The sequence below is a fragment of the Gracilinanus agilis genome, chromosome 4, assembly GCF_016433145.1.
Source record: "Gracilinanus agilis isolate LMUSP501 chromosome 4, AgileGrace, whole genome shotgun sequence".
Classification (NCBI taxonomy): Eukaryota; Metazoa; Chordata; class Mammalia; order Didelphimorphia; family Didelphidae; genus Gracilinanus; species Gracilinanus agilis.
The window spans coordinates 361,671,604-361,779,075 of NC_058133.1; the positions used below are offsets into that span (position 1 = coordinate 361,671,604).

The 107,472-nt window shown below is 37.6% G+C and overlaps 2 protein-coding genes and 1 long non-coding RNA gene across 5 annotated transcripts in view; 2 read left to right on the forward strand and 1 right to left on the reverse strand.

Moving 5' to 3' along the window:
- GTF3C6 (general transcription factor IIIC subunit 6) overlaps positions 1–11,864 on the forward strand; it is a 20,234-nt gene extending 8,370 nt beyond the window's left edge. For all 3 annotated transcript variants that reach the window (XM_044676713.1, XM_044676711.1, XM_044676712.1), the window contains exons 3-6: positions 8,144–8,207; positions 8,308–8,352; positions 8,456–8,569; positions 10,769–11,864. In XM_044676713.1, coding sequence (XP_044532648.1) covers positions 8,144–8,207; positions 8,308–8,352; positions 8,456–8,569; positions 10,769–11,070 — 525 coding nt within the window. In that variant the 3' untranslated portion in view covers positions 11,071–11,864. The remainder of the gene's footprint in view (positions 1–8,143; positions 8,208–8,307; positions 8,353–8,455; positions 8,570–10,768) is intronic.
- Positions 11,865–21,583: 9,719 nt separating this feature from the next.
- RPF2 (ribosome production factor 2 homolog) lies at positions 21,584–82,567 on the forward strand. The gene is made up of 10 exons (XM_044674355.1): positions 21,584–21,679; positions 25,419–25,551; positions 26,012–26,049; positions 27,640–27,679; positions 31,280–31,361; positions 31,861–31,937; positions 46,787–46,886; positions 62,157–62,259; positions 73,812–73,956; positions 82,057–82,567. Exons 1-10 carry the CDS (start codon positions 21,657–21,659, stop codon positions 82,243–82,245), a joined length of 930 nt encoding a protein of 309 aa, XP_044530290.1. The 5' UTR covers positions 21,584–21,656; the 3' UTR covers positions 82,246–82,567.
- Positions 82,568–106,060: 23,493 nt separating this feature from the next.
- LOC123245001 lies at positions 106,061–107,156 on the reverse strand. The gene is made up of 2 exons (XR_006506098.1): positions 107,027–107,156; positions 106,061–106,234 (listed from the first exon to the last, which is right to left on the reverse strand). It is a non-coding gene; the product is annotated as an uncharacterized LOC123245001 (long non-coding RNA).
- Between the last annotated feature and the right edge of the window lie 316 nt (positions 107,157–107,472).

Here is a 107,472-nt window from a genome sequence, read left to right on the forward strand (position 1 = left end):
CCCCCCCCCCCCCCCCCCCCCATTCAGCCAGACTCCTGTTTGAGCTAAAAAACCAGCCAGCCCAATATAACTGATAGTTGTCTGGGTCTTATTCAGTAGTCAGTTAAACCTCTCCCAGTCACCTTCCCTTGTTTCATTAAATGGTGTTTAGTGTTTTATATTTCCATGTGTGCTTCCTTCTCTAACACCAACTAAAGAACCCATAAGTTTTTTTTAATTTTTTTTTTTTAAATTTTAAACCCTTAACTTCTGTGTATTGACTTATAGGTGGAAGATTGGTAAGGGTAGGCAATGGGGGTCAAGTGACTTGCCCAGGGTCACACAGCAGGGAAGTGTCTGAGGCCGGATTTGAACCTAGGACCTCCTGTCTCTAGGCCTGGCTCTCAATCCACTGAGTTACCCAGCTGCCCCCAGAACCCATAAGTTTTAACTGAAACCCAGGCTGGTCTAAGGAGGCAGTTGGGGAGGGAGTTAACTGTCATTCCATATCCTGTCATATCATTATCACTCACTTCTGACTGTCTTGTATTTGGGTTAGTGGTTGTGTTTCCCCTATTTACCTATTTGTTAGGCAGTTAATTTATTTAACAAAACATTCCCTCCATCACCCCAACTCCTATTAGGCCCGGCATTTATTTAGTTACTTATTTCAGACTGAACAATCTGACAGATCATAGTTGTGTGACTTTGGACAATGTCACAGTTTTTCTGAGCTATAGTTTCTTCTTCTGTGAAATGGGAGTAGGAATTAATATTTGTTCTGCCTCTATCACAGAATTCTTGTCAGGAAAGCATTTTGTAAACCATTAATCACTATGATAGTAGCTCATGATAGTAGCTCCCATTTATATAACACTTTAAAGTTTGCAAAGTGATTTACAATTATTGTCTCATTGGATCTTCAACAACTCTGGGAGATAGGTGCTGTTACTATCCTTCTTTAACAGATGGGGAAACTGAAGTAGACAGAGGTAAAGTGACTTACCCAGTATGTTATAAAATAAAAGTAGATGGATGGAGAAAGAGGGAAGGTAAACTAAACTGGATACTACCACTGGTAATTGTGTGACAGCAGTGGAGTCCAGATAGGTGGCTAGGGCAAGATCAACTGAGGCTTGCCACCTAGCTAGATGATGTGACACCTCCCTCCTTTATAACAGTGCCCAGGCAGGATCCTTCAGGTCAATGGATGGTATCCTTTCAGGTCCCACCTGGGGTTGATTGATAATAGATTTTGGGCTCTATCAGCCTTGGTAACGGTTTATCTGGCTTCGTATCTCCCTTCCCAGAGAAGCTATGAAATAACCACTCCAGGAAGGTACTTGAAAGGCTTTATCTATAATTAGCAAAGATGGGTATTGGGGAATGGATAGAGGAATTGGGAAACCCTAACTAATTTGATGATAATAAACCCTCAGAGCTATAGGCAGGTAATTGATTCTGGTAGTTAGCTCCTCTGGCTCAGCCTGGCCACAGCCAAACCAGAGTAAGCAAGATGCTGCTTGATGTCTTTCAGCTTCTTCTTCTTTCTGCTAGATGTTATGCCTAAACAGCCTTCAGGTGTCCACCCCTTTCCACCCACTTCTTCTCCTGCCCACTTCCCGGATCCCTCCCGGGCCCTGGGAAACCTAGACAACTACAAATGATTTGATTTCCTAAATATCTAGGGGCAGTAGAATCAGAAGATTGATGGTCTGGGTACAGGTTGACACTGTTGTTCAGGTACAAGACAGGAGGATCTTGCAAGGTTGATCCAAGCAAGTGACAAATCCCCAAAAGACCAGGATCCACAGATCTCAAGTCCAAGGGAAGGAAAGGAACCAAAAGTCAGGGCTGCCAGGGTATTTATACTCCCCTGGGCCAACCGCTTTCTCCCCTGTCCTCATGGCCCCTGGGAACATTCTAAGATCCAATGGTCCTCACCCATCAATCAAGGATGAGACTCTCTGCTCCCAGAGTTTCAATATAACAAATATTACACAGATAGTGTCTAAGACTGGATTTGAAGGGCATAAAATGTAAGCTGTCATTATCACAAGTTCTTTGCCAGCTAAGTATTTCATTATACTTGTGGCTAAATTTTGTTTATAGAAAATTTCTATATTAAGTGTGATATTTGCTATGTACAGGTGGTAGAAAATAGTCATTATCTTTAAAATAGTAAATGACTGTAAAGCATGATTAAATACCTAAGAGGTAGACTTCCTCTTCATACAGATCTCTTAAATTAAGTCATTTATATCAGATGATGTAATTTGGGGCTAGAGACCATTTTTTTTATCTTAGATAAACTCTTCTCTTCAATTGTTACTCTCCTTAAAATTATTTGAGAGCCATATATCAGGACCTTATTTAAGAGAAATATGAACCATTTAGTCTTCCTTTTTACATTAAGAATAGGAAATATAATTTATTCAAACACTAGAAAAATATAAAGTATATATTATCTTTGGTCTGCTACTGAAGAAGAGAGAATGTCAAGGGGAGAATAGAGACATGTGGAGACAGTGAGAAACAAGATAAGTATGGAGAAGAATGGGAGACATTAAGTAGGAGAAGATATCTCTTAGTTATTTCCTGGGATTTGTGAATTTTCTCTGACTATCCCTTATGCCTAGTATGCTCTCTCTTCATTTCTGTCTTTGACTTTCATGGATTTCTTTAGCTCCCAATAAATTTTATCTTCTATAGAAAGTCTTTCCCAGCCCCTCTTAATTCTAGTTTCTTCTCTCTTAACTATTTCCCTATTTATCATGTCTATAGTTTATGTGAACATATTTATTTGCTTGTTGTCTCCTTCATTAGACTGTAAGCTCCTTGAAGTCAAGGACTGCTTTTTGCCTCTTTTTGTATCCTGTAAAAAGGAAAAAAGGGGGGTTTTGGTTGGACTAGATATTTAAATGAGTGGTAGCCAAGGAATTGAATAAATGTCAATTCCTAAATGATTTTTTAGTAATTTATTTATAAAATGTAGGAGAGAGTGAAAGTAGAGAAATGGGAAGATGGTAGAGTAAGAGATCTAGCTTAACGAGCTAGACTATGTATCAATCCCTGGCTTTACTTCGGTAGGGCTCCAGAGGTCCCAGCTGGAGAGCCCTAAAAGTCAAATAATAAGGGTTTTAGTCACAAGGGCTTCTTTCCAATCAAGGGCCCCTCCGGAGGTTAGTACCTCCAAGGAAGCTAAGAGAGCCTTTTTCACTCACCATGTGTAGTTCCTAGGGATAGATTTAAGAACAATCTCACCAAGTCCAAGGTCCCAGCCAGAGCTCCTCCAGGTCCAGTTCTAGGCCGAAGAGAAGAGCAGAACATCCACTCAAGCTTCAGCTCCAGAAACCGAACAAGAACTGACTTATAGGAAGTTGTCATTCCCTTTTAAAGGTGCTTCTTTTGCATCACTTCCTGTGCCTTCCTCTTAGTTTACATATCCAATCACAACAAATGCTTTGCTTAGGACTGCTCGGGGGGGCAGTCAGTCAATTCTGATTTGTCACCCACTTTCGCACATGTGGGTTTCAGGCTTCCCCACTTGTGAATTAAGTGGTGGTGTTTATACCTTTGGTGATTAAATCTAAAAATGGGCAGGGTAGGTTTCATCTAATTATCACAGCCCCCCCCCTGTAATCATTTGGAAGACTCATCTCCCCAATTGATCATTTGATGTAATCATCTTATACCCCTATAAAATCTTCTAACTACAATAGAGATTAGAGGGAAGTAGAAGAGATAGAAAGAAAGCAAAACCAATGTTTTGCTAAGTGCATTGACAAAAAGCCAATTAGGGGGCAGTCCCCTTTGGCATAAAAGTTTACATTTAAAATAATTGTTTTCAACCCCCAATAGTTCAAATTCACATCCCAAAGTTCAATTCTAGATCTTCTTGATGCAGTGTGTGGTCTTTGCAGGCATCTTTATGGCACCTTCTCTAAGCTTCGTCTTCTGGATTCAAGGAGTTAGCAGGCTTCTTTTCCTGAAAATTTTCTCTAACAAAATTTTAAATCTTAGATTTTTATGTAAGTACAGTCCCCCCTAAAGTGGGTATTGACCAACATACAGATCAGCTGAGAACACATCGTTGAGTTATGGGGTGTATGAGTCAATTATCAAAAGAAAAACCAAAATATAAAAAGAAAAACAAATAGAAGAAAAATTAAACTTTGGGAATCAGGAAAAAAATTGAAAATCAGAATCAAAATATCAAAAACCTATGTATATAAAATTTCTAAGTAAACAAGAGTAAATTCATAATAGGCCCTTGTATTAGGGTCCACTTAAAGTATTTTCTGTCCCCAAATCTGGACAAAATGCAGTAATATTGCACTTACCCATTTGCATCCAGGACTACCGAAAGTTGTCATACTATAAGAGAGAAAAAAGGACTAGATACTCATGTAAAAGGGAAGTGTCATTCCGTGGTCTGATTTACCTTTATTCTCAGGGATAGGGAAGCCAGAACAGTCAATTTTCAGGTACTTGATAGAAAGTATTTTACAAAGAGTGTGGTTCAAGAAGTCCTGCGTCTTAACATATGTCAAGTGCTGCAAACTTGAGTCTTACACTAGGTTCAAGTCCTTTTATGTTGGCGTAGAAGTTCAACAGTCCTACCTGGATTGGTTTCATCTTTTGACCTTTGTGCCCTTTTTTGGCACTATTCAGGTTAAGTCTGTGCTTCTATGGCACTGTATAGATTCTCATCAATCTCATTGGGATTGGTTGGTATTCTTGACCTTGTGCTTCTTTGCATTGTATAGTGGCTCTTTTGTTTCCTTCTGGAATCAGACACAAACATTAATCACAGTCCCATAACATTTATCAATAAATGGCAGGTTTCCATAGTCTAAAGCGTTAGGGTATGAATTAATATTATAGCAAATATATTTTTATATTTAACTTCTATTACTGCAGAACCAAAAAAGATTAATACTGATTATATGTTCTTTTAAGTACAAGAAATAAGAATGGGGAAAATTCAAATATTCTATTTGAAAAATAAAAGAAAAGCAATAATAAAATAAAATTCAGGAATTCAATGTATTCTCAAAAACAGTGTCCACTTTTCTATGGACTATTTTCTCCAATGCACGTGATATTTAAAAAAACCTATGAACTCATGAATACTTGTCATAAGTTCTATAGACATAGCAAACCTTTCAACCTTGGCTGAGATATTTTTAACAAAGTTTATTACTGCCATCATTTCAAAATGTGGCAGAGGAGCCCAGAAAAAAGTACAAACCTCTGTACCATTCACGAAAACTCTTTTTAATTTTTTTTTTTTTTTTTTGGTCTAAAATGTCACCAAGAATTAAGCTCATTCCTGTGGAGAAGTAGAGTAAAATAAGCTGAAGAGTTAAAAAAATATATATGCAGAAAGCTATTTAGGCTTCCTGTGAGATGCTCCCTCTTGGGAGCAATCCAGGGGTACCATACCCTAGGAACATCTTCCCAGCTCCTCTGGTATGAGACTGTTCTATATCTCATCCATTATATATTTTAACAAATGCAGAAGTGAGGGATATATAATAATCACTTCAGCTACTAAATGAACCCGTACCTCTTGTTACAAAGGACTCAGCGGCAGGCAAATGATCAGAGGAAGTGGATGCTACTAAATATCTAAAAATTACTTCTGAAAACCCCTTACAATAAATTGAGCTATTTAGCTCATTAAATTCTCTAAAGGTTGTTAATACAGGTTATAACCAGTTTGATGAAGTCCTTCCATCATATATGTGACAATTACCAAACAAAATTAAAACAATCATCAAATACAATATATGTGACAGGATACGGGCACTGAATTCAAGAGTCCTTTTCTTCATTTCCAATAGCTGTGTTAGAAAGACTTGTTCACTATTATGGAGGGGAAACAAAACTGAAAAGAGTTAACATTAATAAAACAATGGAGTCTGAAAAGGCTTAAAATCCACCTCCAATCTCTTTAAAGTTTCTTCCCTATCCATTTAGGTTCCTTTTGTCTCATCTCTGAAGGTCCCCATACACCCACTGGGCATAGAGTGGATGACTCTCATAATGGATGGGTTGTAGATTATTCAGACTATTTGTCAATCTTCTCTTAAAGAGAGATAGATGGATGATCACATCCTGCTATCATATGCATACCCAGGAACAATGCTAAGTATATCCACTGTGATATATTCTCTGGGATTATGAGCCAATTTAAATACCAAAAAAACAATGCTGTTCTATCTTTGGAAATGCTATCAAAAATCATTTTGAATAGTTTTCTTATCATGTTTAAATTTAATTATTAGATTGCTTGTAATTATGTTTTTTGTCAGTAGATAGCACTACTGGCCAGCATTTAAGGACAGGGTGTGAAAATTTACAAGTAAGGGTGTGGTCCCTTTAAAAAATGTCACACCTAGGGGCAGCTGGGTAGCTCAGTGGATTGAGAGTCAGGCCTAGAGACCGGAAGTCCTAGGTTCAAAGCCAGCCTCAGCCACTTCCCAGCTGTGTGAACTGTAAGAGGCATAAGTTTAAAAGTAGGTGTGTAAGTAGGCCTTAGCTAGAGGTCATGGACATTCTGAATGGAATGCAGGGGAAGGAGGAAGTGGCTTGTACCTGAGAAGGACTCCATGGTGGTTGGCACAAACTGTTGCTGACCCTGGGAGATCTCAGATCTAGGGGAGTTGTATCCAGATTCCCTGGGATCCTGAGAGTGGTGAAGGCTTACAGCAGAGGACATCAGACCTGCAGAGCAGCACCGAGTAGGGAAGTGGTTTGTGATCTGGTGGACAGCATTGCAAACTTTCCCTATCTGGATACCTTGGATCGCCTGCTCTGGTGGAGTTGACTCCTGGCATCCTGAAACCATCCCTGGAATAGCTGTGAGATCCCAAGTAAAGCCACCCTCAGGTCCTCAGCTAAGCTGACCAAACCTGGCTGGAACCAGGTTGGGAGGAACTTTTCCCTTGTGACTCCAGTACAGCTTTCTTTGGGCCCTGCCTTGCTTAGATCATAGGAGAGTGTAGTCAAGTCCTTTCCCTGCCCCTGTAGTTTGCCCTTAGCTTTTAGATGTAGTAAACCCTATTCCCATCCTTAATCTTAGTTTGTCCTTGATTAAATGTGTTGCCTTAATTTATAAACTCCTGCCTTTACTTTGCTGATTACCATAGGCCTAGTCTTGGTGTTTCAGAGTGGCAGTTGCACCTAACAGCCAATTCAGTAACAGACACCCCTTTGCTGTTAAACTTTAGTCCCTACTTGTGGGCCCCTTCCTGTCATTCCTCTCTCTCACACCCACCTGGACCCATATTTACTCTTCAAGGCACCTTTCCCTGGTTTCTCCCTTAACAGACCCTGGGCAAGTCACTTGACCCCTATTGCCCACCCTTACCTCTGTTCCACCTATGAGCCAATACACAGAAGTTAAGGGTTTAAAAATTAAAACAAACAAACAAACAAAAACAACAACAAAATTCATACCTTGATTAAGTATGTCACACCTGATTTAATGATTTAATTAACTTTTGTTTGGAGGGCAGGCTAGGAAACCTTTTGTCTAAGGCTAAGTACAGGAGTAAGTAGCTGCTAAGGGTAAAACAAACAAACAAACAAACAAACTCTAGAATCATATTCCTCCTGACCACATGCTTCCTCTTTTGGGAAGCAAAATGCCACTTTTCTGAGTTGGCCTGGGGCAATAACTGTTTTTTTATAAATTAATTTTTCCCTTATTTGGGCTCTAAAAACCTCTTAGGATAAAAAGGACCAGTTTTTTGTTTTGTTTTGTTTTTTTAAACTTTAATGCTGCTCTTCCTGACTAATGTGCTTGGCACAGTGTCTGGCAGATTGTTGCTGAGTAAGTTGTCATTTAGTATCTTTTACCTTTGAAATTTTAGTTGACTAGTACTGTCCTTCCTTTAGTTAATCTTTCAGAGTTGACTTTACATGGAATTGATAGAAAATTCGCCAAAGAAGTACTCTTTGGACTGCAACTACTATGGCTACTAACTTCTAATTTCTTATTGTACTTATTAATGTACTTATTATTGTATTATTGAACTTATTAATTTACTTATTATTGTATTATTTGGAGTATGTATATGTTAAAGGTTTCCTTGAGGTAACCTGTTGAAGTCTCTTCCGGTTACAACTGTATTTTATACTGTTCATTTCATAGGGAATTGACACAGAGAGGCCTATTCTTCAAGTGGACAGCTATGTCTTTGCTGGGGAATATGAAGGTAAGAGGAGCTTACTGGCTGAAACTCCTTTTTAATTAATTATGTGACTTTCTAAGAAGAACCTCATTTTCCAACAAATTGTCCTGTACTTTTCCTATAGATACTCTTGGGACTTGTGTTGTATTTGAAGAAAATCCAGACCAAGGTAAGTAATCACCCTGATTCCCCAGGTTAATATCAGGGTCATGGAGCCTAAATCATTCGAGTGGAAATGAACATTGTAGTAATTGAGCTAACTTTATTTATAGTTGACTCAGAAGGTAACCATAAAACAGAGCTGAAATATAAATGCCACACAATGAAGAAGCTGAGTATGACAAGAACACTCCTGACAGAGAAGAAGGAGGGAGAAGAAAACATAGGTTGGTATACATCATTTTCAGAAAGTGGTGATTTTGACTTAAGACTTATATCAGTCAGTCAGAAAGCATTTGTTAAGTGTTTATTCTGTCAGGAACTTTTCTGTGGACTGGGGATATGAAGAAAAAGCACAAACAGCCTCTGCCCTCAAGGAGCTAATATATTAATGTCCAGATAATACTTGGAAACTAATTCAAAGAGGAAGCTAGGTAGTTTAGTAGACAATAATTCATTAAGAGTAAATGAGTTATGCTATTGATTCTGAGAAATTATATTTGAATTAGTTTCCAGAGTTGTGTGTTGGAGAAAATAAAGTGTTTGGATAAGGCACAATCAGTGCTCTCATGGGACTGACTTATAGTTTAAAAGGAAATATATTTCTAGACCTATGTATTTATGTGCAGCAGAAAATTGCAAATTAATTTGCTACAGAACCAGAGAATTGCTTCATGGAAGAAGGGTATTTGAATTGGGCTTTAAAAAGTAGATTGGGGACAACTAGGTAGTACTGTGGATAGAGCACCAGGCCTGCAGTTGGGAGGCCTTGGGTTCAAATCTGGCCTCAGACACATCCCAGCTGTATAACTCTGGGCAAGTCCTTTAACCCTAATAGCCTATCCCTTGCCACTCTTCTGTCTTAGAGTTGTTACTAAACAGAGTAAGGGTTTAAAAAAATAGATTAAGAACTCTTTGGGCAGAAGGGGTAAGGACATTGCATGAATAGGAAGTAAAATGAGGAAAGGCATAGAACTGGGCAAGCCTAAAATCTGTAAAGTAGTCTTATTTGACTGGAGTTTAGAGTGGCAGATGAAAGAGAGTAATGGGAGAAAACTGGGAAGGTAGGATAGTGTCTTAATTACTAGGCACTATCATTATTTAGTGATAGATAGGGAGCTGTTAAAAGGTTTTTGAATAGAGGAATAACGAAACCATATTTGTAAATAAAGATTTATATGGCAATGGTAAAAAAAAATGGATTAGGCTGACAAAAGAAAGAATAGAAGCAGAAAACCTTTTAGGAGGTTGTTGGAATAACTTGTAACTTGTCAGGTAACTTGTGAAACCTTGTACTAAGAAAGTAGAAGTAGGAATATAGAGAAAAAGATATGTGAGAATAATTGCAAAGGTAGGATTGGAAAATTTTAATCTTAACTATTGATATAGAAAGCTGAAGGAAAAATAAAGTCAAAACATCAGACTGAGGTTTTGAATCTCAGAATTTAGGTGAATGTAGAGACATAAAATTAGTAATAAGATCAACAGTTGTGCAGAGAATTACATGCTTCTTAACATGTTGAGTTTGAGGTGTCTGTTAGTGGGATGTTAATTTGGAAATCCCAGTTCTGTTATTTATTACCTTTGTGATTTTGGTTATCACCTCTCTTCTCCTGGCCCCAGTTTTTGCCTGTAAAATGAAGGAATTAGATTAGACGGTCTTGACTGATCCAGCTCAAATTGTATAATTTTATGGACCTGTATTCTGTAGCTACTTGTATGTCTGGATCTAGTGTTTGGGAGAATAGCCAGAACTGAAGATTTAGATCTACACAAAGGCATCTGAAGCTATAGAATGAAATGCAGAGAGCAAAGAGAAGAGGGTTTAGGACATAATGTTGGGCAATATTCTCATAACAGGATTGGAGAGAAGATGAAGAACTAATAATTGAGAGAATGAATAAATAAGAGAATTAGGAAAACCAAGAGAGGATGTTATATTTCAGAAGCCAAAGGCTGAGAGAGTATCCAAAAAATGTGGGAATGGGAGAATGTGTCATGCTTCAAAGAAGTCCAACACACTGAAGGCTCTAAAGATGATCATTTGATTTGGTCATTAGATCATTGATGGCAGAGTTAATTTCAGGAGACCTCTAGTTAAAGATATCACTTGGAGACATAGAATTAGGTTTTTAAAGAAAGGCCTCTGTGATAGGCAAGTAAAATATCATCGTCCCTTTAAAAAATTTTTTTAGGATTACTACATTTTCTTTTTCTTTTTGGCTTTATGTAGTTTTTCACTATAGGCACCCTCATGTTTCAAGATTTGCAGAAGAATACTCAGTAATCAATGACACATATATCTCAATGTGTTTTTATTTTTTACATCAATCTAAAATTATATTAATTGAGGAAAATGTTGACTTGTAATGGTTTTCCCCTCCCTACCTCTATTTCTTGGCATAATTATTTCTTTCTTGGAGCAGGTGGTGTAGAATGGCTGCAGATCAAGGACAATGATTTTTCATATAGACCCAACATGATTTGTAGTTTTGCACAGCAAAAGGAAGATGAGGAAGTTGCAGCTCAAGCCCCAGACAAAACTTTGGAAATAGAAGACCAGGAAATACAAACCAAAGAGAACACAGGCTTGGGCAATGAACTGGAAAAATCAGACCACTTGGAAATAGAGGATGCTGGGCCTCTTCTTGACAGCCCTTCTTCTGAGACAGAAGATTCTACTTCTATGGAAACTCAGGAGCCTACCTTGGAAGCCACTCCTAGGTGACGACATTCCTATAGGTTCTAACCATGGGCATAACTGGAGTTCTGATTTTGGAGAATTGAGTATATAGCTTTTATTTCTTCATGGATTCCACATCTATTGGCCATACACGATAGTACAGCTGCATATATTTGGATAAGTCAGGCCCAAACAAAAATCAGACGATTCTTCAGAAAAAAATTTTTTTTAAGAACTTTTCTTCAGATTCTCTAAATTAGAGAAGTTGGCTGAAATGGGTATTGTATGCAGGCAAAGACACTATTTCCTGAGGACTTAAAGGACTAATGGGAGCTTAAGTAGAGGCATCCAAGGCATAACATAATTACATATTTAAACCTTTCCTCTGAGAGGATAACCAGGAAAAATTCTAGTACTTACTGGAGAGGATTCTATCTCATCCTACACTTGTAAGAGGGAAATAGATTTCTTACACACTTTGTTTTGTACTAAATGATTTTACTTTTTTTAACTATGGAAATCCCCTCCATATTGCTGATACAACTCCCATCCTTTATCTCTTCCCCATTCTTCAACTTAATTTTAGAGAGTTGTGAGAGGCCCTCAGAGGTTAAATGATTTATCCAGGAGTCCTATAGATAGTATGTCAGGTAGGAACCTGAGACTTCCTGATGCTCAAGGCTTTCTCCTCTAGTATCATGATTCCAAAGCTCTATCTTGGAAAGACTAGCTAAAATTTAATTTTCAGAATTGTTATAGACTTATGCTCTTATAACCATGATGGTGAACCTGTTGCATGTATGTCAAAGATGGCATGCAGAGACTTCTCTGTGGGCACATGCGCCATCGCCCCCAGAGTTCATTATTAGAAAGGCAGAGAACTTGGGTGGAGCTGTTCCCCTGCCCCTCTTCCCAGCAGCCAGTGGGAGTGCTTACTCTTTTTTTTTTTTTTTAAACCCTTGTACTTTGGTGTATTGTCTCATAGGTGGAAGATTGGTAAGGGTGGGCAATGGGGGTCAAGTGACTTGCCCAGGGTCACACAGCTGGGAAGTGGCTGAGGCCGGGTTTGAACCTAGGACCTCCTGTCTCTAGGCCTGACTCTCACTCCACTGAGCTACCCAGCTGCCCCCGACAAGTGCTTACTCTTTTAAGGAGGAAGTGCCGAGGCCATTCCCCGTCCCGTTCTTCCTGCCCTGTCTGGGATAAGGTGTATGTGTGGGGGAACCACAAAAGGTCTCTAAAAGGTTCACCATCACTGTCCTATAACAGTGGGTTTACTTACCTTTTTCCTGTAGTGCCATGATGGCAAACCTATGGCATATGTGCCAAAGATGGCACGCAGAGCCTCTTTATGGGCATGCGCAGGCCCTTGGCTTGCCTGCTTGGGAGCCTGGCCCCACCCTGAATGCAGGGGGTGGGGGTATTCTAGCTTCTCTGCTCTGTTGCAGGGGCAGAGTATGGCTGGCTCAGACCCAGTAACCTGGTACTATCCCCCCTGGATGCAAGGGGAGGGTATAGGACACTGGAACCTCCCCACAGAGGTCAGAGCTGGCTTGGCCAATCTTCTGACTGACCCCACCTCTGAATTTGGGAGGGGTGGGGTGGGGGTGGGGCACTGCCCTCAGCCAGGGGAAGGGGCATGACACGCAATAGGGGCCAGGGCATGGGCATGCAGTTTGGGTATGTGAGTGGGGCATGGCATCGAGTCCCTAAAAAGTTCCAAAAGATTGTTCATCATCACTGCTATAGTCCAAGGAACTATGGAAGATCACTTTGTAAGGTTGTATGGCAAAACATTCCAGATAAGCAAGAGTCAGATAAATGAGGTAGAAGAATAGTCTTATTTACATGAAAATGGAATAATAAATATTGTGGAGAACCTATGTGCATTTTAGCTTTTCTTTATAATAATATTGGTATATGGTAAAATAAAGTCTTATTTTTGAGAAACTTTTTAATGGCTAATAGTGATTTATGCTGCGATTTAAGCCATATTTCAGCTGATTTTGTAGATGGTGCTTTTTAATGGGCAAACAATCCATTTGAGGAACTACATTATGCCATTAGCATTCTAGCACACCTTTGCCATAGTACCTACTTTGAGTAGTTCCTTCTCAACTTTTCTATTCACATGTAATGTAACAGTGATTGTTCAAAGAGCCAGATTATAGCTGGTTATAGTATGCGTCTCAGAAAATATTCTCTTACTTGTTCTTGAGATCTCTGTCTTCTCATAAATTCCTCTGTTTAGAATCATGGAATATTAATTGGAAAAGCATACATTTCACAACTTGGCTCTCTGGTGGTTTCCTCCAGCTCATCCATTATTTCCCACGAGTCTTATAGTTCATCCCCCATCAGCTTATGGAGCTTGGGTATGCAAATTTGGATATGACTGCCTTCAAAAAGCACAATAATCAAATGGAGACAGGCAATTAAATACCAAGTGAAAGCAAAGAACAAATTCCTCAGATACCATGCTAAATATGAGAATTGAGAGACACTTTCATATATCCCTTGTTCTTTTTACCTTAAGTCTTTCTCTCCCAATGGAGGAAGATTAAAAAGATTTAAATTGAGGTTTTTCAGTCTTCAAAATTAATCCTTATCTTAACCATTAGCACACAGTCTGCCTTTAGGGACTTAGGAAAAATGGCAGGAGAAAAGGAAAAGAATATGGAACTCCATTTTATTTCCTCTCATTTTTCTTTCCTCCCTTTTTGCTCCCTTCCTGCAAATACTATCCAAAGTAATCTATCCCACTTGGATCTACTCTCCAGAATTTCTACCCTCCCTACACCTCATTTATTTTAGTGCCTCATTTCTTTGTTCTTTTCTTTTTCTAATCTAAATACTAGAAAGCTACAACTTTCTTTTAAATGCTAATCTTATTATCAGATTAAAGTAATGGATATTAGTTTGTGAAAGATATTAGCTCACTGGGCATATGGATTTTAAGTTTTATTTTTAAAATTTTTTCCATAGTTAGATGATTCTTGTCTCCTTCCCTTTTTCTCTCCCCTCTCCCAGAGTTGACATGAAATTCCGCTGGGTTATACGTGTATTATCACTCAAAATCTATTTCCATACTCTTCATTTTTGTAATAGAGTAATCTTTTAAAATCAAAACCTCATCTCATCTACCCATACAAACAAGTGATAAATCATATGTTTTCTTTTGGATTTCTACTCTCATAGTTCTTTCTCCAGATGTGGATAACATTCTTTTCTCATAAGTCCCTCACAGTTGTCCTGGATCATTGCATTGCTTTTAGTAGCAAAATTGATTACATTTGATCTTCCCACAGTGTTTTGGTGTCTGTGTACAATGTTCTTCTGGTTCTCCTTATTTTACTCCGCATCAATTCATGGAGGTCTTTCCAGTTCTTATAGAAATCAAGCAGTTCATCATTCCTTATAGCACAATAGTATTCCATCACCATTGTATACCACAATTTGTTCGGGCTGATGGGTTTTGAAAAAGGATCTGTCATCCAAATGAATGGACAACTTGGTGGTGTAATGGATAGAGTATGGACCTGGAGTCAGGAAGATCTGAATTCAAACTTGGGTCAGACGCTGGCTTTGCTACCCTGGACAAGTCACTTAACTTCTATTTTCATAGTTCCTTATCTGTAAAATGGGGACACACTGGAGTAGGAAATGATAAACCATTCCAGTATCTTTGCCAAGTAAAGAGTTACAAAGAGCCAGCTATGACAGAACAACTGGACAACATTCAAATGAACCTTCCTGGAATAATCGTGGGAGACTTTTTGACTGGAGTCTGCTTATCTACTCCTTAGCCCATTTCACCTGCTTTCTTTCCTTTCCTCCACTTTTCCTATATTACCAGGGATTAAAATATCTGGAATCAACAATGTAGTTACACAAAATGAGGGAAAACATGCCTGCATATGTGTCCAGTAACTTAAGTGTCAAAAATGCTTATGAACATTTTTTTATTGTTCACAAGAGTCCTATGCCATTACCTCCTGTGGTGTGGAGGTACCCCTGTGTGGTTGAGGCAATACCAGCCAAGCACAAGGTCTGGGAGGAAAGCTCATAATGGAAAGGCTTGGAGTAAAGACCTGGTAAACAGACTTGAGTTAATTTTCCAAGGATAGCCTAGTTAGTCATAGTGAGACATCACTGGTAAACTAGTCCCTGAGTGATGAAACTTTTATACCCAGGGTATCCCATGAAGCAGAAGAATAAAAAATGGGCCTCAGTTCTATGATGCTCTCTTCCATTTCTGCAGTAACAGTGGAAGAATAGCAGAAAGGAGGCAGATGATGCTAAAAATTCCTCAGTTTTTAGGTTGTCAATAAATTTTAATTTAGCTATCATTTAAAAAGTTGAGATCCTTGTCAGTGACCATGAAGTGGACATATTCCTGGAGGAGCCAACTCATGTCAATCTCTTGATACTTTTGTCTTAAAAGGGAAGGTAAAGGGAAAAAAATAAGTGTTTATACAGCTATTATATGCTGGGCATTGTTAAATATTTTTGTTTAACAAATATCTTATTGGATTCTTGCAATAACCCTGCAAGGTAGGTAATTTTGTTATTTCTGTTCACAATTGGGGAAACTGAGGCAGACCAAGGTTAAGTGACTTGTTCAAGGTCACACAACTAGTAAATGGCATTGTATCTAAAGTCATAAGGAACAAGTTAATTGCAAAAAATATATAGACAGGGGGGCAGCTGGGTAGCTCAGTGGATTGAGAGCCAGGCCTAGAGACAGGAGGTCCTAGGTTCAAATCTGGCCTCAGACACTTCCCAGCTGTGTGACCCTGGGCAAGTCACTTGACCCCCATTGCCTACCCTTACCACTCTTCCACCTATAAGTCAATACACAGAAGTTAAGGGTTTAAAATAAAATTAAAAAAAAAATTTAAAAAAAAAATATATATATATAGACAATAATACAATAAAGTAGGAGACTAACGTTCCTTTCTCAGAGCTGGACTGAATGTTGTGTTTTTTTTTTGCCAATTACATGTAATAAATTTCTGTATAAGTTTTCTGAAGTTATATGATTGAACTTGTCTCCATCTCTCTCTTCCCTTTCTTCTCTTGGAGCTGGCAAAGGATTTGATCTGGGTTATATCTGTATTATCATACAAAGCATATTTCTATATTGTTAATTTTTGTAAGTGAATAATCATATAAAACCAAAACCCCAAAACATAAACTCACATAAACAAGTGGAAAATGATATGCTTTGATCTGCATTCCAAATCCAACAATTCTTTCTCTGGAGGGAGATAGCATGTTATAAGTCCCTCAGTATTATCCTGGATTATTATATTGTTGACAGTAGTTAAATTGCTGTTACTGTTTACAATGTTTCCCTGATTCTGCTTATTTCATTCTGCATCAGTTCCTGTAGGTCTTTCCATCAGAGCTGGACAAATTTAACAGATAATCAAAAGGGAACTATCAAACGAAATAAAATGTTAGAAATTTAGAGCTAAAAGACTTACAGTGTTTTCTGAATGGTAACATTACATGTTACCTTATAAAAACAGACCATGTACCAGGTTGCAAAGAAATTGTAAATAAGAGTAAAAAGTCAAATACTTTCCAGACCACAACTCAATAAATTAGTAATCAAAGAAGCAAGAGCAGAAGACAGACACCTAAATGAAGACTTAATGTTGGTATACTGAAATGAATGGGCCAAAGTATACGTTATAGAAACAATAACTGATGAGATAACATATTTACAAAATGAAATAATCAGAAAAGTGAAAAATTAAAGGATGTGTAAAATATTGAATTGGGATTTTTTTTTTAGATCCTTTTGGCCTCCTGGATCATTTAAAAAAATTTTAAAACTACAAAACTTTTCTCTTACAAACTATGAAAATGGGTTGGGTCTTCCTTTTGTCCAGATGTATAAACTGGCAGGGTGGAGACCTATTCTTTTATTTACTGGTAAAGTAGAACTCAATTAGGCAATGAAATCAACTAGGCAACCCTCATGTTGGGAAGCTTGCCATCACATAGTAGGGAAGAAGAGAGCCTCTTGGAGTCCTCCTGAGACTCACTTCTTCCTGTGATGCAATGGTAAGAATTGAGGGCTCTGAAACCATTTCCTGCACAACTGTTTTCCAGTCAGAGATGTCCTGGAGAGGAACTGAGTGACGACATAAGAAGGAATATATAGATATAGATATAGATATAGATAGATATATAGATATATACTGGTTGTGCAATTGGAAATCAGTCATTTTTTTCCTATTTACTTGCTCTTTTGCCCTTCTGACCATGCCGTTTCTCTTTCTCCTAACTCTCCTGTCTAGCTTCTGATTTTGCTCCTATTTAGGCCTCCATTTTTTCTCGCTCTCTCCCGCCCAGCCTGGCAGTCTGGCTTTGAGTTCTGTGGTGTCTATTCTGATTCTTGAGTCCATTGGTTAGTTAGATTTTCTTGATCAGATTAATAAATTATTTTCAAGCTAAAAATACAGCCTCCAGAGAACTTCATTCCCATTTACATTATAACTTTTTAATATTCTTTATAAGCTTGTCTCTGCTTCCTTCACTTTGCATCAGTTCATATGTCTTCCCATGATTCTGTTTTCATCATATATTCACTCTTTTACAGTGCAGTAATATTCTATTAATTCATGTACCATAATGTTTAGCTACTCTCCAATCAATGGTTTATATCAAAAGCCTTATGGAAAAATGCCCTAAATCATTGATGATTTCTAAAAATGTAAATTAAAGCAGCTCCAAGGTTCTACATTATACCTATGGAAAAGATGACAAAAGGGGAAGATAACAATTGTTGGAGGAGGTGTGGGAAAGCAGGCATCCTAAACCACGATTTGTGGAGCTATGAATTGTTGCAACCATTCTGGAAAGCAATCTGGGACCGTGTCTAAAAAGTCACTAAATTGTGCATATCTTTTGATCCAATAATACCACTGATGGGCCTTTACCTCAAAGAAAGAAGAAAAAGGATAAAATATTTCTAGAAGAAATACATTATAGGAAAAATATTTCTGTATTGGTAAAGAAATTGAAAGTAAGGGATTTTTTAATCAATTGGGGAATGGTCAAACAATAGTGTATGAATGTAATGAAGTATTATTGTGTGGTAAGAAATAATAAAGGAACTACTTCAGAGAAACTTGGGAAGTTTTGTATGAATTGATACAGTGTAAAGTAAGCAGAAACAGTAGTAAAAAGTATACAGTAATAATATTGTACAGAAAATAACTTTGAAAGAATTGGTAATATAACCAGTGCAATGAGCATTTAAGATTCCAGAAGTCTCAGAGAAAACTTGTTTGCTACTATTTGACAGAGAAGTAGTGAACTCAAGTATGACACTTTTTTTAGCCAATTTGGGAATTTGTTTCTCTTTTATGTATATTTGTTACAAGGGCTTTCTTTTTCTCTTTCTCTAGAGAAGGGACGAAAGGAAGAAGAGAGACTATAGCTAAGAGAAAGAAAAAGAAAAAAAAAGAAAAGAGGGTCAATGAGGCCTTTTTTTTTAGTGTACCGAAGAGAACAGAAGGAAGATTAGAAAAAGTACAAGCAGGACAACTTTGAAAGTTACAGATTAAATTTGTTATCTATTTTTAAAGAAAAGCAAGATGTATGTATGTAATAGAAATTTTTAGTTTCTTATACAATCCTCTTTGTCTATTCTAGTATGTAATGTCCATTTTATTTAGTATTTGTTAAGTGTATGTAAGTATACGGAAATATCCATTTTATTTAGTATTTGTTAAGTTTAAAATAAAAAATAATTTTTAAAAAGTGCCTAACATCCTCTATCAAAAACCTATATCCTGTTTTGGATAGATTTTATTTTTATGACCTAGAAGTTTCTCCTCTTATAAAATGTCATCTTTTGGGAAAAAATAATCCACTGAATGCTTAGCTTGGGAAGAAAATTTTTAGAAGAATTTTTATTCTCAAAATAATTCCACAGGGACTGGCAGATACTGAGAACTTGTGTTTATTTTACATATATATTCTGTATATACAAAGGGAAGTAGCATGATCTATTGATAGAGCTGGTCTCTGAGCAAGAAAAACAGAACCAGGTTCGAGTCCCCATTACCTTTATAAATTATGTGACATCTAAGTGCTGTAGGGCCTCACAAAATTCCCAGGACAGCTGAACCAAATTAAAAAGTAATTGGGAAATTTTTTTTCAACAAAAACAATATATAATACAATATAGATCATTTTAATTTGTGGTTTTTCTAAGTCAATATATGGCCCCTAGCATTTGAGTTTGATGCCACTGCTCTAGGCAGTCATATAATATTAAATTTCGAAGAAGATGCTGACCTACATTGGTATTTCTGATTTATTGTGCATGTGATGTCTATTCCTTGAAAAAATGTAAGCTGCTAAAGGCAGGAAATTTTTTTTTATCACTGTTGCATGGTACATAGTGAGCTTTTTAATAAATACTTCTGGATTTTTATACATTAGGATGAATTTAACATTTTAAATATATGACTAGGCCAGTCAACAAACATTAAGTGCCTACTATATGCCTGGCACTATGATAAGCCCTGCAGATACAAAAAGAGCTCATTATCTAATGCGGTAGATGACAAACAAACACATATGTAAAAGCAAGTTATAGCAGGAAATGCAAATATATAAGTAGGAAATAGTTAAGAGAAGGAAGGCACTAGAATTAAGAGTAGTTGGACAGCTAGGTGGCTTAGTGGGTAGAGTGCTGAGCTGGAACTCAGTAAGATCTGAATTAAAATTCTCTGACCTCAGATATTCTTTAGCTGTGTGACCCTGGGCAGGGCACTTAATCTGTTTTCCTTATGTAAGAAAGAAGGAAATGGGCAAATCGTGCCAGTAACTTTGCAAAGAAGACTCCATGGATGGTGTAGTCCACAGGGTCACAAAGAATAGGACACAACTGAACCACAAAAGGTGAGATTTTAGTTGAAACTTTAAAAAAAAAAGCCAAGGAAGACAGTAGGTAGGGATGAGAAGGGAAAGCATTAAGACAACCAGGGAAAATGCCTAGAGTTTTGTTTGTGGCCAGGAGGCCAATGTTACTAGATTGAAAAGTAGATGGTAAAGAGTAAAGTATAAGAAGAAGGAGGTGAGCTAGGTTATGAATGACTTTGAATGCCAACAGAGAATTTTGTTTTTCATTCTAGAGGCAATTGGGAACCATTGGAATTAATTGAGGGTTGACATGGTTGGGCTTATACTTAAGGAAAATCACTTTGGTGACTGAAGGATGATAGTTTGGAGTGGGAGAGAGACTTGAGGGAGGGAGATCGACCTGAAGGCTATTGCAATAGTCCAGGTGTGTGATGATGAGGGACTACCTACAGGAGAGTGTAACAATGTCAGAAGAGAGAAGGGGATGTACTCAGGAGCTGTTGCAAAAGTTGAAATTAGCAGGCCTTGACAACAGCTTGGATATAGAGGGGTGAGAAATAGAATGACTTCTGGGTGAGAGCCTGAGGGACAGGAGAATGGTGATGTCTTTGAAATAATAGGGATTTTTAGAAAAGGAGAGAATCGGGGTATAGATAATGAGTTCAGTTTTAAACATATTGAGTTTAAGATGTCTACAGGTAGCAGCTGGTGAGGCAGTGAGTAGAACTTGGCCTGGAGTCAGGAAGACCTGAGTTCAAATTCAGATTCAGACACTAGTAACCTATCCCAGGCAAGTCACTTAACCTCTGACTCAATTTCCTCATCTTCTTAATGAGGATAATAATAGCACCTACTTCCAAAAGTTAAGACCAAATCAAATAATATATTTTTAAAGTACTATACTAAATAGTACTAGCACCTAGTAGGTACTATATAAAATGGAGATAATAAAGGAGTTCTTCCTTTGTGAAGATTAATTTATTTAAAAAATAAATGTCAAAAAAGTTTAATTTATAAATAGTTAATGAAATAAATAAAGTATATTTGAAAGATAAAATCAGAAAACACTTTAAAAAGTATTTATTATTTTATCCACATAGGTGCTAGCAAAATGAGGGTAATAATAGCACCTACCTAACAGGATTGTTATGAGAATCAAATCAGAGTAAATGAAAGCTTAAAATTTTTTTAATGTAATTGGGTAACATTTAATGAAATAAGTTTAAAACATTTTGAAAAAAATATAAAATCAGATGATATATTTTTTAATTGCTTTGTACTGTACCTAGCACATAGTAGGTCAAGATGAGATCAAGTCAGAAAATATTTTTTAAAAGCAGTTAGAAGTGTCTGACACTTAGTAGGTGCCTTATAGATGCTCACTCCTTTCCTCTATAGGACATCCTTTGTTAAAACACAACCTACATAAAGCATGGTGACAGATTCTTTGAGCTAACATAAATGCTAGCGCAGTTGCAAGGAGGAAGGCTACTAGTATCCATAGCAACCAGGGACCGCCTTTCACGCTTTTAAAAATGGCCGCCAGCATGTCTATTTCTCTCCCACGGGGCCTTGGATTTCCCCATTGGACAATACGACCCAAGTCTGGTGTTTAGTAGCGGATGTGACATCATCAAGGAACTTCCGGTTCCGCCTGTGGGAACCAGGGCTGAGAGAACTACACCGGTTTCATCTTTACAGTCGCAACGCACGTGGATCTTGGTGTACTGGTTGCTGGAACGATGGCCGATTTGGACCGAATAGTGTAAGTGGGAAGTGGTGGTGAAGGGTTTTATCGTTAACCCTGGTGCTGTTCGAGATAGCGGAGCGGCCCTCCGTGCCTCTCCTCGTCATTTTTCTTGACCTAGCCCCAGAGGGAGTATGGCTGTGTCCAGTCCGAGGGGACCCGCAGGCGATGCGGCCCCTTGGTTCTGAGGTTTCTGGCAGAGAATCGCGGCCAACTGTTAGAAAGTGAGCTGCGGCCACAAGAGATGTTGGCTTCTTTTTACTACGCCCTGCGTTCTTACTCCATTCTCCTTTTTCCTCCATGCAACAGTCTAGGCCTCCCCTACCTGCGCCTCAGTTCTGAGAGGTGTCTGATCCTTAGCTGGGGAGACCCGGAGCCTGATCTGGTGGTGTTTGACGGCCCAGCATTAGTGTTTATATTTCTAGGTCCTGCCTCCCACCTCCTCCCCGTGGCTGGTGTGACATAGGGGTGTTTGTTCTTGTTGAATGAATGAGTTCTTTACTCTCTGTTACTCTGTCACTGATGAGAGAGATGCAGAATAAAACTTCTCTCCAATCCCTTTTCTTTGAATTGCTGTCCGTGCTTAGCCTTTCCCTAAAATGAACCTATTAAGGTAGATAGTGCAAGTGTTAGGATCCTTTTAAAAACATGTTTTTCAGATCCTCTCCCTCTCCCTACCAGTCTCCTTCCCTCCTTCTCTCCCTCTCTGCTTTCATCCCTTTCTATTCCCTACCCTCTCTTCCTCCCTTCCTCCTTCCCTTCCCTCTTTTTCCTTCTCTTCCTGTTTTTCCCTTTCTTTCTCCCTGCCTCTCCCTTCGTTATCTCTTTCTTTTCTCTCTACCTTCTTTCCCCCTTCTTTCCCTCTCTTGCTCCTTCTCTTTCCTTCCTCCATCTCTTTCTCTCCCCTTCTCCCTCTTTCCATTTCTCTGCCTTACTTCCTCTCTTTGCTTCTCCCCTCTCCTCCCGCATTAATAAGGCAAGAACAAAAAAATCTATTACAGACATTTACAGTCGAATAAAACGAATTCCTGTTTGGCTTTGTGCCACCCCCCCTCCCCAATAATGTCTCATATATTTTTGAATCTGCACTCTATGAGTGAATATGCACTCTCATCTATTTTGATGAGAAAACTAAGGCCCAAAGAGGTTAAGTAATTCTGTTTAAGGAAATAATTGAATTAGCATTGGTTTTTTGACTACAGTTTTGACTGCATTTCCCACAATTGGAGGGGGGGAGGAAAGAATACATTTTTTTTCAGGATGTAATGAGGAACTCTCATTAATTAAGGAATTGAGGCACCCTTTAGTTGAACTTTAACTTTTAGCAGATACAGTAATTAAATAATTAATGTCTCCATTACAATATCATCAACCTGTCAGTATGATTAACACTATAATATCCTCTCATTGTAGATAGTGAGAGTAGTAGAATTGGAGTCCTTGCCATTTTATTACCTTTGTTAGATGGAAAAGATGTACTAGGTTTCATTTCCTCATCTGTAAAATGAGGAGTTTATTATACTAAGTGACCTCAAAGTATATCTGTAGCTTTAAATTTGTAGGTATGATGATCATGTGTGGAAATTATGTTTCTGACCTGTTGACATTAGGAAATGCCTTAATTTTTCATTTTAATTCAACAAACATCTATTTAGTACCTAATATGTGCTTGTTGATGGGGAAATAGGAAGATAAATAAGACATCCTCATTTTCTTAGAAGTTGCATTACAAGTCTGTGTAACTGAGGGCCATGGGAAAATGGAAAAGTCTAGGGGTAGTTCAGTTTTGGGAGGGTAGATTTGATTTTTAAATGGGTACAGTTTGAGCCATGTTGGAAAATCTAAGAAAAGATAATTAGCTACTGTTTGAAAATTAAACTCTGGAATTCGGATAATTAAGGCTAAATAATCTAGATGAATTATCTGTTTAAGATGCTAATGGAAGCTATGGGAATATATGACTAGCAGAAACAGCACAAGATTTGAGGCTTAGCGGTTTGTCTAACTGACATTAAACATTTAGTTGGGGATATTCTGTTTGGATTCGATTAGATTAATTTGCAGAAGTTATTATGAAATAACACTCCCCTTAGCTGTTAAACTCTCTTGAAATTATTTTCTCTTTACTTTTCCACATACATGTTGTATGTATTACCCTTCTCTAACCCTCAATATAATCTCAAAGAGTGCAAAGACTATAATTTTTGTCTTTCATAGTACATTTTCACAGTGAATAGGTATTTGTCAAGTTGAATCATTAACTACTACTCTGGGTCTGGCAGAGAACTTGATGATAAATTAAAGATTATAAATTAGTTGAGTTTTGTTCATTGTAATAGTAATCATTATAACTGAACTTAATAATAGTCATTACAACTAAACTTTATCATTGTAACCAGTTCTTAAGACTTTTAGGCTTAAAATATTACAATGTAAGCCCAATTCCCTACCCTCATTTAGTGAGCAAAACCAAGGATCAGTTGAGGAAGATAAGAAAGCTAGGAGATGAATTAACCTGAATTCAAGATGTTAACCTACTACTGGACTCCATTGGTACAGGGAGTGGTAGATAATGAACCTTCTGGAGAATGTTAAAGAAGGTTGACTAAGTCCATGCCCCTTAGAAGGTCCCTGGTTTTAGAGGGCACTCAGGGTTGGTTCTTCTTACAAGAGGATGCTCATCTAATTTAGGTTTTCTGCATCTGTAGCACAAAAAAGAATAAGAACTTTTGAACTAGAAGGAACTTAGCTTCATGTATAAACTATTGGATTTAGAAAGACCTGAGTTCAAATTCTACCTTTAACCTGTACCTGATGAGTGAAGACTCACAATCAAGTGGTCAGCATAATTAAGAACCAATCATAATTTTAATTGGGTGGGGGTTGTATCTGTACCTAATCACTAATCAGTATAAAAGAGCTGTTCTATCTGTGTCAGGGGTCTTGGGTTACTGAGGGATCATTGATCCCTATTATTGGTAACTTCTAGCCTTACCAATAAATAAATAAGCTTGGACTTTTTGTGCCTTTTTCTCTTATTATCCAAAGATTTATTGCAACAGGCCATTCAACCTAATTCTGAATCCACCTAAGTACTCATGCAAAGCCTATACCTTTCCATCTTGTCCACAAGAATAGCCTCAAAAAGTTTGTCATTACTTTCCAAAATCTAGGTAAACTGTACTTACATCATTCGCTTACTCAACCTGTGTCTATTAAAAAAAGATAGTATGTGGTACAGTGGGAAGAGCACTGTATTTGGAGTGTGAGAACCTGGCCCCAGCTTATCTTTCCAACATCATTATACATTATTCCTCTTCCCAAACTCTTAAGAACCTGCTAAAGTGGTCTTTTTGCTGTTTTTCACACATTTTACTTCATCTTCAGTTTCTTTGCCTTTGCTTCAGCTGTTTCCCATATCTAGAATGCATTGCCTCCTGACCTCTGCCTTATAGACTTTGATGGTCCGAAGCATATCCACTCCATAATGTGTATCATCAGTATAGAATTTTAGTGGAGAATTTATCCTCCTTCAGTATTTTATGATTTGGTCTCAAATTATTTTTTACATTAATGTAATTCATGATAAGTTACTATTTTAATATAAGCATATGTAACCAAAGAATATATATATATATAAAAGCAAAAATCATGTTATTTTTGAAAGAGAATGCACATTAGTCAAATGATTATTTTGACCTAAATGTAGATGCTTTATTATTAGTGTGATTTCTAACCCGTCAATTTCTTTGTACAGAAAGCCCAAAACAAAACGGGCGAAGAGATTCCTTGAGAAGAGAGAACCTAAACTCAATGAAAATGTTAAAAATGCTATGCTTATTAAAGGGGGAAATGCAAATGCAACAGTTACTCAAGTACTTAGGGATGTGGTGAGTATGTTTTTAAAAAAACCTAAGACTTTATTTCTATAGTTAATGAAAGTAACCAAGAAAGTTTTCAGTAAGGCTCTTTAATTTAATTCAATTTACTCATCTATTGGAGTAAGGCCCTACTTTTGAGAAATGAAAAGACTTATTTATACTGGGAGGGGACTGTTGAAGAGTATTGAAACTTTGTTTTAAAGGAAATTCAAAGTGATGTCAAGAAGGATGATATTTGAAAAATTATGATACCTTAAAAATGATAGGTGAAAAAATATTGATGCATTGTTTGGCCAGTCTTCATGGCAGACAAATCTGGGGATAGAGAAGTATGTAGTAATCCAGATAAGAAAAGGCTTTTACTTTAAGGATTGGAATAATTTCGGGTAGTAAATACTAAAATAATTTAGTTTTTACTGAGTTTTCAGGTCATTTTGATGTTTTCATGACTCTAAATTCTTTTTTGCAGTATGCTTTGAAGAAACCTTATAGTGTTTTATATAAAAAGTAAGTAATGTTTTAATGTTTTTCAAAATCAAGTTTACAATTTGGAATATGACTTAATATTGGGCAATAGCCTCATGAGGAGGCTGTCCATTGAGGCTAGAAAGATATATTGGGGCCAAGTCATAAAAGACTTTAAAAGATAAAGAGAAGAGTTCATATTTATTTTATATTAAGGGCATGAGGAAGAATTTGATGGGATAGGGCAAGTGCTCAAACTGCAACCCCCACACCGCAATTGAGCCTTCTCCTTACTCCTCCTTTCCCTAGACAAAGGAGCGGGAGGAAGAGCTCCCATTGGGTTGGTGGGCAGAGGGGCAGAGAAATGTCCACAGGTATATTAGAGTGGGGGAGGGGAACAGCCAATACAGGGATAGGGGATTCAGGGAAAATTACTGTGGCAGCAATGTGTAGAATAGATTAGCAAGATACACGTGACAGACCAATTAGGAATTTTTTGCATTAATATAGACAAGAAGTACTGAGGTCCTGAACTACGGTAGTAGTTATGTAAGTGAAGCAATGGGTTTAGATGCAAAAAGTGCTGTGAAGATAAAGATCATTGTCAGGGTTTTGAACCTGGAAAGATTGTAAGGATGCTGTGTCTTTAAATAGGGGAATCTGGAGGCAGGTTGGGTTGAGGGAGAAAAATAATGAGTTCAATTTTTGTAACTAATATTCTTCACTTCAAGTTACCAAAACAAAACAAACTTTGTCCATATTCGGACATTTTATCTAATCATATCAACCTCAAAGTAAAGAAGTAAATAGCTTTTAGAGGGTAAAACCTAATGCCTAATTTAAGAACCTACCAGTACAATAGAGACTTTTAACATTTGCAAAAATCACATAACTAATGTCTGAGGCTGGATTAGAACACAACTCTTCCTGACATGAAGCCCAATGCTTTCTCTATCAAGTCATCTAGTTGCCTAATGAGTAATGACCGGAGAATATACTTGGCCGAGGGTTGGGTGGGTTAGAAGGGATTGGAGGGTATGATAGGTGAAGAATAAAATTAGGAGGAGGCATAAGGAGAGGTGGAATGAGAATTGTTATAATCAGAAATTATAATTAAGGAAGTAGAAAACTTGTAGGTAATGGTTAGATCCAGAGTGTGTTTATCCCATTTGTATCTGAGGTGAAGTAAAGGAGTAGATGATAGGATTTACAGTGGTTAAGGAATTGGGAAATTAGGAGGGATTGAGGTTAACATTTGTGTGGATATTAAAGAGCAGGAGTTGGGGAGGAGAGAGTCAGGAGGGAAAATGATCTGGAGGTAGGTGGGCTACAATCACTGTAATTTTATTGAATATTCTCACTTAATTTCCAGTGTATACTAATGGGTTGAGAGAAAAAGTATAGCCGTGGCTGTATTTGTAGGGGAACTTTAGATTTTAGTGAGGATTAACAGATAAGAGGGATTGTAAGAGAGGTCCAAGATGAAGAGGAGTTTGTTCACTATGAAATGGAGATTCCAGAGGACATACTGAATAGGAAGCCATTATGGATATGTGGTCTGGAGAAAATATTTTTAAGTGTCAGTGGTATATACATATTTGAATTTGCTTACATTTATGTTTATATCCTTAGAAAAAATATTACAAGACCTTTTGAGGATCAGACATCACTGGTAAGTATAAAGCAACCTCTCTAAGATATTAAGGCTTGATGCAATCTTTGAGATAGCCAAGTACCATGATTTGCAGTGAGGGGAATTTGCTGCATATGAAAAATAAATCATGCTATATATGAAATATGTGGAATGAATGAAACAATCTATTTTGGACAAAAACCATTTCTGTCATTGGCTTAAATGATCTGTGAGTTTATCACACTAGACCAGTGGTGTCATACACAGAGATAGGGGTCACTAAATTGTACTTAAGGATCCCTGTGGGCATTGGCTTAATAAATCACATATTAACATTGTCTATTTTCTATTGTATTTTTATTTATTTTGTTAAATACTTACCAATTATATTTTAATCTGGTACAGTCCACATTGGGGAGTGTTGTGGGCTTTATGGGCCATGTATTTGATACTTTTGCTCTAGGTACTCCCTCCACTGATGCATACTTCAACTCTTTGTGACTTACAGTAGGCAGTTTTTGTAGTTTCTGCAGCTAAAAAATCCATTACCATGTAGCCACCATTATGTCTCATCAGACACCACAAAGCTGGTATACAGGTGACAGATGTAGTATATCACCAAGGCTTTAAGGGAAGAAACTCTTTTCATCTTGATAGGAACTACCAGACCTTGTGCTCTGCTGGGATAGCCTTCAAGAGATCACATCCCAGTAAAGCACTGGAGGGGGGTTCATGAGAAATATTTGACCTAGGAGGTGCTTTTATATAGTATTTATGATTATTTTTGCCATACATTTTAAAAAGGAAATCAGCCATAAACTAACAGAAGACACATCCCAAAACAAATGGAATGGGATAGCTTAGTGTCCAAGTACAAATGGTTCTTGATGTAGGGGCCAGTGAGCTTCACTGCAGTGGAGGGGATGGAAAACGTGATGGAAAATGAGGCAGAAAGGGATCTAGCAGCAATAAGGCAGAAGAAACCCATGAAACAGGAAGACATGGGATGGACCTTAGATTCACACATGCACATTATATGTCCCAGTAGGAAAACAGAGATATTCCTAGATTAGGAGACAAACAATGGAACACCAATAGGTTAAATTCCTTACATTTAACGAGGGAGGGGTGTATGTGTCTCTGTGTCTATGTCTGTATGTTTAAAATTAAAGGCAAAATATAAAATAACTCATGCTGAGAATCCCATTAGGGGAAAGAAAAGGCCACTAGTTTCCTACAAGTAGCCCTTCAGAAATGATTTTGTCCTTCTTAAATAGTTGGGGCTCCAGGGAGGGGTGGAAGAAGTGATTCTTCTGCTCCCCTCTGAAATTGGCATTATTGTTATTTCCTTTTTTTTTTTTAAAGCCCTTGCCTTCTGCCTTATAAGATCTTGATACTGGTTCCAAGGCAGAAGAACCATAAAGACTAGGCAACTGGGGTTAAGTTACTTGCCCAGGATCACATAGCTAGGAAGGGTCTGGGGTCAAATTAGAACCCAGGACCTCTTATCTCTAGGCCTGGCTTTCAACTTGCTGAGTCACATTGCTGCCTTCTGTAAATGGCTTTTTAGGAGATATAACATCGTTGACTTAGAAAAATGAGGAGGTAAGTGTGTAAGGAATATTGCATTGCTGTTAGATGTGCTGAAATAAATGGGTAACTTGTCCTAGATTGATGGTATACTAGGAAAGTAGACTTGGCTGTCTGTAACAGGCTGTGGGCTGCTCTGGTAGGCCTAGCACCTGACTATCTGGTAAAATGCAATCTGACTGATACTTGAGTTTATAAAAAGAACACAGGTTTATTTCAAAGTCCAAACAGGTAAAGAAAGGGCCAAAGGATTTCCCCTAATATCTGGGTTTCTAACTCCTCCCACCAACCCCCTCTTCTCACAACCCCCTCTTTTGTTTCTTGAATGCTCTTTGATCTATTCTGCCTATCTTGAACCCCAAAACCCTATCTAGCTACCTGATTACAGGCCCCCCAACATATTTGGTTGACTTGGTTATAGTTCAGATTGAAAGATAGGTGGGTTAGCAAAGTCACCCAGAGATCTAGCCAAAGATGGCTAGGTCTCAGTTCAGACAGACTGCTTTTTTGGCTCAGGTTGGCTTCTTCATAGTAGTAGATGAAAATATATCAGGGCACTGGAACATGGGAATCAGGATAAAGCACAGGAGAAATCCGGATGGATCTGATCTCTTCCTTGAAGACAGGATGGTTGGTAACAGGAATCTCAGAAACAAGGCCACTGGCTTCCAACAGAAAGTCTGTTAACATAGGCTGGAAGTGATCTCTCTAAACTCCTCCAGAGACAGGAACACTCCCTGTTCAGACTTGAGAGTCTCCTTAAATTTGTTCCATACATTCCTTGAAACCTTTCTTATTTCGTTCCATGTGTGAACCAACCTTGGGATGCAAAAGCAATTCATCTGACTTTTGCAAACAATATTCTTCATCTTTTTTTTTACAGTGCTGAAGAGAGAGATATATTCCAGAATTACTGGTTTTAAAAAAAGTCAGTTAAACACTTAGATATCTAAGAAATAACTGTTTTTGTAAAGAACATAAATTTCTGCTTTTAATAGCCCTTTCTTTGGTTTTATTGATTCACTTTTTAAAAAATCCAGTTTTATACTAATACCCCCCTCCCTTGTTTTTTTAAGTTAAAACTGCTTCATAAAGTTATAATGATTGATAGTATATAATATTTTATGCTCAGGCTATTATTTTTCTACCAAGAAAAAGGAATTGTGTTCCAAAATCAGACTTCTGGAAAATACCTGGTCAATTCATTTGATCTGAATTCTACTACCTTTTAGTCTTTTGATTATTTAGTATCATTTTGTATATTGTTATGCTTCAACTTTTTTTACTCTGTATCTATTCCTGGGGCTTCCATAATATTCATATGCCAGTTTCTTTAGCCATTTTCCAATTGATGAGCTATCCGCTTTAGTTTCAGTGCTGTTGTGTTTTAATTTTTTAAAAACTGCTACTGTAAATATTTTGTCTTTTATGTGATTTTCTTCTTTGTAATTAATCTCTTTGGTGTATATGCCCAGAAGTGAGATGGCTGGTCAAAGAATATGAATAGCTTATTTTTCACCAAATTGTATATTGTTTTCCAGAATAGTTAGGCTAGTTTACAGTTCCAATAACAGTATGCACCTGTTCCTGTCTTCCCACCATCTCTCAAGCATTGATTGTTTCAGGATTGAGGGGAAATTCATAGTTTATTGGTTTTTATTTCTCCTATTAGTGATTAGGAACATTCTTTCTTATGGTTGTTGATAGGTCATATTTTTTGTCTCTTGAAAACTGTTCCTATACTTTGACCTATCGACAACCACAAGAAAAAATGTTCCTAATCACTAATAAGAGAAATATAAGCCAATAAACTTTGACCACTTATCTAAACCATTATCTATTGGAGAATAACTTTTGGTTTTATTATATGTGTATCTCAATTGCCTGTCGATTTTAGATACAAAACTTTTAGATATCATGCTTGATGTAGATTCTGGTCCCTTGTGTGCCCCTCCCTGCTTCTTCACCCCAACTTTAGCTTTTCTTTTATTCTAACTGCAGTGATGTTTAGATATAAACTTTTAAATTTTCCTTTCTTTGGTTTTATAGGAATTTTTTTCAAAGAAGTCAGACTGTTCCTTATTCATGTTTGGGTCTCATAATAAGAAGCGACCAAACAATCTCATAGTAGGTAAGATTGATCTACATGAAAGAATGATCATAACTGATTGAGACCCTATCTTTCAAGTTATATTATTTAGTTTTAGATTTAGGAATAAGCAGTATATTCTAAAGATATTTGTGTGCTGTTGAATACAATCATGTAATTCCTTAGCTTCTAGTTTTCATCCATAAAATGGGTATGTAATACTAATCTCCCCTATATTATCTGGAATAGTAGATTGATATGGTTACAAAAGAGTTTAGGTATACATGATTACAAAATGGTTTTTAAAAATGAAAACAATTAAAATACCAAGTCAGTAATAAAATTTTCTTAAAAATCCCTCTGACTTATTATTTAGCAGATTTGCCCACATAACTCATATACTAAGCAGAAGAGGCAAAGGTTTGATTAAGTAAGGGACAGTGTGTCTTTAAGGAATGGGAGTGGTGGGAAGGCTCATGGATACCTAGAACATATATAGCACTGTATATTTAGGTAGAAATCATGTGGGTTTCCTTTCTAGGTCGTATGTATGATCATCATGTCCTAGATATGATTGAGCTGGGTATTGAGAAGTTTGTCTCACTTAAAGATATTAAGGTAAGATAATTTTTAAAAATTTCTTTTATAATATTGATGCTGTCACTCTAGTGACATCTTCTGGTGAGTAGTTACGCTACATTTTTGCAAACTAAACTGGAAGGCTTCTGTTTTCTTGTTATACTATAAGGCATAAGAGATGGATATATCTACATGATTACAGAATCATAGTATATTAGAATGAAAAGATTACAGATTATTTGTGTTTTTCTTATTCATGTGTAGGAACATTTTTCATATAGTTATTGATCATATTTTGTCAGTTTTCAAAATTATTCATATACTTTGACTTCTTGTCTTTTGGAGAAGAGCTCTCATTCCATATAGATGTCTCCATTTCTTATAGATTTTCATAGATGGGGAAATCCATCTAATTAAGAAAGAGGGTTTTTTTGTTTCCTTTGCTCAAAGACATAGCAACCTCTGTAAGAGGGAGATTTTAGGTATTTTATATATTTTATAGAGTTGTTCTAATTTGCATTTCTCTAATTAGTAGTAATTTAGAGTATACTCTTCATATGGCTATAGATAGCTTTGATTTCTTCTTCTGGAAACTGTCATATCTTTTGACCATTTATCATTTTTATAAATTTGACTACCTCTGCCTTTTTTTTTTTTTTTTTTTTTTAGTTCAGCTGAAACATTTTAGATTCTGCTCCAGCTCTTTATTTTAACTTTGGGCGTGTTAATCTGTTTCAAGTATGTCTCTTTTAAATAACATATTGTTGGATTCTGGTTTCTAATTGTGTAATTAGAATGTTGTACCCTAAAGACTCCATCCAGAATTCTTTTTCTCATCCCAAAATTCTTTTTTCTTTTGTCCCCCACATTGCCTCCTCACATTTTGTTTATAAATTGACTGTAACCCCGCCTTTTTGCGCTCTTCTCTCTCAATCGTGGCTGGGTTAGCTCCCTCTTTACTCTAGCTTTTTATTTTCCTTTACTTTAAGTTATTATTAATAAATCTTATTAAATAGAATACTTAGAGATATTATATATTAATTTTTAAGCTTACATAATCCATTCTGATATCTGCTTCCATTTTATAGGTGAGCTCATCTTATTCATATTCACAGCTGACTACTGTATATTTCTCTCTATCCCATTATCTTCTGTTTCTTTACAACACAGACACACATACAGATATTCTTCCTTCTTTGAACCAGTTCTGATGAGAATAAAGTTAAAGCATTGCTTGTCATTCCCAATTCCCGTTTTCCTCTCCATTTAAAGGCTCTTCCTTGCACGCTTCTTTTATGTGAGGAAAATTTTCCCCATTTTGCCTTTCCCTTCCTTCTCCCAGTGTATTCCTTCTTTCTCCTGTCTTCATTTTTTTGGAGATCATCCTAACACTTGACTCCCATCTAAGCCCTCTGTCTATATTAATTTCTTTTAATTGCTTGAACAATGGTAAAGTTCTTAGCAGTTATGTAAAAGGGAAAAGGGGGAGTTTTGGCTGAATATTAATATTTAAAGGTATGGTTGCCAAGAATTGAAATAATCTCAATTCTAAAGGATTTTAGTAATTTATTTACAAAATATGAGAGTGGAAATAGAGTAAGAGATCTAGTTTAAAGAACTAGACTGTGTACTCCTTGGCTTTACTCTGGCAGGGCTCCAGAGTACCAAGCTGGAGAGCCTAACTTTTCCTAATCAAGGGATCCTCCAGGAGGTTGGTACCTCCAGGGAGGCTAAGGTAGTCAGCCTTCTTCACTCACCACGTGTAGTTCTAAGGGAAAGATTAAGAACAGTCTCACCAAGTTCATGGTCCTAACCAGAGCTTATTCAGGTCCAGTTTTAGGCAGAAGAGAACTGAACTGATCTGAACTGGAAGTTGTTACTCTCTTTTAAAGGGCCTTCTTTTGCATCACTTCCGGTGCCTTCCTCTTGGTTTACATGTCAAATCACAACAGACACTTTTCTTAGGACTGCCTAGGAGGCAGTCAGTAAATTTTGATTCATCACTCACTTTTGCACAAGTGGATCACAGACCTTCCAACTTGTGAATTAAATGGGGATGTTCTCACCTTTGGTGATTAGATTAAGGATAGGCAGGGCAGGTTTAATTTCATTATCGCTGTTACATGAATCATCTTCCTATATAGGAATATAAAAGTTTAACTTTATTAAGTTGCTCTTCCAAGTTTACCTTTTAATGCTTTTCTTGAGTCTTGTGTTTAAATGTCAGTTTTTATATTCACCTTTGTTCTTTTCATCAAAAATGCTTGAAAGTCCTGTATTTCATTAAATATCTATTTTCCCCCTGAAGGATTATACTCAATTTTGCTGGGTAGGTGAATCTTGATTTTAAGCCTAGCTTCTTTGCCTTCTTGAATATCATATTTCAAGTCCTCTTCTCCTTTAATGTGGAAGTTACTAAATCTTGTGTGATCCTCACTATGGTTCCACTGTACTTGAATTGTTGCTTTTTGACTGATTTTAAGTATTTTCTCTAGGAGCTGTGGAATTTGACTATAATATTCTGGGAGTTTTAATTTTTCAATTTCTGTTTTACCCCCTGAGTCTAAGATATCAGGGCAGTTTTTCTTTGATCATTTCTTGAAATATGATGTCTGGGCTTTTCCTTTGATCATCATAGCTTTCAGGCTGAATAATAATTCTTAAATTTTTTTCTCTTTGATCTATTTTCCAGGTCAGTTGTTTTTTCTTCTTTTTTCTGATGAGATATTTAAATTTTCTATTGTTTTCATCCTTCTGATTTTGTTTTACTGTTTCTTGATTTCTCATTAAGTCATTAGCTCCACTGGCCCAATTCTAATTTTAAGTGAATTATTCTCTTCAATGAACTTGTTTATACTTTTCCATTTGGCCAGTTTTATTTTTTTAAGTTGTTCCTTTTTTTCCAGTAAATTTTTGTACCTCTTTTGCTATTTGGCCAATTCTGCTTTTTAAAAATTTCTTTTCTTCAGTGGCTTTTGTACCTCTTTAATCATTTGGCCTATTCTGTTTTTTTAGGTGTTATTTTCTTCAGTATTTTTTTGGGCCTCCTTTTGGGCTATTAACTCTTTTTATAATTTTCTGCATTACTCTCATTTCTTTTCCTAATTTTTCCTCTCTCTTATTTGATTTTTAAAATTATTTTTGTGCTCTTCTAGTAATTCTTTTGGAGACCTGTGACCAAGTCATATTTTTCTTTGAAGCTTTTCATTTAGCTCTTTTGACTGTTGTATTCATCAGAGTTTATGTCTTGCTCTTCCCTGTCACCATGTGCTCAGGTTCTTTTTTTGTTATTTGTTCATTTTTCTAGCCCATTTTTTATCTTAAAACGTTATTTTAAATTTGGACTTTGTTCCTAGGATGGAGAGGGCACTGTCCCAAGCTTCAAGTTTTTCATATTGCTGTTTTCAGATCTAGTTTTGGGGAGCAGCTAGATGGCTCAGTAGATTGAGAGCCAGGCCCAGAGAAGTCCTGCATTCAAATCTGGCCTCAGATACTTCTGGTTGTGTGACCCTGGGCAAGTCACTTAATCCTCATTGCCTAGCCTTACCTCTCTTCTGCCTTAGAATCAATACACAGTATTGATTCTAAGTCAGAAGGTAAATGTTTAAGAAAACAAAAACACATCTAGTTTGGGAGGAGCAGGAAAGATCTCTTAAGTTTTCAGTTCTTCCAGGGGAATATGATCTAAGGGGAGATGTGGTTACTGCTCTCTTGGATTGTGTGCTGGTCTGCGAATAACCACAAGCACTTTTTTCTGCCCTGGAATTGTGACCACATTGCCTACACACCTTTGGCCACAAGTACTAATGAGTTAGGTAATCTGATTTCTAATTGGAGAAAAGATTAGGGGCTTTACAAGTTGGGAGGAGAAGAGTAAACAGGTTTAATTCCCTAAATTCAGGAAAGAGATGTTCCACTCCTTCTTAAGTGTTTGTAAACAGTCAAAGGAACATAGAAACAATAACTGATTGATCAGTATAGGACCAGTTTTCAGATAAGATTCATGGGTTGCTTGTGTAAATTGTGTAAATGCTTATAATTTCAGGGGGGTGGGGGAATGCATGATTCAAATCTATTTTTTATTTTCAAAAAATACATTTTATTTTCTCAATTACATGTAATAATAATTTCCCATAAGTGTTTTCTTAAGATATAAGATCCATATTGTCTCCCTCCTTCCCCCTCTGGGAGATGGTAAGCAATTTGATCTGAGTTATATATGTATTATCCTGTAAAACATTTCCATGTTAGTCTTTCTTGTAAGAGAATACTCATATAAAACCAAAACCCCCAAATAAAAACATAAATAAACTAAAGTGAAAAATAGTATGCTTTGATCTGCATTCTGACTCTCAACAGCAGTTCTTTTTCTGGAAGTGGATAGCATTCTTTGTCATAAACTCTTCAGAATTGTCCTGCGTTGTTGTATTACTAAGAGTAGCTAAGTCTTTCACAGTTGAACATTGTATAATATTGTTGTTACTATGTATAGTATTCTGCTTATTTCATTCTGTATCAGTTCATGTAAGTCTTTATACCTTTTTTTGAAATCATTCTATTCATCATTTCTTATAGCACAATAGTATTCCATCACCAATATAAACCACAATTTCTTCCACCATTCCTTAATTAATGGACATTTCCTCAATTTCCAATCTTTGCCCTCACAAAAAGAACTGCTATAAATATTTTTGTACAAGTAGGTCCCTTTTTTATGATCTCTTTGGGATACAAACCTACTAGTGATATTACTGTATCAAAAGATATGCAGATGGGTAGCTCAGTGGATTGAGAGCCAGGCCTAGAGATGGGAGATCCTAGGTTCAAATCTGGCCTCAGACACTTCTAGTGATATGTGCCTGGGCAAGACTCTTCACCCCCATTGCCTAGCCCTTACTGCTCCTCTGCCTTGGAAGTAATACACAGTATTGATTCTAAGATGGAAGGTAAGGGTTTTAAAAAAAAGTCTGCAGAGTTTTATAGCCCTTTGGGCATAGTTCCAAATTACCCTCTAGAATGGTTGGATCTGTTCACAATTCTATCATGAATGTATTGGTGTCCCAATTTTGCCACATCTCCTTCAATATCTATCACTTTTCTTTACTATCATATTGGCTGATCTGATAGTTGGTGAAGTGGTACCTTGGAGTTATTTTTGCATTTCTCTAATCAAGAGTGATTTAGAACATTTTTTCATATGATTATTGATAGCTTTGATTTTTTTCATCTGAAAACTGCTTGTTTATATCCTTTGATGATTTGTCAGTTGGGGAATGGCTTGTATTTTTACAAATTTGACTTAGTTCTCTATCTATTTGAGAAATGAGACCTTTTTCAGAGAAATTTGTTATAAAATTTTCCCCCCAGATTATTGTTTCTCTTCTAATCTTGGTTACATTGATTTTATTTGTATAAAAACTTTTAAATTTAATATAGTCAAAATTACTAATTTTAATCTTGTAATAATGTTTTCAGTTTCATGTTTGGTCATAAGTTCTTCATTTCTCCATAGATCTGACAGTTATACTATTCTGTTTCCCTAATTTACTGATGGTATTACCCTTTATATCTAAATCATAGTTATCATTTTGACTTTATCTTGATAGAGAGTATGAGACATTAGTTTATACCTAGTTTCTGCCATACTGATTTGTAGTTTTCTCAGCAGTTTTTGTCAAATAGTGAGTTCTCATCCTCAAATGCTAGGAGCTTTGGGTTTATCAAACACTAGATTGCTAAGTTATTTACCCCAGGATATTGTATATTTAATCTATTCCATTGATTCACCATTCTGTTTCTTAGCCAGGACCATGTTGTCTTGATGATTACTGCTTTATTGTACAATTTGAGATCTGGTACTGCTAGGCTACCTTCCTTGACATTTTTTCATTAATTCCCTTGATATTCTTGACCTTTTATTCTTCCAGGTGAATTTTATTATTTTTTCTCATTCTATGAAATCATTATTTGGTAGTTTAATTGGTATGGCACTGAATAAGTAAATTAATTTAGGTAGAATTGTCATTTTTATTGTATTAGCTAACTACCCATGAGCAATTACTATTTTTCCAGTGTTTAGATCTAACTTGAAATGTATAATTGTGAGAAAAGTCCTTGCATTAAAAATCAACAGCATAAAATAGGTCCTTGGTATCCAAAGAGCAAGTATAGCTGGCCCAGTTTCCTAGCCATGTTGAGCTAGGTTCTAACAATGCAATGATGTTTTCTCCTAATTCCCACAGTTGAATAAAATTTTCTTACAAGACAGACTTTGGACTAGAAAGTGGTTGAATAGAAAGAGAACAGAACTAGTTCTAGAATTGAGTCACAAAATGGAGTCAGTGTGGTTTACCCAGTTTCCACTTAGTCACTTGCTGTCCTTATCCCTTCAGTTTTCTTCAGGTAGTAATGCCCAAGAAGATAAGTACTATGTCTATATTCCATCTGTTATAAATGAGTTTAAATATAAGATACTCTTAATAAAATTTGGCATGTTTTAAAAAATATGTTGATGATTTAGGTACCTGTAGTTGGATATTTTGTAAAGCATTCATGGTTTGAGAGTTCTGGACTCTTTGAGGCCTTGTGCCAGAACTGATTAGAGATCTGGGATCTTGATTATTTTTACTAATGATTCAGCAGATTCAAATGAACATTTATTAAGTTTGTATTATTTAAAGAAGATGAAGCTCAGTGTTGAGGGAGATACTAAGTTTCAGTAGGAAACACCTGTTATTATGAATTTGATAGTCTAAAAGTCATATTGCATTAAAAAACAACAAACAACTGTACAAAATCAAACATTAGTGACAGTGTGAGGCTTATTGTAGAGAGGGATGATTTGAGAAGATCAAGAAGATACCTTGTAAAGCCTTTAGAAATTAGTGCTGTATAAATGCTAGCTCTTATTAGTAGTAGAGCAGGAAGACCCAAGTCCAAGTCCTGCCTCTGACACATACTGGCACTGTGACCATACACAAATAAATACCTAGTGCCCTTAGAGAATTCTGGAAGTTATAGATAGTAGATTCTCACATTGAAAAAAATCACAGGTCCAGACTGAAGAAGGGTCTATGAATGAAATGCATAGGAAGCTTTTTTGGAAGTCTAAAGGAGAAAAACCATTCTTCTGTCCTTTCAAGGAATGAGGTTAGGGGCTACAGGGAAGACTTTGTGGAGGAGGTCGTATCTAAGTTGAGTTTTAAAGGATGGGTAGAAATTAGCAATAAAGGAGATAGTAGGATATTCTGGGCTTAAGGAATAGCTAGAACATGGGCTTTTAGAAGTAGAGTTGTATGTTAGATGGCAGCTAGGTGGCATGGGTGCCAAAGATGGCATGCAGAGAGCTCTCTGTGGGCATGTGGATTCCTCCCCTCCCCCCATTTTGTTATTAGAAAGACCGGGACTCAGCAGAGCTGCTCCCCTTCCCCTCTCCACAGTGTCTGACATTTTCTCATATCCCACGCCCCTCTGCCCAGCAGCCCAGTAGCCCAGTGAGAAGACACAGGGGGTGAGGTGGGTGGCTCACAGGTAGCAGAACTGGAGCAGAGAGGAGTGCTGGGACACTGAGGACATTCTTCATTTTACCCATCCAGCAGCCCAATGGGAGTGCTTTCTCTCTCCCCTGTGTGGGGTAAGATGGGGGGTGGGATGTGCCTGGGACCCAGTGGGGGGGAGGGGCACAGCACTTGGTCTGGAGATGGGGGACGAGTCCTGGCACTCCATCTCTAAAAGGATCGACATCACTGAGTATTGGGCCTGTGGTCAGGAAGGCCTAGGTTCCCAGCCTCAGACCCTTACTGGGTATGTGACTCTGGAAAAATCATTTAACTTTTCTCTGCGTCAGTTTTCTTTTTGTAAATGAGAATAATAATAGCACCTATATCTTGTGGGAGTATTGTGAGGATCAAACGAATCAAAAATTTTAAAGATTTGGCATGTTGTCTGGCACATAGTAAGTGCTAGATGTTATAACATAACAGCCAGATAAATATTAGTTATTATTGGGTTGTTTTTGACTGTTTCTGTATTATTGAGGGTCTTGAATGTCAGATTAAGGAGTTACTCAGTAGGGAACTATTATGGCATGATCAGATGTACATATCAGGAAGTAGAAGTAGAGAGCATATTAGACTTGCAGCTAGGAAGATCTAGCTTTAGTTAATGTGACTCTAGGTAAGTCACTGTATGTTTCAGTTTCCTCATATGTAAAATGATGAGGGGATTAGACTTTCTAATCTCTAAAGTCCCTTCTAGCTATAAATCTGTGATCCTAAAATAAATATGGCAGCAGTGTAAAGGATGGATTGGAGTAGGAAAGAGAATGGAACTGATCCAGGCAGGTGAGAATGAGGAACTGTACAAAAGTGTCGTGGTCTGGGCAGTAGAAATCGGGATGGATGGAAGAGAAATTTTCTACTTGTTTAGTTGTGATAATTCACAAGGTCATTAATAGTACTTCATAGTTTCACTTCTAGATGCTGATTAGTGGCTTGTAATAGGCCTACCAACCTGCAAGCAGCAGATTGTACTTGAGAAAAAAATCATGGAATCCCAAGATGTTACAACTTAATGTTTTGAGAAATGTTCATTTTTACAAGTATTGTTGCTTCTCTGACATTGGGAAATTGACTCTCCTAATCAGTTTAGTTCAACTTGTCATACCTTGAATAAAGCCCTTACTTTCTGATTAGATTCTGATCTAATTCTCAAAAGCCCAGCAAGAAGTTAATGAAGTGTGACCTCTCCATTCATTATTGTCTAGGTTAGCAGAGGTCCTTCCTGCCAAGTCAGTTTAGCTCCTCCTCCTCTTACTCTTGTTTGACTTATCAGAAAGGAACTGCAGCTTGTAAATATTTCTGCTTTGCTGCCCTAGTAAATCTTTTGTCATTTAGTTAGTTTGTTTTTTCTCATTTGAGCTTGTCCCAAACAGATCATAGAATATCACATAACTACTATTTGTAGGCAAAATCATACTTAATGTTTGGCTAGAGTTATTTCATTCAAATAATTATTCCGTATACCTGAAGTTCTGTGTAACAGTATAATAGTCTACTAGAGTATTGTTGCTACAACCTTCCTTGCATACTACTTTAAGGTTTATAAAATACCTTTTTCTCTTTTTTTAAAATTTATTTAGAATATTTTGCCATGGATACATGATTCATGATCCCCCCCCTTCCCTTCCTTTCCCCCTTCTGGAGCTGACAAGCAGTTCCATTGGGTTTTACATGTCATTGTTCAAAACATATTTCCATGTTATTCATATTTGCAGTAGAGTGATCTTTTAACATCAAAACCCTAATCATATCCCTATTGAAGTACATGATTGATTGATCATATATGTTTTTCTTCTGGGTTTTGCTCCCACAGTTCTTTCTCTTATAAGATACTTTTGGAAACTGTATCCAAAAGTCCCTATTACCTGCTCTACCTGCTGTTGTTTATTATAAGAGGTCAGCTGCCTGTTTGTTTAGGCTTTGACCTCATGGCTGTGCACAATTAACACTTGACTTTGGAGATTAGTATAAAAAATAAACTATTTTATTTAGATTATAGGAATTTAAAAGGTAGTAAGGCATAACAGGAAAGGTTCCCTTTCAGTAAGAGGATTTATAATTAATGGTGTCTCTTCATTCTTGGAGAACCAGGCTATTCTAATCCTCCTTATAACTTACTAAAAACCCAAAATCTTAACTAAATAACCTAATACTAATATCCTTATAAATAATATATATAATCCTTAAAGTAAGTCTCCAAATATTATTACTTCAGTGTCAGCCAGTCAGAGTTGACCTGACTGAAGCCTGGCCAAACCCCTTCTTCAATCTGGTTTTTTCAAAAGATCAGAGGAAAGATTGTCTTCTGTAAAAAGTGGATTTGGGAAATGTATAAAACTACATTTCCCGTGATCCAACATGGTCCAACTGGTTTCCGTTTCCGACGTCTTGACGCAGGGGAGCGCTTAAATCTCGTGGGTTAGGAGGGAGTGGTCTCTTTGGCGAGTAGGGCTTCCAGGAAATGGGAGACGGTATGGAGGCGGAAGTTTTGAATGCTTACAAGCGCGTGGTCTAATGATTTTATCTATCAACATGGCTTTAATTAAAATACTAATTTATATATTTATACAAGCCTTTATCATTTTTAATTCTTACAATTTGGCGAACCAGAAGGTCGAAATTCGAACTCTCAATTTTCTAGATAGCCTAAGAAGAAGCCATGCGGCTCTGGGACCCAGAGTCTCAGAAGCGACTTTTTTCCTTGCCCAGTCCTCTCCTGATTTTCCCTAGCCTAGAGGCTATATCACGGGGAAGAGAGACAATGGCTTTAATGGCTGCTGGGCTGCTAATTATTTTGCTCAATGCCCCGGGCCTGGTGGCCCTTGCTGGCTCTGATAGAATGCCGGAGCCCAACCAGAGTGTCTCTGCCGCTGCTCTCCTAATTCCATGACTTGACCTCCATTCCTACTGGCTATCTCCTGACTTGATCTCCATTCCTACTGCTGATCTCCTGACTACAAGCCTACACCATCGTTCCAGTCCCTGTGACTTTCCTGGGAGGCTTTTCTTGCCTCTGGTGCTGCTGATCCTGCTAATTCCACTCCAGAACCCCGAGCCCCAACAGCGATGACCTGCCGCCTTTGCTGAGATCGAGACCTCCAGAGACTGCTTCAGCTCTGACGCAAACCATTTGGGTATATTCCCCTTTCTCTCTACTTTCTTATAGGAGGCATTCTAGCCTTCCACGTGTTTTCTCTAAAGACCTAATTAGGCAACAACCCACACAGACTCTACACGTGGGTAGTTTTCCTGAGCTTTTCTCCACTAACCCCGAGCCATGTGGACGACACCACGTGGACCTATCGGCCGAACGGCCTATTCAGACTTTCTTGTGATTAAAAAACTGAACTCAGGGGAAGAACTTTGAACTTTTAGAAAAAAAAAAAAAAACCCTTAAACTCAGCAGAACTCAATCAAAAGAACCTAAAATTGAAACCAGGGGTGAACTTTTAAAAACCTCGGAACTGAATGAGCTTTATTTCTGTTTTAAAAAGACTGTATCTTAATGTATTTTGCTAATTAGTGTTTTGTTAATTAATCCTGCTTATTTCGTTGATTTTCCTGTTGCACTGAATCATTTTACACTAATGAAGTTTCTGCTTATGATGTTATTATATTTCCTAATTTACTTAAAGCTTACTGTATCAAAAACAATGCGGTTATATGTACCACCTTTGAACATCTTATAGAGCACATGTCTTTTAAAATTTATTCTGTCTTGGTAATTGCAAAGTACCTTGAAAGTTTTCCATGCTTTGAATATTACCTTGTAATTTTACAAGAGATATTTTTTTTAACTTTTACTTAAAATCCTTAAGAATTGTTGTCTTAAAGGATAAAGCTTTTAGATATTTTATTATAAGAGATATTATTGCCTTAAATGGGTAGAAGCATTCCTATCCAGGATTTTTTTAAAAAACAGGAAGCCAAGGAGCTCCTGTATATTCTTATCTGAGGATGATTATACCAGAAGGTTTCTTTTTTAAATATCACATTTTGCTATGGAAGCAATAACAGCATTTGCCAAGGGTTACAGGTTGTAACAAGTATATGATTTTAAACATCACTGTTTATTGTTTAAAATGTGCTATTGGAAATAATGGTACTCTATTTGAATGTGCATTGTGAATCTCCCTTTTGTAAGATCCATTTACACTCACAAAATGAAAATCTCATTTTTGGGTAACAACCCTTCTAGTTCTAAGCTATATATATATTTTTGAATTTTAAAACATTTTTTTAATGAGAGAAATTGATTTTTCCTTTTTATCATCTTGTACTGGAAGTACATATATAATCATTATTTATCCTTTTTCTGATTCTACAGCAAATACCTGAGCCTATAGGACTGTGATTTAAATGCCTCTCTGATTCCAGAAGGGAATATGAAAGCCATTAATAGTGCTAAAGAAAGCACATGGTCAGAGACTTGACTAAGATCTGCAAAATAGCAGTTCTATGCCAATACATTAGGGCTTGAAATTGGGTTTGAGTCCTGGAGTCCCAGTCTTTTCTAAAATTTTAGAGGACGTGGGTCCCCTCGACTTAGATTCCTAGAAAGCACCTAAGATTGGTTATTTATTTGGCTCACTTCCCTAAAAAGCTGATGATAAGTCAGATCAGAGGGAGACATTTTCCTTAAGTCCTGGCCCTGGATGGGTAATTGCACACTGCGGAATTCACTTTAATTAGACCTTCATTAAAAGGTCTAAGTTTATTTTCCCTAGATTTTGCACATTTTACATTTACAAGTTAATTTTTCGTCTTTTTTCTTGAATTCTATTCTTTGTATTTTGTCATCCTTACCTGACCTGAGATAACCTTTTTTAGAAAAAGGTGTGTTTAAGAATTACCTCACGGGGATATCTGTTAAGTTTTCTAAATTCGATAATGTAAAAATATATGTATATTTATTTAACTCTTTTAGGAGTAATTTCACGGGGAATTATATAAAATCTTAGAAGAAAATGTATGTTTTGTAATCTATAATGTAAAGTTTAAATTCTTTTGAGAATAATTTCAGGATAAGGATCTTGCCATCTCCCCAGAATCCAGACAAAGAACTTGTTTGGTGAAGACACCATGAAGATGTCTGAAAAGCCTTCACTGTACCATGAAGACCAAACTTTGAACTTTGGGGTGCAGTTGATTGAACTATGGGGAGTTGAAATTGAGTTGTATGTATTGTTTTAATTGTACACTGTTATGCCAGTGGGGGACAGCCCCCCAAATTGGTTTTTTGTCAATGCGTCTAATTTTAACCATTTGTTCATCTATTTCTTTTATCCCCAAAATTCCTGAAAAATTTAGAAGTTGCTATTTTTACAGGTCCAGCGAAGAAAAAAGGACTAACCTTTTTTTTTGCCGGACCTCACGGGGAATTGTAAAAAGTGGATTTGGGAAATGTATAAAACTACATTTCCCGTGATCCAACATGGTCCAACTGGTTTCCGTTTCCGACGTCTTGACGCAGGGGAGCGCTTAAATCTCGTGGGTTAGGAGGGAGTGGTCTCTTTGGCGAGTAGGGCTTCCAGGAAATGGGAGACGTTATGGAGGCGGCAGTTTTGAATGCTTACAAGCGCGTGGTCTAATGATTTTATCTATCAACATGGCTTTAATTAAAATACTAATTTATATATTTATACAAGCCTTTATCATTTTTAATATTAATACTTCTCTTGTCAGGGTTTAACACTAGCCACACAGTCACTCCTCTCTTTTCCAACAATTGCCAATCCAGGTATTTCCAAAGTTTTTTTAAAGGAAAATCCCAGAGTGTTTAGGACAGCCTGTGTCTTGGACCAAGCTCAACCCAAGACCCTCAGATATCTCCTCAGAGCTCAGAAAGTCAGTTGGAAACCCCCACCTGAGAATTTCAACAGGTTTTTTCTAAGCTTAAGACTATCTGACAGAATTTTTCTCTCCTGCCACTTAACTTGTCAAAACCTATTCCAAATCCTTGTCAATAATATTCCCAATACTCTGGATGTGGATAGTGTTCTTTCTCATAAATTCCTCTGGATTGTCCTGGGTCATTGTGTTGCTGCTAGTAGAAAAGTCTGTTACATTTGATTGTGCCATAATATATCAGTCTCTGTGTACAATGTTCTTCTGGTTCTGCTCCTTTTGCTCTGATGAATTCATATCAGTCTTTCCATGATTATCTGTATTTCATTTCTTTTTTGAAAAAACCTTTACTTTCTGTCTTAGAATTAATACTAAATATAACATATGTAATGTGACCCAAAGGATCCATTTCTCTTTGAATTTGACACATTCATTTTGATGATTGTCATTCTATATTACTATTTTGAGGTCTGGAATTGTGATTTCCCCTCCCCCAATATCCTTTGAGATCTTAGATTCTTGTTCCTCTGAATTTTTATATTTTGTATGCTTATACAAAGTAATCCTTTTATAGTTTGCTGTAGTACCAATTCTGTACATTAACACTATTAGATTGATTCTGCACAGCAGTGAAAACTTACTATCCTTCCAGTTATTTAAGTATAAAAAAGCTCTTATTTCATTCTTAGTAAACCATTATTATAGATAAAATACCCAAGGATAGACAGGGGATAGAACTGCTTAGGAGGGATCTGACATATATCCAAGATTGATCAGAGATTTTATGTAGGGAAGTTAGCTAAGACAGAATGATTGGTCTAAGACTGTGAAGGGCAAATTATGGGCCGCAGGCCAGATGTGCCCCCCTGAAATGTTCTATCCCGATGCACTACATTATTCCTAATCTGATGAATATAATGAGTAGGATACATTACAATGAAACTTTGAAAGAGTTGCCTTAGAAACAGACTGACAGGTGAGCATTTCCTTTCCTTTGGTCCCCTCTAAAAAGTTTGCCCATCACTGGTCTAAGATAATCTAGAATATCAGAAGGTAAAGAGGTACAGGAAGAAAGTTTTGGGAATAAATTCATGAATTCACTTTTGTAGATATTCACAGAAATGCTTATGATAGCTAAGAACCCTTTATAGCTTTAATTTATCCTGTGGAAGGCTAGGCAGCTTTAAAAATCAATCAGTGGCTTGAATAGTCTATACCTGTGGCATGTGAGCCGTCACCAGCCAGAGTTCATTACTAGAAAGATAGAAGGACTGGGGTGAAGCTGCTCCTTTCCCCCTCTCCACTGCACCTGAGGGTATTTTTTTACTTCATCCGCCCCTCTGCCCAGTGGGAGCACTTACTCCCTCCCCTCCCTGGGTTAGGGGTGTGTGGGGTGCACATGGCATTTGGGGGGGCATGGCATGCAGTCTAACAGGTTCACCATCACTGGTTTATATGCTTAAAAAAAATTCTCTCTAATAGAACAGCAAGTGCCCTGAGGGAACAAAACCGATGTTAATATTTGCTGGTGATGCTTTTGATGTAAGTGAAGACTATAGAAGATTGAAAAATCTTCTTACTGGTAAGTGGTTTTTCAAATCTTCTTTATTTAAGTTTTAGTCTACCAACTTCCAGCCACATAGCCTTTTTTCCCCTTCATTATCTTTCTTCTTTTCCTTCTCCTATTGCCTTTTTTCCCTAAACTTAGACTTTCTGTCTTTGAATCAATACTGTGTTTTAGTTCAAAGGAAGAAAAGTAGTAAGAGTAGGCAATGAGAATTAAGGGACTTGCTCAGGGTCACCTAGGAAGTGTTTGAAGTCAAATTTGAATCCGAGACCTCCCATCTCTAGTCCTGGCTCTCAGAGATTCACTGAGCCACCCACCTGCCTTCCTTTCTTTAACTTTCGTCCCTGTACCCCCTCCCCTCCCTTTTAAAAAACCTTTTATCAGTCTATTAGTATCACCCTCCCAGATTATTAAAAACACTTTTGCCTTAGCAGGCCTCACATACTTTCCTTTCACCTCAAAATCAATTCTTTTTAACAAATACTTTTGCTGTTTTTTGTTATTGACTTCTGCTACAAATTATGAAGAATGGTTTATTGTTTTGGGAATTAATGTTTAAAATCATTTAAAATTAGGCCAATACGTTAAAAACCTATTAGAAAATTAAATTAAAAATTTTAAATACAAGTTCTCTGCTTACTTACAAACATTAATTGTGCCCCATGGCCTATAGGTTAAAGTCTATTACGATTAAAAATAATAAAGTATGATATAAATATATAAATTAGTATTTTAATTAAAGCCATGCTGATAGATAAAGTCATTAGACCACGCGCTTGTAAGAATTTAAAACTGCCGCCCCAGCCATTATTGTTACCTCCATGCGCTCCGTAGCTAAAAAGGAAGTTCTCCCCACCCCGGAGATTTAAACTGTCCTCTGCGTGGAGACGTAAGCGTCCCCACGCCCAAAGAACCAGAACTGGAAACCCGTTGGACCATGGGAAATGTAGTTTGATAATTTCCATGTGTCCACAGAAAATACATATATATACTTAAAGATGGCATCTCCCAAATTTCACTTTTACAATTCCCCCTGAGGGCTGGCAAAAAAAAAGGTTAGCCCTTTTTCTTCGCTGGACCTGTAAAAATAGACAACTTCTAAAATTTAGGAATTTGGGGGATAAAAGAAATGGATAAACAAATGGATAAAACTAGCCTTATTGACAAAAAACCAATTTGGGGGCAGTCCCCTATTGGTATAACAGTGTACAATTAAAACAATATATACAACTCAATTTCCACTCCCCATAGTTCAATCAACTGCACCCCAAAGTTCAAATTTGGTCTTCATGGCACAGTGAAGGCTTTTCAGATATCTTCATGCTGTCTTCACCAAACAGGTTTGTCATCTGGATTCTGGGGAGATGGCAAGATCCTTATCCTGAAATTATTCTCAAAAGAATTTAAACTTTACATTATAGATTACAAAACATACATTTTCTTCTAAGATTTATACAATTCCCCCTGAAATTACTCCTAAAAGAGTTAAATATACATATATTTTGACATTATCGAATTTTAAAAAACTTAACAGACATCCCATCCCCCTGAGGGAAATTTTAAACACACCTTTTTTTTTTTTTTTTTTTTTTAAAAAGGGTACTCACTTCCCAGTTGTGTGACCCTGGGCAAGTCACTTGACCCCCATTGCCCACCCTTACCAATCTTCCACCAATGAGACAATACACCGAAGTACAAGGGTTTAAAAAAAAAAAAGGGTACCTCAGGTCAGCTAAGGATAGCAAAATAAAAAGAATAAAATTCAAGAAAAAAAATTAACTTGTGAATGAAATGTAAAATGTGCAAAAAATGTAGGGGAAATAAACTTAGACCTTTGAATGAAGGTCTAATTAAAGTGAATTCAGCAGTGTGCAATTACCCATTCAGGGCCAGGACTAAAGGAAATGTCTCTCTCTGATCTGATTTACCATCAGCTTTTCAGGGAAGAGAGCCAAATAAGTAACCAATCTTAGGTGCTTTCTAGGAATCTAAGTCGAGGGGACCCACGTCCTCTAAAGTTTTAGAAAAGACTGGGACTCTAGGACTCAAACCCCAATTTCCAAGCCCTAAAATATTGGCATAGAGCTGCTGCAATCCATGCAGATTTTAGTCAGTCAAGTCTCTGACCATGTGCTTTCTTTAGCACGAATTAACGGCTTTCATATTCCCTTCTGGAATCAGAGAGGCATTTAAATCACAGTCCTATAGGCTCAGGTATTTGCATTAAGCTTATAAAAAAAGATAAATAATGATTATATATGTACTTCCAGTACAAGATGAGAAAAAGGAAAAATCAATTACTCTAATTAAAAAAATGTTTTAAAAATCAAAATATATATATATCTTAGAACTAGAAGGGTTATGTTACCCAAAAATGAGATTTTCATTCTGTGAGTGTAAATGGATCTTACAAATAGCAGATTCACAATGCACATTCAAATAGAGTACCATTATTTCCAATAGCACATTTTAAAACAATAAACAATGATGTTTAAAAATTATATACTTGTTACAACTTTTAAATCTTGGCTAAGAGTTTCTCAACAAATTCTGTTACTGCTTCCATAGCAAAATCTGATATTTAAAAAAGAAACCTTCTGGTCTAAATTATCCTCAGATAAGAATATACAGGAGCTCCTTGGCTTCCTGTTTTTAAAAAAATCCTGGGTAGGAAATGCTTCTACCAATTTTAGGCAATAATTTCTCTTATAATAAAATATATAAAAGCTTTATCCTTTAAGACAACAATTCTTAAGGATTTAAAGTAAAACCTCTTATAAAATTACAAGGTAATCCTCAAAGCATGGAAACTTCAAGGTTCTTTAAATTACCAAGACAGAATAAATTTTAAAAGACATGTGCTTCTATAAATCCAGTAGTATCAGATCAACAAGCTGGTCAAAACCTCTTACCAGTTCTAATAGATTTTTCTCATTATTTGGGAGTTACAATAAAATCATAAACAGAATTAATCTAGCAGCCACAAATTTCATTAACTTAAAATGATTCAGTGCAACAGGAAAATCAACAAAATAAGCAAGATTAATTTACAAAACTAATTAGCAAAATGCAGTAAGATACAAGTCTCTTTAAAAGTCATTCAGTTCCGAGGTTTAAAAGTCTACCCCTGGTTCAATTTAAGGTTCTTTTGATTGAGTTCTGTTGAGTTTAAGGAGTTGTTTTTTTTTTTTTTTTAAAGTTCAAAGTTCTGAGCAGGTATGGGGGTGAATATTTCTTCTCTTGAGTTCAGTTTTTAATAATCACAAAAGTTTGAATAGGCCATGCACCCAAGAGTAATAATTAGGTCCACATGGGCTTGGGGTTAGAGAAAAGCTTAGGTCAGTTTTGTAGAAAATACCACGTGTAGAGCTTGTGGGGGTGGGGGTTGCCTAAATTAGGTCTTTAGAGAACCACATGGAAGGCTAGAAATAGGGAGAAAGGGGAATATACTTCCCAAATTCTTTATCAGCAGAGCTGAAGCAGTCTCTGAAGATCGAGATCTTGGCAAAGGGGTTCTGGGACTAGCAGGACTAGCAGCACCAGTGGCAGGATCGGAGAAGAGGTCTGCTCTGGAGAGTCAGGAAAAGCGGCGCGGAGATCAGAGTAGGCAGGAACGCTGGCAGGCTTGTAGTCAGGAAGTGGTAGGAATGGAGATCAGGTCTGGGTTCAGGAGATCAGTGGCAGAGGCACACTGGCTGGGCTCTGGCATTTTAGTTTTAAAGCCAAAAGCCAGAATCGACTGGCCTGACCTCCCAAGGTGGTTTGGGCTGGACCGGCTGGCTGAGTCCCACCTGAGGCAAAAACGTGCTGTTGCTTTTAGCAAAAGCATGGCAAGGAAAGCCACTTTCCTTTTTAAAAAAGTGCTCAAAAGAGCTGAGCAAGGCCAAAAAGAAAGCATGGCTATTGTTAGACTATCTGGAAGATTGAAAGTTCAAATTTCGACCGTGTGGTTACCAAAATTATTAAGGTAAAAAATAATAAAGGCTGATATAATAATATAAATTAGTATTTTAATTAAAGCCATGCTGATAAAGTCATTAGACCACGTGCTTGTAAGAATTTAAAACTGCCGCCCCGGCCATTATTGTTACCTCCATGTGCTCCGTAGCTAAAAAGGAAGTTCCTCCTCACCCCGGAGATTTAAACTGTCCTCTGTTCCAAAGAACTGGAACCGGAAACCCACCCGTTGGACCACGGGAAATGTAGTTTGATAATTTCCACGTGTCCACAGAAAATCCATATATATACTTAAAGATGGCATCTCCCAAATTTCACTTTTACAAGTCTAAATTCCTTAAGTAGGCATTTAAGGTCTTCTATAGTCCCTCCCCTATTTCTTATCTTCAGTTCTCTTTTTTGTTGGTCTCACCCACTAAATATCACCAGGATGCAGGTGACTCCAAATCTATGCCTCCAATCTTTATGTTTTCTCTGAGTTTGAACACAGTTCCAGTTACTTACTTGATATTTCCAGGATGACTTGCTGGAATCTCAAATTTAAAATGTCCAAAATCAATTTTTTTTCCAGTAAGTAAATTTCTGCTTCATAGTTTGTAATAGCCAAAAAAATATTTTTCAGCAAGATCATCTTAGAGATAATGAAGCTCTAAGGTTAGTTTAACTTTGTTTAACCATTCATCAGGATTATGCTGAGTCTTTACATCAAGTCTTGAGGCACTTCCTTACCTATAATCTGTTCACTTTACAACCCTTTGTAATCTGGTTTTCCTTTTATTTGTCCCAAACTACCTTATGATTGTGGAAGTATATAGAAAACCTTTTAGTTCAACTGAAAATTCTAAAGATGAAAATATTTCTGCAACCTCAGATTTTTTCCAGATTTCCTTTTAGGAATGTGAAAGGTCAAACATGTAAAAACCCCAGTGGAAATGTGCATCGGCTATGGGAGGTGGATAGAGGGAAGAGTAAGAACATGAATCATGTAACCGTGGAAAAATCTTCTATTATAAAATGAAAAAAAAAATTAAATGTAACTATTGGGAAATATTCAAAAAAAAATTTTAAAAATAATAAAAATAAATTAAAAAAAAGGAATGTGAAAGGTCAAGAACAAAAACTAGGCCCTTATAGAGGCCAGATTTAAATTTTATTTTATTTTTTAAGATTGGGTCTCTCTCCCATAGACTAGAGGTGCCACAAGTACTTATGGACTTAACCCCATTACTTCTGGCATGGAAGCTTTAATCTTGTGTCCATCTGCCCTACCTTAAATGGCATGTTGGCTCCATGCTCTTAGGGACACACTATTTTTTGTGTGTTCCACTTAGTGTAGATACTTCTTGACTTTAGTTCTGCTCCAGCTTAGAACTCCCATACTCAGGTTATCTGCCAGGCTCAGCTTCCCCAGTTGCAGGGACTCCAGACATTGCCTGAAGGTATTAGAGTTGTGCTGGTGAACCTTTGGCACGTGTGCCAGAGGGGGAGACTGCTCCCCTCTCCCTCTCCACTATTCTGAGGACATTTCTCACATCACCCACTCCTCTGCCCAGCAGCCCAATGGGAGCACTTCCTCCTTCCCCTGTCTGGGGGTAAGGGGAAAACTCACATGCAGTGTGAGGGTTGAAGTTTGAGCACTCAGTTTCTAAAAGGTTCGCCATCACTGTACTAGAAGTTCTATGACCTACTTAAGGGCAGTGCCCTTTCCCCCCATTCTGAAGAGATTAGGGCAGCATTGGTGAATGTTTTTGAGATCACATGCCCAAAGTTCAACTTCAAGCTGCCTGTGAGGCCCCCACATTACCCCAGAGAGCTGAGGGAAGAAGGGCTTGCATTGAGTGGCTGGATAGAGGGGTGGGGCATGCAAAAAATGACCTCAGGCCCTGTGGAGAGAGAGAAGGAGCAGCCCTCTCTTTGCCACCCCAGCACCCATGCCACAGCTTCGCTAATATGAGATTAGGGTATTGATTGGGGGGCGGGGGTTGGGTTTACTTGAAAAGAGTGGCCAAAGAAGGATTTGAATAGTTTTAGAAGATTTAAGTGAATACTATTCTTTTAGGTGGAATAGAATGTTATTTTATTATATGTATTTTATTATATTTTATTATATGACCTGTATTTTATTATATGACCTTTTCCTTGTTTAAGAAATATTACTTCTAGGGGCAGCTAGATGGCTCAGTAGATTTGAGAGTCAGATCTAGAGACAGGAAGTCTTGGGTTTAAATCTGGCCTCAATCATTTCCCAAGTCTGTTGCCCTGGGCAAATCACTTAATCCCCGTTGCCTAGTCCAGTGTTTGCAAACCTTTAGAGACTACATGACCAAACTGCACCCTCAAGCCACCTGTGAGCTCCTAGTATTAACCTAGAAAGCTGATGGAGAAAGTACTCACATTGGTCTGACAGAGAAGAGTGGGGCATGTGAAAAATGTCCTCAGACAAGGTGAAGAGGGGGAATGGAGCAGCCCCTTCAGGGACACCATGGGTACACATGCCACAACTTCACCAACACGGGCCTACCCTTTACTACTCTTCTACCTAAGAAACAATAAACAGATGGAAGGGTAAGGATTAAAAAATAAGAAGAAAAATATTACTTCTAATTATTTTGTATTAGAGACATATCTGAGGATATAATGTTACTTTCAAAACTGTCCTGCTTATCTGTTCTTCTTTTTGAATTTCTTCCTGTTCTTTTCTACACATTAAAAAGAAAAAGTTTCTGAGAGGAATGATCACCTACCCAAAAGAATCTTGAACTCAGCATTAATGTGGCAAAAGTTATTTCACTTAATCCTCTTGAGAATGGGTTGGGTACTCAAAAGCCAGTGTTACAGCCAACAAGCAAGTACAAGGAATGGGAACATGCAGGCTCTTTTTTATTCTAGTCTCTAATGTGAATTGGTCCCTTCCCTCATTCACCATTAGCTTGTTACTAGAGAATTAAAATCTAGCCAGCTGATAGGAATGCAATTTACAACTCCAGTCATTCACATGTATTTCAATCAATCAAAAGTAAAGCAACTTCACCTGTTAGCCTCTTAAAGGCCTAACCTCTCATGTGTTCTTTTCATATCCTGCTGGCGTGGATTTGGGGAAAGGGAGCTTAAGCTCAGAACATAAAACTTAACTCAATTTTTTTTCTTCTTTCCTTTCCTTTTTACTCCGTTATAGGGACTTATATAAGAGAGGAGTCCACCATCTTGTCAGGACTTGTTTCTCATCGTTTCAATGGTCACCTTTTTTTTTTTTTGGCATTATTACTAACCTCCTCTCTTCCTAGGGAAAGGAGGGAAAACTTGTAAAATTTAGCTTAGTCAAGCAAAGCATCCATACATCAAATATGTCCAAAAATACATGTTTGTGCACCTTGTATCCCCTTATTTCTCAGTTAGTGTTGTTATATGGCCGCCAGTTATGGACCAGCATTCTCTTAGAAAGACTAAATATTGCTAGCAATTCAAAGGGCATTGGAAAGAGCCATGTTGGGAATAAGTAGACTATAGCTTATCACCATTGTTGACTGTTGTGCAAGAAGTGGCACATTAGACATACTTGATTAGAAAAGAGGGACATATATATTGAGAGAGATAGTATCTTATGAATGGTTGAGGTGTTATACTCATAGCCACAAAATATTAAAAGAACTACCAGGGAATGCAGCTGGGTGGCTCAGTGGATAGAAAGCCAGGAGCAGGGACGTCCTAGGTTTAAATCTGGCCTCAGATACTTCCTAGCCATGTGACCCTAGGCAAGTCACTTAACCCCCATTGCCTAACCCTTATCACTCTTCTGCCTTGGAACTAATACACATCATTGATATAAAATGGAAGGTAAGAGTTGAAAAAGAAATACAAGGGGCAACTAGGTAGCACAGTGGATAGAGTTCTAGGTCTAGAGTCAGGAAAACCTGGATTCAAATCTGGCTTCTGACACTTCTTAGCTATATGACCCTAGGCACGTCACTTACCCCAGTTGCCTAGCCCTTGCTATTCTAAGACAGATGGTAAGGGTTAAAAACAAAAGTACTAGTGTTGTGTATAAAATCCTGCAACCATGTTTTCATGGGGTTGTAAACTGGCAGTTGCCAATATAGAACAGAACCTGGCAGAGGACCCAGGCTAGGTACCAGGGTGACAGTTGGAGTGAGGTATAAAAAGGGGTCCCCAGACCTCTGACTTCACTTCTGGCTCTGAACTCCAGGATTAGGGAGGAAAAGGGTGGAAAAGTGGGCCCCTAAGTGGTCAGGGTGGTTTTTGGGTAGATTATTTAGGCAGGTAGGAACAACTACCATTGCAAGCCAAATTCAATAGCTCTTTGGCATACCCAACAACCCATATTATAAACAAGAGACAAATTCTACTATCAAGACATCACCATCTGACCCCGGGTTTGGCAGCCTTGGGTCAGCAACTAAGAGTATCAGAGTTGAGATTGCCCTCAAGGCTTCCTCACACTGCTGCACCTAGAGAAGATCTTTCTGTTTTTCCTAAAGTAGTTTAGTGATTATTATTTAATCAAGATCTTAACTTACCTCATCCACTTCCAACTCCCTTTACCTGATATTTTAATTACAAATAAACTCATTTAACCTGAAGCTTAAAGATCTTTGAAGCCATTGCCTTTGCCTTTATCAAGGGCAAAGTATCACCAGCAGTCAGATCAGATTATTAGCTCTAGTTGGCAAACTTTTATTAAACAGTTAGTTTCAGGAAGTCCCATCCTCCTTTCTGGAAACTACACCAACTGTCCAATAGAATTGATTCCAACTCCCAGGAGCAGAGGCAGAGAATCCTGATCTTAAAGGGGTCTTGGGTTTTGCTAGTAAGAGTTCATCTGGCTCTCATTCATCTTAGGTGCAGGACCCCTGTTACACATACCTACTTCTACATCTGCCTAAGGGCCCCTTGGGCTGGCCTTATACCTTCTACACTCCATTCCCTTGTATTACATTTAGCCCCTGCATTACTCTAGAGAAAGGCTTCTAGTACATTAGACACATCTTCTATAGAAGACTTATGGAAAGACATGAGAAAGACTCTTGTAGAATAAGAATGATGAAATAACCTTAATGAAATAATAGTTCCACTGATATAATCAGCAAACATATACAAGTATCCATTCCATATCATGGGGGAAAGGAGTGAAGATGCCTCTGGTATCTGGAAACCTTCATACCAGAGAAGTAGTCTGAAATTTTCTTTTTCTTTTATGGGGTGTTCATAGTATCTTATTGTAAAATTTAGATTAAGTATTTGGTCTTAGGCTAATTTATTCATTTCTGAGTTTCTAAACTTTCTGTTGTCTGCTAGTGTTTATTTGTCTTCTGCAGCTTCTGAAAACCCCCCAAAAATTCCCATTTAATTTCTTATGCTGATCTGCAATATAACAGAACTATAATGGGGGAAAGTCACAATGTAGAAGAGATACCTGTATTTAGTGTCTTCTGTGTATAGAGTTCTGTAGGTTAGCTATAAAGGGGCAAGATATGCTCCCTGTCCTCATGGAACTCACTTTCTAGTAAGGGGATAAGATACTAAAATAGATAACTATAATGTACTCATTATATAATTTTGTATCTTAGAGGAGTAGGGAAAGGGGAAGGGAGTAAACATTTATTAAGCCTCCACTAGGTGCCAGGCACTGTGCTTTACAAATCTGTCATTTGATTTTAGAATTAAAACAGAATTATCTGGTATATCTAAGGGAACTTTCCCAGAAGAATCAGTGATGGTTTCAATGGAAAAGTGGCATTTGAGTTACACTGGATTTTAACAGTTGAAAAGGTTGATGGAGAGGACTTCCCAAGCAGGAAGAGATTGATGAAAAGGTCTTCCTAGGCTTAGGGAGTGGTGTGGGCAAAGGCAGGGAGGCAGAAAAATACAGCTCATGTTAGAGTAGATTGTAATAGTTTGGGCAAGTTGTGAGTTTTGTCATGATGAGCTTTCCTGAATTCTCTTTAGTTTGCCAGTGTGATGTCCAGACCTGCTCATTCTCCTTGTAGCCTAGTATTGAGCAGGAGTGGTACTATTACTGCCCTTAATCTTGGATTCTGCATTTGGATTCATGTTGTTTACGATTACATTGATTTTTAGTAGCTGTCAAACTGTTGGTTCTTACTGAGTCTTCAGATATTTGAAAGGCCTAGGGTACCATGTGTCATCAGTCCTGAAATTACCTGTAGAGAGGATTTTTGTTACTATGTGAGGAAAATTAAACTTCCTCTCCTGGGTCATGCTGTAGTTTTTTATTCAGCCACCAGATGGCAGAACTGACCAACCAGTGCCTGCAGAGCCTCTGGCATCAGTGTTGGAACCAGGAGATGCAAAAGGGAAAAAGGAGAGCAGAGATAGGGAAGATGGGGGAAAAGAAGGAGCATTGGATTCGAATGCATGATACCACATGATAATTTTAAATATAAAAATGTAGGAAAAGGATAGATTTGTTAATAGTTTATATGGATTTATGCAAATGGATTAATGGTGATAGGAAGGAAATAAGATTACAAAGTTTTTTTCTCTAGACTGTCAGTTATAGCTAGAGCTTATATTGAGGAAAAGTTGAGAACTCCTATTGTCTTTATTGTTTATTTACATGCTAGGCTAAACAATCTTCTGGGATGATCTTTTCTTACCTTCTGTCTTAGACTCAATATTGTGTATTGATTCCAAGCAGAAGAGTGGTAAAGGCTAGGCAGTGGGGGTTAAGTGACTTGCTCAGGGTCATACAGTTAGGAAGTGTCTGAGGTCAAATTAGAACTCAAGGCCTCCTGTCTCTAGGCCTCTCAATCCACTGAGCCACCTAGGTGCCCTCTGGGATCTTCTTTATTTCTGTCTGCCTATAACATGTGTATTCTTAAATATGCAGACATAAAGTTGGTTCAGCTTTATACCTTGCAGTGTTTGAGTGCTATTTTTAGTAGGAAACCACCAAAAATATTCCATCTAAATTTATTTCTTCTTACTTCTTTTATTCTTATTTCTTTACAAGTTACATCAATATCTTTTTTTGTCATTACCAATTCATCCCAATAAACACAAGTTTTCTTCAAAGCGCATTACTTAAAAAATTAAGCAAAAGTACTGTTTAATAGAAAAAAAAGGATGGTATGCTTTTGGCTGAATAATTTGGTACCAACGTTGTACAAATGTATTTGGCCTGAATTCTGTCATCCTTTAGTATTATCTTCATTTAATTGTTGTGGATATTGTGTTTGTTCTTTTGGCTCTACTTTTTCACTTTGTATTACTTGACACAACTCTTCCTAAGTTTTTCTGACTTCTCCATATTTGTAATATACTATTTAAAAAACAAATGTTAAAGGATTTAAAAAAAAAACTAATGTTAAAGGAAAACAACTTGCCTTCTATCCTTGATGCTGCTGTCCCAACTCTCATTTTCTTTCTACTGCCAAAATTTCCAGGGGAGTAGTTGTGCCCACTTGGTCACTTCTTCAGCTTCTTGGAATCTGGCTTCTGCTCCTAAACTCTCTCCTGAAACATCTTTCTCACAGTTTACTAGTGGTCCAGTTACTAAGTTCAGTGGTTTTTCTTAATTTCATCCTTCTTGATCTCTCACAAGCATTTGACATTCCTGTCCACTCTTCTTAGTTGAAGTTTTCTCTTGGCTTCTGTGATTGGGCACTATCTTGACTCTTCTGTAACCCTTCTTAAACTACTCCTTTATCCCTTTTGCCTCTATTTTCGTTGTCCTTCCCCCGAATTTCCTCAATAGATTTCCTCAGTATTCAGCTCTTTTTCCTCTCATTGTGCTCTTTTTCTATTTATTTCATTAACCTTGGTGAACTCTTTATAAACCTTAAAACATTATATGAATGTCAGATGTTATTATTGCTTCTACAGCTTCAAATTTATATCCTCAGGCTTGGCCTCTTTATTAGTCTCTAGGCCTTTATTTTCATGTTGCTACTTAGCTCTATTTAGATATTTTGTAAAGAAATGAAAATCCACATTATTAGTAACAACAGCCCATCCAAAGCAGCTCATGACTTTTAAACAATTTTTTATTTAATTTATTAATTTATAACATTTCTCCATGGTTATAGGATTCATGTTCTGTCCCTCCTCTCCTCCCAGCCCCTCCCTTAGCCCACACACAATTCCACTGTTTTTTTTAAAACCCTTACTTTCCGTCTTGGAGCTAGTACTTTGTATTGGCTCCAAGGTGGAAGAGTGGTAAGGGTTAGGCAATGGGGGTTAAGTGACTTGCCCAAGGTCACACAGCTAGGAAGTGTCTGAGGCCAGATTTGAACCTAGGACCTCCCATCTCTAGGCCTGGCTCTCAATCCACTGAGCCACCTAGCCGCCCCCTCCACTGGTTTTACATGTGTCACTGATCCAGACCAATTTCCATATTATTGATATTTGCATTAGGGTGTTCACTTTGAGTCAATATCCCTAATTATATCCTCATCCACCCATGTGATCAGGCAGTTGTTTTTCTTCTGTGTTTCTACTTCCACAGTTTTTCCTCTGAATGTGAATAGCTTTCTTTCTCATAAGTCACTCAGAGTTGTCCTGGGTCATTGCATTGCTGCTAGTACAGAAGTCCATTACATTCAATTTTACCACAGTGTATTGGTCTCTGTGTACAATGTTCTTCTGGTTCTGCTCCTTTCACTCTGCATCAATTCCTGGAGTCTTCCTGAAGTCTTCTTTCATTGCCTCTCCTTTGCCTGCCAGCATCTAGTCACTAGATCCTATTGATTTGATTCTACACAATGTTCCTTGCATCTGTCTTTTCATTACTTATCACCCTACTTCAGGCTTTCACTCTAGAGCAGTCATCTCTTTTTAGGCCGATAGCAGCCACCTAGTAGGTTTCCTCTCTCTTTACAAACAAGGTCATTTTCCTAAAGCATTGTTCTGTTGTTATAACTTCCCTTGATCAAAAACTCCCAGCCCCATTGTCTAAGAAATAAAATCCACAGTTTCTATGATCTGACCACCAACCTACTTTTTAAAAAAGTTTTATTGGTATTCTTTTTTTTTAAAATATCACTATTATCTGCTAATGACTTCTTTCCACATACCCCTTCCCACTGGAACTCTATATAAATTAATTCAGATAAACAAAAAAAAATCAACATATTGACCTTGTCTGAAAATGTGTGCCTCAATTTGTTAAATTCAGGGAACAGGTGGTACAAAGCATGCTTCCTGCCTCTCTTCGTTGAGAGGTGTTAGAATATCAGTGCAGGATGAGGTATTCATTTCCAAACAAGGTCAAATATCTCCAACTATTCTTACCACTCTTCATTACTCTAATTTAAGTTCTTTTCACTCCTCCAAAAGTGTATCCCTCATTTTTCTAATCCAGAACCTTTGCTCCTACCTTTTCTCCTGTTCAGATTATATTATTATTTTTGTTTCTGTGCAGTTTTAACTTCCCTTAGTACATTTTTAAACCTTTGAATCCCCCACAGTACCTCAGAGCAGACCCCTAATAAATATTTGTTAAATCAATAATTATCAAGACTACAAATATGTAGGAATTGTGTTTCTTTTTCCCCAGCTCTAGGTGAACTTTCATATTACAATGGACATCTTTGCATTTGTGTTGCTTATAAGTCTTGCTGTATATGCTAACTAACGTACTTCCCAAATGTCTCTCCCCCTCTTTTTTCCTGTGAACATATTTTTCCATTATCATGAAGTACCAGGAACTCTTAATGAAATTTCAGTTTAGCAGTTCAGGTCAGGAATCATCACAGGGAAGATAAAGCATTGACTTTTGTGAGACATAGACTCACAAGCTGGTTTCTATCTAAAGTCTTTTGACCTGGTAGACAGTACAGTTCTGTTTTCCCAAGTATTTTTCTTAGTCCATTATTTCATTCTTTAAGAAACTTAGGAAAACAACATCTGTTGAAAATGCTTCTGCTTAATGTCACCTACTTCAGAGTAGAGAATATATGCTTTTCCCAGAACTAAATTGACCTCAGTGATACTATTCCACTGGATAGCAGAGGTTTATTAATTTGGTAACTGGGATGGTAAATTTGGGGCAGAATCTTAGGATGTCTCTTCGTTAGTTGTGAAATTTGCACCATGTTCTCTTGGGAAATTATTTGATTGTTTTATTCTAATTGCCCTGAGTTTTGTTTCAGAAGAGACTCTGCATGTGGGTGGAGGATGGGCAGGATTGCATTTTTCACCAGGCTAGTTATGTTTTTCAATTGTTTTCCCTAAAATATAATTTTTTCCCCCCAAAATTGGATTCCTTTTGGGGAATTTTCTTTGAGGTTTACTTTTAGTATAGACTTTTCCTTTATCTGACAAGGGTCAGCTTGGGTTGTTAGCTTTTCTTTTAAATGCTTTTTTACTGATGACTCAGCTTGTGTTTTTATATCACCTCTATTTCCTACTGTATCTTTCTCCTGACCCCCTTCCCAGGCAAGTGATCCTTTATAATAAGGAAGGAAAAAAAAGGAGGAAAAAAATGTTCAGCAAAAAGTCTAGCATTTTATATAAGGTTTCGTACTCTTGGTCACCTACTGTAAAAGTGAAATTTGGGAAATGTATCAAACTACATTTCCCAAATTTCAACGGGTTTCCGGTTCCGGTTCTTTGGGCATGGGGACACCTACGTCTCCACGCAGGGAAGAGTTTATAATCTCCTGGGTTAGGAGGGAGGCTCTCTCTCTTGGCCAGCAGACTCGAGACAGGAAACAGGAGACAGTAATGGCGAGGGCGGCGGGTTTGAATGCTTACAAGCGCGTGGTCTAATAACATTATCTATCAGCATGGCTTTAATTAAAATACTAATATATATTTATACCAGCCTTTATCATTTTTCATATTTATACTACCTCTCCAGAGAAATAGGGGGAGAAGACTTCTCATTTCTTCTTTGGGCCTAACTGTGGTCATTATGATTTCACAGCATTTAGTTTTGATTGTTTTATTGTTTAGACAAGAATTTTTATACTTAAAAACATTAACCTCTATTTCTGTTTATGCTAGAAAAACATGCTATGAGTTGTATTGGGTATGTTTTTGTTTAAAGCTAATGTTTATGATGAACATGACTTTCGACCCCATGTTAAGTATTAGCAGAGAGGGAGAAAAACATTAAGACTAAAAAGCTTCAGTAGTTTAAAAGGTAGACACTGTTGAAGCTTAATCAGGGTTTGTTTTTTCCTCAGGACTGTCTGTTGTCTTTCTTATATTCATGTTATTGTTAGATTTCTGTTTAGAATAAACTGAATTCTTACTCAAATGGTTTTGTTTCATTTGAGCTGAATTTTTTAAAAAAAGAATTCTATTCTTGGGATTCTTCTTTACTGTCATGAAATATGTTTTTAGATTTTTTCAGAGGCCCCACAGTACCAAATATTCGTCTTGCTGGTTTAGAGTATGTCTTGCATTTCACTGCAGTGGATGGGAAGATTTACTTTCGGACTTATAAGTAAGTATGTGTTTCTGCATATTTTTATTTACTTTTAGGGGAATTGTTTTATGTTTATTTTTCATTCTTCAAAACTTAAAATTGGGTGGCCACAGTTTTTGTGGAACATGTATGGAGCATCAGCTTTGTGCTCTATGTTGGCTGTTCTTTAACCCACTAAAAATAACAGACTGTTTCTATGTTCCCCTTCAGCATTGCTTATAGGAGTGGTATAGTGCTATAAAATCTTTTTGAGCCTGAACTTATAATAGTCATATGGCCACCCTTGTTTTCAGTAGAGCCTCATCAATCACCCTTATGGATGGAAATTAAATATGGGCAGAGAACTATAGGCTACCTCCTCTAGATCCAGCAAGCCATTAAACCCTGAAGCTAAACAGAAGTTTAAAGGAACTGGAAAAAAAACAACTCAGTGACTAGAGCCATTGTTTTTCTCCATCCACTCCATCCCAGAGACGAAAAAATTTCTATAAGGTGTCTTGATTTAAAGCTGTGGGAAGGTAAGGCCTACAGGTAACCCTGTGGTCCCACGGGTCATGCTGTACTACGATTTTAAGGCCTCTATTGTCCCCTATTATAAAATAGCTCCTATGGTTTTTTCCCTGATACAAAGTGATAATGCCAATATATAGAAACAGAAAACTATGAAAGGCAAAATATTTCTAAAATAAACAAAAATACATACTTTTTCCTTTTTGGTGAAAAGTAGGAGTGAGTGAGGAAGGAGTGGATTCAATATAGAGTAAAGATCATGAAGTGGAGAAAATAAAAATGAATAGAAAAAAGAGCCCATTCTAGTTTATATGTAGCAAACCAGTATCAAGGCATTGCTCACTATGGAATCAAAAAGTGCATGGAGCAAAAATATCTTGCTTTGTTCAAAACAAACATAAGCTTCTGAAAGAATAAAGCAAATGAATGATGAATTAGTGATTTCAGAATGACAATAGAGATAGGAGTGTAACTTACCTCAGAGTGTCTTCATGTCTTTTCCTCCTCCTTGTTTTCTATTAAAGAAAACATAATAGTAATTGAATTTTAGCCAAAGCAGAAAATATTTTATCTGAATTTTTTAAAGTGTTTTTAGTTTTACTCAACAAGCAGCTATTAAGCCCCTACTCTATCGCAGGCCCTGTGTTAATTAGGGACAAAAAGAAATGAATGAATGAATGAATGAATGAATTCACTGCATGAGGAACTTGCATTCTCTCAGGAGAGGCAATGGGTATTAACATTGCTGTCTATTGAATATATGACAAATTTAAAGTTGGGGGTGAGTGACTAACTAGCAAATTTTTGGAGGATTATGAAAAGCTTCATGTTAAGAGTTGCATTTGAGCTGAGATTTGAAGGAAACAAGGATTCCAAGAGAGGTAAGGAGACAGTATATTCTGGGCCTCCAAGAGGAGGAGAGGGACAGGGACAGAGGCCACAGCCTTTATAAAGGTGCAAAAAAGAGAGTTTCCCATGTAAGAAGCAGCCAGAAGGTCAGTTTGATGAAACCACTGAATGCATGAGTAAAATATTAAGCCTGGAAAAGGAGCCAAGTTGTGAAGGGTTTTAAAGACCAGAAAGTGGAGAGAGGAAACATTTGAACAAAGAGACTAATTAGCTGGTTTCTGCCATAGTTCAGGTGAGAGAGGTGATTAGGGCCTGGGGTAGTGTGGTGGGGGTGTGAGTCCCAGGGATAAGGGGACAGATGGGAGAGATAGGACTTGACAACTGGAAGGATATATGGGGTGAGAGCAAAGTTGAAAAAAAATGGCACTGAGGATGCTAATTTGCATGACAGGATGGTAATGCCCTCCACAGAAATAGGGAAAGGGGGGGAGGGGCAGGGGAAGAGTGCCATTTACAGAAAGCTACTGAGTTCTGTTTTGGTCTTGTTCGGTGGAGATGCCTACAAGACTTCTGTGTCCCATCTCTGACATCCCGTGTGTGTCTCTTACCCTCTCAATGCCACAGGTGCCTCTTTAAGACTATAAGTGGTGGGGAGGGCACAGGCCTTCTTTGATTTCTGAGAGTTCTCCTTACCAGAGAAAGATCAGGTCCAGTCCCTAGGCTTGTCTTGTAGAACATCTGGTTTGCAAAGTCTAGGAGGCTCAGCTAAGGCTCTCTAGCCAGATCTGGGTGTCATTTGCATTAAGGGAGCAGAGATCACAGGGTATAGAGAGAAGAAAGTCTAGCCCAGAGCCTTGAGGTACACCAGTTGGGGCAAGGATGTCTTTGATTATGCACCCAAGGAGACTGAGACTTCTTGTGTAGGCTGTCATACCTGTATGCTGTTACTTTGACATAAAAAAAAAGGAAGGGGAGTGCAGCTGCAGGCAGGAAATCAGTGTGAGGCCAGCAGGTGAAATGTCAAGATGACTTGGAGTTTAGCTTTTTCAATGTATTCTCTATGAAGGTATTTCTCTTAGTAGTTTTTATGGATGTTCACTTGTGTTAGGACATCATTCAGTTGGAGAAAGCATTCAGAATAGAATAGAGTTATAGGAAACATGACATAACATTAATGAATTGATGGTGTTGGCAGGGATGTTGCAGAAGCACCTGGGCGTGTCTAAAGTGGAGGCCCTCTCATGAGCTTTTTCTGGGGATTCCTTGTTTTGTCTCTTGTTACTTCAGACAGCTCCTTTAAGCTGTTTCTCTCTATAAATGATAATGTTTCCTGCATTTATGGCTTAGTTATAAGGATTAATAAGGCTTATAAGATGCTTAGATTAAAGAAGCTCTGAATATAAAGCGATATTAATCATATCTGTTCTGACCTTGATGAGTAAGCTTATTTCCATGTATAGGGTCAATTATCTCTTCCTGTGAAGAACTCTAAAAGGATTCAGTCATCATACATAAATGAGCATTTTGCTTTCAGAGACTAGTTTATTCATTGTAGGGTTAGATCTATTGTTATAAAACATAAAAAATCTTTAATTATTTAATAATGATGATGATGATGATGATGATGATGATGATAAATGTGTTTGCTGTGGCTTCTACAGGCTTTATAGGGGAGAATCTACAGCATCAGGGCCAGGATGAGAATACCTTTCTAGGGAATATACTGAAAGAGCTAGGGCAGTGCTTGGTGACATATAAGAACAAGAGCAGGGAATAGGAAAAAAAGAAAAGAGGCTGTGAGGGAGGAAATCAAGAGATTACTATTTTAAACATATCTGTTAACCCTTTGAGAAATATACAAATAAATAAAAGATTGTGGACATTCACAAATACCTTCTCTTCATGTGTCACTTATAATGTTTGTAGAAAAAAGGCTTTAGTATCTGGGATGTAGATATTACAATTACCACTGAAAATATAGGTGCTTGGTTTACACGCACATACACACACAATGATTTTGATTTGTTGGAAATTGTATGTGTGTTTAATATTTCTAGAGTTTTTTTTTGTTCCCTTACATTTTTATACTTAACTTATATGGCTGCCTCCAATTGACTCATTTTTCTGTTTCCCTTCCAGCTTCACTCTATCTCCCCTTTCTCCAATCTATTAATTGATTGGATTTTCTTGAGTAAACTAATAGACTAAAGTGCTTGGATTTTTTAAAGAGAAGTTCCTTCCTTGAGAGAAAGATAAATATGTATTTTGTTTTCTCAAAAGGATTTGCAGTTGTAATCAGCTTAATTTGGTAATGAAAGAAAAGCCAGATTTGCTCTCACAAAAAAAGCAATACAAAAGAGGATTTATTTAATTTTAGAAGAGAAAACTTAGTTCATTACAAATACTGTATCAGAACAGCTGCCTGGTTCAGAGGGGAAACCTGAGGTTGCTAAAGTCAACGTGGAGATAAAAAAGACTTTGGAATTCAATTGTAGAGCATCCACTCAGAAGGTTCACTAGGTGGTTAAATGTCCAAAAGACACTTCTTGGGTGACCTTCTTCTGGGCCGTTTTAGACCTAGAGAAGAAATTCTGACCTCTTCTATAGAAGTATTTCACAGGATTTGTAGATTTTACTATTTCAAAGTTGTCACAGAAAAAAAGATCCATAGAACTTGTGGGTAAAGAACCACAGGAAGCTGACCACTGTTATCCTAGTCACTTATTAAAGACATTAAATGAAACAAGCTAAGTTCATATATACCCACATTCACATTTTAATTCTTTGGTGAAGTGACAGGATATGCAATTCGCTTAAGGTTATTGAAAGGGATGTCCCTGGTTTAATAAGAAAATGCATTCTTGCTTTGTGGCGAGACAAATAAATGATTTAAAGGAAAGGTTTGATTAAATGTAATAGAACTACATTCCCCTGGATTGCTTAGTGGATGAATCTATTCAGGATTTCCAGACAGATGAGGATTTTTCTTAAGTGCTCTAAATACACTAAATATAAATTGTATTATGGTGTGGAATGGATATCTTTCTAAAATAATAGTGAATGCTTCTTTGCCTTTATAAATGAAGGACAGTAAACATTTTTATATTTTCTGGTTGATTCAAGGTAATCATTGAAAATGTCAGTTTTGTGATGTGTTGATATAAATGATGTGGGATATAGATTAGAAAAAGCAGTACTTAATTTGGCTTTTTTAAAAAACTTCATTTCAACTCACTTATTAGTTATTTGCCTCTTTTTCACAAAGATTGAAGCATGTATCTTGACCCTTTTGCCAATGTAATATGACTGCCTTTCTGCAAAATGTATTAACAGATCAAAGACTAAAGCACCTTACTCAGTTCAGCAAACATCATGTGTCTTACGGATGAAGTACACACTTGGGCACTGAGAGAAGTGAAGTGTAAAACTCATCCCCTGCCTTTATGGAACTTATTGTCTAGTAAGGGATACTAGGAAGAATAAGACACAATTTTTACAACTGATATAAAGTAATACATGCTCTCCGTACAAAGGTCAGGGGAATAGGGATCAGAGAAAGAAAGGTAGTGTGTCTAAATTGTTAAGGGCAGTTAAAAATTTAATAGGTTGTGTTGGAAGGAGGAGGGAGATTGTCTTTCCCCCATAGACAGTACAAGTAAAGGCAGGGACTCAAAAGAAAGGTATAGGTGTGTCTGAAGGAAGGGACACAGGGAATGCTCAAGTTTGGCTAGAAGGTAGACTACCAGGACAGAAGTAATACTGATTGCCTTCTAAATCTCTGGGAATTTAGTATCCTCTAAAAATTCCTATCAAGTCCTTTGACTCGTCTACACTATTCAAAGTATGTCCTTTCAGGGGCAGCTAAGGGGTATAGTGGATGGAGTTGGAAGGTCCTATGTTCAATTCTGGCTCCAGACACTTCCTAGTCATGTGACTGAGTAAGTCACCCCCATTTGCTCAGCCCTTACCACTCTTCTTGGAATTGTTATGTGGTATCCATTCTAAAACATACAGTAAGGGTTTAAAAAAAAAAGTGTGGACTTTCTACTTTGCTAGTACAAGAAACTACACATACCTCCTTGTCAGCTTGTACCTGCATTTTCTTTCATGCTGTTTTTTGAATGTGAGGAATATATGTTAGCATTTCAAGAATTTGTGCTTCAAGCACATTGTTGGACAGTGGATGACTACAATGCCAACAAATTCTTTATCACATGGTAATGATGAGGTTTCTGCAGATAAAATGCTACACCACACTAGTTTCTTTTAAAGTTTTAATTTTTGATAGTTTCTGTTTCTTATACCACTTTCACTTCCAAATATGTCTCTCTCACCTCTCCTCTCCAGGGCATCAGGCCTTTTAAATAGCGTTAAGTTGGGGGTAGGGAGAAGCAGTTCAGCAAAACTAAATTATGTCTGGCAGTATATTTAATGTTCTGCCTCTTTGTCCCTACAAAAGAATGTACATTTCCTTACTTCTTTTTTAACATTTGACATCAAATGGAATTTTAAGTCAATGGCATTTTTTAAAATGGCATCTTTAGTGTGTAATGAAATTGGAGGCCTTGTGCATTGCTTGCATTAGGGATCAGATTTCTCATGAAAACTCTTCTGTAATAACCTTAACATTCTAAATAACATACTGCTTCATAGGCTGAATTAATGAAGTAATTTCATAGGCCAGAACATGTAGGAAATATTTCCATGGCCCTATTTCCTTAAGGTGAGTTCTATAGCTGGATAGCAATCAAATAGTTTTGCAGGCCCCAGGGAATGTCAAAATTCCAGAATTGATCGATGTAGGTACAGAAAGATAATATCAGAGAATTTTTTTTCCTCTCTCTGTTCTGTGCTTTAACTGACATACTGTAAGTAACAGGTGATGGTGTGATATTTTCAAAAGCTCTACCATGATGAAATCAGAACTTTTACTTTCTGGGAACCTGGCTCATTAGCAGTGCCAAACTTGACCAGCATTACCCAAGCCCATTTATTTCATCATTGTTTAAGGCTATGTGGGAGATGGTCTGCACAGAAATTTTTTCGTCTCCTATTTCACCAGTTCTATCTAGCCTTCTAGTTCTGCATCTTGGTGTACAGGTCCTACTGAAGAGGCACACTTGGGGTAAGGCCTTTACTCCTAAGAAGCAAGGTCAGCCTTGTTGATAAAACCATGGCACAGCAGAGAAGGGAGACCTGAGAGAATCACTTAGGCAGAAGCATCTAATTTAGGCAGGTATGCTAGGTTACATTATGCCCATAGGTTTAGATGATTCAGAATCTGCAAAGAATTTCAAAGGCTTTCTTTTTTGGACCCTAATATCCTTGGAGGGTACATTTACCACGCTTGTACTTATCTAGTAAAAGCTCTTTGGTTGATCCTTTCCAAGTTATATACAGATTACTGGTATTTTCACAAAATAGGTCTGTGATTTCATTGATGGATAAAAGTCCTGTAAGAATATAAAATTTAGGTTTTATGTTAAATAAAAGTTCTAAAGTAATATTGTGGTCACTGATTTTAAAATATTATAGCTTAAGTCAAAGTAACTTTTAGTAGATTTATTTACAAAGAGGTGGAAAGAGTGAAAGTGGAAAAATGTAAGAAGAAGGTAGAGAAATGTCTAGTCTACCACCCTAAGTGTTGCTCCGGTGTCTGGTTCAGCCCTGGCAGGGCTTGGTAATTTTTAGCCAGAGGACCTGGTGGTGTCTTCAGCAAGGGCTCTTCCAATGTAGCCTCCTCCAGGAAAGGAAGGCCTCTCCGGAACCAATCTCTCCAGAAGCAAAGAAAGGAAGGCCAGCTATTTACCCAGCAAGCTGACACTGGATCCAAGGAAAGAGTCTCCTCCTTCAGTCCAACTCCAAAGGAGAAGTTCAAAGGAGAAGTCCTCCAAAGACAAAGTCTAAAGGAGAAGTCAAAAGGCAAAGTTCCTTGGACAGAAAGCTCAGGACTTTTTATAGTCCTTTTCCCACATCATTTCCTGTCCCTTCCTCACTTTATAGGAACCAAAATCGCAGTCTTTCAATTTGCCTAGCACTACCCAAAGTGGGTGGCAGTAGCCTTTGGAGGTGTGAGCTTACTCTAGTAAGTGACTATGAATTTTCTTACTTAGTGGTAAGTAGGGGTGCTAAAGTTTTTGATTAATTTAAAAGTTGCTGATTGATAGACAAAGAAAATTTGATTCATGCTTCACAGTCTCCCCCTGTGATTCTTTGGGAGACTAGTCTCCCCAATGAATCATTTAACATAACTACCTTATACCTCTAAAGATCTTCTAGCTAAAGGTGCATACAATATTGCACTTTCTAAGAGGAAATTACAATAGTTGGAGGTAAGAGAGAGATAGAGAGAGAGAGAGAAGGAGCAAAACCAATGTTTGCTAGGTGCATTGACAAAAAGCCAACTAGGGGACAATCCCCTTTGGCATAAGAGTTTGCATTCAGAATAAATGTGTCCAACCCCCTTCAGTTCAATCAATTACATCCCAAAGTTCATTCTGGATCTTCTGATGCAGTGGAGGTTTCTTTATGGCACTTTCTTCAAACAGTTCACTTTCTTGATTCAAGGAGTTAGCAAGCTACTTTTCCTGAAAATTCTGTCAAAAAAGTTTTTTTAAATCTTGGATTTTATGAAATTATATGCCCCCTCTACAGTTTCAGATTAGCAGCCCATCTGCTACTGGGAGCCTCTGAGAGTTGAAGTCAGTCAACATTTTTTAAGTGCTTTCTATGTATCAGGCACTGGGAAATTTAGAGAAAGGCAAAAACAGGCTCCCTACCCTCAAGGAGCTCCCAATCTAATGGGGGAGACAACATGCAAACAGCTATGTCCATATAAGCTACATTTAGGGTAAATGGGAAAGTCCTTTATCAGAAGATGGAATTTGAGCTGAGTCTTGAAGAAGGAGGGCATGAGCAAGGAGGCAGAGGTGATGAGGAGAGCATTCTAGGCATGGGGGACAGTAAGGTGGAAAGGCCCAGCCCAGGAGAGGAAAGCGCTGGGGATTTAATGTCCTGGGAGCAGAATCTAGAAGGCCAGTATTGCATTATCAGGTAACTGAGAACTTGGAAGAAAGTAGTGTCAAGACTGGGAAGATAGGAAGGAACCTGGTAATGCAATGTTGGTTTTCACAGTGAAATGGGATTTTATATTTCCTCCTGGAAGCAGTAGGGAGATAGTTAGATCTGTTTTGAAAACTTGTCTGTCCATGATCGTACTTATCATATTAAATAGACTATAGTGTTCCTCTGTTCTCTGTTATAGCTTAGCTTGGCATTGTAGCATGTGCAGTGAATCTTTCCTTCCCCCAACGGCCTTGGTTGCTTCAGTTTGACCCACAGATACTTTCAGGAGGTATCTTTCATTTATTCATTTATTTATTTATTTATTTATTCATTCATTCATTCATTTATTCATTCATTCATTTATTTATTTATTTATTTATTCATTCATTTGTTTGTTTGTTTGTTTGTTTGTTTATTTATTTATTTATTCATTCATTCATTTATTTACTTACTTACTTACTTACTTATTTATTTGTTTGTTTGTTTGTTTATTTATTTATTTATTTATTTATTTATCCATTCATTCATTCATTCATTTATTTATTTGTTTGTTTGTTTGTTTGTTTGTTTATTTATTTATTTATTTATTTATTTATTTATTTAACTCTTACCTTCTGTCTTAGAATCAACACTGTGTATCGGTTCCAAGGCAGAAGAACAGTAAGAGCTAGGCCATGGGAATTAAGTGACTTGCCCAGACTTGCACATCTAGGAAATATCTGAGGCCAGATTTGAACCCAGGACCTTCCATCTCAGGGCCTGACTCTCTTATCCACTGAGACACCTAGCTGCCCCACTTTCAGGAGTTCTTGAGCACAGGCCAGCTGTTTATTCTCCCCATTCCTGGCTCTGCCTTCTTCCTCCACCCTGAGCACACATACTGAAGATGCCTTATCTTTTAGGAGCTCTAGTATCAAAGTACAGGTGGCAGTTTTCTGCCTTCTCTGTTACTAAAGTCTTTATTGCTAGTCTCCTCAGCTAGGTGAGCCAGTATGCCGACCATTGGGCCTGGGCTCAGAAAGACCCGAGTTCAAATATAGCCTTAGACACTCACAGGCTGTGCAACCTAGGCAAGTCAGCTTAACTTTTGTCTGTCTCAGTTTCCTCAATTGTAAAATGGGGGTGATAACAGCACCTGCCTCTTAGAGTTGTTGTGAACATCATTTGGACTATTATTGTGAAGCAAACAGCGCAGTGCCTGGCATATAGTAGGAATGTAAATGCTATTTTTATCCCTCCCTTCTTTCTTTTCTCTCTTCTTCCCTCCCTCCCTCCCTCCTCCTGCAACAAATCACCCGGTCTAGAACTGTTAGAGACTGCAGGGGTCATCATGATCCAGTCCCCTGGCTTCACAGGTGAGAATGAGGGGTAGCAAGCTGAAGTGATTCTGCAGTGGTTCCCCAGTGAGCCAGGACAAGGCTGCCTCACTTCTTTCCATTGTTCTTTTCTTTTATCTTAGGTCTCCTTCCCAGCTTTTACCTTTTGTGGATCTCACCTGTCAGTCAGAATTCTCATCAGGCCCCAATGAATGGTCCCTTACAAACAAGGGAGGACTGACCCATACATGTGCCTTTTAAATGGTTTATTACTTTTTTTTATTATTATCATTTTAGAAAAGCAGCATGATGTAGTAGATAGAATGATATATTAAGGGTCAGGGACTTAGAATCGTCCACATTACCTATTCTCTCTCAGCCTCAGTTTACTCATCTGTACATAAAGGGTCTAGAATAGATGGCCTTTAAGAACCCTTCCAGCTCCAACTCCTTTGACTCTTACATTCCTATAATCTGGTGATCTTTTAGGCCATCTTAGCTGTATTCATTTGTTTCTGAGTCTCAAAGGGGCAGATGTGGGTGCCTTTCTGACATTTGCCCTTGCTTTTTTTCTTGTCCAGAGCTGTTTTGCAAGCCTTATGTCTGACTGTGTTATAACTTCATATTTCAATGAGCTCTAGAAAAAAAGTCTGTCAGTGTGGCAATATGCTGGGGAAGCTCACACTGCCCAGGATAAATCAGTTTTTGTTACAGCCCATGTAATACAAAGTTCAGGGCAGGGTCCTAAACTGCAGATGAAATATGGAATTTAGGAAAAGAAGAAAGAAGAAAAGAGACTCCAACACAGTATTAGGTTCAGAGAGAATCTCACTTGCCTCCCAGGAGCTTTTGGCTGATGCTTTTATTAACATATCAGCACTCATTGATTATCTGATTGATGTCATAGACATACAGAAGGAACAATGCAGTGAGTTACAGCAAAGTAATCAGTCCTATTATAACATATATATAAAATATATTGGTTAATAACAAGTTTCTATTACAGTCAAAGGTCACATTTGTCATGTTTCTGTAGTATTTGCTAAGGAAATAGAAGAGATGAAAGAAAGAAGATTCTTGATTGAGAAGTTATCTGGAAGTTGGGAGGACTGGCAAGTCCTTCTACTATCTCTCCTGAAGGGAGCTTTTGAAATGTAAATTCCAAAGTATATAAGGATAATCAGAAGTGCCAGGAATGGTCACTGTTTGAAGCTGTGGAAGTTTCCTTGATAGCCTGTTGAGCAATACCAGATTAACCTGGTCAGTTTAGTAAAGACTCTACTAATTATTTTTTTTTTCCTATGGAAGTTTTCAGCACTTATTAACTCTGTGAGTTTCTGATATGACCACAAGAAAATTACCTTTGCAATGATTTCTTGTTTTATACTGGCTCTTGGCCCTTGCCATGAAGCCTCAGTGTGGGCATAGCATCAATTTTCCAGGTTGGTCAGTGCTTATGTTCCCTTTGCTCATAATTATCAGGAGGAGGTGTAAGGCTGTGCTTCATTTAGTATGAGCATGTCATTTCAGAGACTCATTTGGAATGAATTTTATACATACTTAAATGTATGAGTACATTAAATATTTCATACTTTTGGGAACTGAGTTAAGTGAAATTTAAAAAGGTAGTAATTTCTTCCTGAAATTCCAGTTTGAATTAGTTTGAATAGTTTGAATTATCTGTCCTAAAAGTCTGTGTGTTGATCAAAAAATGCATTTGACAAAAACTTGTAAGATACTATAGAATTTTTATTTTCTGACTTTTTTTTCTGGAAAGTTTTATAGGAGAAAAAGCATTAAAGTTTCTTTTTTTTTTTCCTTTTCATAAAGATTATTGTTGAAGAAATCTGGTTGCAGAACACCACGAATTGAATTGGAAGAAATGGGACCATCACTGGATCTGATCATGAGAAGAACATATTTGGCATCAGATGATCTATATAAATTATCTATGAAATTGCCTAAAGCCCTGAAGGTATGTGACTTGCAAAAGACATCATGCTGTAGATTGTTGCAAAATATGTCTTGTGGTTTGTTTGTGTGCATGTGTGTGTTTTTTCAGTAGACTTCAGAAGAAGAATGAAGCTGGAATCCCATAATGTTGATGGTATCTTTACACGGAAAATTGTAATAGCAGGAATGGCATTTGGTGGTGGGTAGTGGAGCAGATAGGAGGCTGATTTCCATTAACAACACAGAATAGGCCTAATTTGCTTAATAGCCACCCACATTCTCTTTTCTCTTTTTAACCCTTTTAGTCTTAGTAACAATTCTTTTTTTTTTTTTTAACCCTTACCTTCCATCTTAGAATCAATATTGTGTGTTGATTCTAAGGCAGAAGAGTGGTAAAGGCTAGGCAATGAGGGTTAAGTGACTTGCCCAGGGTCACACAGCTAGGAAGTGTCTGAGTTCAGATTTGAACCTAGGACCTCCCCGTCTCTAGGCCTGGCTCTCAATCCACTAAGCTATCCAGCTGTCCTCAGTAACAATTATAAGAGAAAGGCAAGGGGTACAGGCAGGGTTAAGTGACTTACCCGGGATCACACTGCTAGGGGGTATTTGAGGCCAAGCCAAATTTGATCCCAAGACTCTTGCCTCCAGGCCTGGTGCTCTATCCACAGGGCCACCTAGCTGACCCACCCCATATATCTTTTCAAGGTTTAGTCTCTAGATTGGTAAATAAAGATGACAGTGGAGGGCTTCTAAGGAAATGGGGGAGGGTCTTTGAACAAGTTTCTTGCCATGTTCCAGATTATGAGAAAGCTTAATTCCATCTTGTGATGTTTGTAAAACACTGACTTCTAGTTGCATCCTTTCTATTAAAACTGCTTTATTGCAATATAGAAGTGATAGAACAATATAAAATCTTGAATATTTGGAAGGACAGTGTATTTTTTTTAAGACAACAGAGAAGAATATAAGTAACAATTATTATCTAATGACTGGGAAAACTCTTGATTTGATGATTCTCATATCTTGACAGTTGTTAAGGCCTAGTAGCTATTCAATAAATAATTACTCAATTCCTGGAAATTCTTAAATTTTCAATGACTGAATGAAGTAGGCACTTGATTGTAAAGTCTGCTCTCGATTGTCTGCAGTGCTGAGAAACCTTGTGATTCTGACTCCTGTATGTGAATTTATCTAGGACATTTTTTTTTTTGAGAATTTATGGGGCAGCTGGGTGGCTCAGTGGATTGAGAGCCGGGCCTAAAGATGGGAGGTCCTAGGTTCATATCTGACCTCAGACACTTTCTAGCTATGTGATCCTGGGCAAGTCACTTAACCCTCATTGCCTAGCCCTTACCACTCTTCTGCCTTAGAATCAACACACAATATTGACTCCAAGATGGAAGGTAAGAGTTGAGAGAGAGAGAGAGAGAGAGAGAGAGAGAGAGAGAGAGAGAGAGAGAGAGAGAGAGAGAATATTTACATAGCTTTCAAAATAATTTTGAAAATCTGTGTAGTTGCCTTTAGTGGAAAGAACATTGGACTGGGAGTAAGGTGTCCTGTCTTCTGAGGCCTGTTTTGTTTCTGGTTAGTTGCATAACCCCATGACTCATTTAACCCCTCGAATCTCAAGTTTCTTTGGTTCCAAAATGAAGTATTTGGTCTAGGTGATTTTTTTTTTAATTTCTCAAACTTTATTTATTTATTTAATCAATCAATTAATTAATTAATTGATTGATTGATTAATTGATTGATTAATTAGTTTAGGGCATTTTCCCACAGTTACAGGGTTTATGTTCTATCCCTACCCTACCCCTACCCCCCTCCCATAGCAGACACACAGTTCTATTGGGTTTTACATGCGTCATTGATCAAGACCTATTTCCATATTATTGATATTTGCTCTAGGGTGTTCATTTAGAGTCTACATCCCCAATCATATCCCCATCAACCCATGTGATTAGGCAGTTTTTTTTTCTTCTGTGTTTCTACTCCTAAAGTTCTCCCTCTGGATGTGGATAGTTTTCTTTCTCTTAAGTCCCTCAGGATTATCCTGGATCATTGTATTGCTGCTAGTACAGAAGTCCATTATGTTTGATTGTACCACAGTGTATCAGTCTCTATGTTCAATGTTCTCCTGGTTCTGCTCCTTTCACTCTGCATCAATTCCTGGAGGTCATTCCAGTTCACATGGAATTCCTCCAGTTCATTATTCCTTTCAGCACAATAGTTCTTTTATTTTCAATTTTATTAATTTCTCCTTTTATTTTTAGGATCTCTAATTTGGTTTTCATCTGGGGATTTTTAATTTGTTCTCTTTCAAGTTTTTTAATTTGCATGCCTAATTCATTGACTTCTGCCCTCCCTAATTTGCTAATATATACACCCAAGTATATAAATTTCCCCCTGAGTACTGCTTTGGTTACATCCCATAGATTTTGGTAAGAAGTCTCATCATTGTCATTCTCTTCAATAAAATTATTAATTGTTTCTATGATTTGTTCTTTAACTAATTTCCAATTAATTTTTGGTTTGCCTCTTCATGTACCCTTACTCATTATTATTTTTATTGCATTATGATCTGAAAAGGTTGCATTTATTATTTCTTTTTTGCATTTGTTTGCTATGTTTTTATGCCCTAGTACATCGTCAATCTTTGTGAATGTACCATGTGCTGCCGAAAAGAAGGTGTATTCCTTTTTGTCCCTATTTATTTTTCTCCATATATCTATTAACTCCAATTTTTCTAAGATTTCGTTCACATCCCTTACCTCTTATTTATTTTTTGGTTTGATTTATCTAGAACGGATAGAGGAAAGTTCAGGTCTCCCAGCTCCACCAATTTCTCGTTTAGAAATTTGGATGCTATATCATTTGGTGCATACATGTCGAGTACTAATATTTCCTCATTGTCTATACTGCCTTTTATCTGGATGTAATTATCTTTCCTATCTCTTAACTAGATCTATTTTTATTTTGGCTTTGTAGGATATCATGATTGCTACTCCTACCTTCTTTTTCTTTGTTGATGCCCAATAGATTTTGCTCCAGCCTTTTATCTTTACTCTGTTTATGTCTACTTGCCTCATGTGTGTTTCTTGTAGACAACATATGGTAGGATTTTGGTTTCTGATCCACTCTCTTATTTGCTTCCATTTTATGGGTGAGTTCATCCCATTCACATTCAGAGTTATTATTACCAGTTGTGTATTCCCCAACATTTTGATTTCTTCTCCTTGTCCTGGCCTTTCTTCTTTCACTATTTCCTTCTCTACCAGTGCTTTGTTTTTAATCAGTCCCACTAATCCCCACCCTTATTTTACTTAACTTCCCCCCCCTCCCTTTTTATTCCCCTCTTATTTTTCTTTAGGGTCTTTTTGAGTTACCCCACACTCCTCTCTCACTTCCTAGTATTGCTTCCCTCCCCACCAGTCTATTTGTTACTCTTCTACTTCTCTATAGGGCACAAATCAATTCTCTGCCCCAATGGGTCTGATTGTTTTTCTCTCTTTGAGTCAATTTCAATGCATGTAAGAATTAAGTATTTCCTGTCTCCAACTCCTTTGCCCTTCCAGTGTATTGGTCTTCTTCCCATCTCCTATCATATACTTCTTTATGAAATATAAATTTACCCCATTTTGTCTCTTTCCTATTTCTCTTAATATTATCCTCTTTTTTTTACCTCTAGTTTTATATATACTTATATATACATGTATATATTTGACATTTCATCCTATATAGTTTTTCACTGCTCCTTCTAAGTATACTTCTTCTAGCTGTCCTGATGATGACAATTTTTAAGAGTTACCAATATTATCTTTTCTTATAGGAATACAAATCATTTGAACTTATTGAGTCCCATTAAAAAAAGTTTTTATTTTTTTGTTTTTGCCCCTCTCTTAATTACCTTTTGGTGGTTCTCTTGAGTTCTGTGTTTGTACATCAAATTTCCTGTTTAAGTCCAGTCTTTTCTTTATGAATGCTTTGAAGTCTTTTCTTTATAAATGCTTTGAAGTCTTCAATTTTATTAAATTTCCCCTGCAAGAATATAGTCAAGTTTTGCTGGGTAGTTGATTCTTGGTTGTAGACCCAGTTTAGATGATTGTTAAAAGCCTTCCCAGGTCAAATTTTGTAATCCTAAGAAGTTCCTAAGCTTTTATATGCCTTCGGCATAACATTTCTAAACAGTGTTTTTGAAATTGTGGATCTTAGATACAGAGCTAAGATTTCAATCTAGAAAAGATGTTAGAGCCTGCCCTCTGTAGAGTGGGAAGGAGCAAGCAGTGCCTTGGGTATGGGCAGGCAGAGGATCCAAGGCCAGGCCTGGTCTCAGTCTGGCTGCCCAGCTAGACCGGCTCATGTGTGCAGTGGGCTCCTGGCACTAGGCTGGAAGAGTTGGCAGCTAGTACAGTCCTGGCCCTATCCTTGAAGGTGAGCTCTGAAGGCCCTGGTACAAGTTGAAAGGCAAAACCTAGAGCTATTGCCTTTGAATGACATCATAGGTGTGGCAGTTTAATACGCCACCACAATAGCTGTCTAGAAATTGGAGAAGGAAATTTTTATGCTAGAATAAAACCTGGGCCCTGACTTAGCAGCCTGGGGAGAACAAGCTACTTGTAGGTATTTTGGGGGACAGCTAAATTCAGCATCAATGTAATCTTTGAATCTGAAGAATTGCATGTACACTAGATTCATGATAATCTCAGTAAATAGATTATACCAGGATTGCTGTTCTTCAAGAAGTCTTTCCCTTCAAAACCAGTATAACACCAAAGGACCCACCACCATTGTTCAGAAGTAAATTGAGAGTGTCAGATATCCTTGAACAAGATCACAGAATGTATGGTGAATATCTCAAGATGTTCATGGAAGAAAGGAAAGAGTATAACAGTCAGAAGGGGGGAATCATCTTGAGGAGTCTCCAGTGCCAAAAGAATCACTGAGATTGTTTTTTTAAACTCTTACCTTTCACCAAAGAATCAATACTTTGTATTGATTTTAAGGCAGAAGAGTGGTAAGGGCTAGGCCATGGGGCTTAAGTGACTTGCCCAAGCTCACACAGCTGGGAAGTATCTGAAGCCATATTTGAATCCAGGAACTCCTGTCTCTAGACCTGACTCTCAATCCACTGAGCCACCCAGCTGTCCCCTTTTAGGCTTTTAGAATAGTGGTCCAGCCACAAACTTTTCTACCAGGTAGAATTCCATGAATCCTATTTTTTCAGATTCTCAATAGAATAGAATTAAAAATGTCTTTATGATATGAGAGAAGGAGGGTATTTTAGTGTGCTTTGGTGAGTGAGTACTCAAAACTGTAATGGAGATCAGTTTGGGACCCAGGGAGACCAGGAATTGTAGGTAATCTTGCATGTGGATCAGAGGTCCTGAACAATCTCTTTTATAGATTTACTTTTCAAGCTTAAAAACAAATTAGATCTTTGCTGTCCCTCTAAAGACAGGGATATTGACAAGTTGCTTAAACCTCAAAGGTTCTCTGTACTTTCTGATGACTTGGACATCCTATAGCAGTGATGGCAAACCTAAGCTAGGATGTTCCTCTTCTCCTTGTCTTAATTTTTCGAATTTTTGCCATGAATTTGGTCTTTTAGCGTGGATTCCTCATTGCTTCTAATAAATCAGTTCTACATCGGATCAGGTATCTAAGATTTGCATGTTGGGTAAAATCTAAGTCCTGGTGGACCAATGGCCAGGCTGTTAAATTTGGGTTTGTCCTCATTTCATTTAGGAATTTTTCCTTTTCTGAGGAAGAGTAAAATTCCCTTAAAAGAAATTCCACGTCATCGAAACTAGGATTAAATAGTGTGAACACCCTTTTTAATTCTTTTATACTTTTGAAAGGTTTTTCAAAATACTTTGGAAAACGTCTTTTTAGCACCTCCATATCACTTGGGGTGAATGCTTTATACGTTTTTACGTGTACCACCCCTTCCCCAGGCTGCACGATGGTTCTGTCTACGATTGGTAAAAGAGAGACTATGGAATTTGCAGATGTTCGGTTGATATTGGGCTTTGATTTGTTAAAGGTATTATTTCCCAGGTATTTGGATTCTACAATCTCTAGCTGGAGAATTGTGTGTTTGTCCAGTCCTTTCCTTCCCTTATCTGTTTTAATACTTGTAATAGTAGTTTGATGTTATCTACTAGTTCCCCAGAATCAGTATCTTTCTTTTGTGCTGTAATTGAGTTAAACCATTGCCACAGGTGAGAGAAAACATTTTTAGAGACCATAAGGAATTGCCAGATTGTTAGGATTATGGCTATGGCTGTTGGGATGAAGCAAATACATTCAGCCAGGGTCAGAGCACACCATTTATAATAATCATAGATGTTCAGTAGTTGTTGCATGAAATTGGGGACCGTTATAAACCAAAAATCTACCATACCCTGCCTTAGGGACCAAGAAATCATTGAGATGTTAGATAGGATGAATGTTATCCTAGCCAGCTTCATTCTGGTTGTTTCAGAAGATTTTAGGTAGTTCACTAACTTTGCTCCCCAATTAATGTTATCAAAAAAGAATTAAATAAATTGAGTAGGTGGGTGTGAGGAAGGATGAAAGGGAATAAGGGATTATAAGGTGATTTGGGGAGGAATGAAGGCATGGGAAGGTATTTAGGAGATAAGGGAAATGGGGTAGGAGAGGGCAGTTCAAACAGGTTTATTCCCAGAGGCTTGAGAAAGAGGATACAGGGAGGAAACTAGGGCCAGTAAGAAACGTTTAGGTTTGACTGGAGGGTTTCTCTTGTTAGTTTCAAAGTCTCTTGAGGGAGGGGTCAAGAGGGCCCCTCCCTGCCAGTGAAACTGATGGCTGGAGGAAGTCTTGAAGGTGGGTACTTCCTGTCAAGATGGATGCCCCAGTTGTCTCAAGAAATAAAGGAAAATGATTCCTTCCTCTTGGCCCTTGTCTTAATTTTCGACACAATGACTCACCACCGGGTTTGAATAGGTAACAAGGGGATTTATTAATACCAGGGTCAGTCAGAAGGGGAGGGGATTCAGGATTTTCTAATTGCTGCTAGGAAGAGGGGTGAGGGTGGGGGATGGGTTGCGGAGAGGTTAGACAGAGAGAGTCGGGCTCCCCCAGTCAGGAAGATTTGACTGCCTTTTAAATAAAGTTTTTATCAAACCTAGGGATAACTTATTTGAGGATACTCCAATTATCTAAAGAAACTAAAACCCACTATGTTCAATCACCAAGCCCTCCCTTCCAACCAGAACCCAAAGGAAAATCAGAGAAGGGGAGGGATGGAGATGGGAGATCAGGGAAAGGTTCAGAGAAATGAGATAGGTCCAAATTTCCCGAAAACAAAATAAGCACAGGCCAAGGCCGAAGCAATTAGGCCAAAGCCAAAAGGCCAAAGCAAAAGCCTCCAACCACAGCGAAAACCAGAAGGCAAAAGCCCCGTCAGTTGGAACTTCACCTCTATTTATAGATTTAAGTTTAACTGACTTTCTGAACATTCTAAGATGTTTAACTGACTTTTTGTGACCATTAGAAATTACAGAAACAAAAAGTTTCTGTTAGCCACCTTGCATTACACCCTCTCCATATGCCTGAGGTCATGCCCTGCCCCTCTCCCAGCAGCCAATGGGAGCGCTCGCTCCCTCTCCTGTCTGGGGTAAAAGGTTGGGAGTGGGGCTCACATGCTGCATGAGGGTGCAGCGCAGATAGCAGCCTGTTGAGTCTATGGTGAAGGTGATTCCTGTGGTATGGTTGGAGAGAAGCTAACTTTGGAGGGGAGCAAAGCTCATGGCATGGCACACAGCTGGAGGGGAGCTGAGTACTCCAGCCACTCCTCTCCTCCCTCTCCATGTGCTCCTCTCATCACCCACCCCTCTGCTCAGCAACCCAATTGGAGTGCTTCCTCCCTCCCCTGTGTGGGGTAAGGGAGGGGAGGGCCACTCAGTCTGGGGGATGGAATGGGAGCAGGGCCCAGCACTCTGTCTCTAAAAGGTTCACCATCATTGCCCAAAAGCATCCAGAGGGTGCTTAATAAATGTTCGTTAATGGAAACACTAATAAGATGTTCCATTAAAAACCAAAGCTTTTGCTATTTTGGCTAATAGAATTTGTAAATAAAATTTTTTTTCTTTTAATTTTATAGCCAAAGAAGAAGAAAAATATCTCCCATGATACTTTTGGTACAACTTATGGAAGAATTCACATGCAGAAACAAGATCTGAGTAAATTGCAAACCCGGAAAATGAAGGGGTTAAAGAAAAGACCTGCAGAAAAGTTAACTGACAATCAAGAAAACAAATCTAAGAAAATTAAGAGGAGGAAAATTGATTGAATTTAGTCTACAGTTAGTTGTTATTTTCTTTTGCAGAAAAGAACTGTCATATGTAAATAATTCTATAAAATTTATTACATGCATCTTTTATGGTTTTTTGTTTAAGTAGTGACTAAGTAGTGAATTTATAATTTAGATGATTAGATTGTAAACTCTTTCAGGGCAAGAACTATAATTCATCTTTGTATCTCTAGGGCCTACATGGTGCCTTCTAAGCAATAAGATACTTAAATGTTTGCTAAATCAGATTTTATTATGGTCATCTTTTTGATAATGAAGGAGTATGATGGCATAGGGCTTAAAATAAATATAGTTTGCTTCATATTTTTTGTTTATTTGATTGAATCATACCCTTGCCATCCCTACCATCCCAAGTCTTTGTAGGATCTGCCCATATGTAGATAGATTCATGTTAAATGTATATATAAAAAAATGAAGAATCTGAAGACTCGAAATTGGAAAAAATGAGAAATAGAAAAAACAAAGGAAAGCTGACTGTGGGCTGAGCTATCTCAGGCATCTGCCCAGTGGTTGTCCCCACTCCACAATATTGCTCCCACAATGAATTTTTTTTTAAATTGGTATGCCACCTGAAAGTCCAGCAATTAGAATCTAATTTGATTTAACAGGCAACTTTTATAAATCCAAATATCTCTGGCAGGAGGACTAAGAGTTACTTCACATTTTATCAGTCCATTCTGGAAAGCAGTTTGATACTCATCCCCAAAAGTTACCATTTACACATGTACCTTTTGAACAACCAATATCACTACTTTGCTTATGCCCCAAAAAGATCAAAGAAAGAAGAAAGGGACTAATTGTTCAGTTGTTTTTCAGTCACATCCAACTCTTCATGGGATTTGCTCTGGGTCAAACACAGTGAGTAAGTGTGTGAGGCCAGATTCAAATTCAGGAAATGAGTCTCCCTTTCTCCAGACCCAGCATGAGGTAGAAGTAGGTAATTTTGGAGGATGGAATAATTCATAGGAAGAGAAGCTAGAGGACAAGACTGTGGAAAGTGCTTGGACTAGTACTGAGCATACTGGAAATCAAGTTCTTTTAATTAACAAAACATTATTTTTTTTCCCTCTCCTTTCCCTCAACCCCCACCACTGAAAAAAGAAAAACAAAACTCTGGTAACAAATATGCATAGTCAAGCAGAACAAATTCCCACATTGCTATGTCCAAAAAACATGTCTCATTCTATGCCCTGAGTCTGTTGTCTGTCAGGAGGTGGTTGGAATGCTTTATCGTTGGTTCCCTGGAATCATGGTTAATCATTGCATCGATCAGATGTCTTCAGTCTTTCAGAATTGTTTGTCTTACGGAGTTGCTGTTATTGTAGAAATGGTTCTGGTTTTGTTCACTTCACTCTGTCTCACTTTATAGAAGTATTTCCAGGTTTCTCTTAAAACTGTCCTTTCTGTCATTTCTTCCTATAGAGAAGGAAATGGCAAACACTATCTTTGCCAAGAAAACCCAAATGAGGTCATGAGCTGGACACAACTAAAATGACTCAACAATTCATCTGTTGTTCAAAGTGTGGACTTTCTACTTCCCTAGCCCAAGAGACTAGACACATCTTGTCAGCTTGTACCTGTTTTTTCTCATATACTGTTTTTTGGATGAGAGGATTATGTACGTTAGTATTTCAAGAATTTGTGCCTGTGTTTTTGGGCAACGGATGACTGCAATGTCTGTAAATTCTTTGTCATAACAGAAAGCAGGCGTGTTTGGAGGAGTTGGAGGAGGTTAGTGGGATATGTTCTGTTTTGGATATATTGGGTTTAAGATAGTAATAGGGGCTGAACCTATTATTTTACTAGTGTAGGGGACTCCTTGGTGAGAAAACTACCAACGCAGGTCAGCACCTTCTCTATATTTAGAGTCTTAGAGAGTTGTCTACAGTTTTGAGAGACTTTAGAAAAATCTATAGGGGGCAGCTAGGTAGCTCAATGAATAGAGAGCCAGTCCTAGAGTTGAGATGTCAGATTTGACCCCAGACATTTCATAACTCTTTGACCCTGGGCAAGTCACTTAATGCCTACTACCTAGCCTTTACCACTCTAATGCCTTGGAACCAATACATAGGATTGATTCCAAGACAGAAGGTAAGAGTTTAAATTTTTTTTTTTTAATCTATGAATAGAAACCCCAAAGTCATCTAGTGATGCAAGGCCAGGGTGTTGAAGCAAGATTTGGGCTAGGTATATAGATCTGAGAGCTGCCTATGTAGAGATGGTCATTGCAACCATGGGAGTGAATGATATGAGCACAAGCCCCTTCATAGAAGATCCAGGATAAAGCTTTCATGGACATCTACATTTGGGTTCTGGGAAGAGGATGAATAAGTGGAGATGAAAAAAGGAATGGCTATGTAAGGAAGAGAAAACAATGTCATGGAAACCAAAGTAGTAGACTGCATGGGAGGATGGGCTAGTCAACAGTGTTAAAAGCCTCAGCAATTAAAGGAAATGAAGACTGAAAAAAGGTTGTTGGATGTAATCATGGTAATTTGTGATCTTTATGAGAGTTGTTTCAGTACAATGGTGGGATCAGCAAACCTAGGTAGAAACAGGGAAAGGTGACAAGGATTAAGATGGAAGGTAGAATCAGGGAGACATCAGTCATGAGCAAAATAAACTTACCTTTTTGTTTGTTTTTAAAGCCTTTGCCTTTTATCATAGTATCAACACAAAGACAGAAGACCAACAAGGGCAAGGCAGTTGAGGTTTAAGTGACTTGCCCAGGGTCACAGCTAGATTTGAAATCAAGTCCTTCCAACTCCAGACCTGGTGCTCTTATCCACTGAGATACCTAGCTGCCCCTAATAAACTCTGTCTTCAGGAAGTGTATTCTGAAAGGGAAGATTAAAAAGAGAGAAAGAAAAGGTAAAAACTTCTGATCAGGATCTTGGTAAGAAAGGAAGAGCCATGGTGGAGCAGAAGCAAGTGGCTTTAATTATAGTTGATTGGCATTGAAAGGTTATAAGTGAATAGTAAAGACCAGTGATAGGCAAACTTTTTAAAGGGGGCCAAAGGAAAGGAAATGCTCATCTGTCAGTCTGTTTCTAAGGCAACTCTTTCGAAGTTTCATTGTATTGTATCCTACTCATATTTGTCAAATTAGGAATAATGTCACGTGGCAGGATAGAACATTTCAGGGGGCCACATCTGGCCTGCCAGCCGTAGTTTGCCCATCACTGTATAGAGGGGAATACACAATAACTATAATAACAGAATGTGAATGAAATGCACTCAAAATGGAAGAGTAGACAATATTAGAAAGTGGAATTCAACAATGTTGATAAGAAACACACTTAACATTTATACCATTTTAAATAAAAGGCTACGGCAGAATTTGTGCTTCTGGGGAACTCGAACAAGTAGAAGATAGCTATCCTGATCTTAGACAACTTAGCAATAAAAACAGATATGATTAAAAGATAAAAACTGGAGGGAACTATATTATTCATGGATTAGGTTTGCTTCCCTTAGTCTCAAGGGGCATCATGACAGAGAAAATGGTGAGAGTGACCTAAAGATGAGAATTAGCAGGGTATGGTCATTGGAAGGGTATGACAAATAGTGAGAGAGGTGGAGAGAATGAGCAAAGGGAATTCAAGATTTCAAAGGGAGAAGAGTTTTAGATGATAAGATCAATGTCCATTAGAATGTGAACTCTTTGTTGTCAGGGGCTTCCTTTGTTTTTCTTTGTATCCTAGTGCTAAACAATGTCTTGCACATAGTAATAAATATGTTTAATAGATAATTTTAGACTGTGTGACCACCCCTGTGTGTGGCTGAGATTGAGTGAAAGTGGAAATCATAGAATTCAGAAAACTGATGATGCAAAGACATGAATTTGTTCAAAGAATCATGAGGATAGAGAGACACAGAGATAAAGGGAGGGAGGGAGGGACAGATAGATAGATAGATGGATGGATGGATGGATGGATGTTCTGGAGAATAAGAGTAGAAATTGAAGTAAAGAAGAAACTTTGAGACAGATGCCAAACTCCTTGAGAAAGGAAGGAAAATAACATGGTAACAAAAAGAGTCTGGATGAGGTGATCTAAACAAATGTTCTGAACTTCCAAGTTTGGAATGCCTGGTGATGGTGGATAGAAAGGATCCAAATGTAACGGTAAAGCAAAGAATAAGCAAAGAGGATGGTCCTTCTATAGTGATACTTTCAGGAACAAATTCCCTAGACAGGAAGGCTTTTATAACAATGTAGCCTGTGTTCCCTGCCCAGCCACTTGTTTTTGCACCCTTCTCTGGGGAAACCCCAATCCTTTAAGATCTTCACTGACCAACTTTCTCCCCTTCCCCACTCATCCAAACAGCGGAACATCTGCTATATTTGTGACCAATGATTGCAACATGGTTGAAATATTCAGGCATTTGAGAAACAATGAAGACTCAGTGAATAGAATGTTAGACCTGGAATCAGGAAACCCTGAGTTCAAATCCTGTTTCAGATACTCATTGCTTTGTGACCCTGGGCACTTGGCCTCCCTAAGCTTCAATTTCTTCATCTGTAAAATAGGGATAATAATATCTAACTCAAGGAAAATTATGAGGATGATACAAGTTCACATACATAAAGAGCTTTGCAGACAGTAAAGCCCCACATAAATCTTTGCTATTATCGTTAGGATATTTAAATATATAAGTGCATTTATTCTTTAAGACTTTATCTCATTTGGAAATTAAAGGCTTTAGGTCCAGGTAAGGTATTTCCAATATTAATTAGAAATGCAGATGAAAACATATGATTTATCACTTGTTTATTTGGGAATATATTTGGGGGTTTTGGTTTTATAAGATTATTCACTTACCCAAAAATGTATTGCTAATATTAGCAAGCAGGTTGGGAGATGTTGAGAGAGCAGGAATGCCCCAGAAATCATAAAAAGCCCATTTCCCTAGATCTGGGGAGAGGGGAGTCAGAATAAATGCTTCATATCTATTTTCCCTTTCTTCCCTTCTTAAGCCGTCCCTGTGCCCTCTTGCTACTCTGGGGAGAATAAGCTGAGGCTGATAAAGGTTTCTTCTAGAAGTATAGAAGCCAATGTTTGTCCACCACCAATTTCTTCCAGGGTCTTGAGTTCTACTAGGAGCCTGGGGAAGGGTTCCTTTCATGGTGGTATACTGTGTGCAAAAGTACATGGAGGAGACACATCAGGATGAGATGAAGGAACAATAAATACTCTGGTTTGACTAGAGTGAGGAGTGGGGAAAGCAAATACTATGAAATAAGAATGGAAAGATAACTTAGTGGGATGAAGTATTAGTGAGCATGAAATACTAGAATCAAAATGCTATATTTTATCTTTTAGATAATTAAAAGGGTTTTGAGATTTGGGGCAAGCCTAAGAAATATAAGCTCACTTTAAGAACTTAGTGTGACATGACAACCTCAAAGCTAATATGAAAACAGGCTTTTTAAGAGAGGCCCAGTGAATGGGAGATTGGGACAATGGTAGTGATAAGTTGGGTGGACAAATGGAGATGATGAGTTCAGTGCTATACATGCTCACTTTGAGATGCTAACAAACCTGTTCAATTGGAGATGTGCAATATGCAGGTGGAAATGAGCTGCTGAATCTTCCAATCTCCTATAGGAAGGAGGGCTTTCTGGGGTTCCAACTCAACCTCTTTTGTTCTTGTGCCTTGATGTCTATGGTATCCCTCAATGACCCTCTGTAGATCTGGGGGTAGGAGGAGATTCTAGAGAGAAGAACACAGAACAAGAACTCTCCTGACCTTTTTCTTATGACTTGATGAGCTCCACAAGAGGACAGCAGGACAGTGAAAGACCTTGGGTCCGTGTCATACAAAAATTGGGTGAAGCATCTGGAGGTGTTTCAGCTGGAGAAGAGATGACTTGGGAAGGGAGTGAGACATGATAATCATATTCAAGTATGTGAAGGGCTGTTGTGATAGGACCAATATTAATGAGACTATCTTCCCTTCCTGACCCAAAACTGAGTTTAGGAAGCAAAAACAGACCAGGGGTGAGGCAAGACCCAAGCTGTGTCTTCCTTAATGCACTTCCTTATGCTATCTGACTGCTGAAGTGGCTTTCTGGTCACCTACGGGTATAAAAATTACCGCTCAAGGTAATACATGTATAACTCAGATTGAATTGTTTGCCAGCTCCAGGAGTAAGGAGGGAAGGAGACAATTTGGATTATATAACTTTGGAAAACTTATGTAGAACTTTGTTATTTCATGCACTTGGCAAAAAAAAAAAAAAATTACCACTCAAGTCAAATCAGACCCCTCCATGTTGGTGGATGTCTGAAAGCCATAGGGATCTGTCTTGCCCTGTCGAACAGACATATTTCCATATGACAGAGGATGCTTCTATAGAAGCTAAATGCCACTGTGTCCTTGCTATGTTAGGGCAAAGGAAACTTCCTTTTCTTAACTCTTTACTGATTTAGAATGCCCATTTAATCCATACCAAAATCAATACTGAGCAGTCTCTTGGAGGAGAAATTAAATTTGTTCCCTTTAGCCTCAGAGGGAGCCATGGGCAAGGTAAACTTGGGATTGCTAACAGAAGAAAATTTCTTAACAATTAGATTTGTCTGACTCTCAAATACAAGACTCAAGAGAAGCATAAAAAGATAAACAGGAAAGAGAAATCAAGACATTCAGTAAGGTTAAACTGTATACATCCCTACATGGGGAGATGATTTTTGTAACTCCAAAGAACTTTGTCATTATTAGGGCAATTGGGAAGAGTATACATAGACAGGGCAAGAGTGTGAATTGAATATGATGGGATGATATAAAAATGAAATTAAATTAAGGCATAAGCAAGGAATGCATTGGGAGGAGGAGGAAGGGAAAAATAGAATGGGATAAATTATTGATGGAGGGAAAGATGGGGAGGTGGGGAATAGAGCATGAGAACCTTACTCTCATCAGAATTGGCTCTAGGAGGGAAGAATATACACAATCAATTGGGTATAGAAATGTTCCTTACCTTACAGGAAAGTAAGAAGGGAAGGAGATAAGAGAATGAAGGGTGGAGCTAATAGAAAAGAAGACAAATTGGAGGAGATGGAAACCAGAAACTAAATGGGGGAGGGGGAAACAGGACGGAGAGTAAATAATTATGGTACACAATTTTTTTATGTCTTTTAAATAAAGGCTTAATCTCTCATATGTAGAGAAATGAGGTGAATGTATAGGAATACAAGTCATTCTCCAATTGCTAAATGGTTAAAGGATATCAACTGATACTTCTCAAAGTAATTAAAGCTCTCTATAGTCATGCAAAAAAAAATGCTCTGGATCACTATTAGAGAAGTGCAGATTAAAACAACCTGGAGGTACCACCTTACACCCACCAGATTGGCTATTAGGACAGAAAAGAAAAATTACAAAACTTGGAGGGGATGTGAGAAAATTGAGACACTACTGCACTGCTGGGGGGAGTTGTGGAATGATTTAATCATTCTGAAGAGCAATTTGGACCTATGCCCAAAGGGCCGTATACTTGTAAATACCTTTTGATCCAGAAATACTATTACTAGGGTTGAAGCCTAAAGAAATTTAAAAAAAAGGGGGGGGGCGGAGAAGGGGCTATATGTACAAAAATATTAAAAACAATTCTTTTTGTCAGGGCAAAGAAACAGAAAATGAGGGGATATCCATCAACTGGGGATGGTTAAGCAAGTTATGGTATATGATTATAATGGAATACTATTGTGCTGTTAGAAATGATAGGCAAAAACTGGAGGAGTTCCAGGTGAACTGGAATGACCTCCAGGAACTGATGCAGAGCGAAAGGAGCAGAGCCAGAAGAACATTGTACACAGAGACTGATATAATATGGTAAAATCGAATGCAATGGACTTCTGTACCAGCAGCAATGCAATGACACAGGACAATTCTGTGGGATTTATGGTAAAGAACACTACCCACATTCAGAGGAAGGACTGCAGGAGAGGGAACATAAGAAATGATAGGCAGTAGGAACTCAGAGAAACTTGGAAAGACTTGTATGAACTGAAGCAGAATGAACAAAGCAGAATCAGGAGAACACTGTATATACAATGACAGGAATATTGTATAATGAACAACTATGAATAACAACTATTCTCAGCAGTACAATGATCCAAAACTATTCCAAAGGACTCATGATAAAAAATTGCCATCTGGTTCCAGAGAAAAAGAACTGATCCAGACCAAAGAAAACTTTTTCACTTCTCTTAAATTTTTTATTTGAGTTTCTTTCCACAAAAGAATTAATATGGGAAAAATGTTATACATGATTGCACATGTAAAATCTATATGAGATTGCTTACTATTTCAACAATGGTAGGGAGTTTGGGATGAGGCTGAGAATTTGAAGTTCAATATTCTTTGAAAAATGTTGGAAACTGTTTTCATGTAATTGGCAAGGTAGGAAATAAAATAAAATTTAAAATATTTAAAAAACCAACAATTAGAGCTTCTATATAAGTGGAATGAGCTGACTCAAAAGGGATGAAGTTTCCCTCCTTAGAGGTCTTCAAGCAGAGGCCAGATAGATGTTTGGGGTATATTATAGTGAGGATTGTTTTGGGGTGTGGGTCAAACTAGATGACCAGAGAAATCCCTTCTAATAACAATTTTTATAATTTGGTGATTATAAATGAACTCTCAAGTGCTTCTCTCTTATCTCCTTTACCTCTAACTCAGTATTACTCTACCCTTTCCTCTCCAACTTCGAGCTCCTAAACTCTCAAATACAGTCAATTCTTAACTTTTGCAGGATAACATTCCAGAAAATGGCACAAAATTTTTAGGTTCCACAGCCACCCCAAAACTTTGATCTTTTGCTAGAGATTGCTGAAAATACACTTTCCTGCATACAATTCTTTATAACAAAACATTAATTCTGATAATATACACTTCTCCTAGCACAGTAACCATGAAATAACTTCTAAAATGCAGGACCTGAAATAAAATTGGTAACATGCAAAACATTTTTTTTTTTTTACTAATAATTGCTTAGAATTTGATGACCTTTTGTGCTAATAATAGAGGGGAAAAAAGGGTTGAGGGGCAGCTGGGTAGTTCAATGGATAGAGAGCCAAGCTTGGAGATGTTTAGATCCAATTTGGGAAATGAGGTCCCTTTTAACTCTAAATCTTAATATCCTAAATATATGTACTGACTAATTGACTGAGTCAGCCTATTTTATGTGTTATCTGATTGATATGTATTTTTGATTTACCTTGGGTTCTTTTTATCCTATAATTGTTTTCTTTATTTTTTGTTTTAATTTTATTCTGATTTTAACATACACATAAAAGAGTACTTCCATTTCCACACTCACAGAACACTAAAAGAAGATTCTGTATGAAACACTGGATCTCACTGACTGATTTGTTGTTTTAAAAATATATAATAAATACTGTGTTACTTTCAACTGCCCTGCTAACTTGTACTTAAAAAAAATTCCATCTGTTCTTTTCGGTTCATTAAAAAAAAAACATTAAAATAGATCTCTTTTGGAGGGATGTTACTATTGTTAACTCTCCTTCCTCATCTTCTGTCCCCCAGTTAAACATAATTAAGAAAAGGGAGGAAAACTCTTGTAAGAAAAGAGGATAGTCAATTAAAACAAATCCATATGGCAGCTATGTCCAAAAAATCATGTGTCTGCACCTCATATCCATTATCTTTCTGTTGGGAGATAAGTAACATGTCATCACAGGTGTTCTGGAGACATTGGCTGGAAACAAGCATAGGTTATTATGTAATCAGTTCTTAAGTCTTTTTCACTCCCTTTTTTTAAACCTTTACCTTCTGTCTTAGTAAGAGTGGTAAGAGCTAGGCAATTGGGGCTAAATGACTTGCCCAGGGTCACACAGTTAGGAAGTATCTGAGGTCAGATTTGAATCCAGGTCCTCCTGACTCCAGGCCTGGCACTCTATCCATTGTATTACCTAGCAGTCCCTAATTCTTAAATCTTTCAAAGTTGTTTTACTTTGCTGTGTCATTCTTGTATAAATTGTTCTGATCAGAAGCTCACTTCACTCTGCATCGGTTCATGTGCCAGATTCTCTGCAACCTTTTTTTGGTCATATTTTGCATGTAATAATTATATAGTACAATTACAATTTGATTAGTCATTCCTCAATTTTCTAAGAAGCACTCTCTAAGCTTATAATATATACCCATGTATTCTAGTTCTTTTTTTTTCCTCTTCATTCACTATTAATCTCTCAAATAAGTTTATTTTGCTTGTAGCTATTTCCTCTTTTGATTACCCAACTTCCCACTCCTGTTCCATCCTCATTTGTTTCCCTGTTGAATTTGATGATTATCCCCAAGCCTTTTGTGTTTATGTTCAACCCTTATATATATGTTTCAAATAAAAGTAACGTTTATTTGATGCCCACTTCCCTAGTACTTCTTTCTTATTTGTATACTTTCCTTATGAACCTCACTTACGAGAAATAGCAAGTTCCACTTCTTTCTTCTTCCTTTCTACACTAGTCTCTATATTCCATCTTTTACCTTTTCTTCTCTTTTTCCACTTCAAACTCTCAGAACAGAACTAGTCTACCCCACCCCATCCCCAGCTTCTTCCTGTCTAATCTAATTCCCTCAATATCCTTTGAAGACATCAAGATTCCAAGAGGACACAGTTCTTCTATTAGAATTGTTAAGCACTGTGTCATTATACTGCTTCTTCCAATTATTTAAGTTAATTGATCTTTCCAGATGGACTCTTGTGTTAGTATTTCAAAGTTCATACTCAGCTTGAAAGACCTCTGTCCCATTAAAGGGACATTATTTCCCCCAGGGGGCTGCATTCATCTTTGAAGGATAAATTATTCTTGGTTGTAAGCATATATCTTTTCCTTTTTGGAATATTATATTCCAAAATATACTCAAGCTTTTAGTAAAAGCTTCCAGGTCTTATGTGATCCTGATTGTTGTTTCTTGATATTTGAAATACTTCTTTCTGGATGCTTAGAATATTTCTTTTCCTTTATTGTAAGGTTTTTAGATTTTGGTTATAACATTTCTTGGACCTGTCCTTTTGGGGTTATTTTCAGGAGAAAATTAGTGGATTCTTTCTATCTTTATTTTTCCTCTGGCCCTAAGTTTTCATTTAGGAATTCTTGCTTTAAAAAAAATCATGATTTTCCAGAAGTCAAATAATTCTTGTATCTCTCCTAGACCTATTTTCCAAGACAATTTTGAATTATCAGGTATCTTACATTTTCATCTATTTTTCAGTCTTCTAATTTTGTCCTATTATTTCTTGCTTGTCTTCCATAGTCATTGATTTTTATATGCTCTTTAATTGATTATTACAATAGCTTGCTGATAGATCTGCCAGCTTCAAGTCTCTCCTCACTCCAGTCCATCCTTCAGGCACCAAAGTGATTTTCCTAAGTCACAGAGTGTGACCCTCCTAGTCAATAAACTCCAGTAGCTCTCTGTCAGCTCCAAGATCAAATATAAAATCCTCTGTTTGGCATTTAAAGCTTCTTATAACCCTGCCCCCTCCTCTTTTTACATCTTGCTCCTTGATAAGCACTCTTCAATCCAGTGGTACTTATTGCCTTGCTAGTCTATAAACAACCTCCCCTCTTCCCCCATCACTGGGGTAGCCAAGTAGCACAGTAGTTGGAGCATCAGGCTTGGAGTCAGAAGGACCTGGGTTCAAATGTGACCTCAGACGCTTCCTAGCTATGTGATCCTGGGCAAGTCACTTAACCCCAATTGGGCCCTTACCTTTCTGTCTTAAAATTGATGCTAAAACAGAAGGTAAGGGCTTACCAAACACACACACACACACACACACACACACACACACACACACACACACACACACAAAACGAATCCATCTCTTGACTCTGGATCTTTCTTCTGGCTGTTATTCCCTGTGCTAGAAATGGCCTCCCTCTTCATGTCCACTTAGTGACCTCCCTGGCATCCTTTAAATCCCAATTAAAATCCCAATTAAAATTAAATTTCCTCTGTCAATTATTACTATTTACTTGCTCCTAGATTGCTCTGGATATATTTATTTACTTGTTGCCTTCCTAGTTGTGAGCTCCTCAAGGGCAGGGACTGTTTTGTCTCTTTTTGTACCCCCCAGCCTTTTAACACAGTGCATGGCACATAGTAGGAGCTTAATATATGTTTATTGACTGGTTGATTTGATCTCTTTTAATTACCAGGGATCCTTCTTGTGGAAGTTAGGTAGTACAGTGTATAGAACACTGGGAGTCAGGAAGATGAGTTCAAATCTGACCTTGGGTAAATCACTTAACTTCTATTTGCCTCTGTTTTCTCATCTATAAAATAGCATCTACCTCCCACAGTTGTTTAAGGAGATAATAATTATAAAGCACTTAGTATATTACCATGTGCCTGATAGGACAGCTAGGTAGAGGTAGGTAGCACAGCAGATAGAGTGCCAGCCTAGACTAAAGAAGCCTTGAATTCAAATCCAACCTCAGACACTTATCTATGTGATGCTGGGAGAGTCACTTAACTGTTGGCCTCAGTTTCCCCATCTGTAAAATGAGCTGGAGAAGGAACTGACAAGCCACTCCAATAGCTTTTCCAAGAAGACCCCCAATGGAGTTACAAAGAATCTGAAAGAAATGAACACCACCATCGCAACAAATATTAACTATTTTTAGGTAGTTTATCACTTGTTCTAAACTCTTCTAATTCTTCTCTCTAACATTTTTATTAAACTTTTCATCTCTTGCTTAATTTCTTCTAGGTATTCATGTATTCTTTGGGGAAAACTTATTTTTTCCTCTGACTCTCTGCTTGCAAATTTTACAGTTAGATTTGTAATAATTTTTGTACTGAATGGTCTTTTCTCTGATTTGCTCATTTCTTTAATTTTAGTTCCTGAATTTGGACTTGTATAATGGCCATATTCTTCCCCTGTCCTTTTGTGTGAAGCAGTTGTGTGGGTTTTAAAATTAATACCCAATAACTAATGTGGTGCAAAAGGTGCAAATCAACCCTGCAAAGCCTTACTGCAGAATTTATGACAGTTGAAAAGGGTTTAGAACCCAGACTAGAGGCAGTTGATCCTGGAGTCTCGGTCAGAGCAGGAGGGTCAACTGAGCTCAATCTTTGAGGGCTGAAAACCTGGCCTTGATTCTGCAGCTTTTCTCTTGAGATTTGTAGCTTAACTAATTCCTCTGGATCTCCCTGACCTTCCCTATTCCAATCACCATTTCCTTTCCTAATTTCCTGTGGGTTTTGAAGAAGGGTGGATCTGGGTGGTAGCATTCAAACTTTGTAGACTTAGTTTGCCCGTAGTCAAATAGAGCTTACCCTTGATACAAATTATCTCCTGAATCATTATATGAAATTTTCCTAACCTTAAAGGCAACAAAACCTCCTTGGCCTGAGTGAGGCAGGTCCTTTTCAGTCTCTCATTCCTGTGTCCCTCCCCCTCCCGAAGCTTCTCCCTAGGTGGTTGTTAGAGATACCTTGTATCCCTCTGTCCCTTACAATCAATCCTGAAACTCAATAAACCCTGTTGTCATTTAATCAAACCTTTGGCTAAATCATTGGTTGAATGATAAAGGAGGGAGAAGGGGAGAAAGGAATAGTTTCTCTCTCTGGGTCCTGAGAGGAGTTGGAGGCGTCCATCTTGGAGGAAGTAGTGATCTCTATACTTCCTCTGGACTCTTTGTGAACCTGAGAAACTGACTAGAAAGCCCTCTAGTCAGTTTCAAGCCATTCTTGGCTGGCCCTAACCTTTGTCTGTAGAAGTGCCCTTCCTGCTTAAAGGGCTCAGTCTGTTTCCCTTCAGTGTTTCTGTCTCAAACCTGTATACCCAGTCTGTGTCTCCCTGCTGCAGCTGCCTGCCCAATTACCTCATTCTCTTCCTTTGCTTCTCTTTAGACTTCAGTGTTTATATTTCCAAAACTCAGTCATTCCCTTATACCTCCTTCCACCTCAATTTACTACCTCCACTACTGCCCCCTCCTTTCCTACCTTCTGACTTAGGGATCTACAAACCCCATCCACTTGCCTTAATCCCCTTATTACAACTACCTTACAACCCTACCTGTTAAATCCCCATATTACACTAAGTATTATATTTAATAAAATTTTATTAATAATAACTAAAGTAAGAGACCTAGCTATTCAGTCCACTTGTCAGAGCAAAAAAGAGAGAGAGGTGGAGCTTCAGAATTTATACAAAAGTGACCATGCAAAGGTGGACAAAGGGAAAAGCATTCTAGGTAATACAGAAAGGAAGTCTGGGTAATGCAGTTTTTAGGAATTCAAGATTTTCCAACTATACATTCCTCCCTGTAATCCTTTGGGAGACCAGTCTCCCCAATGGATCATGGAAACATAATCAAATTAAAACTTACAATAATTCAGGGATAAAAGAGAAATAAAAGAGAGAAAGAACAAAACCAATTACAGTTGGCTCTGCATGGCCTTTTCCTAAGTATCCTAAATTCCTGACCTCCTCTGCCTCCTGGGAATGGCCCTCCCCTGGATTTTGAGATTCCAAGCCCTGAATCTTTAAGACACTTTCTGGTGTTTCAGAACATTAAGGACCTCAGAGTCCCTGGGCTTGGGCTATTCCATCCTTAGTGTTATAGTCCCATTCTCTTTTAGTCAGGACTATTTGATCACTGCCTGCTATAAAGCTCTGCAAAGCTTCCTAATGTCTAATCCCGGGGCATGATTGGAGGGCTCTCCACTATTGCCATCTCCTGACACTCCATCTTGTTTAAGGTATTATAAGGTTGAATTTTGTCCTACTTAGTTTAATGCTTTTAGAAATTGAGACAATAGGATCTATGATTTTCTATAACTCAAAGCATTAGTATTTATTAATATGAAGTGTAATGTAGAAAATGATCCACAGAAACCTCTCTCCTCTCTCTTCCCATGTCTTTCTCAAGGATATTCTCATGCAGACTATTCCTTTTATTTTAAACCCTTACTTTCTGTCTTAGTGATAAGAACAAGGCAAACAGGGTTAAGTAACCTGCCCAGCATCGCCCATCTAGGAAGTGTCTGAGGCCAGATTTTAACCTAGGACCTGTCTCCAGGCCTGATGCTTTATCCACTGAGCCACTCAGCTGCTCCATAGACCACTCTTGTAACTATTTCCACCTATTCTTTTTTTTTTTTTAAACCCTTACCTTCCATCTTATTGGTTCCAAGGCAGAAGAGTGGTAAGGGCTAGACAATGGGGGTTAAGTGACTTGCCCAGGGTCACACAGCTGGGAAATGTCTGAGGTCAGATTTGAACCTAGGACCTCCCATCTCTAGACCTGGCTCTCAATCCACTGACCACCCAGCTGCCACCCACCTGACCCCCCCATTCATTTTATGAACCAAATAATTGTCCACCAACATAAACATTCTAATCTGCAAAGAACACAAAATAAGATTGTAAATAAAATCATGAGCTTCTATTGCTTTGCAGTTTATTTGAAAAAGAATATAACAAAGCAGCTGCGTAGCACAGGAAATAGAGTATCAGGCCTCCAATCAGAAGGAGCTGGTTTCAAATATGACCCCGAATACTTCCTACCTGTGTAACCCTGGGCAAGTCACTTACCCCCTTATGCCTAGTCCTTGCCCTTCTGTCTTAGAGTTGTTATTAAGACAGAAAATAAGGGATTGTTTTATTTTATTTTTACTAATTACATGTAATAACAAATTTCCAAAAAGTAAAGGTTTAGAAAGAAAAGTATATAGCAAATTTAACAATTTAACACAAAACTCTAAATGACTTTCAGTTACAAAAAAGTTGCCAAACTACATAGGTAGATCGTTTCCTTATGTGGAGATACCCATCCCTCTGTCCTGTGACCTTTTATTCTGATGTGTATGTGTGGACACCATTTTATGAGGTACCCAGGCCATGGAAACTTCGATGCTGGTTTCAGCCCTCCCTCTACCAACTGCTTTCATCCTTCAATGCTCTCTCTCCTTATTTGTGAGCCCCTCGCCCATACCACCATTTCATGAGGTGCGTAGGTCCACTTCACTCTGGGCTTGTATGAGTAGGTTGTTTCCCCTTATCTTTGATCTCTTTGGGATACAGACCTCGGAGGGTCAAAGAAGTTCATTATCTATTTATTTATTCCTGTGAAATCTTGGGTCTAGACCAGCAGTGTAAGACTCAAATGGGGGGGGGGCAACTAAACTGTATGTAAGGATCCCTGAGCATCTATCTCACAGGGACTTAAAAAATCATATATCAATACTGTCACTATTCTATTCTATTTTCATTTGATTTTGTTAAGAATTTTCTAATTCCTAGCATGTACCAAATCTCAAACTATTCCAGAGCAGTAAACTCTGGGCAGCTAGATGGCACAGTGGACAGAGGGCCAAGTCTGTAGTAAGGAGGACTTGGGTTCAAATCTGAACTCAGATACTTCCTCTATGTGCAACGAATTAAAAAGCCCTTGAGCCTTGTATCTTAGATTTGTGACTAAAACAGAAAGCAAGGGTTTAAAAAAAAAAAAAAAGCAGTAATGATCAAAGCAAGCTAGTACTGCTAAGAAATAGAGCGTGCATCTGTGGAATAGATTAGGTACACAATACACAGTAGGTAATGACCGTAGTAGGTAATGACCGTAGTTATCTAGTGTTTGATCAACGCAAGGTTTCCAGCTTTTGAGACAAGAATCCAATATTTGACGAAAGTTGTTGGGAAAAACAGAAAGCAGTTTAGCAGAAAGGAGGTACCAACATCTCACACAGTATTCCAAGATAAAATCAAAATGGGTACATGATTTAGACATAAAGGTGTGATACCATAAGCAATTTAGGGGAGCACAGAATAGTTTAGCTGTCAGAGCTATGGATAAGGGAAGAATTTATGACCAAACTAGAGACAGAAAGCATTTGGTTATAAAAGAATGATTTTACTTGCACTCTAAATTAAAAAGGTTTGCACAAACAAGACTAATACAGCCAAGATTAGAAGGAAAGCAGAAAACTGGGAAGAAATTTTCCAGCAAGTTTCTCTGATAAAGACTTCATTTCTCAAATACTTAAGAGATCTGAGTCAAACTTATAAGAATATGAATTATTCCCCAATTGATAAATAGTCAAAGGACATGAACAGGCAGTTTCAGATGAAGAAATCAGTTATCTATGGTTATATAAAAATGCTCTCAATCACTATTGATTAGAGAAATTTAGATTAAGATAACTCCGAGGTACCACCTCACATTTATCAGACTGGTTAATATGACAGAAAAGGAAAATGGCAAAAGTTGGAGCAGATGTGGAAAAATTGAGGCATTAATGTACGGTTCCTGGAGTACTGTTTCAGGCATTTGGAGAGGGACTTGGAACTATGCTCAAAGGACTATGAAACTGTGCATTCCTTTTGATCCAGCAATACTACTCTGCATCACAAAGAGACTTTTTTTTAAAAAGGAAGGAAAAGGACCTGTATTACAAAAATGTTTATTTAAAAAAAATTTCCCCCACATGATCTAATTTTTTTTAGAATATTTTTCCATGGTTATATGATTCATGTCAAAAATATTTATAGCAGCACTTTTTGTGGTGGCAAAGAACACAAAATAAGGTCATGTTCCTTAACTGAGGAATGGTTGAACAAATTGTGGTATATGATTATGATGGCATATGATCGTTTTACAAGAAATGATTAGCAGGATGATTTCAGAAAAACCTGGAAATACACGAACTGATGAAAAGTGAAGTGAACAGAACCAAGAGAACACAGTAACAATACTGTACCATGATCAATTGTATATGACTTCGCTATTCTCAGCAATACAAAGATCTAATCTAAGACAATTCTGAAGGACTTGGGGAAAACTCTATATGCCTCCAGAGAAAGAACTAATAATGGACTTTGAGTGCAGAACAAAGTATACTATTTTTTACTTTATCTTTTTATGGATTTATTTTGTGTTTTCTTTTACAACATGACTGGTATGGAAATGTATTTTTCATGACTGTAAATATATAACCTATATCAAATTGTTGCCTTCTTGATGAGGTGGGGAAGGAGTGAGAGAATTTGGGACTCAAAACATTTTTAAATGTATGTAAAAAATTGTTTTTACATGTAATTGGAACAAATAAAATATTTGAAAAGTAAATAAATATTTTCTAATTATATTGTAATCTAGTTTAGCACTTTGAGAGTATTAGTGGCCAAAATGGGCCCACTAATTGCCCTATTTGGTATACTTTTGATGTTTTATCTTTAATTTTTCCCCATTCCTACCCATTTTTCCCACCTCAGAAACCTCTCTTGTAATATATAAATATAACCAACCAAAAGGCATTAAACATTTTTATTTGTAAAGATTTCATAGAAATGAGAAAGTAGAAATATGGGTAGGAAGTTGCAGATATTTTGGAGGAGAATTCAGATGGGTGTTGGAAAGGAGAAAGGGGATTCCATTAGAGAGTAACTATAGCAGGGTACTAGGTGTGGGGTTTGATTGGGGGCAGTAAAATGAGAAAATATAAGGGCGCCAGATGGAAGAGAAAGTATGTATAGGAAAGAGGCAAATTGCTTCCCCTCTTGGCAGGAATGAAACTCTTGGAGAAGAGTGGAGGGAGAAGAGGCTAGGGATATCCATCCTTAGAGCCACACTCTATGACAGCCCCCTCTCCACATACTTGGAGTCCTCCCTGCACACATGGGGTCCATCTGATCACTCCTCTATCCTGAGTGAGGTCACAATGATGAAGAATCTCTAGTACAGATTCAACTTGTCTGAAAAAATAACTGACACAAAAAAGTACAAATTACTAAAAAAGATCACTTAAGGCATAATTATCCTCATTAAAAGGAATTCTTACAGCAAATAGATTTCAATGTTTCCCTCTGAGAAGACTCTTAATTTTAGATTTCTATTTCAAACCCCTCCTCTGCACTTGATTTCTTGATTTCCAGCTGCCTACTGGACACTAACAGGATGCTGGGTCCTCACCTCAAATTCAGTGCATCCAAATCTGAAGTCATCATTTGCCCTTCTAACCCTACTCCTCCCCTAAACTTCTCACAGCAGTTTTTCTGGTATTCTCTCTCTTTTTTTTAAACCCTGACCTTCCATCTTAGAATCAATACTATGTATTGGTTCCAAGGCAGAAGAGTGATAAGGGTAGGCAATGGGGGTCAAGTGACTTGCCCAGGGTCACACAGCTAAAAAGTGTCTGAAGCCAAATTTGAACCCAGGACTTCCCATCTCTAGGCCTGGCTCTCTCAATCCACTGAGCTACCCAGCTGCCCCTGGTATTCTCTTATTTTACTTCTCTCACTATCTCCTGCAACAAAGTTATTTATATACATGCCTTTCCTCCTATTAGATTGAAAGCTCATCTGAGAGTAATGTTTGTGCCATCTCTCCTTTTGTCTGTTGCACTTAGCAAACTGTCTTATATGTAACTGGTCCTTAATAAAATTAGTTAAATGAAGGAATGACTCAAAGGGAATGTTAGAGAAGGATTTAATTTAATTAAAAAAAACCAAACAACTTTACTTTTTGTCTTAGCAACTCCAAGGCAGAAGAGCAGAGGCTAGGCAAATAGTAACAACTAAAATAGAAGGGCGAGGGCTGGGCAAAAAAAAAAAAGGAGCGGGTGGGTTTAAGTGACTTGTCCAGGGTCACACAGTTAGAAAGTATCTGAAGCCAGATATGAACCTAGGTACTCTCACCAAATCTGGCACTCTTTCCACTATGCCACCTACCTGTCCCACACCATAACTTTTTTCTTTTCTTTTTTTTTTAAAACCCTTGTACTTCGGTGTATTGTCTAATAGGTGGAAGATTGGTAAGGGTGGGCAATGGGGGTCAAGTGACTTGCCCAGGGTCACACAGCTGGGAAGTGGCTGAGGCCAGATTTGAACCTAGGACCTCCTGTCTCTAGGCTTGGCTCTCACTCCACTGAGCTACCCAGCTGCCCCCATAGCTTTTTCATGAAAGTAAAATATATAGTACATTTCTTGAGAACATAGTTTGGTGTTTTGTTTTGTTTTTTGTTTCAGTATCCTCCGTACTTACCAGGTGCTTAATAAATGCTTCTTGAAATGTTTCAATCGGCAAAAGCCAAAACAAATATAAAAATGGACCTGCTTATAATTTCAGAAGCTATTTTTAAAATGAAACACAAAGAGGAAGCTGGGTGACTCAGTGGACTGAAAGCCAGGCCTAGAGATGGGAGGTCCTGGGTTCAAATGTAACCTCTGACACTTCCCAGCTGTGTGAGTCTGGGCAAGTCACTTAACCCCCATTGCCTAGCTCTTACCACTCTTCTGCCTTAGAACCAATACAGCACATTGATTTAAAGGCAGAAGGTAAGTACTGATTTGAAGGCAGAAGTTAAGGTTTTTTAAAAAAAAACACACATCTAAAAATGAAGCACGACTGTAACACTTTTTGTTTTTAAATGTTTAATTTACTTTTTCTTTTCTTTTTTATATTATTATAAGTTCCCAATCATAATGTCTCATCATAGAATCCCTCTCTCATGGTAACAAATAAATACAGTCAGGGAGGCCAGGTGGCTAACCCCAATTACCTAGCCCTTCCCTACCGCTCTTCTGCCTAGGAATCACTATCAGTTCCAAGACAGAAGGTTAAGGTTTAAAAACAAATAAATCAAACCCGTCGCATTAGTGAGCCTCTTCTCCTATAGGCAAATCTCCAGTATTGATCATGTTCATGCTTTGTTCCTTTTGTCAACCTACTGAATATTAGGTGAAACCTCCAAAATGTTTTCATTTCCAATTCTTTTATTAGTAGTGATTTGGAGCATTTTTTAATATAGGTATTGATTGCTTGAATTTCTTCTTTTGAAAACTGCTTTTTCTATCCTTCAACCACTTATCTATTGGAGAATAATCATTATTTTTATTTTCCTGTGCATCTTGGGTATAACACCTTTATCAAAGAAGTCTGCTATAAAGATTTTCACCTCCAACATATCAACATAAAATCACTGCTTGTACCCACAGGAGCCAAGAGCTCTCACCATTTCTCTCTCTCTCTAAGCGGTCCTTCTTGGCCCTGGCCCCATAGTCCTAAGGGAGCCTGGCCCCTAAAGAGTAAGGTCTGGTTCTTTCTCAAAATCTTGGGCTCTTTATTAACCCATATCAGAGCTCCAGGGGACAGGGAGGAATCTCTTAAAATTTAGGTTTGACTCTTCTAAGTTTTCCTCAAATAGATATAGGAAGAAGATTAAGGGCCCCTATTTAATAATATTCTGTTATTGGACCAAGACTTATAAGACAAAAATTCTAAGAGAAGAAAAGCATTTAATGAAATGTAATAGCAAGGCATCAAGAAATTAATTTGAGAAGCAATATTCCTGGCAATGACATCTATATAGCAAGGAAGGAAGAAAAAAGTAAAGGAGAAGAAGAAAGTCATAGTCTTGCTTAAAATGAGGACAAGAGAACAGAAGAAAGGCTAGGAATAAATAGAACAATTTTGAAAGCAAAAGGTTGAAATTATTATATATAAAATTATAAATTAAAACAAGTTGCACATAATGGAGATATGCATTTTAAAAAATATTTTTTTGCTGTTTTATGTATGTGGTTTATTTGGTATTTGTAAAATTTAGAATAAAAATAAATAAATTTTGAAAAAAATGTGTGCTTTTGAATCATTTTTGTTTTTAGCATTGTGGGGGTAGGTAAAAAAAATTGTACACCTAATCTCCATTGTATATTCTGAATTGTTTGGGGTGGAGATGCACATAGGGTTCATATATTTATTTGTTTGTTTGTTTTTGGCTTCAGCATGCCTTAAAAAATGATGATCTCTAAGGCTAAACTTCTAGGTCTGAATCAGTGGTGACCCAATGGCATTGATGAATTGCTATTATGGAAATTTCTGGAAATTTCATTGTCCTTTGGCCAAAGAGCCTAAACCTAATTATGGCGATCCACAAAGGACTGATAGGCCCACACTCAAAACCTTTCTAGATGAGATGGTGGTCTCAGAGTTTATGTTCCACTGGAATAAACATTAAGAGTCCAGGACCACCTTCAACCATGACAAGAGTTTGCAGGATTTTGGTGGAGGGTTTTGTGATATAATTGATGTTAATTGATTTATTTTTTTAATTTTAATTTTTTTTATTTTAAAACCCTTACCTTCCATCTTGGAAATAATACTCTGTATTGGTTCCAAGGCAGAAGAGTGGTAAGGTCTAGGCAATGGGGATCAAGTGACTTGCCCAGGGTCACACAGCTACAAAGTGTCTGAGGCCAGATTTGAAACTAGGACCTCCTGTCTCTAGGCCTGGCTCTCTCAATCCACTGAGCCACCAGCTGCCCCCGTTAATTGATTTATGTATTAAAAAACAGTTTATCCTTGATATATAAGGGGAAAAAAAACCTCACCTCAGCCATTATTGTACAAAGCACTTACTTTTTATTTTCTTCTCATTGTTAATGATAATGACCTTTTATATTTACTATAGATCATGCATCCATTTGGAGCTCAGTGTGGTATAGCACAACTGCAATTTTCAAAAAAGGACACTCAAGTAAGCAATACTTGGCTTTCTTCTGAGGGCATCAGTTCAGATCCAGTTCCTGAGCCCACTGGGCAATTTTGACTGTATTATATTCATCCAGTGGAAATATGCAGAAACTCTTTGTTCTCTAGCAACACACATATACACACACACACAGAGCACAACTTTGGGCCAGGGGCTATGAGTACCTTTGGAAGCGTTTTTTCTAATGGAATTTCAGTGCCCTCAATATGTTTCCTCTGTTTGATTCCAAGCTCTCTCTGCTCGTGTGTGACTTAGAGATGAGGCTTATTTTGTGGACATTCTGAAACAATATTGTGTTGTTACAGCAAGCTGGCGGGATCTGCTTTTTTTTTTTTCTCCCCAGTCAAAGGAATATTTATAGCCAACAGAGGCAATGCAATCACTGCTATGAAACTCAAAGTCTCCCATTCGATACTGTGGCATCTCCAACCCCCTCCTTTCCCTCCTGGCATAGGGTGAGAGACTTGGAAACTTTTCCAGTTTCCATCCAACAGATCCTTATTGAACAGTTCAGTTTTCGTGACATGTTATGGTTGGAACAGTCTTCTCCTCTGTGAAACTTTGTGAGTTATTATTATTTTTTTCTGTTAGATTATTACAGAGGGAATACACCCAGGGATTATTAATAAATGCTTGAGTGGAAATAGCTACTCTGGTTTCATGAACTGCAAAAAAAGATTAAGGAGTGTTTGGTAATGAGGTCCAGTGGCAAGCTAGGAATGATTAAATGCTGCCCAAATACAAAATGTCACCAGTTTTAACCTTCTTTCTCACTACACATTTGCTAGCATTTCTAGTGCTGTTAACAAGTTATATTATTAACCTAGTTTTATCTTCTCTCTTTTCCCCAGGTTCTAAGCTTTGGTAACTGAGGGAACTCAGAAATAGCAGTCAGAATGATCTAATAGGGGGATGATCTAACAAAAGTGGAGGAGTAGAGCTGGAGATATAAGATTTAGTAATTAGCCAGGAAGGGATATAAGTTGAAGACTCGAGAGTGGATAAAATAACACAGGAGAATGTTGAAATAGAAGAAAATGGAGGGCAAAAGCTCCCTCTAGCCCAGGGCATGCTTAGTGTGATTCAAAAGCTCCCTCTAGCCCAGGGCATGCTTAGTGTGATTCCTTGAAAGTTACATTGCTAGCTTTGGTGTTCAAGGTATCTTTGAGTCAACATTTAATTCAAATCCACAATTTATAAGCCCCCATTCGACAATATTCAATATTTACTGGACCAAGCTATATGAAACATGAGTTCCAAATGAGAAAAAAAACCACATTTAATGAAATAGAATAGCAAAGGAACAAGAAATTAAATTGAGAAGCAAACATTTCTGGCAATACCATCTGGACAGCTGACCTGTGCCTCCAAGGGATATTGCAAGTCAACTCAGCCAACGGGCACAGTTGGTCCTGGATAGCACTGGTCCTGGAAGCTGTAAAAAAAAAAAAAAAAGCTCTCCTTTTTATTTCATTGCTTTAGTCTCAGCCACATAGGCTGAGGTTGGTAATCACAAAGAGAAAGATGCAAGATGACAAGAGGACTGGAGGGCACAGAAATTATGCCTATGTATGTATTAAGCTAGAGAGACAGACTTAGATCCTGAAGTACCCACTGATCAAAATCTTAAGTACCAATCTTGAGTACCCTTTTGTCTTAGAAGACTCTCCTATTGTATGTTTGTATTTGGATTATTGAAGCTTCTTCCAGGAGGTCAAGCCCAGTGGCTTGATTTGTCCTCTCATCAGCCCCTCCTGCCTCCAACTTCCTGATCATTTCTTTAAAATATTGATTTGTGTGGATGTATCTATTGTGAAGCTATTCTCCAATTTCTTGAAGATATTAATTAGCTTGAATGTGTTCATTGTAAAACTATTGTAAAGTTATTCAACACTGTCTTGTAAGAAATTAAATTTAGGTTTTAAGTTAAATATGAGAATTCTAAAGTAATATTGTGATCGCTGATTTAAAGATATAACAAGTAAAAAAGTGACTTTTAGTAGCTTTATTTACAAAGAGGGAGAAAGAGTGAAAATGGAAAAGGTAGCTAAAGAGACATGTTTTAACAAGCCTACTAGTCCTTCTCTGGTGAAGTGAGGCTCAGCCCCGCAGGGGCTTCCCCATTTCTGGTTTCCTCTTCAGTTAGAGTTCTGCCAACACAAAGCCACAGCAGGGATCTCCAGAACCAATCTCTCTAGAAGTCAGAAAAGGAAGGCCAGCTACTCACCCATCCAAGACAAACTCTAAAGGAGAAGACCAAAAGCCATGTTCCAAAGTGAAGTCCTCCAACACCAAAGTCCAAAGGAGAAGATCCAGGAGCAGTCCTCCAAGAAGCAGTCCAAGAGCCAAAGTCCTAGTTTGAAGGTCCCTTGGCCAGAAAGTTCAGGACTTTTTATATTCTTTTTCCACATCACTTCCTGTCCCTTCCTCCACTTTACAGGATCCAATTGCAGTCTTTCAATTTGCCTAGCACTGCCCAGTGGCCTCTGGAGTTGTTACCCACATTAGTAAGTGACTTGCAAACTCTCCTACTTAGTGGTAAGTAGGGGTGTTTTAGTTTTTGACCGATTAATTTAAAAATTGCTGATTGATAGACAAAGACAGTTCGATTCACTCTTCACAGTCTCCAACTATTATAATATATATATATATGTATATATATATATATATATA

Excerpts from the sequence above, each read along its gene's own strand:
- RPF2 (XM_044674355.1), top strand. The coding sequence starts at position 21,657 with ATGGCCGATTTGGACCGAATAGT. Across the intron at positions 27,680-31,279 it reads TTGAGGATCAGACATCACTG|GAATTTTTTTCAAAGAAGTC; the intron begins GTAAGTATAAAG and ends TTGGTTTTATAG. Across the intron at positions 62,260-73,811 it reads ATTTACTTTCGGACTTATAA|ATTATTGTTGAAGAAATCTG; the intron begins GTAAGTATGTGT and ends CTTTTCATAAAG.